The 144,179-nt window shown below is 33.9% G+C and overlaps 1 long non-coding RNA gene across 1 annotated transcript; it reads left to right on the forward strand.

Moving 5' to 3' along the window:
• The first annotated feature begins 11,611 nt into the window (after positions 1-11,611).
• On the forward strand, positions 11,612-113,043 carry LOC130540718 (uncharacterized). Its single transcript, XR_008954711.1, has 4 exons — positions 11,612-12,212; positions 66,037-66,161; positions 102,294-102,355; positions 112,289-113,043. It is a non-coding gene; the product is annotated as an uncharacterized LOC130540718 (long non-coding RNA).
• The last annotated feature ends 31,136 nt before the right edge of the window (positions 113,044-144,179 follow it).

Below are 144,179 nucleotides of genomic sequence, written 5' to 3' on the forward strand. Positions count from 1 at the left end.
TATTTTCCTTTGGGTACATGACCAGTAATGAGATTGCTGGGTCCATTGTTTGCTCTATTTTACATTCTATGAGAACTTCCCAAACTGCTTTCTACTATGGCTGAACTAATTTACATTCCCACCAACAGTGTATTATAAGCAATCCCTTTTCTCTGCAGCCTCTCCACCCTGTTATTTTTTGACTTTTTAATAATCACCATTATGATTGGTGTAAGGTGGTATCTCATTGTGGTTTTGATTTGCATTTTTCTGATGATTAGAGATATTTAGCATTTTTTCATATGTTTGTTTGTGGCTTGATTATTTTCTTTTGAGAAGTGTCTGTTCATGTATTTTGACCATGTTTTAATTGGATTATTTGTTTTTGGCTAGTTGATTGTTTAAGATCTTTGCAGATTTTGGATATTAGATCTTTGCCAGATGTATAGTTTATGAATATATTTTCTCATTCTGTGGGCAGTCTGTTTATTCTGTTGGTAATTTCTTTTGCTCTGCAGAAGCTCTTTAGTTTAGTTAGGTCCCACATATCAATTTTTGTTTTTATTGCAGTTGCCTTTGGGGACTTAACCATAAATTCTTTGCCAAAACCAATGATGAGTATTATATTTCCTATGTTTACTTCTAGGATTTTTGTACTTTGAGATTTTAGATTTAAACTTTTATCCATCTCAAGTTAGATGATAGATAGGGGAGCAGATTCATTGTTCCACATGGGGCTAGCCTGTTATCCCAGACCCATTTATTGAATAGGATGTCCTTTTTGCATTGCTGTTTTTTCTCAACTTTGTTGAAGATCAGATGGTTGGAGGTGGGCAGCTTTATTTCTAGGTTCTCTATTCGTTCCATTGGTCTATGTGCCTGTTTTACATCAGCACCATGCTGTTTTGGTTACTGTAACCTTATAGTATAATTTCAAGTAAGATGATGTGATGCCTCAGACTTTGTTCATTTTACTTAAAACTGCCTTGGTTATTTGGGCTCTTTTTTGGTTCCAAATGAATTATTAAGTAGATTTGTCTAGTTCTTTGAAAAATGTCTTTAGTATTTTGATAATCATTGAGTTTGCAATCTTTTGGGCAGCATGGCCATTTAAAAAATATTGATTCTTCCTAGCCATGAGCATGAAATTATTTATTCATTTATGTGTGTTTTCTCAGACTTATTTCAGCAGTGTTTGTAGAGCTCCTTGTAGAGAACTTGTAATTCCTTGTTTATAGGACTCCCTAGGCATTTTATGTATTTGTGCCCATTGTAAATGAAATTTTGTTCTTGATTTGGTTCCCAGCTAGAATGTTATTGGTGTATATTAATGTGACCGATTTTTGGACATTGATTTTTGTATCCTGAAACTGAGTCTTTTGGCAGAGTCTTTAGTGTTTTATATTTATAGAATCAAATCATCAGCAAAGAGAGATAGTTTGACTTCTTCTTTTCCTATTCAGATGCCTTTTAACTCTCTTCCTTACCTGATTGCTCTGGCTAGAACTTCCAGTATTATATTAAGTAGAAGTGGTGAGAGTGGCTATCCTTAGCTTCTTTCAGTTCTCAAGGGAATGGTACCAACTTCAGTATGATGTTGGCTGTGGATTTGTCACACATGAATACATGGCTTTTATTACTTTTGAAGCATGTTCCTTCAATGCCTAGTGTTTTGTGAGTTTCTATCATGAAGGTATCTTAGACTTTATCAGAGATTTTTCTGCATATATTGAGATGATCATATGTTTTTTGTTTTTATTCTGTTCATGCGTGAATTGCTTTTGCTGATTTACTATGTTGAACTAATCTTCCATTATAGCAATAAAATATACTTTTTGATTTGTTGTTGGATATGATTTGCTAGTATTTTACTGAGGATTTTTGTATCTATGTTCATCAGCAATATTGTCCTGTAGTTTTCATTGTTGGTCCTGTCTCTGCTAGAATTTGTTAATAGGATGATACTAGCTTCATAGAATTATAGTTAGGGAGGAACCTCTCCTCCTCAATTTTTTGAAGTAGTTTCAGTAGGATTGGTATCAGTTCTTACTTGTACATGTGATATAATCTTGCTGTGGATCCATCAGGTCCGGGATGTTTTGGGGTTGGTAGATTTTTTTTTTCTGTTTTTTGTTTTTATACTGATTCAATTTCTGAACTTGTTATTGGTCTGTTCAGGTTTTCATTTTATTTCTAGTTCAATTTTGGGAGTTTGTGTCTTTCTAGAAATTTACCCATTTCCTCTAGATTTCCTAATTCATGTTCATAATAGTCTCTGAGAATCTTTTTTACTTCTGGGGAATTGGTTGTAATCTCATCATTCTAAATTCTGATTGCACTTATTTGGATCTTCTGTCTTTTTTTTCTTTGTTAATCCAGCTAACAGTCTATCAATCTTGTTTATTCTTTTGAAGAACTAATATTTGATTATATTGATCTTTTGTATAAACATGTGGACCTCCATTTTATTCTTATCTAATTTCAGTTATTTCTTTTCTTCCATTAGCTTTGGTGTTGTATTTTTTTTTCCTGATTCCTATAGGTTCAATGTTAGATTATTAGTGTGAGATTTTTCTAAGCTTTTGATGAAGGCAGTTAGCACTATAAACTTTCCTCTTAACATTACTTTAGCTATATTCCAAAAATTTTGGTAAGATGTGTTTCTATTTTTATTACTTTCAAAGAAATTTTTGATTTCTACCTGAATTTTGTTGTTCACCCAAGAGGTATTCAGAAGCAAGTTGTTTAATTTCCACTTTTTTCTGTATTTTTGAGATATCTTCTTGGTATTATTTCTATTTTTATTGTAATTGTTATGCAAGAGTGTGCTTGGCATGCTTTTTAAAAATTTATTTAGACTTGCTTTATTGCTGAGTATGTGGTCAATCTTAGATTATGTTCTCTCTGCAGATGAGAAGAATGAATATTCTTTGGTTTTTAGGTGGAATATCCTGTAAATGTCTATTGGGTTCAATTGGTCATGTGTCAAATTTAAGCACAGAAATCCTTTGTTAGTTTTCTGTCTTGATGGTCTGTCTAATGCTGTCAGCAGGTTGTTGAAGTCCCCCCACTATTATTGTGTGGCTGTCTAAATCTTTTCGTAGGTCAAGTTGAAGTTGTTTTATAAATCTAAATGTTCCCATCTTGGGTGCATATATATTTAGTATAGTTAAGTCTTGTTAAATCCAACACTCTATTGTTATGTAATGCTGCTCTTTGTACTTTTTTACTGTGGTTGGTGTACAGTCTGTTTTATCTGATATAACAATATCAGTTCCTCCTCTTTTCCATTTGAATGGTAGATCTTTCTCCATCCCTTTACTTTGAGCCTATAAGTGTCATTACATATGAGATGTAGCTTTTAAAGACAGCAAATGATTCTTGTCTTTTTATCCAGCTTGCCACTATATGCCTAATTGGAGCATTTAGGCCATTTACATTCAGGGTTAGCATCAATACAGGAGATTTTGATCCTGTCATCACGTCGTTGGCTGTTTCTTTTGTAGACTTGATTGTGTAATTGCTTTATATTGTCTGCAGGCCATATGCTTGACTGTTTTTGTGGTAGCAGGTTTTAATGTTTGTTGCCATATTTAGTACTCCCTTAAGAATTTCTTGTAAGGCTGGTCTGGTGGTAACAAATGCTCTTAGTGCTTGCTTGTTTGAGGAGGATTTTAATTTCCCTTCTCTAAAGAAGCTTATTTTGGCAGGATATAAAATTTTTGTTGGAATATATTTTTCTTTAAGAATGCTGAAAATAAAAATTTTAAAAAATGCTGAAAATAGGACTCTAATTTCATGTGGTTTATAAAGTTTCTGCTGAAAAGTCCACTGCTAGCCTGATGACCTGGTCTTTCCCTCTAGGAGCCTTTAATTTTTTTTATTTTGTGTTAATATTTGGTGAATCTGGCCATTATGTACCTGTATTTTGTATAGAGTTTTCTGTATTTCTTAAATTTTGATGTCCTCCCCTCTAGCAAGATTGGGGAAATTTTCATGAACTATATAATCAAATATGTTTTTAGAGTTGCTCACTCTCCTCTTTCAGGAGTGCCAATGAGTCATATATATTGTCTCTTTACATAATCCCATATTTCTCAGAAGTTTTGATCATGTTTAACAATCTCTTAAATTTATTTTTATGTAACTGAGGTGTTTCAATGTACTGGTCTTCAAGCCCTGAAATTCTTTCCTCAGCTTGATCTATTCTGCTTTTAATGCTTTCAATCATATTATAAAGTTCTTGAAGTGAATTCTTCAGTTCCAGAAGTTTAGTTTGCTACTTTCTTAAAATGTCCATTTCATCCTTTAGCTCCTAGGTAGTGTCACTGTATTCTCTGGATTCCTTGGATTGGGTTTAGCCTTTTGTCATAAGCCTCCTTGCCATCCAGATTCTTCCTTGTCTGTAAGCCCAAGCCAGTATGTCTCATCCATCTAGGAGCAGTGTGGGTGGGTGGAGTCACCCTATCAACCGTATGGGTCTTCCCAGGGGAACACAGAACTTTACCAACCCACAGAGTTCAGACATAGGTGGGCATGCTGTGTTGGCATACCCAACTGATATGTACTGCATGGTAATGAGGAGCAGGGGTGGATGGAGTCACCCAGTGTACCCTTTGGGTGCCTCCAAAGGGAACACAGAACTACACTCATCTGCAGAGATTCGGGGAAACCTAAAGCTGAACCTACCTGCAGCATTCAGGCAGAAGCCAGTTTGTTGTGCTGAAGGCAAGCAGGCATGACCACCTGGCTATGAGCAGCAGAGATGTGTGGAGTTGCCTGCTCTGCAAACGTGGTGCTTCCCATGGGAACATGGAGCTATCTCCATCAGAGTTCAAGCAGAAGCGAGGCTACTGTGCTGGAAGCTGGTGCCAAGCCTTGTCTGGCAAAGAGGTGTGGAGCAATCTTACTGCTCCTGGGCATCATGACTGTAGCCTCTATTGAGGCTATCGCATCTGGCACCAGGTTACTCTGGAGTCCAAGACCTGTGGATATCCCTGTGGACTCGAGTGTTGCCTCCGCAAAAACTCTGGGCACCTCTCTGTATCGTTCTAAGGCCTGAGGGGATGAGGAGGATTCTCCTGTTCCTAGGATTGCACAGGCTCCTGTGGGAAGTGTGGATTTCCTGAGGGCTGTCACTAGTTCACTGTTTTCCTATGTTGGGGAGATTCTTCTACCTCCATGATGATCCCAGATGAGCGGCTGCCCAGCTTCACTCTCCTCTAATCTCTGTGTCCTTTCACTCCCTTGATGGATCCTGACATACTTTCTTAGACAATTGGCTTGAGGTTCAGTGTTTATTCACCACTTTGTTTCCTGTTTGTGAGAACGGCATACACTAGCTGCTTCTAGTCCACCATCTTGACTGGAAACTTTGGAAGGTTTTGAGATATAAATAATGAAATCTAATTTCACATACATAATTGCAAAATCATGAAAATATCTGTGTTGATATTCATTTCCAGCTTCATTGATTTATTTTGTGGGCTTTAATAATCTGCTATATTCCAAGCCCAAGAACTTTTGGTGTGGAGCAGTAATGCATAAGAATATTTTCCTCCTAACATACAGCCCTTGAGACATTACAAAGCCCCATAAATTGTGTTAGACATGAAAGGTAATAGCAAAGACACACTAAGACCTCATTTTATCCAAAAAAAAAAAGTAAAAATAGTTATTACAATTCCTTATAATCCACGGGAAGAAATAGGCAGAAAGTTCTAAGAGGACAAAGTGATTTTTATTCAAATATTGAGGTCATGTGTTTAATATTTTTTTCTTTATAACACTCAAATATTTTATGTTAATTATAACACGTGTTTTCTGCCATCAATGGACATTGATTTTTAGTGAGTCAATATCCCATGACAGTGAACACAGTCTGTCTGGAATATTGAAATTATATTGTTAAGGTTGTTTTTTAAAATCAGCTTAGTAGAGAAGGCTAAACTCACATACATTATTTATACAAATAAAATAGAGAGGACAGATGTATTTAGTAAAGAAATTTCTTTTTAAAAGAAAAGGTATTATTAATTGTGAAATAAATAATTTTATACATGATTAAATTATTTATTATTAGTAACTTTCATTAATGTTTTTAAAGAAATAATATTTCTCCATTTTTATTTTTGTCACCTGGAATTTACTGAACACTTCCCCAAGCTTGGTATTGTTAGAGGTGCCAATAACGTAGCAGTTAGCAAAACTGACATCTTTCATTCTTTCTTGTAATTTACAATCTACAAAGGGTAAGTAGAAGCAAAAAAGTAACCCAATGAATGATAAAAATAATTTCAAATGATAATATATAATCAAAAGTAAAGTAAAAAGGATAACGGAATAGAGTGCGGTTGACAACTTGCCTCCTCTGCCTAGGAGATGTACAGTAGGTGATAACGCTTCATCTGAGGCTTAAATGTAGAAATGGATAAAACCATGTGATGATATAGACTCAGTGGTGGGATGTGATTTGATAGAGGAAGAATGACTAAAATAGTAATATTTACAATGATAATATTTAACCTACATTTCAGTTCTAAAATAAATGTCTAAGTATACAATCTAAGAAGTCAATGAAGCTTCTCAAAATGGTTAGCAACTCGTTTGTATGTGTGTGTGTGTGTTTGTGTGTGTGTGTGTGTGTATGGAAAAGCAGAGGGAAGGGAGAGAAAGAGAAAAAGGAGAGAAAAGGGAGAGGGAGAAAAAAGGAAAGAGCATAAAAGAGACGCTGACATGTACAAATTCACATTCTGGTGTTTCTATACCTTACTGCATTTGATCATTGATGAAATTCAAGACCCAGCTCAGTTTAATAACTGTTATCATAATAGAATGCTTCCTAAGCAATATTTTCCAAAACAAGATGTGACTAAAAAATGGTTAAATATTTGGACCCAGTTCAGTTATCCATTATTTTTATATTTCTAGTTAATGTAGCTTTATAGCTAAATCTGTTAAATGTGCTAATTTGTTAAAATAGTTAATATAATCTTTTAATAGTTTAATTTATCAATAAATGTTTCTGACAGAAACATGGTAAGTTTAAGTTTAACATTCACTTTGTACTATTCATATGATTATTTGTTTTCTATCAAGAGTTACTGTTGTTTGCTTTGACAGAAAACAGGGAAAGGCAGAGAGGTGATAATACTTGGAGAATTTAAGCATGCCATCTGTTTGGATGAAGATGCAAATAATCGCAAACATTGGGGGCTTCAACACTCTAGGCAAAATTGGATTCATATTTATTTTCTTTTTGGAAAAATAACACTTTTTTGTATTATTTTATAATGTTAACTTAGTAACAATTTTTTTGAAAGAAATTGTTATTCTATTCTGGCAAAAGGTATATATCTCCAGCACATGTGCAAATATATTTGATAAACCATTTTTCCTAAGAAATATGATAATTTGTTCAGCTATACTTGAATAAAAAATGCCAAAATATAACCTGCTAAGTTGAGAGACTTAATTAAGGAAAATTTATACCATTTTAATTGCTTCTCATCTCATATTATTTTTATCTTAATTAATTACCGGTGCTTTGGGCAAAATAATAAGAACTAAAGTGAGTGGAATAAGAATTAATCAAATTACTTGCTTGTTACTCTTGTAAATTATATTTGGGAGAGGAAAATAAATCCTTTGGCTAGCCTCAGGTTTGAAGTTATGTTTCAATAACTGGTACCATTCTTAGCTCAGTTTTTATCAATGATCAAGTATAAATCATTTTTTAATAGGTGAATGTTAACTGACCGAATTCTGCCATCTTTATTGGTTATGGGAAGAGCACTTTATGGAAGACACTTAAAACCATTTTAGTTAGGGCTTTACTCTATTTTCCATCGAAGTTGACCAGTGTGAGTTTAATTATTTTTCCACTTCTCTTCCTGATGAAGGAATGATCAAAAACAAAAGAAATATAAGTGATATAAATAATTTGTAATTAAGTTCAGGTATTTTTATGATTATTTCATATGTTGTAATATTCTCTAATCAATGTGAGATGGCTGAAACTATGACATCCTTTGTCCGTTATAGATATCATAGTTTGTATGAAAATAAGATAGCACAATCTGTAAATTTAATAAAGTTAAAGCCTGTCATAGACAGCAATTTAACATATGAGAAAATGTAAACTTAAAATGAAGGTAGCTCTTTCTTGATGGTCAATAACCTATTAATTGAATTTATAATTTCAGAAGATTTTTTCTCCAAAAAGAAGTTAAATAAACTTGTTTAATCAACAGTCCCAAAGAATTCCATCTTGCTTTCTGTAGAGCAGATGGCTGTACCACTGCTTCTGTTGCCACCTTGTCCTCTAGCAGCTGTGATTACTAGAAGAAAATTTCCTTTATTACTTACATGATGTGCCCATAATTGCAATCAAACATTTAAAAAGTTACTCATTGGATCCTCTAAAAAGGGAGAAGTACACACAATTTTAAAATTAAGCACACCTATATTTCCAAAGTTTCCATGGACAATCCTAAAATTTGGGTAAGAGATCAATGAATTTTTTCACTTTTCTTTAATCTCATCTCTCTCACTCCTAGCCTGTTGTGCACATGGTTTCTACCACAGATACAATGCTATGTTATTTATTTCTTTAAAAGTCTTGCTTCAATCGAAAAGTAGGTGTGAAATTAACACAGCATAACAAGGAAGATCGTTGGTAGCTGGGTATAAATGTCCATATAAATATTTATTCTATCATACTTTAACAATTCATTTCAGTTATACTCAAACCTGTTTATTAGATGTGTCTTATTTATTCAATAAATCAAGCTCGTTCAGTTAGAAGAATTAGGTATTACACATTTGTATCTTAATTTTGTCCTGCTGTCATTTAAAATAAAATTGAATTTAAAAATTTTGATGGGGGGGCCTATATCCCAATAAATATTGGGATATAAATATAAAAATAATTGGGATAAAAAATTGGGATAAAAATATTTAAAAAATTTGTATATAAATATAAATTCAGATTTAATATAAAACATATATATTTTAGTTTGAGCACTTTTCTTTTACATAGACCAATACTCAGGTTATATGACTGGGAAATGTCTCTGTTAATTATGCTGCTTTCTTACTTTTATTCTCCACAATTTATAGCAAGAATCATATTAAAACAATTTAGAAAATACTTCTACTGACCTGAAATTCTGATTTAGCCTATAATGAATACAGACATTTTAAATATTTATTATAACTGAGCTATAAATCTATAACTAGACCTTCATGTTTCCTCAAAGTGGCCTTAAAATAAAACCAGTTGCAAACAAGGCAAAAGCTACAGATTATGTATGTATTTACATATAAGTACATTTATATGTTTTATACTTTTTACATATATTAAATATGTATATATAAATATACAAGATTTCTTTCATATTTCAGATAAAAGAATAACATAAATTCCTGAGGACCTGAATTGCAAAAGAAGTTTAAAGCCAAGGCAGTGAAAAAGAGTTGAAGTAGCTATTACCTTTGCTGCTGTTTATATCCCTATGAATGCTTTCTAATCAGCGAGGGAAGGACAAAAATTGCACTCATTAGATAACAAAGGTAGCCGCTCCAGGACTTATAAAGTATAAGAACTTACTAATAGCAAACAATACATTCTCTTAGGGACCACTCAGAAGCCAATAATCAGAGAGAATCATCCTGGAAAAAATATATTACAGAATGTAATCAAGAAATATACAAAAATGTAAAATAAAATAGCATGAATATAAACATGGAGATATAAATGTAAACATGGAAAGAAAAGTAATAGATGAGATAGCTTGGTGAAAAGAGCTCAAACACAACAAAACACATTAGGCATAGAGATAGGAAATTTTAAGAAGTCAGTTGGGACACTTGACAAATAAAAACCCTGTGAGTGATTAGATAGATATAAAGATAGATAGATAGGATACAGATGGATATTTAGACGTGTATTCTAAAAGACCACATATGTGTGTGTATAACTATGTTTTAAAATATTTTAAAAAATAAATAAAATAATATATTTTCCATTTCTCAATTATTTGCTTCTAGAATGAGATATATATATATATTCAATTCTAGAATATTCTTCAGAACTATATATGTGTGTATATATATACACACATATTCACATATATATACACACGTGTGTGCGTATATATACATAGTGCTGAAGAATATTCTAGAATTGAAAAGACATTCAGATTGAAAACAGTAAGCAAACAAGACCAAAAAATACAAAAATGCGGAATATTACAAAGAAAAAAGTATCCACAGAATAGAATTACAAAGCATATATTTTTAATGGAATAATAGAAAATAGACCTACAAAAGGCTAATCAGTAGCAATAGAGGGAAATGCCCAAGAACTAAGAGTGAAATATTGTTTAGAATACTTTACCTAGCTGTTCTTACTAAAGACCTTATTATATAACTATTTTAATAAGAAATTCAGGAAAGAAAAGTGTTAAATTCAGAAGGAAAAAAACTAAACACAAGACTCAAAGATGGACGTAGTAACTGACAACACTTTGTAGGCAAAGAAAATTGGAATTAGTATTAAAATTGAATGGGTAGAAAATAAGATATAACTAAAACCTGAGATTTCAAGTATGTGAACAAGAAGAAAGGAGAGACCAGAGGAAAGTTAAAGAATTCTAAATTTCTAGTTAGATTGGGGAAGTAACAATTAGATTCAGAATTTCATAAGATAACATTGAGTTAAATACATAGCGAGAAATATATACAGTCCAGGAAAATTACTAAGATTCAAAGAAATAAGGAGGCCAAAGTAAATGAATGGAAGTCTTAACTTAGAAATTAGTGGAATTATCATTTTATTTCCTGATGGAATCATTGCTCCCTTTGAAACTAAGCAGGGCATAAGATCCTGGAGAAAGGAAGCAACATTTTTCAATAATCACCAATGGTAATGGTGTTTAATCTCCACATGTTAATTTTTATGCCTATGAATCTGGGCTTTAGGAGTAACAGCGCCATGTATGGGAAGTTGATTTATAGCATATAAAGGTTCCTGGAGGACATTATTACAGCACTATACAGTATTACCACCTAAATGGCAACTGGTGAGTCTTCCAAAGAATATTCTATCATTCTCTCAAGCCAGCTGTTTCAGTATGTTGGGTAACAAAATGAGATCAATAAATACCAGGATCCTAGGCCTATTGCCACACTTTGCTGTGAATTGATATCCTTGGTCAGAAGCAATGTTTTCTCAAACATGATGCATGCTAAAGAATTATGTAATTGGGGAAAATCAGACACAAGCTCTTATCATGTGAGTGGCTGGCCTGCAATGAAAGATGCATGCTCACTCTCCTCAGGTGTCTACTGTTAAAGTGAGGGCATTAATTGGAAAAGAATGGAACCCTGAAACTTGGAATGGGGACATGTGGGAGTGAGAGACAGCTGGATTTCCTAGGCCGACTAAGAATCCCTAAGCCTAGCTGGGAAGGTGACCGCATCCACCTTTAAACACAGGGCTTGCAACTTAGCTCACACCCAACCAATCAGAGAGCTCACTAAAATACTAATTAGGCAAAAACAGGAGGTAAAGAAATAGCAAGTCATCTATTGCCTGAGAGCACAGTGGGAGGGATAAGGACCAGGATATAAACCCAGGCATTTGAGCCGGCAACGGCAACCTCCTTTGAGTCCCCTCCCTTTGTATAGGAGCTCTGTTTTCACTGTCTTTCACTCTATTAAATCTTGCAACTGCACTCTTCTGGTCCGTATTTGTTACGGCTTGAGCTGAGCTTTCACTCGCCGTCCACCACTACTGTTTGCAGCTGTCACAGACCCGCCGCTGACTCCCATCCCGCTGCTGACTCCCATCCCTCCGGATCCGGCAGGGTGTCCGCTGTGCTCCTGATCCAGCAAGACTCCCATTGCCACTCCCGATAGTGCTAAAGGCTTGCCATTGTTCCTGCATGGCTAAGTGCCTGGGTTCGTCCTAATCCAGCTGAACACTAGTCACTGGGTTCCACGGTTCTCTTCCATGACCCGCGGCTTCTAATAGAGCTATAACACTCACCACGTGGCCCAATATTCCATTCCTTGGAATCCGTGAGGCCCCAGGTCAGAGAACACGAGGCTTGCCACCATCTTGGAAGCAGCCTGCCACCATCTTGGAAGTGGCTCACCACCGTCTTGGGAGTTCTGTGAACAAGGACCCCTGGTAACATTTTGGCGACCACGAAGGGACATCCAAAGTTGTGAGTAATATTGGACCACTTTCGCTTGCTATTCTGTTCTATCCTTAGAACTGGAGGAAAATACTGGGCACCTGTCGCCAGTTAAAAATGATTAGCATGGCCGCCGGACTTAAGACTCAGGTGTGAGGCTATCTGGGGAAGGGCTTTCTAACAACCCCCAAGCCTTCTGTTGGGAACTTTGGTCTGCCTGGAGCCAGCTTCCACTTTCAATTTTCTTGGGGAAGCCAAGGGCTGACTGGAGGCAGAAAGCTGTTTTCCCGAACTCCCGGCAGTAGTCTCTACTCGGCAGTCGCCCATGCGTGCGCCCTTACCTTTCCTTCTGAATTATACCTCCGGGGTCCCGACTCCGACTTTCTTGAGAGTTTAGACCCAAAATTCTCCTTACCTCTGAATCTACTTCCTTTGATCCCTGCCTCCTGCCTCCTAGGTACTAATAGTTCAGACTTTCATTTCCTCTAGCAAGTTGTGTCTCCAAAGGGATCTAAGGAGGCTCTATGCTGTGTCCTTAGGCACCTAGGCTATAACCCAGGGAGTCTTATCCCTGGTATCCCTCCCGATTTAGGTATACAGCTCTTGACATGGGCAGTTATGTGGGACCTGTTCCCCACCACCCTTGTGAGGGCCCCAAGTTTGTAATGGCTAAGAAAGAGAGACGGAGAGAGAGAGAGACGGAGAAAGAGACAAAGAGGGAGTCAAAGAGAAAAAGAAAGAAAAAGATAGAAATAGTTAAAAAAAAAAAAAAGTGTGCCCTATTCCTTTAAAAGCCAGGGTAAATTTAAAACCTGTAACTGATAATTGCCACTTTGTTGTCAGTGTAAATAAGGGCGTAGCAAATCCTTAACCCAGTAACCCGTGGATAGGCCAAATGCATTCAGTCAGTAGCGGCAACGGCTTTGCTAAAAGTAGAAAAGTAACTTTTAGAGGAAACCTCATTGTGAGCACACCTCACCAGTTCAGAGTTATTCTAAGTTAAAAAAAAAAAAAAAAAGCAAAAAGGTAGCTTACTAACTCAATAATCTTAAAGTATGGGGCTACTATGTTAGAAAAGGGTAATGTAACTCCAACCACTGATAATTCCCTTAACCCAGCAGATTTCCTAACAGGGGATTTAAATCTTAATTACCACACAAAGGTCCGACCAGACCTAGGAGGAACTCCCTTCAGCACAGGACGATAGATGGTTCCTCCCAGGTGACTGAGGAAAAAACTACAATGGGTATTCAGTAATTGGTATGGAGACTCTTGTGGAAGCAGAGTTAAAAATTTGCCTAATAATTGGTCTCCTCAAATGTGCGAGCTGTTTGCACTCAGCCAAGCCTTAAAGTACTTACAGAATCAAAAGACTGTCTCAATCCTGACTCAAAAGGTTAGCTACACAGTCTCTGAAATGAATTTGCAGAAGAACTGTTGTTTATGGGAATGCATCTTGATAGGGCAGCTGGGTTGTTATGAAATACTCAGGAACCCAGCCCAGCTCTAGGACTCACCCCTGAGCGCAAAGGCAATGTTGGGCACGCTGGTAAAGGAGCACTAGAATCCAGCAACCCAGGCCCCTTTCTTTGTGGTCAAGAAAGGCAGGAAAAGGAGTGCAGAACTGCTACATTGGTGAGCGTAACTAATCCAATAAGCAGAGGTCCATGGGTGGTTACGCACGCTGGAAAAGAATAAGCATTAGGCCCTTAGAGGATGCTCTAGGACTAATGCTCATCGGAAAATGACTAGGGGTGCTGGCATCCTTATGTTCTTTCTTCAGATGGGAAACGTTCGCCCCAAGGCAAAAGTGCCCCTAAGATGTATTCTGGAGAATTAGAACCAATTTGACCCTCAGATGTCAAGAAAGAAACGACTTATATTCTTCTGCAGTACTGCCTGGCCACGATATCCTCTTCAAGGGGGAGAAACCTGGCCTCCTGAGGGAAGTACAAATTATAACACCATCTTACAGCTAGACCTCTTTTGTAGAAAAGAAGGCAAATGGAGTGAAGTGCCATATGTGCAAACTTTCTTTTCATTAAGAGACAACTCACAGTTATGTAAAAAGTGTGGTTTATGTCTTACAGGAAGCCCTCAGAGTCTACCTCCCTATCCCAGCTTTCCCCCGACTCCTTCCCCAACTAATAAGCATCCCCTTGAACCCAAACAGTCCAAAAGGAGATAGACAAACAGGAAAACAATGAAACAAAGAGTGCCAGTATTCCCCGATTATGCCCCTTCCAAGCAGTGGGAGGAGGAGAATTCGGCCCAGCCAGAGTGCATGTACCTTTTTCTCTCTCAGACTTAAAGCAAATTAAAATAGACTTAGGTAAATTCTCAGATAACCCTGATGGCTATATTGATGTTTTAAAAGGGTTAGGGCAATCCTTTGATCTGACATGGAGAGATATAATGTTACTGCTAAATCAGACACTAACCCCAAATGAGAGAAGTGCCGCCATAACTGCAGCCCGAGAGTTTGGTGATCTCTGGTATCTCAGTCAGGTCAATGATAGGATGACAACAGAGAAAAGAGAACGATTCCCCACAGGCCAGCAGGCAGTTCCCAGTGTAGACCCTCATTAGGACACAGAATCAGAACATGGAGATTGGTGCCACAGATATTTGCTAACTTGAGTGCTAGAAGGACTAAGGAAAACTAGGAAGAAGCCTATGAATTGTTCAGTGATGTCCACTATAACACAAGGAAAGGAAGAAAATCCTACTGCCTTTCTGGAGAGAGTAAGGGAGGCATTAAGGAAGCATACCTCCCTGTCACCTGACTCTATTGAAGGCCAACTAATCTTAAAGGATAAGTTTATCACTCAGTTAGCTGAAGACATTAGAAAAAAACTTCAAAAGTCCGACTTAGGCCTGGAGTACGGCTGAGTGCCCAATTTGGCAGCAGGCAAGACCAACACTGAGCCCTTCATATGGCACCATGCTTTGTGGTGATCAGCCAACTACTTGATGAAAGGTTGATTATATTGGACATCTTTCATCAGAGAAATGGCAATGGTTTGTCCTTCCTGGAATAGACACTTATTCTCGATATGGGTTTGTCTATCCTGCAGGCAATGCTTCTGCCAGGAGTACCATCTGTGGACTCATGGAAAGCCTTATCCACCATCATGGCATTCCACACAGCATTGCCTCTAAACAAGGCACTTATTTTATAGCTAAGGAAGTGTGGCAGTGGGCTCATGCTCATGGAATTCACTGATTGTATCTTGTTGCCCATTATCTTAAAGCAGCTGGATTGATAGAACAGTGGAAAGGCCATTTGAAGTCACAATTACACCACCAACTAGGTGACAATACTTTGCAGGGCTCGGCAAAGTTCTCTTGAAGGCTGTGTATGTCCTGAATCAGCATCCAATATATGGTACTGTTTCCCTCATAGCCAGCATTCACAGGCCTAGGAATCAAGGGGTAGAAGTAGAAGTGGCACCACTCACCATCACTCCTAGTGACCCACTAGCAAAAATTTTACTTCCAGTTCCCCCAACATTATGTTCTGCTGGCCTTAGTTCCAGAGGGAGGAATTCTGCCACCAGTTGACACAAGAATGATGCCATTAAACTGAAAGTTAAAATTGCCAGCTGGCCACTTCGGGCTCCTCCCACCTCTAAGTCAACAGGTCAAGAAAGGAGTTACAGTGTTGGCTTGGGTGATTGACCTGGACTATCAAGATGAAATCAGGTTACTACTCCACAGTGGAGGTAAGGAAGAATATGTGTGGAATACAGGAGATCCCTTAGGCCGTCTTTTAGTACTACCATGCCCTGTGATTAAGGTCAATGGAAAACTACAACAACCCAATCTAGGCAGGACTACAGATGGCCCAGACTCTTCAGGAATGAAGGTTTGGGTGACTTCACCAGGTAAAAAAATAACAGCCTGCTGAGGTGCTAGCTGAAGGCAAAGGGAATACAGAATGGTTAGTAGAAAAAGGTAGTCATCAATACCAGCTACGACCACAAGACCAGTTGCAGAAATGAGACCTGTAATTGTCATGTAGGTTTCCTCCTTACATGTTTGTGCATGTATACACTTCTACTAAGAAAATACCTTTATTTATTTCCTTTGCTTTTCCCTTATCAAGTGACATTATTAACTGCATATCAGCAGTTAAGTGTTGTTAACTTTATGTAATAGCATTTCGGTTAATAATTCACTTCTGGCTGTATGAAGGATAGCCGTATTAAGTTAGGTGTAATTATGACATCATTATTGTCTTTATTTGAAGATTATGTGTAATTTCAGGAGATGTGTATGGGTTCAAGTTGACAAGGGATGGACTTGTGATGGCTAATGTTGAGTGTCAACTTGACTGAGGATGCAAAGTATTGTTCCTGGGTGTGTCTGTGAGGGTGTTGCCAAAGGAGATTAACATTTGTGTCAGTGAACTGGGAGATGCAGACCCACCCGCAATCTGGGTGAGCACCATGTAATCAGCTGCCAGAGCAGCTAGAATAAAGCAAGCAGAAGAAGGTGGAAGGAGCTGACTTGCTGAGTCTTCTAGTATTCTTTGTTCTTCTATGCTGGTTGCTTCCTGCCCCCAAACATCAGTCTGCAAGTTCTTCAGCTTTTGGACTCTTGGACTTAACACCAGTGGTTTGCCAGGGACTCTCGGGCCTTCTTTTCTAGCTGTAAATCAACAGACAGTAGATTTGACAGAAGCATTCCATGAAAGGAAAGCAAATCTATATTCAGGTGAATATCTAGTTCAGTAAAAACAAAGCACTGCCCTTTCATGATGGAAGTCATGCAGTGCAATAGACCTGCTACCAAGTAGCTGGCTGATTGCACCAGGGAATACTCCCATATCAGGGAATCAGCGGTGGTCTCTGCTTCTTGTAGAATGAACACTTAGCAATGGTTATAGTCAGGTCAGCCGTGATGAGTGGTACTCTATTTTGCTGATCCCATTCATAACCTCCATTTTTACTAACATGGCCACTTTGTTCATGAGTCCTCTTGGTAATGATAGGAGTTGCTGGGGAAAGAGGCTGACTTGTACACAAAGTATGGGTCTTTCTGTCCACTTGGTTATTAAAGTCCCTCTCTGCTGAGATCACTGTTTGGTGGACATTCACATGACACAAAAACATTTACATCATACCATTTTGGAAGTAGGATCTTTTCAGATGTAATCAAGTTAAGATGAGCCTGCACTAGATTAAGGTCGACCCTAGTCTAATCACTGGAGTCTCAATAAGAAAAAAAAAAAGAGACACAGAGGCAAACAGAGGGAAGAAAAACATGCGACAATGGAAACAAAGACTGGAGTTATGCAGCTGCAAGCCAAGGAATGCTATGGATTGGCAGCAACTGTCAGATGCTGGAAAAAGGCAAGGAAGTATCTTCCCCTAGAACCGTCAGAGAGAACATGAGCCTGCCAACACCTTTGTTAGACTTCTAATCTCCAGAATTGTAAATAAATATATTTCTGTTGTTTTAAGTCATCCATTTTGTGGTATTTTTTTATAGCAGCCTTAGAAAACTAATACAGCTAAAATTTTACATTAAAAACTTTCCTCATTAAGTCTTTATTTATCCTAAAATACATACCATATTTTGTTCAATGCATTTGTGATGGATTTGTCTTCAAGCTTCTTCTAGTCTCCACTTGTCTATTTCAGTAGAGCTACCACATATATATTTATGTTACTAAATATATTAGAATTTTTAAAACCAGATTTTCAAAACTGAGATTACTTGGTCAGAGAAAATACATCTATAATTTCACTATATATTAATAAATACTCCTAAATAAAAATGTCATCATTCATTTTTTATATGTACAAGTGATATATGAGAGTGCCGATTTTCCCACAACTATCTGTAGGGCTTGTCAAGCTTCTGAATTTTTGATAAATGGGAAATTGCATCCTTGTTAATTGTGGATATGCATTTTCTTATCATGAGTGTTACTGAACATTTTCTCCATAGACAACAATAGTTTGCACTGATTTACCTGAGAACTAATGGTTTATAAATTCCAAAGATTTTTTAATAATGACAGTATTTCTTTCCTAAATTTTTAGTAATTCTTTATATATTCAGATATTAGTGGTGTGCATATGATACAATTAGACTATTTTTTGTTTTCTATTGTGTTGTTTTGTTTGTGTTTTGATTTTTTTTTAATTTTAGGTTCAAGTGGTACATGTGCAGGTTTGTTACATGGGTATATTGTGTGATGCTGAGGTTTGGACTTCTAATGACTCTGTAGCTCAATGAGTGAGTGAACATAGTACCTGATAGGTAGTTTTTCAACCCTGTTCCCACGCCCTCCTTCCCCTCTTCTTAAATCCCCAGTGTCTAATGTTCCCATCTCTGTGTCCATGTGCACTAATGATTAGCTCCCACGTATAACTGGGACCATGCATTATTTGGTTTTATGTTTCTGCATTAATTCACTTCAGATAAGGACTTCCAGTTGCATCTGTGTAACTGCAAAACACGACTTCATACTCTTATGGCTGTGTAATATTCCATGGTATATATGTACCACATTTTCTTTATTCAATCCACTATCGATGGATACCTAGGTTGATTCCATGTCTGCTATTTTGAATAGTGCTATGATAATCATGCCAGTGCAGGTGTTTGGTTTTGTTGGGGGTGCATTTGATAGAACAATTTACTTTCCTTTGGACATATAGAAAGTAATGGGATTGGTGGGCAAAATGGTAATTCTATTTTTAGTTCTTTGAGAAATTTTCAAACTGCTTTCCACAGGGACTGAGGTAATTTACAATCCCACCAACAGTATATAAGCATTCACCTTTTTCCATGCCTGGTCAAAACCTATTTTTATTTTTTTTACTTTTTAATAGTAGCCATTCTGACTGGTGTGATAGAATCTCTCATTGTGGTTTTGATTTGCATTTCTCTGATTATTATTGAAGTTGAGCATTTTTCCATGTTTGTTGGTCCCTTGTGTAGTTTCTTTAGAAAAGTGTCTCTTCATGTTTTTTGGCCACTTTTTAATGAGGTTGCTTGTTTTTACTTGTTAATTTATGTTCCTTATAGATTTTAGATATTAGATCTTTTTTTAGATACATAGTGTGAAAGTATTTTCTCCCATTCTGTAGGTCATCTGTTTACCCCATTGATGGTTTCTCTTGCTGTGCAGAAGCTCTTTAGTTTCACTAAGTCCCAAATGTCAATTTTTGGTTTTGTTGCATTTGCGTTTGAAGACTTCGTTATAAATACTTTGCCTAGACCAATGTTCAGAAGAGTATGTCTTAGATTTCCTTCTAGGATTCTGACAGTTTGAGGTTTTACATTTAAGTCTTTAATCTATGTTGAGTTAATAGTTGTATATGATGAGAGGAAGGAGTCAAGTGTCATTCTTGTGAATATGGGTAGCAAGTTTTTCTGGCACCATTTATTGAATGGGCTATTGTTGGAACCTTGCTCAAGATTCTAAGTTCGAGAGGGGCCGCCGCGAGAGACTACTCGACACGGAGGTCACAGCAAAGAGACACTTTTTATTGCTAGCGCGCTAGGGTCCTCAGCACAAGAGGCCGAGAGACCTCGAACGGCTGTTGCACACTGCTTATAAAGGCAAAAACTACAAAGTCACACAGGGGGAGGTTACAAATTCAAACAGGGTGGGGTACAATAAGTTGATTGGTTCACACATTTGAAAAGGTTCAAGGCGCGAGGTTTGGAAGCAACTGATTGGTTTCTAATTATGGCCTGAGCCAGCTGTCCTACACTGGTTGGTCAGGGGGCTCACAGGCGGGAAGGGGTATTTCCTGGAAATGTTTTTCTACTTTGGTTCTGGGAATGTAGGGGACACTACCCTGGACATCTGGTGTCCCTGATAGCCACACCCGGACCCGGACTCCTGTCCATCTGTTGACACACCCGGGTGGGGTACTGTTCATCTGGTAAATGTTTTTCTGACTTGTTTTTCTGAAATGTTTTTCTGACATGTTTTCCTAAAGTGTTTTTCTAGAATGTTTTTCTAAAGTGTTTTTCTATTTTAATGGCTATATTTTTCTAAGGTTTCTCACTATCTTTTCTCCATTGTTTATTTTTGTTGAGTTTGTCAAAGATAAGTTGATTGTATGTGTGTGGCTTTATTATGGCTTCTCTATTATGTTCCATTGGTCTATGTGTCTGTTTTTGAACAAGTACTATTCTGTTTTGGTTACTGTAGCTTTGTAGTTTAAAGTCAGGTAATGTGAGGTCTCTGGCTTTGGTTCTTTTTGCTTAAGATTTCTTTGGCTGTAGGGCCCTTTTTTGATTCCATTTGAATTTTAGATTAGATTTTTCTAATTCTGTGAAAAATAATGTTGATAATCTGATAGGAATTTTGTTAAATCTAGTAGTTTGTTTTGGGTAGTATAAACATTTTAATGATATTGATTCTTTCAATTCATGAGTGTGGAATGTTTTCCATTTGTTTGTGTCATTTCTGATTTCTGTCATCAGTGTTTTCTAATTCTTCTTGTAGAAATCGTTCATCTCTTTGGTTAGCTATATTTCTATGTATTTTTTATGGCTATTTGAAATAGGATTGCATTCTTGACTTGACTCTCAGCTTGAACATTATTGGTGTATGGAAATGCTACTGATTTTTTTACATTGACTTTGTATCTTGAAACTTGACTGAAGACATGTATAAATTCTCAGAACCTTTTGGCAGAGCTTTTGTGGTTTTCTAAGTATGGAGTCATAGCATCAATGAAGAAATGTATTTTGACTAATTATTTTTCTATTAGAAGAAGTTGTATTTCTTTCTTTTGCCTGATCACTCTGGCTAGGTCTTCCAGTACTGTGATGAATATGAGTGGTGAGAGTGGACATCACTGGCTTGTTCAAGTTGTTAATAGAAATGCTTCCAACTTGTGCCCATTTAGTATGCTATTGGCTGTGGGTTTGTCATAGGTTGTACTTATTATTTTGAGATATGTTCTTTCAATTCTTAGTTTGTTGGGGGGTTTATCATGAAGGAGAGGAGGAGCAGTGGATTTCATCAATTGCTTTATTGTTTATCAAGATGATCATATGGTTTTTGTTTTTAATTTTGTTTATATAGTGAATCAGATTTATTGATTTGCATATGTTGATCCAATCTTGCATCCCAGAAATAAAGCTCTCTTGATTTTGGTGTGTTATATTTTTGATGTTCCCTTGGGTTCGGTTTGCTAATATTTTGCTGAGGATTTTTGCATCTGTGTTCATCAAGGATATTATCTGTGGTATTCTTTGTTCTGTCTTTGCCAGATTTTGATATCAGGATGGTACTGGTTTTGTAGAATGAGTCAAGGGGGAATACCCTCCTCCATGATTTTTTTTTTTTTTTTTAATAGTTTCACTAACATTGGGACCAGCTCTTCTTTATATACTTGGTAGAATTCCCTGAGAATCCATCTGGTCCAGAACATTTTTTATTTGGTAGGACTGTTTAATGCTGATGTAATTTTGTAAGTCATTATTGATCTGCTAAGTATTTCTATTTTTTCCTTGTTCAATCTTGGAAGGTCATGTCATCAGAAATTTGTCAATTTCCTCTAGAGTGTCTAACTTTTGTGCATAAAGATTGATTATTTTAGCCCTTGAACTTCTTTTGTTATTTCCATGGGATCAGTTGTAATATCACCTTTGTCATTTCTGATTGTGTTTATTTGGATTTTCTCTTTCTTTTGCATTGTTAATCTAGCTAGCATTCTGTCATTCTTATTAATCCTTTCAAGGGAACAACTTTTTTTTTCCTTTGGTATGTTGTCTTTTTTGGTGTGAATTTTATTTGGTCTGCCCTGGTTTTAATCACTTATTTTCTTCTCTAGGTTTGCATTTAGTTCACTCTTGTTTTTCTAGTTCTTTTAGGTTTGACATCAGATTGTTAACTTGATATCTTCTTATCTTTTCGGGGTAAGTGTTTAGTGCTGCAAACATTCCTCTTTTTTTTTTTTTTTTGAGACGGAGTCTTGCTCTGTTGCCCAGGCTGGAGTGCAGTGGCATGATCTCGGCTCACTGCAAACTCCACCTCCCGGATTCATGCCATTCTCCTGCGTTCGTGCCATTCTCCTGCCTCAGCCTCCTGAGTAGCTGGGACTACAGACACCCGCCACCACGCCCGGCTAATTTTTTGTATTTTTAGTAGAGACGGGGGTTTCACCGTGTTCGCCAGGATGGGCTCGATCCCCTGACCTTGTGATCCGCCCGCCTCAGCCTCCCAGAGTGCTGGGATTACAGGCGTGAGCCACCGCGCCTGGCTGCAAACATTCCTCTTAACACTGCTTTTGCTGCATTCCAGAGATTTATTATGTTGTGTTATTTTCATGTTTTTAAATAAGTTTTTGATTTGTTCCTTAATTTCATTGTTTTCCTGAAAATTGTTAAGGAGCAAGTCATTTAGTTTACACACATTTGTGTAGTTTTGAGAGTTTCCCTTGGGATTCATTTCTATTTTTATTCCACTATGGTTTGAGAAGGGGCTTGGTATATTTTCATTTTAAAAAAATGTGTTCAGACTTGCTTTATGCATGTGGTAAATTTTAGAGTATGTTCATTCTGTAGACGAGAAGAACATATATTCTTCGGATGTTAGATGGAGTATTCTGTAGCTGTCTAGTATGTCCAGTTGGTAAAGTGTTGAATTTAAGTCCAGAATTTCTTTGTTAGTTTTCTTCCATAATGATCTGTCTAATGCTGTCAATGGAGTGTTGAAGTACATTATTATTGTGTGTCAAAATCTTTTCTTAGATCTAGAAGTAATTATTTTATAAATCTAGTTGTTCCAATGTTGAGGGAATATATACTTAGGATAGTTGAGTCTTCATGTTAAATTGAATGTTTTATCATTATGGAATGACTTTCGTTGTTGTTGTTGTTGTTGTTGTTTTTTACCATTGCTGGCTTAAAGTCTGTTTTATCTGACACAAGAATAGTGACCCCTGCCTTTTTTGTGTTTTTTGTTTCTGTGATAGATTTTTTTTTTTTTTTTTTTTTTTTTTTGAGATGGAGTTTTGCTCTTTTTGCCCAGGCTGGAGTGCAATGGTACTGTTTCAGCTCACTGTAACTTCCACTGCCGGGTTCATGTGATTCTCCTGCCTCAGCCTCCTGAATAGCTGGGGTTACAAGTACCCGCCACCACGCTTGGCTAATATGTTTTTAGTAGAGATGGGGTTTCATCATGTTGGCCAGGCTGGCCTCAAACTCCTGACCTCCGGTGATCCACCCACCTTGACCTCTCAAAGTGCTGGGATTACAGGCATGAGCTACCATAACCAGCCGATAGATCATTTTTTATCACTTTACTTTGACACTATGGGCATCATTACATGTGAGATGGTTGTCTTGAAGACTGCATAAGATTAAGTCTTGTTTTTTAATCCAATATTCCACTTTTTGATTTTAAGTGGCATCTTTAGACTATTTTCTTTCAAGGTTAAAAATGATGTGAAATTTTGTTCCTGTGTGGTTTTGTTAGCCTGTTGCTTGTAGTCTTGATTGTTTAGTTGCTTTATAGGGTCTGTGGGCTATGTACTTACGCGTGTTTTTGTTGTTGTTGATGTCGTAGCCAGTATCATTGTTTTTCATTTCCATATTCAGAACCCCCTTAAATGTGTCTTATAAAGCCAGTCTGGTGGCACTGAATTCCACTAGCAATTGCTTGTCTAGAAAAGATTTTATTTCTCCTTTGCTTGTGCTTGTTTGTTGGGGTATAAAATTCTTGGATGGATTTTTTTTTTTAAGGATGCTGAAAAAAACAAGCCCACAGTATCTATTGGCTTGTAAATCTTCTTCAGAGAAATTGCTGTTAGTCTGATGGGATTCCCTTAATAGGTAATATGGCCCTTTTCTCTGGCTACCTTTAATTTTTTTTTGTATTGACTTTGGGTAGTCTGATGACTATATAACTCAGAGATGATCATCTTGTATAGTATCTTTCAAAGTTATCTGAATTTCTTGTATCTGTATGTCAACCTCTCTAGTGAGATTGGGAACATTTTCATGAATTGTATCTTCAAATATATTTTCCAAGTTACCTACTTTCTCTTCTTCTCTCTCAGAAAAACCAGTGGGTTGTAGGTCTGGTCACTTTAGATAATCCCACCTTTTGCAGAGGCCTTGTTCATTTTTTAAAAATCTTTTTTTCTTTATTTTTGTCTGACTAGGTTGATTCAAAGTACCCATCTTTAAGCTTCAAAATTCTTTTTTTTTTTTTTATGATTGCATTTCTTTTTTCTTTTCTTTTTTTTTTTTATTTTTTATTTTTTATTATACTTTAAGTTTTAGGGTACATGTGCACATTGTGCAGGTTAGTTACATATGTATACATGTGCCATGCTGGTGCGCTGCACCCACTAACTCGTCATCTAGCATTAGGTATATCTCCCAATGCTATCCCTCCCCCCTCCCCCCTCCCCACCACAGTCCCCAGAGTATGATATTTCCCTTCCTGTGTCCATGTGATCTCATTGTTCAATTCCCACCTATGAGTGAGAATATGCGGTGTTTGGTTTTTTGCACACGTATGTTTATTGCGGCATTATTCACAATAGCAAAGACTTGGAACCAACCCAAATGTCCAACAATGATAGACTGGATTAAGAAAATGTGGCACATATACACCATGGAATACTATGCAGCCATAAAAAATGATGAGTTCATATCCTTTGTAGGGACATGGATGAAATTGGAAACCATCATTCTCAGTAAACTATCGCAAGAACAAAAAACTAAGCTTCAAAATTCTTTACTCAACTTGGTCTAGTCTGTTGTTAAGACTTTTAACTGTGTTTTGAAATTCTTATAGTAATTTTTTTTTTAATTTCAGAAGTTCAGTTTTCTTCTTTTTAAATGTGGCTATCTTGGCTTTCAAGCCTTGGATAATTTTTCTGGCTTCCCTCGGATTGACTTCCAATCTTCTCTTGGATCTTTATAAGTTTCCTTCCCATCCAGATTCTGAGTTCTATATCTGCCATTTTAGATATTTCAATCTGGTAAGATTTATTGGCAGGGAGCTAGTGTGATCTTTGGGAGCAACAAAACACTCTGGCTTTTTGTATTGCTAATATTCTTGAGCTATTTCCTTTTCATCTGAGGAAGCTGACACTTCCTTTCTCTTTTTGAAATTGCTGTCATTTGGATGAAGCTTTTTGAATTTTTATTCTTTTTTCCCTTTATAGCCTGATTGTGATGTATGCTGTATGGAATTTATTAGCTTTGTTTCTGGGTGCTTTCAGGGAGCCAAAGCTCTGTACAGGTTCCTTGATTGTAGATAGATTCCTATTATAGGTTTCATAGGCATTGTATGTTGTAGCAAATTATTTTTGTTTGGTGGTGTAATTCAGACTGCGGTCTGGTAGATGGTGCTTAAGAGTGAGGGCCAACACACAGGCTCTCACTCAGCCATGCTTGCACTTTTTGTATTTCAGTGCATCTGCAACAGTGCTCTGGGGAGGAGACAAAAGAGGACAAGAGAAGACTCGCTCTCCAAGTCCATTTCTGGGCTTTCATTGTATTCTCTTCATTGCTGGCACTATGCCAGTGTTTCCTTTCCCCCAAAGGGGGCTTTAGCAGGCTGTACTTCCCTCTGCTGTAGGGGTGGTACACACTGAGGGTTAGGTCCCCAGGAGATCTCTGAGTCCCCAGAAATCTACCAGTCCCTCGTGCTTGCCAAAGTCAGAGTGGGTTTTGGGGTATGTTTGCTAGTGGTCTCGTGATGCAGTGGCTCTAGGGCAGGGGATCCCAAGGCTGGGCATAGGCACTGTGGATGTTCAACCAGTATGATACCCATAGCCCAGTGTTTTCAGCCCACAGACAGATGTGGGGCCTGCCCAGCTCACACACTCTGAACCCAGGGGCTCTACTAACAGTGTCTGCCCCGGGAACATTCCCAATAAGTTAGGCTTGTCCCAGGCCATCTGTGCCCAGATTTCTGAGCCATTCCAGACATTCTGGGCTGTGGCTTCCCAAGGAGAGAAGCCACAGCTATCAAGCCCTATCCGTCCCAGTCTGGTCTTGCAAAAGCAGTGCTGCCCATCTCCCGTGCTGGCACACAGAGTTCTGACAGTGAGATTTCTTCCCCTACTTGAGCTCAAGGCATACGTTTTTGCTTGATAACCCAAGCTGGTGTGCTTGAGTACTGGGGAGTTGAGACTTGGCCCACAGTTTTGTCCTCTGTCCCCTTAAAGTCAAGCACCATCCATAATGGGGGGATGAACTGATCTTAGGCTGCCAGTAAAACATCCAGGTGGGGCAGTGTAGGCTGTGCTGTGAGCTGGCAGGCAAAGGGGTGCAGGGATCAGAAGCACCTCAGTCCCATAGCGATGGTGGCCCTGCTCTCTCTTAGCTTGGCAGAGAGCAGGAGCTGCGCCCGCTCAGTGAAAGATGGAGTGAAAGATGGGTATAGGTGCCTATTGCATTTCACTGCAATTAAACAGTGAAGCCTTCTAGGCTGTGCGTAGATTCAAGCTTGCCTCTACTTGTTCTCCAGGTGGCTCCTTCTGCCAGTCCAAAGGACTGTGGGTGTCTTGGGAATTCCTGTCACTAGGATCTCAGAGGTCCATAGTGGGAATGTAGTGTCCTAGGGTTTTTTCACTCTAGGTCTAGTCTGGGTCCAGGGACCAGTCCTGGCACCCAACGGCTCCATGCAGTCTTCCCAGCTTCCTCCCTGTTAAACTGCAGTGCCTGTCACCTCTCTATTGATTTCTGATTTTTCCTCTTTAAAGATCCATTCAAAATGTAATGGTTTACTGGATATTTTGGCTCTTCTCTGTGGAAAAGGCATTTCCCAGCTGTGTCTAGTTGGCTATCTTTCCAGCTCTTCAATTTTGTCTGAGATTTGTCTAGAGTAAACCAATATCTTTAATGCAGCAATACTAGCTATTTTCATATAATAAAATGTATAATAATAGGTAATATTTTGCTGTATAATGTCAAAATATATTTTGATCTTCAAAACTGTAAATTGTATGTTCAATTTAATACACTTATTTGATAGGAGCACCTTTTTAATATAAATCTTTAGAAAACCATTTATCTTTGAAATAAATTTTGAAAATTCTTAGCTAGAGGGTTTTTTGATTGTTTTTTATTTTCTCTGTTTGCTTTTATATATATATCTCAGGTCTTCTTAATAAACAGAAAATGAGAAAATCGATAGCTTTATATTAGATTTCTTTGTCTGCTTTAACAAATCACCATATATTTCATGGCTTAAATCAAAACAAATTTATTATCTTGCATTTCTATAGCATAGAAGTTCAACAGAAGTCTTGCTGGCCTAAAGGCAAATTTGGGACATTCCTTTCTGGAGGCTTTTGGGGAAAATCTATGTTTCTGCCTTTTCCAGCTTCTAAGAGTTTCCAACATTCCTTGGCGTGTGGCCCTTTTACTCCATCTTTAAAACCAGCTGTGTTGCATCTCTCTGACCATAGTTCATAATCACATCTTCCACCTACCAGAGTTGGGAAAGTTTCTTTACTCACATGAACTTATGTGATTATTTTGAGCCCATGTAGAAAATTCAGAATAATCTCCTCGTCTACAAGACAAAATTTTATCTTCATACTTAATGTATTTATTTAATTTAAATTTTAAGTTATGTGTATCTTCCAATATTATTTCTGTGAAATAAAAGGGGAAGTTCTAAACATAAGTAAAATGTCTATGTAACTAAATCATCAACATCTTCTCTAACATATAAATTTATTTTTCCACCAGATACCTACATAACAGGAATATTTCTTATCTCATTAGTGTTTTTTTATTTTAAAATATATTTACATTTGTATTATGCAATATGTTTAATTACATTACACATGCATATACATTAATTTTAATGTACATTTTGAGCATAATTGTTTTAAGTGCTATGATATTGTCATCTCTTCTCAACATGACTGATTTAAATCTGACTTAATGGATGATTTCAAAGTTTTAATAGCAATTCCTTTTTCTTGAACTAGGTACTACAAAATACACTTAGAAATTCATGTTGAAGTTAATTTATTTTCCATTTAATTTACAACTGCATAAGTAATAAATTATGTACCACTGAGACTTAATTTATTGTAATGCTCACAACACAGGAGTCCAATTACAAATGGAGAGTTAAAGTTATAAGTATCTTAAATTATTAAGGGATTGCCACTGTTAGAAATCTGGAATTGGAAATTTTATTATTTGTTTTATTGTTATTTTATCTGTTATTTCTAACCTGTGGTTATTTTTTATTTGGCTTTCATATCCAGGATTGCATATTTTTAAAAATTATACAAGTTTTGGGGTAGTTGACAATATGAATAAATAATATATTTACATATGTATATATATATTTTAAAGGTCAAGAAAATAAACTATTCTTGGTTTGAATAAAATATGAGAGACACTTAAGGTTGTTTCTACAACTTGGCTGTTGCGAATAATGCTGCAATGACTACAGTCAATAATTCTGTATTATATACTGAAAACTTTGAGAGTAGATTTCAGTGCTCTAACCACACATACACAAAACCTGGCAACTATATAAGGTTATGAATATGATAATTAGCTTGAGAGTGCTGTACACCTTAAATACATACGATTTTTATTTAAAAATTAATAAAAAATAAAGGAGCTTGGCCTTATGCAATTAAAAACAATAACAATGACAATAATACCGTAACAACAACAGTTTTGTGAGAAACTGCGAGAGCAATTTGAATTCTGTTTTTATCACTCTAATGTGTATAATTAACCTGGAGTTGGGGAAGTAGGTTTGAGCTTTCAGCAGATGCCTTCTGCAGGCGGCAATGAGAGTTTTTGGTTTACAATATTTAATATCTTTCCTTCTCAGCTACGTTCTTTCATTATCAAAAGGATTGGCATTCCATATGTCAAAGTGCATAGGTAATATTACAGTCACAGAAGTCCCTGCTAGCATTGAGAACTGATGAAAATATGTGACACTCAATGAGTTTGCCTTTAGATTTTATTTCTTCAATATTTAATCCTCAAAATATCCAGGGCAGATGGACGACTATGAGAGTGAATGTATTTTTCAAATGTGGTTTCTTCCAAGAAAAATTTAACTATCAGATAATTATCTTTGATGTAGTAGTAAGCGAGACAGTATTCAGTAGCACCTTCACGTTCTGCTCAGTGGCTCATCTCTTTCCTCTTGAAAAATCACTATAAGTGAAACAGAATAGGTCCTGCCCTCCTGTGCTTCTCCATTAGCCTCTCCCTGAAGGAAGAGCTAATGTCACCACTAAAATAGGCACCAAGACCAAAGTAATAAAATGCCTTCATATAATAACATACAAATTGTCGATAGTAAATGCTATCTAAAGTGAAATTGTAAAAGCAGATATACTAAAAATAAAGATGTTAGCTATATTTAAGAAAATTAACTTAATTATTAATAATGTTATCCAAGAACCTAAAGTCATTAAAAATACAAAGTAGATACTAATTGTGAAAAATACTACATAAAACTAAGAAATAATTAGATGTAATAATAACACCATGAATAATAATGTTGAGTAAGGCAGAATAAAGTTGAGTCAGGCAGAATAAGAAAATATATATATATATATTCTGTGAATAAATTATTAAATTAAATTATTAAGAGATTCACAGAAAATATATTTTTATAAGTATTAAGTAAAGAGCGAGAAAAAGGAAAGATTCTAATATCAGGATATTGAAAGTCTCAAGCAGTTATTAATAGTTTTTCAATGGCAGAACAAAGAATTTAAAATTAAATGAAGAGTCAAAATAGAGGAATGTCCTTATTTATGTATGAAGTTACAAATGAGAGATAAAGAAAACCATGTCCTGAACATGTTATAAAGTTAAGACCTCAATTTTAATAAAAATATTTTAAATTATTTCAGGGAGAAATAAATGATCATATAAAAAAGTTGTCTGAGTAGATTCGGAAAGAGTGGTAAAGAAAAAATGGTGAAATAAATTTAGCCTTAAAAGAAAATGATTTGCAATTAGAATCCTATATTTTACCATCTTTGATTTCTGTATTTTAAATATTTTCAGACATGTGCAATAATTTATGTACTATGAAAAGCTCTACATTGAAACATTTTAAGTAAGTTCTAAAATAGGAGGAGAAATAATACAGGAAGATTCCATAAGAGATGTGGGAAATTATAGAAAATTCAGATTTTAACTTTACAAAATGAAATTATACAAAAAAGGTAATCCACAGGCCAAAAGAAAACGTGGTATTACAGATACAGAACAAAATTAATATATTTTCAAGTAGAGATCCATATTTTATGAGGTCTGAAGCATATGTAACTTTTATATCTCCTTTTAAGGAAAAAAAATTTAAATACAAATTATAAAAGCACTTATTTTAAGAAAAGAGAAATTAAAACAAATCACAAATTTTGAAAAAGCTGAAAAATGCCACAATTCAGTTTGCATTTTGACTTCCCCTGAGACATTACCAACATGTTTGAATTTTGGTATTACCAGTAATTTATTTAAAATTATAAATATTCTAAAATGTTTATATACATACATATTTATATGCATATCTATGTGTGTGTGTGTGTGTGTGTGTGTGTGTGTAGGCAAATGCACTTTAAGATTTCCTTATACTATATCTGCCTATATATTCGTGTCACCAAATTATCCCCACATTATATGCATTTGCTTATTAATGGATATGTGTAAGAATTTTTATCACTGAATATTTTTATCTTTAGGCAGTTTTTTGTTTCAGCAGTGACTTATATGGCACTTAATTTGTAATTGGAAGTCCTCCTTAAAACAAGTTGTGTCAGATATGGTAAGTTGTGATATGATACATTGAGATGCATAAACATGAGATTTCACACACAGACATACTACTGTGCATAGCACCTGCACTCTCCAAAAAATGAAGCATCCTACTTTCCTTGATTTTTGTCGTAAGGTATAAATAGGTGTATTTAGATTGTTTACACTGCATTATCAAGTGTATTTCTGACAAAGGGAACTTCAATTTTGAAAAGATATAAAAGAGAACCATGTTTTTCAAGCAATTTTATACATCCAATGATAAAGGAAAAATTCCATCCCATGTTTTCTTGCTCTGTGCATTTCAGATTATTCAGAGCTGGATGACATAGGTCACAGTAATCACAATACATCCCACTCATGCCTATCATGATGCCAAATGAGAATGCACAGTGGGAAGACAGTACCATAAGAGGATGACCAGCAATAACTGAATGATACTTACATATAATTGTGGTCAACATAAATCTTTCTATTAAACTCAAACTAAATATAATAGCCACAAAATTGGGTAATCATCAATGGAAAATACATATATGGATATATACCATGAGGTATGCTATATTAGCAGCAATGGACAAGATGAAAATACAAACACATTACACATAAATACAATATATATTTTAAAAGAGCACATATTAACAAAAGTGTAGCTGTTAACACATTACAGTAATTATCCATGTGAGAAAAATAAATGGACATGGAAAAAGCAAGTTAAAATGAGTTGATATAAAAATAAACTAGAAAAGGATAGTGACAAAAAGTTCAGTGACAAGGACCCTGAATTTTTTTTTAATCACATTTAAGAACTGAAAAAGTAAATGTTCATTAAAAAATAAATCCATATATAAGCAGCTAAAGATTCTCTCACAATATAAAAACTGATGTCAGTATTCCCTTTTTCCTTTCTTTTAGGATTACATAAAAGATTTTTCAGCTTCTGCCTTCAAATATTATTATTATATCTTGAACATATTGATCCAAACCTGTAAAAATGCAATAATTAATAATTCAAATTGATTTCAAATTATCCTCAGTAGTTTATCATGCATCCATCAGCATTTAAGAAAATCTTCTTCTCCAACAGAAAAATTTTTCCTTGAATTTAATTGATATTTTTGTGGTAATAAAGAATAGTATTTAGTACATTACATGGAATGTATTTTAAAAAGAAACTATAAAATGTTATTTTGTAGTTTTTGCTTCCTAAAGATTTTCAGCAAATGAATGGTCTACTGTAATAATATTTTATAGATGCCTTTTTGTGAGTGTAAATTTTATACTAATTTTGAAAATAAGAATAAAATGTCATATCTGATAGTTTTGAATTCTGATTTGATATAATTTATGTACTAAGCAGACATGAATGTTTTGAAATGTAATCTGCAATATATAGGCAACATTTATGTGACATTTTGATCTGAGGTATCCTTTTTAATTAATTTTCTCTTGATTTTAATATTTTTAAAAATTAGAAAAATGTGTGAAATGTAGATCAAAGTATTTTCACCCACACTTTGTTAAGCACATTAAAAATTTTACTGTAAGTAGATAGAGTGAAACTAATCTACAATTTATAGTCTAAATGACAGATTTGTACATAAATTTGTTATAACTTAGAGTTGAAAAATTTCAAAATATTATTTGAGAGTCTTATATAATTTTACCAAATTTTTAAAAAAGCTTCTGAGGGCTGTAGCTAAATTATGCCCAACACCCGTTAAGCATGTACACAAATATATCTCATCATATCAAATTTGAAAGTGCAAGTATACATTTATATCAATTTAAGCAACAAATTTGGGATGTTTCTTTACACCTCTTTATATATTCCACAAAATCAATCTACACCTGAAAAATAATAAGTTCCATTTGTGCATTTTAACAAGAATTTTCATTGTAAAATGCATGTATGCTAAAACTCAATATGACTTTTTGGAATTACTGGCCAAATATCAAAAGTCACTTAAAATATTATTATAAGTTACATTAAATAAATTAGAATTGTTACATATAAGGAATATCTCTTTACTATCTGTTTTAGTCAAGGTTCTTCAGAGAGACAGATCCAGTAGGATGTGTAGGGAAACATGAAACAAATTCATTAGGGCAATTGGCTCACTTGATTATGGTTGCTGAGAAGTTTCATGATAGGCCATCTGCAAATTGGAAAACCAGTAACTTAGTCCAAGTCCAAATGCCTGAGAGTCTGGAGGGCCCATAGTGTGGGTCCCAAAGTCCAAAAGCTGGAGAACCTGGAGTTGTAACATCCATGGGCAGCAGAAAAAGAGTGTTTGAGCTCCAGAAGAGTGAGCAAATTCACCCTTCAGCAGAAGAGGGACAGGCTCAGTGCCTATTGAAGCATTGAGAATAAATCATGCTTTCTCAGCTGATTTGACACCCCCAAAGCAATCATAATAAATCTACCTGGATACTCATGTGTATCTCCTTAAATAGTACCTAATCTCCAAATGAAGACAATAACAAGGTCACAGTTTCACCTAGCATAATACAACTACCCTATGTACACTGGAAACACACTAATCTCTTTCTCAGAAGAGGAGGTAAGGTCCTTGAGTGATGTTTACTCATCTCCTGATAGTCGGTAGCTTAAATACCATGAGGAAAAATTAACAATAAAAATGGCCCCTGACTTGTCATGGTTCAAGTTATAATTTTTTTAAAACTTAGGTAGTGAGAAAGTGGTATGCATCCAGTAGAAACCGTACCTTGAATTTTGCATATTGATCTTTTCCCAGGCTATCAGTGTGGTATATACTCTCTCAGAATGCTGGGTAGCTGCTGTGAATCACAGCTCCCAGTCAGCCATGTTACCATGAGAGTAAACAACCGATACTCTACAGTGTATTATAAATGCATTTTGACTTAACGGTATTTTCAGCTTACCATGGGTTTATCAGAACATAACTGCCTTGTAAGTTGAGTATCCATACTTAAATAGTGATATAAACCCAATATATCTGAAAATATCAGTACCAGACAAAAGAGGGGAAAAGATATTTGCTTAATATATGCATATATTTACATAAATGCACTTGTGACAGAATAGGAAAGAATAGACGGTACTCAAAGCCTTCTTTTCTGTAACTGGTCACATTATCTTACCTGGTATTTAAAACTACATACATTCTTTTACTTCCCACTCTGTATACTCTTGGATGGCAGCAATCGTCACCTCAACTAATCATGGTTCTTTACTAGGTAGAGTAACTGAAAACTTCATTCCTCAGCACGAGCAATTTGTAGTCCTGGCTGGATGAGGATGTTATAATTTCCCACTGATCTTAATTACAGGGCATGGTAATATTAAGAGACACCCTAAGGGATCTCTTGTATTCCTTACAAGAAAGATATAATCTTTCTTGCCTTCATTATGGAGTAGCAAGCCAAGATTCACTTGATATTCTAGATCAATCACTCCAGCAAACACCATTACTTCCCCCTTAGCCTGCTGACTCAGAGGCATGTGAAGCCACAAGTGGCCAGGTAGCAGTCACAGCCTGGAGTTCAATAGAATCATTGTTGTGTCTCCTAGTGCAAGCACTTCTCCCTGTGGCACAAAGACCTCTCTAGGCCAGCTCAGAGCATGAAGTTGTAGGAAAAGGAAGCTAACATTTTGCCAGGAGGTCACTAGGGATAACGGTGAATTGTATCACTCTCATTGCCAACCCTTGATTCCTGGAACATTAAATTATGGCAATAAAAAAAAAACTGTACTATATATTGAATGCTGTCTCAGAGCATCTATAGCATTCTTGTGAATCTTGCAGCAGCCTGCAAAGATTTGTCACCTATCTGACACTGTAACTGAGCCTACCAAAGGCCATTCCCAATTTCTATCAAGCCAGCTGCTTCAGGATGGTAGGATAACCTGGTAAGACCAGTGAATTTCATGAGCATGAGCCCATTGCTGACTTCTTTGGCTGTGAAGTAAGTTTCTTGATCAGAAACAGTGTCTGTGGGATACCGTGATGGTGGATAAGTCATCCTGTAAGTCTATGGATGGTAGTTTTGGCAGAAGCACTGTGTGCAAGGAAAGCAAATCCATGTCCACAGTAAATGTCTATCCCAGTAAGAACAAATGCTTACCCATTCCACAATAGAGATATTCAATGTTATCAACCTGCCACCAGGTAGCTAGCTGATTACCCCCAGTGAATGGTGATATATCAAGGGCTTAATGTTGATTTCTACAGCTGGCAGATTGGGCACTCAGTGGTGACCATAGCCAAGTCAGTCTTGGTAAGTGAAAATTCATGTGGCTGAACCCTTGAATAACCCCATCCCTGCCAACCACGTCCACTTTTTTTGTGAGCTCATTGGGTGGTAGAGATGGCTTGAAAAGAGGCTGATTGGTATTTACAGAATAAGTCATTATGCTTACTTGATTGTTAAAGTCCTCCTCTACTGAGATCATTTTTTTGGTGAACATTCACATGGGACACAAATATTTTTATGTCTTTACCCACTGAGGGAAATCTATCCACGTGCTCTTCCCTCAATATTTTTCTCATCAATTTTCCAATCATGTTATTTCCAAATCCCTCATCATCGATCCAAACCACAGCCCATAAATTGGTATATAATTGAATGCCTGGTTATTTCTTATTCCAAGCAAAGTGACATCCAGGTGCACTGGACCAGTGCCAGCCACTGAGAAGATTCTTCTTCACCAATGTCTTTCAAGGATGTCCCAGAAAATGGTTGTAGTGCCACTGTTGTTCTGTTCACTTTCAGGTGGTGCCTGCATATTGTGCAGCACAGGTGTAAACTAGCCCTGAGTCTTCTATTCCTCTCTCCATTGATCATAGGATATTCCTTGAGAGGTTATAGGTATAGGCTGCGAGAGAGAAGGCAATATAGCAGGAAGAGGAATCATGGCATTTGGCCCACTTCTTCAAGTAACTTACTGCAGGACATGCTCACATATATGGTGCTTCTATTTGCTGATGGAGTACTGCTGTGTATGTCAATTTATGGCTTGGTAGCTCAGATAATTATAGTTGGTGCCAGTCCACAATAGGCAGCTCAGGTGTCGTGGTAACATGGTGCCCCATGGTCAAGTGTTTTGTTTCTACTAAGGCCCGATAGCAGGCCAGGAACTGTTTCACAAGAGGAGAGTAGTTATTTGCAGATCGTATCAGGGCCTTGATCCCAAAACCTAAAGGACTGTGCTGTGATTCACCTACAGGGGCCTCCCAAATATTCCAACAACATCCTTATCAGCCATTGAAACTTCAAGTACATTTGGAGCTGTTATCTCATATGGCCCAAGTGGCAGAGCAGCTTGCTCAGCAGCCTGGGCCTGTTGGAGAGCCTTCCACTATATTGGACCCCACCTACAATTAGCAGCTTTTTGGGTCACTTGGTAAATGGGTCAAAGTCATACACCCAAATGAGGAATATGTTGCTTCCAAAATCCAAGTAGGCCCACTAGGCATTGTGCTTCTTTCTTGGTCGTAGGAGGGTCTAGATGTAACAATTCATCCTTTACCTTGGAAGAGTTATCTCAATACATCTTACACCAGTGGACCGCTAGAAATTTCACTGAGGTAGAAGGACTCTGAATTTTAGATGAATTATTTTCTACCCTCTGACACATAAATGTCTTAGCAATAAGTCCTGAGCCATTTCTAATTATCACTCACTAAGTATAGTCAGCATAATGTCATCAATGTAAGAGACCAATGTGAAACATTGTGGAAAGGAAAAGTGATCAATACCCACATGAACTAACTTATAACACAGTGCTGGAGAGTTGACATGCCCCCGAGGTAGAATAGTGAAGGTGTATTGCTGGCCTTTCTAGCTGAAAGCAAACTGCTTCTGGTGGGCCTTATTGACAGGTGTGGAGAAAAGGCATTTGCCAATTAATAGCTGTGTACCAGGTACCAGGAGATATGTTTATTTGCTCAAGCAATGAAACCACACCTGGTACAACATTTATGACTGGAGTTGCCCCTGGTTAAAGTTACAATAACTCACTGTCATTCTCCAGTATCCATCTATTTTCTGTTCAGGCCGAATAGGAGAACTAAATAGGTATATGGTAGGAATCACCACCTTGCATCTTTCACATCTATGATGGTGGCATTCGTTTCTGAAATTCCTCCCAAAATATGGTATTGTTATTAATTTACCAATTTATTATTGTCCTAGGGAGAGAAAACTCTACTTGCTTCCATTTGACATTTTCCACCATAAAGGACCTCACTCCACAGGTTAGGGAAACCATGTGAGTATTATGCCAGTAGCTAAGTATGTCTATTTCAATTATGGATGGATCTGGAACTGAGATAATAATCACAGAATGGGTTTGAGGACCCACTGCACCCACTGTAAGTTGGACTTGAGTTAAAACTTTATTGATCACCTGACCTCCATCAGCCCCCTACTCTGACTGTAGGGCCACAGTGATGTTTTAAGTCTCCTGGAATCATTGTCAACTTAAAGCCACTGTCCAGTATTCCCTAAAGGCAGACTTAATCTTCCCCAATGCACAGGTCTCTGGTAAAAGGCCAGAGTCCCTTTGGGGAAAGCTGGGAGAAAGGTAAACATTGTAAATTTTCAGCAGGATACTAGTGTCTTAAGATACTACTCTTGCTTTAAATCTCTAAGTCTTAAAAATAAAATCTGATAGTCATTTGTATTCAATAATGCTTGGATTTTACCCTATAGATAAACTCACAGTATGTAAGTCTGTGTGTGTTTGTGTGTGTATGTCTGTGTTCAGTTAAGTGTGTTAGCAGCAAATATCTAGAAACAAACTATTAGTACAAGAATAAATATATCTTAGAAAATTTATTCAATAAAGTACTACTCAGCCATTAAACATTAAACACAATGGCTATATAAGTACTGACATGAAAATAAATTTATGGTATATCATTAGGTATAAAGACCAATTTGTTGGCTTGCATTACCTACTCTTTTTTGAAGTAAAAAACATTTGTTGATAATTCTGTTATCATAAGAATGGTTGATACACCGAAAGGATAAACATCGTATAACGAGTGGTGGAATATTCCAAAGGACACAAAGGAACTGATGAAGTAGCAGTCCATAATAAACATGCATCATACATATATACACACACACATATGTATACATATATACATATACACATACATATATGTATACATACATATACACACATACATATACATACATATACATATACGTATATGTATACGTATACATATACATACATATACATATATGTATACGTATACATATACATACATATACATATATGTATACGTATACATATACATACATATACATATATGTATACGTATACATATACATACATATACATATATGTATACATATACATGTACATACATATATGTATACATATACATGTACATACATATATGTATACATATACATGTACATACATATATGTATACATATACATGTACATACATATATGTATACATATACATGTACATATATGTATACATGTACATACATATATGTATACATGTACATACATATATGTATACATATACATGTACATATATATAGATCTTGATCTTTGGAATATATATATATATCGTCTAGTTTGGAGGATAATGCACCTCCATTCTCCACCTACTAGAAGTGCAATTTACAAAAGTCTCCATCGGCAGCTCTCTGAAATCTATTACACTGTTTGCACCCATGCCTCCCCCACACTGCTACCAGCTAATTACAAAATGTGGAGGGAGTGTACTAAGGCAAGTCAACTCCTGGGACACACCAAACTCCTCTGGTCACTTTCAAAAAAGAGCAGTGACACCCAAACCAATAATTTATTAGACAACCTGGCAATCTAAGATGTGTCCATCCAATTTTATGTCCTTTCTTTTATTTATGGATATACTTGCATCGAAGTCTGACTGTTCTTTCATCATTCCAGAACCCCTTTCCATTTTTTGTCTTATGGTAGCATGCCTCCTCATAAAATCTTTGCACTGCTGTGTGAGTCAGGGTTTTCCAGAGACACAGGACCAATAGGATAGATAGATATAGATATATGAAAGGGAGTTTATTAAAATAATTGGCTTACATGATTATGGAGGATGAGAAATCCCATGATTCTCTTCATTCAAGACCTGGGGATGCTTATAGTGTGGATCAGTCCAAGTACAAAGGCCTCAGGACCAGGAAAGCTGATGGTGTAAGTTTCATTCCAAGGCCAGGTATCTGAAAACTCAAGGGGACACTGATGTAAGTCATGGAGTTCTAAGGCCAGGCAGCCTGAAGTTCTGATGTCTATACACATGTAGTACATGTCAGAGGAGGACAATATCATAGCTCTGGGAGAGAGAAAGAGAGAAAATTTTGTTTTCTCCTCTTTTGTTCTATCTGGACCCTCAGCCAATTGCATGGTGACTACCCACATTGAAACTTGGTCTTCCCCACTCACTTGATTTTCCCCTCTGACTCTTGTGCTAGTCTCCTCTAGAAATACCCTCACAGGCAAACCCAGAAATAATGCTTTACCAGTTCTCTAGATATTCCATTATCCAGTCTAGTAGACACCTAAAGTTAACTATCAACAACTGTTAATTATTTCTTGATGCTTCTCAGAGGCCCTAAAAAAACACATACAAAAGGCATGTCATGGAGGTATAAAGAAAAACTTTTAATTAATTTTGATTACAAAACTCGAATAAGAGAAAACTAATAATGTTTCACATTTTAATGAATACATTTTACTTACATGAGGTAAAAATATTTATAATAGACAAATAGACATATACGACATAATAATACATAAATAATACAAAATCTCTTATTTATTTTAAGGAAGAGATATATATTATATAATCAAAACCGGAGAATAGCACATATAAAAAATGTTTTTGAAAAAGTAAAATCTTGCTATGTTAACTATATGTCAAGGTGGTCTTTTAAAGTAGTTTTCTTTTCAATAATTTGGACATCAGGAAAAATTTAAAAATAGTATTAAAACAAAATTACTGAATTAGATTCCTATCTATAAAACATGACAGTTGATGGAATGAAGAAAGAAATAGAAATGAAGTTACCAGATATAATTATTCAATCTTTGCTATTTTTATTTCTTAATGAGTTTAAAGAAGAAAAGAAAACTGTCATGGAATGAGAAAAGTTTAAAGATTTGTTTAATATTTGTTTTATGAGAGGTATTTGGGACTTAAAAATTCCACTAATGCTTAATGTAGTAAGAAGAAACATTAATGGGCTGAGAACATTGTGTTTTAACTGCACATTTAATTTCACACACACAAAAATTAATTCTTGCTCTGAAACATGGGTAAATTTGTATATCGATTTTTTTCCCAATTCTACATCCATCATTACAACCCATCTTTGTCTAACATTACAATTTTATTTCATTAATGAAATACATGCATATATAAATATACAGTATATATAAACATACATACTATATATAAATGTATATAGTATATATAAATATATACTATATAAATACATACTATACATTAATATATATACTATAAATATAAATATATATGTCATTTACATTCCTCTCTGTAATCTCCTTTTCTCTTTTATTAAACAGTCGCCCCATATTCATTTGTTTCTTTCTGCTGTTAGAAGGGTGCTATATCATATTAATGGCTAGGGATTTGGACAACAGAAACACATAGCTTTAGATTTGAATCCTGTCTCTATAACCTTGGACAGGTTACTTAAATTTCTTGAATTTCACTTTCTTGATTTGTAAAGTGGGAACAATAATATACAGCTTTGTGAGTTTATTTGAAAATTATGTATACAAATCTTAGAATAGCTCCTGGCACATGAGAACTCAAGTGTTAGCCATTCCTCCCATCTCCAAACCTAGAATACTCCATTCTCTACTACACTGCAAGCAATATGAGAACAGAAATTTTTGTATTCAAGTACTGGGAACAATGACTGACACATAATAGTTGTCCAATAAATGCATAGTGAATAGAAGATTGAATAAGTTTTGTGCATGTAGTTACCCTCTTTTAGACTTATTTCATATTTATATTTGATAATTTATTTTACTTTCATTTACCTTTGTATTTCCTTCAAGATTGACTTCAATTTTCCTAGCAAGGCTTCAGTTGTATTTTTCTTTCTTGTGGAGGCTTCACAACGGCTGTAAGTTAATAAAATTGCATTTATCTGTTTGTTTCCTAGATTCTCTTTGCTTGGTAGCTCTACTTTCATCTTTTTTTAATAAAACCATCTTGCCATTAGTTTCTTTGAGAATCTATAGAATTATTTCTTGACAATTTTCCTGTTTCTTGGGATAGTTTTCTGATATCCCTAAATATTCTTTTCTCAGGCCACCTTATTCCTTTAAAGTACCTTTACATCACATAGCATAGCATAGCATAAAAAAAGTTTATGAAGATTACTTTCAAGTTATTACTTCCTTTGAGAACAGATAGCTATTTGCTGATGGCATGCTGAGAATAAATGGAGGTGATATACTGAGCTCAAGCAGCTAAATTCCTCTTATAAAATCAGTCACTTTCTCTTTCTGGAAGCATATATCCTCTCTGTTTTTGCAGATCAAGGTAGCTAATAATAAATTCCCATGTATTCAAGCCTTTTTGGAACTTGATCTTGTCGTTCCTGCTTTTCTTCTGTTCTTTTCCACTTCTTATTTACAAGAGACTTCTCAGGCAGGAGGCTGCTTTTGTTGTTGTTGCTGTTGTTCTTTTTCTCCCTTTCCTTTAAAATAATTGAGAACAGTTTACAAAAACAAAATGCGTAATTCCTAATTGTACATCTTAGTGAATATTATACAGTATATGTCTACACCTGGGTAACAACCACCCAGATTGAAACAGAATATTTTGTTTAACCTAGGGATTTTGTTATACCCTTGCCATTCAATTCTCCCACCTGCCTTCATAATCATTCCTCTAAATTCTGTTAAGATAGATTAATATTGCTTATTTTAGAACTTCTTATAAATATAATCACATAATATAAACATTAGTTTCCTTGTGGGCAGTTTATTTGGCTCAAGTTATCTTCATTAACTTAAATTTATGCAGTTGTATGTATCACTTTAATTTTTGTTTAATATTGAATGAATTTGAATGAAGATATAATTTGTTTATCTGTTCTCCTGATGATGAACATTTTGACTGTTTCCAATTTGGGATTATTATAAAAGAAATGTCTATAAATAATCTGGAACATCTGGAAAATATAGATATGTATTTTTTGGTGTAAATATATTCTCATTTCTTGTGTATATTCATCTGTGGGGGGAAGTGCTCGGTTACAGTAGGTATGTGCCCAAATTAATTAGAAACTGCTAAAAAAAATACTGTATTATTTGCAGCTAACATTCCACTTATTTAGTTGGTTTCATTATTCTTTTAATTCTAGTCATTCTAATGGGCTATAGTGGTAATTCAATATGGCTTAAATGTATATTTCAGTAATACTGTTAACTAATGATTTTTTTTGGAGAAATGCTTATTGAAGGCTTTTATCCATTATTTAAACTGGATTATATAAAATTTTATTATCAATTTGTAGAAGTTCCTAAAATATTCTAAGTATAAGCATTTGCCTGGTAAATATATTGCATCTGTTTTCTTCCAGTCTTTGATTAGCCTTTTAGTTTGCTTAATGACACCTTTCATAAATAGTAGTTTTTAAAAATAATTTATAAGTCTAATCTTCCTATTATGGTTTTGAAACCTGACCAAGAAATCTCCCACACCTGGGTTACAAATATATTCTTCTTTACTATACTCTAGAAGCTTTACAGATTTAAGCTTCATAATTAGATTGATGAATATTCAAATTAAATTTTGTACATGGTATGAGGTAGGGAACAAGGTTAACTTTTAGCCATACAGCTATTGTGTTGATCCATCATCATTTATTAACAAGATTTTCCTGTCCCATTAAATATCATTGATATCATTGTCAAATATGGAGTATCATATATGTATGTGTGTGTGTGTGTATATTTATATATATATATATATATATATTTTTTTTTTTTTTTGAAACAAAGTCTCACTCTGTTTACCAGGCTGGAGTGCAGTGGCTCAATCATGGCTTGCTGCAGCCTCAATCAGCTAGGCTCAAGTGATCCTCCTACTTCTCAGCCTCCTGAGTGGCTAAGACTACAGACATGTGCCATCATGCCTGGCTAATTTTTGTATGTTTTGTAGAGACAGAAATTAACTAGTGAAACTGGCCTGCTAAAACATGGCCAGCTCAGTAAAATTCTAGAAGTAGTATTTCACCATGTTGTGCCAGCTGGTCTTTGAACTCCTTGGCTCAAGCGATCTGCCCACCTTGGCCTCTCAAAGTGCTGGGATTATAGGCATGAGCCACTGTGCTTGGCCAGGTCTATTTTTAAAATAGTATATTTCTATTTTATTTATCTTTTTGACTATCCACATTTGAATACCATAATCTCTAAATTACAGTATTCTTAATAGTCTTGGAATCTATTAATTGTATTTCCTCTAACATTGTTTTTCTTCTTCATTTTCAATAAGGTCTTAGCCTCTTATGCCCTTTGCATGCCAAATGAGTAATAGAGTCAGCTTGCCAAATTCTATAAAATGACCTGATTTTTACATCAGTTCAAATCTCCATTTGAGACTTAATTGACTTTATAGATTATTTTCAGGGAAATTTACATCTTAACAATATTAAGTACTCCAAATTATAATTATATTATTTCTTCAAATTACTAAACTTTTTTCATTTCTGTGCAGTATTTTTTATTCGTTTGAAGTAAACAAGTTTTGCATCAATTTTATTCAAATTATTTTTAGGTATCTGTTTTTAATGTGTGTGTGTGTTTTCCCAATATTTGTTGCTATATATAAATCAAAGTGAACATTTTGTGATAACTTTGTATGCACAAGTCTCACTAAATTTCTTAATTGTACTAGTTGTTTCTCAATTATTAACGATTTACTGCATGCACAATTGTATCATCTATGAATAAATGCTATTTTGTTAGCACAATATTTTCAATAATAAAAATAGATATATAATTGTGACTGACACAATACCTGATTTTATTAAATATTTAAAATGTACAAAAAAATGGAAATAGAAATTCTTTGTGGAGAAGCTATATCAGTCATAAGTTTCAAATTGTCCCTTTTCTCCCACAACAGTCTATCTTTGCCTTCAGATGAACAAAACATGGGTTCTGAACAATGTGTGCAGAAACATCTTTCTCAAAATATATTGTTTTACTTAAAAAAATCATTTTATATTTTACCAACTTACTTATATTTAACATGCCAGTGTCCCTTTTTATTTTTCAGCCTGCTATGCCAGATAAATCTGTAAGTTTGCACTTAATTATCAATAGGTCAGGTAGAAACCTAGTTATAAGATTTAAAATCTTATAAGTAAATGTTTAAAAATAAGATTAAACAATATAAACTTCTTATAGTTTCTTTCTGCCTGCAGATACTCTTCACATGTGTGTAGAAAGTTTTTTTATAGTCATTAGCATGCTTATTAGAAGGTCAGGCTGAGGTGCAATTTTATTATCTTTTAAAATCTATTGTTTCTAATTTAAAACTTGCCATTTTTCTTATGGATTTCTCCCAAACATAATGTTTATTTTTTATGTTGCTTTTAAGTATTTTTATGTATTTGTTAATTATGTGGTTAAAATCTGTTTCATTCAATAGACTGAACTTTGTGAGTACAACAGTAATATTTACATTTATGTAAAAATCTCCAGAACTTAGAACAATAATTAATACATAATGTTTCTTTACAGGCATTCATTGGGTTAATTAATGCCTTAATATTAATTTGGATAATTAATTGAAGAGCCCAGTAATATAACAGAGAACACTTGATAGTGCTCATGGTCTTCACTTAAAAAAATCAAAATCTTTATTTGGTTATAGTTTTTTTTTTTTTAATCTTATGATTCTCTGAATTAAGACAATTTTAAAAAATAAGCACTTCATAGGAAGGCATGGGAGATTATAAAGAATAAAGATGTTTGCTAAATTTTTCAAATAGGAAAACAATGATGCTTTGGTGATTGATGTTTAGCTTTCATTGTCAATCATTTAAATTTACAGAATCATTTTTATTACAGAAATTTTTCTTGGCAGAATTTTTCTAGTTTTAGATAGTGGTACATATATTTATAAAGAACTGAATAACGATTTCATAAAAGCATGGTCTATTTGTGAGAAATGGTAGTGAAGGGGTAACCTTAACATTATTTGGATCGTGATCCAAATTAACTGGTGAAAAATAAAACTCAAAATCTGCTGAAATATAGTCAGTTTAGTATAATTTCTAGAAGTAGTTTCCTTGTGTTCATCACCAGATGTGTAATAACCATATAACAATTAAAATGAACTTCTGATAGATGCTACAATTTAGATGGATATCAAGATAATTATGCTGAGTAAAAGAAAAAAGCCTCAAAAGCATATATAGCATGATTCCATTTATATAATAGTTTGACATAACAAAATTATAGAGATGAAGAACAGAGTCATGATTTTCAGTGGTTATCAGAGAAAATGATACATTACACTAAAGAAAGTTTATAGTTTTACAATACAATTCTTCAAATAGTTAAGGATACCATTATCTATATAAACTTACTTTCTTAAATTAGTATAAAAATGTAACAGTTAAAATATTTACTGATTACAAGCATTGGATTCTAATTGTCTTAACCATGAAAATTTATATATATATATGTGTATATATATATATACACACACACATACATACATATATATACAATAAAGCTCAAATATATCTGGCAGAGACTTTTTAGTAGAAACCTTACAGCCCAAGAGAGAGGAGCATGACATATTTAAAGAGCTGAAGGGAAAAAAAAAAACTGTTACCCTAGAATATTATAGTCAGTGAAAATATACTTTGAATATGAAGCAGAAATAAATGCTTTCCCAGAGAAACAAAAACTGTGGGATTTCATCAACATCACAGCTGTCCTACAAGAAATGCAAAATAGAGAACTGCAATCAGAGAAAAAAGGACAATATTCAGCAATAGGAAGTCATGTGAAGGTACAAAACTCACTAGCAATTGTAAGTACACATATAAACACAAAACATTATAACACTGCCATTATGGTGTGCAAACTACTCTTATCCTAAGTAGAAAGACTAAACAATGTGCCAATCAAAAATAACTACAACAAATTTTCAATACATAGTCAGTACAGTAAGATATAACTACAAACAAGGAAAAGTTGAAAAGTGGGAGGACAAAGTTAAAATATTGAGTCTTTATAATTTTTCTATTTACTTTGTTTGTCGTTTATAAAAAAACCATGCTAATTTTTTATCAGGTTAAAACCTTGGGTTATAAGACACTGTTTACAAGCTTCATGGTAACCTCAAATTCAAAAAAAATACAATGAAGGCACAAAAAATTAAAAGCAAAAAGCTAAATTATATCATGAGAGAAAAATTATCCTCACTAAAAGGAAGACAAGAAAAATGGAATGAAGGAAGAGAAGAACACAACATAACCAGAAAACATATCACAATGTGGCAGGAGTAAATTGTTATATATCATTACATATTACATATTTACATATTAAATGTAAATGGACTAAACTCTTCAATCAAAAGACATAGAGTGGCTGAATAAATGGAAAAAGCAAGACCCAATGATTTGTTGCCTACTATAAACAAACTTCACCTAGGAAAACTCACATAGACTGAAAATAGAAATATGAATAAAGATATTTGATGCCAGTGGAAACCCAAAAAGAAGAGTAGTAGCTATACTTATATCACACAAAATTGATTTTATATCACACAAAAGAGACCAAAATTCTGAGAAGAGACAAATGAAGAGAAAAAAGAAGGCAACTATGTAAAGATAAATGGGTCAATTCAGCAAGAAGATATAATGACTGTAAGCATACATGCACCCAACAGTGGAGCATCAGATACATAATGCATAAATTATTAGTGCTAGAGAAAGAAATAGACCCCCATATAATAACAGCTGGAGACTTCAGAAACCCATTGTCAGCATTGGACAGATATTTCAGAAAGAAACTCAACAAAGAAACATCAGAGTTATTCTGCTCTATAGACCAAACAAACCTAATATATACAGAACATTTCATCCAATGGCTACAGAATACACATTTTACTTTTCAGCATATAGGTTATTCTCAAGGTTAGATAGACAATATATATTAGGTCACAAAACAAATCTTAATTTTTTTTAAATATGAAATAATATTAAGCATCTTCTTTGGCAACAATGGAATAAAACCAGAAATAAATAACAAGAGGAATTTTGGAAATCATACAAATACATGGAAATTCAACAATATGCTCCTGAATAACTAGGGGGTCATTGGAGAAATTAAGAAAAAAAATTGAAAAAATTTACTGAAACAAATGATAACAGAAACACAACATTCCAAAACCTGTGGAATACAGCAACAGCAGTGCTAAGAGGAAACTTTATAGTTATGTGTCTGCTTAAAAAAAGAAAAACTTCAAATATACAACCTAATGATGCATCTTACAGAAATCGAAAAGTAAGAGCAAACCAAATCCAAAATTAATGTAAAAAAAGTGATGACAAAAATCAGAGCATAAATAAATAACGCGGAAATGAAGAAAATTCAAAAGTTCAAGGAAACAAAAAGTTAGCTTTTGAAAAATTAAAAGTGAGAAACCTTTAGCGAGAATAACTAAGAAAAAGAGAGAGAAGTCTCAAATACAGAAAATTAGGGAAGAAAAGGGAGACATTACAACTGACATCATAGAAATTCAAAGAATCAGTAGTGGTTATTATAAGTAACTAAATTCCAATAAATTGCAAAAATCTATAAGGAATCGACAAATTCTTAGACACATACAACCTACCAAGAATGAACCATGAAAAAGTCCAAAACCTAAGCACAATAATAACAAGTAATGAGACAGAAAGTGTAATAAAAAAAAAAATCTCTGAACAAAGAAAAGCCTAGGACCTGATGACTTCACTGATGAATTTTACCAAACATTGCAGAAGGACTAATACCAATGCCACTCTAACTATTCTGAAAAATAAAGAAAGGTAGTATATTGCCATAGGCATTCCATGAAACTTTCAGCATTACTCTGATACCAAAATCAGAAAAAGACATCAAAAAAAGAAGTCTACAGCCCAATATCACTAATGACTTAATGCAAAACTCCTCAATAAAATACTAGAACATGTAATTCAACCACACATTAAAAAATCATTCATCATGACAAGTAGAATTATCCCAGGGATGCAAGGAAGCTTCAACATAAGCAAATTAAATAATGTGAGACATTATAGTAACAAAATGAAGGAAAAAATACATGATCATTTCAATTGGCACTGAAAATATATTTGATAAAATTCAATATTCCCTCTTAGTTAAAAAACCCTTATAAAACTGAGTATAGTGGAAACATACCTCAACATAATATAAGCAATATATGACAGACCCACAGCTAGCATCATACTGAATGGGGAAAAACAGAAAATTTTCCCCCTAATATCTGGAATACAACAATGATGTCCACTGTCACCACTGTTATTCAACTTAGTACTGGAAGTTCTACCCAGAGCAATCAGTCCAAAGAAACAAATAAAAGACATATGAATTGAAAACGAAAAAGTCCAATTGCCCTCTTTGGAGATGATATATTATATTTTGAAAAAAACTTAAAACTTCACAAAAAAACTATTAAAACTGATACATTTAGTAATATTTCAGGATACAAAATCAATATACAAAACCTAGTAGCATTTTTATATGCCAATGTCAACCATTCTGAAAAAGAAATTAAAAAGTAATCCTGTTTACAATAATTACAAATAAAATGAATAGGAATTCACTTATTCAAAGAAGTCAAAGACCTCTGCAATAAAAACTATGAACTAATGGTGCAATATATGGAATAGAATGCAAAGAAATGAAAAGATATTCAATGTTCATGGATTGGAACAACTAATATTGTTAAAATATTCATACTACCCAAATCAATCTACAGATTTAATAAAATCCCCACCAAATACAAATAACATTCTTCACAGAAATAGGAAAAATAATCCTAAAATTCATATGGAACCACAAGAAGACCCAGAATAGCCAAAGCTAATCTAAGCAAAAACAAATGAACAAACAAAAAAAAGAAAACAAACAAAAAAAAACCCATAACTGGAGTATCCACATTACCTGACATTAAGTTATACTACAGAGTTATAGTAACCAAAACAGTAAGGTACTGGACAAAAACAGACACATAGAGCAGTGCAAGAGAATAAATAACCCAGAAACATATCCATACATCTTCAGTGACCTTATCTTTTTTTAGAACGTTTCCAAGAACATACATTGTGGAAATGACCAGCTCTTCAATAAATGGTGCTGGGAAAACTGGATATACATATGCAGAAGAATGACACCATAACCCTATCTCTCACCATATACAAAAATCAAATCAAAATGTATTAATTACTTAAATCTAAGTCCTCAAACTATGAAACTACTAAAAGAAAACATTGGAGAAACTCTCCAGGACTTTGATCTTGGCAAACACTTCTTGGGCAAAACCCACAGGCACAGGCAATCAAAGTAAAAATGGAAAGATGAGAGCACATCAAGTTAATAGGCTTCTGCAAAGCAGAAGAAATTTAAGAGAAACCCCACATACAGGGATAATTTATTTGCAAACTACCCATCTGATAAGGGATTAATGAACAGAATATAAAAGGAGCATAAACAACTCTATATAAAAAAACTCATAATTCAATCAAAAAGTGGGCAAAAGATCTGAATAGGCATCTCTCAAAAGAAGACACACGAATAGCAAACAGATATATTAAAAGGTGTTCAACGAAATTGATCATCAAAGAAACAAATTAAAACTACAATGAGATATCATCTCACCCTAGTGAAAATGGCTTATATCCAAAATACAAGCAATAACAAATGCGGGTGAGAACACGGAGAAAAGGGGACACTCATATGATGTTGTTGAGAATGTAAATTAGTACAACCACTATGGAGAACAGTTTGGAGTTTCCTTAAAATACTATAAATAGAGCTACCATATAATCCAGGAATCCTGTCAGAGGCGTTTGAAACAGAACTACTCCATCTTGAATAGAGGTTGAGGAAAATAAGGCTGAGACCTACTGGGCTACATTCCCAAGAGGTTAAGGCAATCTTAGGGTGATATAGAAGATCAGCACAAAATGCAAGTCACAAAGATCTTGCTGATGAAATAGCATGTGGTAAAGAAGGTGGCTGAATCCCACCAAAACCAAGGTGGTAGTAAAAGAGACCTCTGGTCATCCTCACAGCTCATTATACACTAATTATAATGTATTAGTATACTGAAAGACACTCCCACCAGTGTCGTGACAGTTTACAAATGCCATGGCAATGTCAGGAAGTTACCCTTTATGGTACAAAAAGGGAGGAACTCTCAGTTCCAGGAATTGTCCACTTCTTTCCCAGAAAATTCATGAAAAATCCACCCCTTGTTTAGAGTATAATCAAGAAATAACCATAAAATTAGCCAACCTGCAGCCCTTGGGGCTGCTCTGCTTGTGGAGTAGCCATTCTTTATTTCTTCTTTCTTAGTAAACTTGATTTCACTTTACTCTATTGATTTGCCTTGAATTCTTTCACACGTGAGATCCAAGAATCCTCTCTCAAGGTCTGGATCAGGACCCCTTTCTGGTAACAATCCCACTTCTAGGTAAATGCCAAAAGAATGGAAATCAGTATGTCGAAGAGATATCTGAAACCTCATGTTTTTTGCAGCACTATTCACATTAGCCAAGATCTGCAAGCAACTTTTGTTCATTAAGAGATGAATGGATAAAGAAAACATGGTACATATACAGAATGGAGCACTATTCTACCATAGAAAAGAATGAGTTCTTGCCATTTGCAATAAAAGGGATAGGACTGGAGGTCATTATGTTAAGTAAAATATTCCAGGCACAGAAAGTCAAATATCACATGTTCTCACTCATCTGTGGGTGCTAAGATTTACAACAATTGAACTCCTGAATATAAAGCATAGAATGAAGATTTCCAGAAGATGGGAAAAATAGTCAGGAATGAGTGAGGGGGTAGATGGGGAAATAGCTAATGGGTACATAAAATAGAGTAAATAAGACCTAGTATTTGCTAGCACAATTGGATAGCTACAGTGAAAAATAATTTAATTGTACATTAAAAAAAATAACTCAAAGAGTATAACTGAATTGTTTGAAACACAAAGGGTTAATGCTTGAGGTGATGAATATCCTGTTTACCTTGACATGATTAGTTCACATTGAATGCCTGTATCAACATATATCATGTTACTCATAAATATATATACATATATACACACACACACCCCCCCCAATATGTATCCACAAAAATTTAAAAAAATAAAAGTTTAAAAAATAAATATTAAACACAAATAAAATAAAATTTTGTAAGGTCAGCTGCATAGTTTGCAAGGATTTTTTTCACTGTCTTTGGGGTTGTTTGTTTATTCTGTTGATAGTTTCTTTTGCTCCATGGAAGCTCTTTAGCTTAATTAGGTCCCACTTGTCAATTTTTTGTTGCTTTTGCAATTGCTTTCGGCATCTTCATCATAAAATATTTTCAAGGGCCTATGTCCAGAATGGTATCTTTTAAGTTTTCTTCAAGTGTTTCTATAGTTTTTGGTTTTACATTTAAGTCTTTAATGAATCTTAAGTTGATTTGCGTATATGGTGTAAAGAAGAGGTCCCAATCTAATCTTCTGCATATGGTTAGCCAATTATCCCTGCACCATTAATAAAAGAGTCTTTTTTCCATTGATTGTTTTTGTTGAAGTTCAGATAGTTGTATGTGTGCAGCTTTATTTCTGGGCTCTCTATTTTTTTCTATTGGTCGATTTATCTGTTTTTGTACTAATACCATGCTGTTTTGGTTACTGTAGACTTGTAGTATAGTTTGAAGTTGGGTAATGAGATGCTTCCAACTCCAGCTTTATTCTTTTTGCTTATGATTGCTTTGGCTTTGGGGACAGGATTTCATTTCATATGATTTTTAAAACAATTTTTTTCTAATTCTGTAAAGAATACCATTGGTATTTGATAGGAAAGCACTGAATCTATAATTGGCTTTGCACAGTATGGCGATTTTAAGAATATTGATTCTTTCTATGCAGGAGCATGGAATATTTTTCCATTTGTTTGTGTCATCTCTGATTTTTCTAAGCAGTGATTTGTATTTCTCATTGAAGTGGCTTTTCATCTCCCTGGTTAGCAGTATTATTAGGTAGTGTGTGTGTGTATGTGTGTGTGTGTGTGTGTACATAATGGGATTGTGTACTTCATTTGGTATGTAGCTTGGATGTTGTTGCTATATAGAAATGCTACAAATTTGTACATTGATTATGTATCCTGAATCTTTGCTGAAGTTGTTTATCAGATCTTGGAGCTTATGGTCAGACACTATGGGTTTTTCTACACATAAAATCATATATTTTGCAAAGATGGATAGGTTAGCTTTCTCCCTTCTTATTTTGATGCCTTTTATTTCTTTCTCTTTCTCAATTGCTCTAACATAGGACTTTCAGTACTATGTTGCATAGGAGTGATGAAAGTAGGTATCCTTATCTTGTTCTGGTTCTCAAAAGGAATGCTTCCAGCTTTTGACCATTCAGTAAGATGTTGGCTGTGTGCTTGTCATAAATGGTTCTTATTATTTTGAGGTTTGTTTCTTCAATGCCTAGTTTGTTGATGGTTTTTAACATGAAAAATGCTGAATTTTATTGAAAGTCTTTGCATCGATTGAGATGCTCATGTGATTTTTTGCCAGGAATAAAGCCTACTTGATGATAGTAGACTAGGTTTTTGATATCCTGCTGGATTATTGTTTGCTAGTATTTTGCTGAGAATTTTTGCATCAACGTTCATAAGGATATTGGCTTGAAGTGTTTTTTGGTTCTTGTTGTTGTTGTCTCTCTGCCAGGTTTTGGCATCAGAATGATGCTGTCCTCATACAATGAGTTAGGGAAGAATCCCTCCAACTCAGATTTTTGGAAGAGTTGCAGTAGGAGTAGTAGCAGTTTTTCGTTGAACATTTGGTACATTTCAGCTGTGAATATGTATGTTCCTGGGCTTTTTCTGATGGATAGGCTTTTTATTACTGATTCAATTTTGGAATTCATTATTGGTCTGACTAGGGTTTCAGTTTCTTTCTGGTTCCATCTTGGAAGGTTGTATGTTTCCAGGAATCTATCCATTACTCGTAAGTTTTCTAGTTTGTGTTCATAGAGCAGTTTGTAATAGTCTCTGAGGGTTTTCTTATATTTCTGTGGGGTTGGTGGTAATGTCTTCTTTGACATTTCTGATTATGTTTATTTGGATCTTCTCTCTTTTTTTCTTTAGTAGTCTAGATAATTTTCTTTCAATCTTATTTATTTTTTCAGAAAACAAACTTCTGGTTTCTTTGATCTTTTGTATGATTTTTCATGTTTCAATATCATTCAGTTCACCTCTGATTTTGGATATTTCTTATCTTCTGCTAGCTTTGGGGTTGGTTTGCTCATGTTTTTCTAGTTCTTCTAGGTACAATGTTAGATTGTTAATTTGAGACCTTCCTGACTTTTTGATGTGGGCATGTAGCATTATAAACGTCCCTCTTAACACTGCTTTCATTGTGACCCAGAGTCTTGGCCCTGTGACATCTTCCAGAATCAAAGCCAGTCAACTGAATCCATCTTATACCAAAACCAAACCCCCAAGGGCATCAGAGAAGATAAAAGCAAAATAACTTCATCCAAAGGACAGCAACTTCAAAGATTAAACTAACATTGGCCCAAGCAGAAAAGAAAAAAACAGGCAAGAACCTAGGAAAGTCAAAAAGATAGAGTGTCTTTTTACCTCCAAATGACTGCACTAGTTCTGAGGAAGGGTTCTTACCCAGGCTGAAGGGTGAAATCACAGGTGTAGAGTTCAGAATATAGATAGGAACAAAGATAATCAAGGTTTAGGAGAAAGTCAAAACCTAATTCAAGAAATCTAAGGAATACGATAAAATGATACAAAATCTAAAAAACTAAATAGCAATTTTAAGAAAGAACTAAACTTATTTGATAGAGCTGAAATATTTAGTAGAATTTTGTAATACAATTGCAAGTATTAACAGTAAAATAGAACTAATTGAGAAAAGAATTTCACAGCTGGAAGGCTGGTTCTCCAAATGGAATTAGTCAGACAAAAATAAAGAAAAAAGAATGAACAAAACCTCTGAGAAATATGGGATTATGTAAAAAGACTGAATCTGTGACTCACTGGTGTCCCTGAAAAAGAAAGTAAGAAAGCAAACAATTTGGTAAACATATTTGAGGGCATCCTCAGGGAAATTTTCCCCAATTTAACAAATGAAGTCAACATTCTAATTGAAAAAATTCAGAGAACTCCTGCGAGATACTATAGACTGCAACTACCCCCAAGACAAATGCTCATGATATTCTCCAAGGTCTACCATTACGTGTGTGTGTGTGTGTGTGTGTGTGTGTGTGTGTGTGTATAGCAACTAGAGAGAACAAGCAGGTCACCTACAAAGAGAACTCAATAAGGCTAACAGTGGAACTTTCTGCAGAAACCCTACAAGACGAAGAGACTGAGGGCCTATATTTAGCATTCTTAAAAAAAAAAAGAAACTCCAATAAAGAATTTCATATCTGGCCAAACTAAGCTTGAAAAGTGAAAGAGAAATAAGATCATTTTCAGACAAGCAAATGCTAAGGGAATTCATTGTCATCAGACCTGCCTTACAAGAAGTCCTTCAGGGAGTTATAAATATGAAATCAAAAGACTAGTAACAGCCACCACAAAAACACACTTAAATGTATAGTCCATTGAGCCAAGGCTTAGCTCAGCACTCCTGTGCTGCATGTTCTTCATGTTCTAACTCTGGGGATTGATAATGGGCTGCCAACTTTGTTCTCTGGCCTTTTGGGTTAGGAACCTGCTGTGTTGAAGGGGCCAAGGTGTTTTGGGTCCACTGGCCTCAATATTCTGATGGAGTGCCAGCCAAAGTGTTTCATCTGGGTGGTGGCAGTGGCATTTTTTCTCACTCACATATTCCAACAGACATGGCAGGGCAGTTAGGTGCACATGCTTTGGCTGGAGAGTGGTGCTGGCGAGAGCCTTTGTTTTAATTTTCACACATTCCATGTTTTGGTGTTGTCTTTTAGGCTGCAATCCAGTAAGTAGTGCTTAAGAGTGTTAGCTAGCAGATAAGATCTTACTCTGCTGCAGAGCTCTTTTGTGTCTTGGTGCACTTGTCAGTAGTACTCTGTTGTGGGGAGGGAGAGATGATCCCCTCATCTAGCTCACTCCTGGGCCTTGGAGGAGACCCCTCTGATCACTGGCTCTGTGCCCGTGTTTCTTTTGTTTGGTGTTCTTGTCCACATGGTTCCCTCAGGCAGGGGCCACTGTTGGCAGGCAGGCAGTATACTTGCCAGGTCAGCTCTAGAGTGAGGCACACCCTGCTTCTCCAGCAGCCTGAAAACCAGGCATTTTACCTTTCTGTTATTTGAGACTGAGGGCTCCTCCCTACTTGCTACAAGGTAGCAAGTCCCATTTGTCTATAAGTTGTGGGGGTGTGTTGGGTCACCTAATCTGCTGTTTAGGTACCTCCCAGGGGAACATGGGGATTTGCTCTCCTGTAGCATTAAGACAGAAGAGAGACGAGAGACTGCTGGGCTGGAAATTCTAGTTCAGTATGGGTCATCTGACTACTAGAGGCAGGGGTGAGTGGAGTTACCTGTTCTGCCTTGCTGGTGCTTCCTGAGGCAACAGGAGGCTGCACTCCTTGGCAGAATTTAGGCAGAATTAGCACTACTACTTCTAGCAGGTGTGGCCTGACTGCTACAAAAGGCGGTGGTGGGTGGAGTCACCCACCCTGAGGTCCAGGTGTTTCCCAGAACAAGAAGATCTGTTCACTAGCTGATTTCAGACAGAAGCATGACCCCTGGAATAGAAGCCTTATCAGGCTTTACCTTTCTGGCTACCATTGGTGGGGGCTGGGTATAGTCACCTAATCTGCCATCCAGGTGTTCCCCAGGACAATAGGAAACAGCAGCTGCCAACTGAGTTCAGACAGAAGTGGGACATCTGGGCCAGAAGCCGAAGCCAAGGATGAGTCATCTCACGAGGGGTTTGTGGGGCAATCTTACTGCCCCAAGCACTGCAACCGTAGCCTCTACTGGGGCTTTGGCACTGATGCCAGTGTGATCTGGGGTCAAAGGCTTGTAGAAGTCCTCTTGGACTTGAGAGTTGCCTCTGCAAAATCTCCTGTTGCTTCTCTGCTGCTGCCTCAGTTTAGAAGCATGTGGGGGTCGGGCAGGGTGAGGGGTCTGCTGTGGAAGCCAAGATTATTCTCCTGTTACCAGGCTTGCACAGGTACCTGTGGGGAGTTTGAATCCCCCAGGGGCCTCTCACTCACTCACACTTTCCTGTGTTAGGGAGCTTCTCCTGGCTTTGTGTACATCCCAGATAGACTGCTGACCAGCTTCGCTCCTCTGTGCTCTCTGTGTCCCCTTGCTGCCTTGATAGATCCCAATGTGGTTTCTTAGATGATTGGCTTGTAGGGTCAGTGTTCACTAATCCTTTTGTTTCCTCTCAGTGAGAGCAGCACTCATGAGCTGCTTCTAGTTTGCTGTCTTGACCCAATGCCCATTCCATAATCTGTTATTGAAGGATAAGAACATATGAAGCAAAGTTCATAGGCTTAACACATTAATGGGGCTTCACAATTAATTTGTACTTAAACTTTAATTTAATATATTTTGATAAAAGAAATATTACCATTTCTAGAATCTGTAATTAATAATTATACCTTTTCTCTAGCATATATTCCATATTGTATATTTTAACTCGTTACATAATATTATACAGTAATTTTTACTGTTTGCTAATAATATATTTCATATAATTTTTTCAACCATTGAACATAAAGATTCTACTTTTGCTACCAAGAAAACAACATTAATAGCTAATGATGCTGTAACACTAATATGTAGTTTATGCCACATTTAATATGCTAAGTTTAATTAAAACATATAGCTATGGTATGAAAATACTATAACTACTAATGGTATGAATGAAGACAGAAACCATTTTAAGTTATATTCTACTTTTTTTTTTATAATATATAAAATATCCTGCATTAACACTTTTATCTATTCAAATAGGTATTACTATTCTTTCTACACACCTACACTTCTCCAGTCTTCAGCTTTGTGTGCTTGGTGACAGTACAGTGGGAAAGAATTGGAAAATAATTTTGAATTGGCTTCAAGTCTGAGACTCTTTTGGACTCTAATTTCTCACAAGACACTATAACAGAGACAATAAACCCTTTTTTTAGTAAAGGGAAAGCATAGTAAACCACTTAGGACAGATATACACACAAACATACACACACAAGCACACACAGATTTACATGTTTTCTATTTTCTTGCAATATGAGTATGTTTTTATATACTTATTTGTATTTGTCCTTATCTTTTCTGAACTGTATTTTTGTATTATTTGACAATTTTACTACTGGGTGATTTAACTGTTCTTTGTTGATTCAAGATCTTTATATATGATTGATATTATTCAGTCATCAGTTACATGTATTGTAAAATTTTATACAATAATTACTTGCCTTTGTTACTTGTTGACTGTGCTTTTTTTAAAAAAAATGAGAAATAATATTGGTAAAATTTTAAAGCTTGACAACAGCATATATATACATACGTGTGTGTATATATATATATACACATATATCTGTGTGTATGTTATATGCATATTGATGGAAGTATAATAAATTCTACTTCAAGGGAAATTTTAATCACAATAGCCATCAAATGCTAAATTGTATGCACATTTGCTAAGTATTTTTATATTATCCAATGTTGCATATAAAAATACAATATGCATATGGTTGCAATCCAAACGAGCATCAATAGATAAATTGTTACTTGTTTCATGCATAATGTAGAATACAATGTGTTCTTTATAAAACTTATGTAGATCTATAAATATTTAAAATCTAAGTACAATAAAATTAACTTAAAGGAAATCTAAACAGAAAGCAATATACATAATATAACCCTCTTTTCATAAAATAGAAGTTATTTTATATATGTATACATACACAGAAGGATATTTATAGATGCACACAAACACTTCCAGAATGATACATGGCAAACTGGTGGAAATAGCTATTTCTGGCAAGGGAAGTTGGTTCTTGATTTTGGAGGTTGAGGGTGTTGAAAATAAACTTTCTGTTTTCACTCTAATATTTCCATAATAAATGGCATTTTTATAACTAGAATATATCTGTTATATAAATATAAGTAAAAAATAAAAATATAAATAAACTAAATGATGGCTTAATTTTGGCTGACTTCATATAGAAAACTCAGCACTGTAAAATGTTGTTGGTGAATTTTTATTTGATTTTTAAAATAACAAATATCTTTAAATAATAAATATTACTCAAATATCTCATATATATGTATACATTTTGTGAGAAATGAATATGAGTATCAAATAAGGAACAAAATTATAATTATAACATTAATCTCTAGCAGCAAACATCATATGGATAAATGCTAACTGTTTTAAAAATTCGATTATATTTGTGAACAATACCATAAACTAAAAACAATGTTTTCTCAAATCATAGATAACATATATTTAAAACCAATACCCAAGATAACCTGCCTATAGAATAACTAGAGACATTCTATATAAAATTAATAACAAAACAAGCAGTCCAGACAAAATGCATTTCAATGGCCATGTACTATGTGGTTATTAGTAGAAGCTCTGTCATCAGATTTCTTGGGTATAAATTTTATTTGTAGCAGTTAGTAGCCATATGACCTCAAGCAAGTTAATTAATGTATTCTTAATTTCACTTTTAATATCAAAAAATTGTTAGAGTTTATACAATTTTTATAGAAATATATATTAAAATACATAGTAACTACTTACTAAAACATAGCTGCTTTTATAAACATAGCTCACCTAATATCCAGAGCCCTCCACAATTGGTCCTAGCAAACCTTTCCAGTTGTATTCCTCAGTCCTAACACTTTATTTAAAACTGGCCTTTGCCACCACACATATCAGTTAGTACTGTTACCTTTCTGTAAATACTCATCTTTCCCTCTTCCATTCTTGGCCAACTTACCTATTCTTTCAATGTGCCTGTTATAAGTGATGTTACTTGTACAATTCCTGTCAAAGTGTAAGAACTCAGGACTTACGTTCCATATAGCTAATCTAGCTCTTTTGAATACATATACTTTTCTGAATTCCTAAGGCATTTGTATTTTATTTGAATAAATTAATCAAATATGTATTTATTATTTACTTTTAAGTTTTCACAGAGTACAATATGAGTATATTTTTTATTTTACTCACTGAGGAAAAATAATATAAAAATAAATTATATAATGTGACAAAGGAATCATATTTTAAAAGATAAATGTAGGTTATTTTTGAAATGTCTACTGGATAAGGTTCTGCACTGTTTGTTGAACACACAAAGGAATGAAATACTGGGAGAAGTCTACTATTCACTACAGCTTCTCCTAGATTTACACTTTCATAGTGATTGTTGCATAATGACAGGGCTATTACCATATCTTATCCAAAAAAATCTTTCCCAGGGATAACATTTATATAAATTTAAGTAAACCTTTATTCATCTGTATAGCAGTAAGCAAGAAGAAGTTTTCATATGTGACTATATATAATTCCATGCTTTTTTCAGCTAAATAATAGAAGTTTACATTTCTTTCTTCTTCTCCATACTATAAAGAAAAAAATATTGAGACTACATTTATTTATTAAAATGTTGAACAAATTGATAAAATAACTTGTGATGTTTCTCATTAAAATTTATGTCATTTAAGTTACTGTTGTATCATTGATGTAGCTCTGGACAATCACTTCTTATTTTGGAAGAAATTTTCAGAGGCATTAGTACTTTGTTTTCTAGGTAAAATTATATAAATATAAAACTGAAAATTTCTTCAGGCCCAAGGAATAATAACAGTTGATTACTTGGAAACAATAAATTTTGTTCTTGATCTTAAAAACAGTAAAATTTTTGAGGTGATATATTTGTAAATTAGCTGGATTTAAACATTCCAAAATGTATATTTACACTGAATACTTTAATGGATCTTGTTGTACACAATAAAAACATACAATACTATCTGTCAATCTGGAAAAATCAGAGAAAACATATATTTCTTGCATGCATAAATGTTATTTTTACTTACAATTTCTTAAGGAAATCTATTGTACATCACCTTGGAGAGAGGAGAAAAGGTTAAATAGTAAAGCAGTGATTTTTATCTAAGGCTTATGCATTTTATCACCTTTGGCATTTTTCTCTCCTTGCTATCATAACAAAAGAAAATTCTAAATTGGAACAATTTACTCCAAAGAAACTTGCTACTGAAAGAAAGTTATTTTTCTAATTTTTTTCTAAATTGAATGCATTTTAATTTTAAAATAAAACTGTGTTAATTTCTAGTTTCTTTATCCTCCTGAAGAATCCTTACTGAGTTTCTGTCACACCTTATTTTCACTTTCATGTTAGTATAAATTAACATTGCATTAAAAAGTATTTATTCAAAATAATGTTTCCTTGATGGAAATAAAGGAGTTAGTATTAGCAACTATGATGAAGAGCGAATAATAGAAAGTACTGTTGAATTCTTAGAAAATACTACTTCATATTCCTCTCTATTTTTCTATCACAGATATTAAGAATAGAGCCAATATTACAACAAATAACCTTCATGCCTGCAAAAACTTTTTCAGGTACTGAAAAAATAAGGTTTTTTACCTTTCATATACACTTTTCACACCACAGAAAATCTGAATTCCCGGCAAATATGTTCAAAAAAGTTATTATTACATCAAATGATTATGACTACAGAGACTACAATAATACACATAATACTGTATAACACAATACAATAATAAACATAATACTGTAGTAATTTTAAAAAATACTGTAATAATTTTTAAATGAGTCTCTATATACATGATGTATAGTTTATTTTTAGTTCTTAAAAACATTGTTTAATTTATGTTGATGACCTTTTCTATAATATCGTATAGACTTCTTATCTAGTTGATTAAATAATACGTTCATATACATGTTTCTATTGACAAAGGGAATTTACATATATAATACACATATATAAAATATATTATATATAATATTGTGTACATATATTATATATAGTACATATATATAATATTTGGGATATTGCTGGGTACACAGTGAATTTTGTTTTTTTTTTAAATGGACTTTCGCTCTTGTTGCCCAGGCTGGAGTGCAATGGCACGACCTCGGCTCACTGCAACCTCAGCCTCCCGGGTTCAAGTGATTCCCCTGCTTCAGACTCCCGAGTAGCTGGGATTACAGGCATGCACCTCCATGCCTGGCTAATTTTGTATTTTTAGGAGAGACAGTGTTTCTCCATGTTAGTCAGACTGGTCTCGAACTCCCGACTCCCTCCTCTGCCTCCCAAAGTGGTGGGATTACAGACGTGAGCCACCTCTCCCGGCCTCACAATGAATTTCTTATAAGTGCTTTAAGTTGGATTGCTCAAAAAGCAGACATTGAGATGGCAATTACCACCCAAGAGTGTTATTAGATTTTTGTAGCTGTGAAACAAGAGAGTAAGAAAGCAGGATTGGGCCGAGCTATGGGTGCAGGCTCAATAATGATGTGGCTGGCCCAATTGGGAGCCCCCTTAAGAGTTGTTTCAATATGGTACAAGGGGACTAATCTAGGTTGATTAGTCACTGAATGAAGACTGTCCAAGGAAAGAGGTCTGACCCTAGGTGATGTACTTTTTCATCAGTGAAAAGAGGACTGACAGCTGAGAGCAATTTTCTGGCAGTATCCTCAGTAGTGGAGTCATAGTACATCATAGCTTGCTCCACAGTCCACTCTTGTACTGCTCAGATACACTCTTCATATAGAGTTCAGAAACATTTCTTTCAGCCCTCTCATGTATCATTTCTTGGGTGAAACTGAAGTAAGACAGGTTAGGTTTTGAACTAGATAGAGCCCCTGGCGTTGCAGCTGCCCTTGGAGCTATAACCAATACTCATAGTTTCCACTGTCTCAGATTCCACTTATGCTCACGCAGAACTTCTAATGGTCTTTGTGGGCTTATTGGTGGCATGACTTGCATCCTCATACCTGAGAAACTTGAGCCATAAGTCACATAATCTTTGTAGCTCACTGTTGCTGGATTTATTCACTAAACATCAAAATTAGGTAAAGGAGTATCAAAAAGCACAAAAATAGCCTACCTGAATGTCAAATACATTCCTCCTTACCTCCTCTTGATAATCAGGTTCAGTTCTCTCTGACAAGATGAAGAATTCCCTTTTTGCCTGCCGGACCCTTGGCACTAAGTCCTTGAAATACCTAAACAAAAGCGGTAGTTTTTCTTGCTGTATTTCCCACAATAGAAAAGTTTCCCCTCTAGAATAAAAAATCTCCAAACCCACAAGAATCACTGCAGTACTTCACTCATGCCTCTTCCCTAGTCTGTCCATTGCTCTCTCCATCTGAAATGGGAAAACTCTTAAGGGATCTTTCAATTGCACCATCCAAAGCTATTTGCTGAATATGTAACACAAGTCAGATTTTCCTTCTGCCTAATCCTGCCTCCTTACTATAATTTTCACCTATATTGATCCCAAGAACACTACGTAGGATGGTGGTAAGTGGGATAATTCCTCATATATATATATATACACACACTATGTACCCATAAAAACTGAAAATAAAAAAAATCATTTTAAAAAGTAGGCCTATACTTGCTTCCAGCTCTTGAATTCTGAACCATGCATTCTTCCTGCTGGGATGCATCACCATTTAAAAGTCTTTGATATATTCTGCAGGGTGGTATCTCACTCATAAAATATTAGTATCAAGCTGGTGCTTTTGCCATGCATTTGGCTAGGTATTCCATTGCTCCCATCGGCCTCTAGATTTTGGATGTCATTACTGTGAAATACTCAATGGATACCATGGACATGGGTGTATTCATGCATCTTTTTTGTGTAAAGTAAGTGCATTGATCTGACATGTCATGTGAAATTCTGTGCAGGTAAATAAAAAAATTTCTAAGTCTCTGGGGACAGACGCTACTTAAGGGTCAGAATGCAGGAACATAATTAATATTCTTGGAATATGTGTTTCTTCCTTTCAAAAATGGACTGCTTCCCCTTCTATGGTAGAAGAAATCCAAAAGAGTCCATTTGCCACCAAGTATCCAGAGTCTCTCTTCAAGGATTGTAGACTCAGTGTGTGTTTTTGTTGCTGAGAGATTGAACATTAAAAGTGGTAATAACTTCACTATTGGAATTCATGCTGTAAGGATACTACATACTGCCATTACTGCTATCATACTTATTTCATTCTTATGCTTTCTGTGCTAACTCTAGGATAGCCAATAACGGTAGTTGGTGACCATCAACTGGCCAAGTTATTTTGTCTAATTGATTCCTTAGTTCTCATCAACAGTGAATGCTCTCTTTTGGGTATTTACATATAATGGGATTTTCAATGGTTGTGGTCATCCCTCTATATCTATGGGAGTGGGACAGGAGGAGGCAATGAGAAGAGAAGAAAAAGGGAAGATAGTTTTTCTTCATTTGTAAAACTGGAAATATAATGCTTACTTCCAAATTTTAATGAAAATAAAATAGGTTATTATATAAAAAGCAGAACACATTTTAGACAGTTTGCTCATTCTTCATGGAACCTCATTAATAATAAATGGTGCATTTTGATTACAAATATAAAGAAGTAATTTAGAGATCAGAGAATTGATAAAGATGCATGTATTAAAAGTTATAGTTAACTTATTAAATGCACAAAAATAAATAACAAAAGGGATACTTATTATCAATGCTCAAAGACAAATGTCATGGAGGAAGCATTGTTTCAGAAATATAAAAAGTAATATTTAAAGAAGGGTACAGTTAAATAATTTTAAAGTTATGAAAAAGAAAATAAAAATATTAGCAAACCATCAACAAGTTAGTACCACAAATTGTATGTCTCAAAAAGCTGTTAATCATTTATTCATGGCCATTTCATATATGCTTTGTTAGAAGTTAATGGCTAATTGGCAGCTCCACCCAATTGGATTTGATTAATAGATTGTCTGAAATAAAATTATACAAACTAACCTTAACTATTAACCTTAATCAAGATGCAGTGAATCCTCTCATGGTGGGAAACATGTTCATTTCCTTTGCCCACTTTCTAATGGAGTTGTTTATTTTTTGTTCATTGGATTAAGTTCCTTGTAGATTATAGATTCTGAATATTAGAACTTTGTCAAATGCATAGTTGGTGAATATTTTCTCCCATTCTGTCAGTTGTTTATTTACCCTGTTGGTAGGGTTGTTTTTTTTTTTTTCTGTATGAAAGCACTTTAATTTTATGCTGTTCTTGTTTCAAAGTGTTGTATACTGCACTCACAAATAACTATAACCACTTAGCATTCATCTGTCGACAAAACCACTCAGTGACTACAACAAGAACTATCCAATGAAACTCTCTTGCCCCTCTCTCACTTGCATTTATCTAACAAAAATCCAACATAATTCTTATACAACTCAGTATTCCCTAGGTCATAAAAAATTCCAGTTCATGTAAGTAATGTATTATGTATATAAAACAGGCATTTTTAATAATCAAAACACCCTTCTCAAGTTATTACTTGGTTATATTAAGAAAATATATTAAGAAAATTTTAATTTCCAAAAGAATGTTTTCCTTATGACTAGAAAAATTCTCTTCAGGTTTTCTAAAACAAAACCAAAATATTTAGCTGTGCAGCAGAATGGGAATACTCAAACAGTCTTGCAAGGGAAATTTAATTTTTACCCTTACATTGGTGCATTAGAAAATATTATTTGAGTAGTTCTGACAGAAAGAACCATATACCCTGGATAGAAAGAAGTGTCTCCCTTATTTTGTGTCTAGGAATTGATACCTTGCTGATTTTTTTTTATGAAGAATGAAACTTTCTTACCTTTGTTTAAGGAAGAATCATCTTCCTTTATTGATATGACTTGTAGTTAAACTAAGCAATGCACTTTTTCAACTACATTTTCCATCATAAGCTATTATGAATGAATAAAGTGAAAAATACTTGTGTGGAAGGATAGAAACAAGTATGACTGGAATATAGTGAAACCTTAAGATGAGAGAATGATCTAAGAGTGACTACTTTGGAAGATAATGTTGAGCAATCAGGCTAAGGAAAGGTCATGATTCAGAGCACAGGAGTGTGTGTGGCGGGAGGGAGGGTCAGAGTCCACACCAGCTAAATATCTAGTCTTCACCTGAGTGAAAATTATGTTATCACCTCTGCCCAGGGCTTGTAGCAGTAAATTCTCCTATCTCCATCTGGAAGTCATGATCATTGCTTGGTAGAAGACATCATTTATGGTTCATCACTATCTACATATAATATAAAAACATATCAAAATATGTGCTTTATATTATATGCTGCAGAGAACCTCCACCTCTCTCTGCAGCACAATGGTGAGAATATTCTGCACAAGTAGTTGTGTTGAGCTAAGTAAAGAGGCAAAATGAGAATGAAAGATCTCTGGCAAGTAAATCTTCAACAAGTTGTTGACAAATATAAGTATAAATAAGTACTCTAGATCAATCCATAAGTATAGAATAAGTACTTCATGTCATTCTCTAAACAAATACTTGAAAGTTTTATGTGTAATCACTATAGCAGTTTTTTATCCATGATATTTTCCTTTTATTTAATACTTTTTATTTCTCAAGTATCATCAATCTTTATCCATTTTAAATCTATGAGATTACATTGTACACATTATATTTCTTTTCTATATCTTTTTTCTCTATAGTCACATTTGTTATATTGTAACAGTAAATTTTCAACTTATTTTACAAAGCAATTAATAAACATTTATTTATGTGTTTGCTTTACAGCTTAACTAATGCTTGTGATGTTTAACGCCTGTCTTTTCAACTTGGTCTACTGAGTCTTCAATACTGGTGACTGAGCTGCTTGAAGTGAACTCTGGACAAGGTGGAGAGCATCTTCTTGATTTAAGGTCTGATAAAAACTAGCAGTCTTTCAATTTATCCAGTAAAATGGGTCAGAACAATACAACTATATGGTATATTTTGTTTCCAAAATTAAAAACGTCCTAACAATCACTGTGCTTCTATTTCAGCAGTAGTGGGTAAATGGAGCTACGATCTTTATTTTTTTTACCTTGGAAGAAATATCACACACATACATGTACACACAATGACTCCTTGAAACTTTATTTAGGAGGCAGACTCTGAGACTTATCTCTCTCAGCATTCAGAATGTGTAAGTCTTGCCAACTCATTCAGGATAGCTCCTTTTTTTCCCACCAGGTCTTGACATTATAAATGTTATAGACCAATACGCTATGTTTGAGAGTAGTGAAATGATCAGTGTCCCTCTGGATTAATTCGGACCTTTAATAGGAGAGTTGATGTAACACAGAGGTAAGAAAATGAGGGTCTACTGCTGTTCCTTGATAGATTTAATCAAATTACATCTGGTGCTTTCTCTTAAAGAATGGAGAAAAAGCCGTTAGCAGATGGAGAGTTGCATATCAGGGGATGCATTAATTTTCTCCGCAGTAATTTTTCAGGACACGTCTGTACAGACCAGTTAAGTAAGCTAAATATGGGTATGGTATGTACGCTTTTCAGGTGTTCAATAATAGCACTTATTTATGCAGCTCACCCAGAAATGTTGTATTGCTATCACTTTGCTCTTTTGTTAAGGAAGTTAAGTTCTAGAGGTTCCATTTCTCTCATTTTACTGTAGTAACACTTACGTCTAAGGTCAGGAAAACAAGATTGTATTTCTGTTAACTGTCAAATATATGTATATGAATAACGTATTCAGGATCTGAGAAAGTACTCATTGGTTAAATTGATGAATATAGAAAACCTGGCCAGGCGTGGTTTTCTATAGGCCAAGCCTATAATCCCAGCACTTTGGGAGGCCAAGGTGGGTGGATCACTTGAGATCAGGAGTTCAAGACCAGCCTGGCCAACATGGTGAAACCCTGTCCCTACTAAAAATAGAAAAATTAGCCAGGCATGGTGGTACACGCCTGCAATCCTAGCTACTTGGGAGGCTGAGGCAGGAGAATGCTTGAACCCAGGAGGTGGAGGTTGCAGTGAGCCAAGATCACACCACTGCACTCCAGCCTGGGCAACAGAGTGAGACTCCATTAAAAAAAAAAAGAAAGAAAGAAAGAAAGAAAAGAAAAGAAAACCCATGGTGAGATAGAGTCATTCCAACATGGACTTTGACTGGTGGACCACAGTGTTCATCTTCTGAATCATTACGGATTACTGATAGCTCAGATACAATGTGAAGTATTAACCAAATAACTGGAAATGTTTCTTCCTTGAGTGCATATTTACACAGTTAAATGGCCAAATCTTTCTTTAAGTGAGAAATTACATCACCTGTAGATGTCAGATGATGGTTCTTTGCTCCTGACACTCTAGGATCCCATCATCCTCACTAAAATTAATTAGCCACTTTCAATCATCTCACATATTTATTGTTGTGCTATAGGGAATAATCACTACAGTGTTTTAAATGATATATTTCTCAATCTCATTGTGAATTAAACAACTCCTTGGCCTACTGGATACATAATTATGAAAAAGTCATATATTATGAATTATATTTAACATTTATCTCTCTCCAAGTTTTGGAGTTTCTTTCAGTTTATAATACAAAGAATTTCAGGCATGACAATTTCAATAATCATAGATTAAGTTTGATTCTTGGTTCAATGTACTAACCAAGAAAAGATATGATACCATTCTCAGTGGTATCAACTAGGATATGTAATCCATAGTCTTTGTTAACTTTTCTCAAACTCTCATTTCCATAAGGTAATTCAATTTAATATTATGTTTATTTTCAACTAGTCTCATATACATTCCCCCATATTTTTTTTACTTCTGAAGATAAGCAAAATACTGTGTTATTTACTATGTAAAATTATTATTATTTTTTTTTGGTCAGATATTTTCTTGGCCATCAAGTGGCAGGTTGGAGTTTACTGGCTATGAGGAGTGATGGAAGTGAGAAGTAGGGAAACCTGGTATCTCCTGTGAGTGTCTGGTGAAGGCTTGACCTTAAGTGAGGCCATTACAAGATAAACAAGGATAGCCTTTCAAAGCAAAGACAGAAAAGCTTCTTATAATGAGAAGGAAGTCTCAGAGACTCTGAGAACATTGTGATATTCACCATTATTTAATTCCATCCAAATGTCCTCATTGCACTTTCCAGAGTCAAGTGTTTTCTTAACTAACTTTCAAATAAAATGTAGGTAACCAGGTAAAACTAAGCACTGAAAATCCACTGTAACTTAATCTGCAAGATAAGCTTCATTTTCACTATAAGGTTTTATCATAGCAGCTGTCATATCTAATAAAGCATCTCCTTCAACAGAAACTTCATTTTAGATGTAGAGATAATGAATTAATTCTTTTGTCACTGTATAATATGAAAAGTCAATATCCTATCTATAATGTACTCTTGATTCTCTTTCAACCTAACTATCCAGAAAACGAAACCCAATTTTCTATATTTTGCGTGCTGTTAAATAAATTTCTGATTCAATTATTCAGTTAAATAGAATACAGGTTAGAATAAAATCCATTTCAGCTAGCATAAAGATGGACAATTTATCTCATAGCTTTTGCTAGCTTACTAAATTATTTGGGTAGTTGAAAAACTTATTCTAGGCTGATCCCGGACTTCTAAAGCCACAGTTCTGCAATGGGTTTCCTTAGAAGCTGTTCCCTATCATAATCAGAAGCTGTAGAATTATTGGTGTAGAACCAATAATCACCCTACCAACTTTGGAGATTTCTGATAAAAATATTGCTTCCATATCCATGGTTTATGCTAGGGTTTGAATGCTTGTGTCTTCTTCAAAAATTTATAGTAGAACTCACCTTCCAATGCAATAGTGTTAAGCAGTGAGACATCTAGGAGATGTTCGAGTCATGAGGATGGAGACCTCATAAGTGGGATTATCGACCTTAGAGAAGGGCTGGAAGGAAATAGCTAGGCCCTTTTTTGCCCTTACACCATATGAGGATGCTGCAAGAAGGCTCTCGCCAAACTGTGAATGCTGGAGTCTTGATCCTGAATGTCCCAGCCTACCGAACTACAAGAGACACATTTCACTTGCTTACAAATTACCCAGTCTCAGGCATTTTGCTATAGCAGTACAAATGGACTAGGACAGCCTGTCTGCTATAATCAGAAAGAAGTTTTTGCTGAATTGGAGATCTACCAGAATTTTACTGCCTCTAGTTCAGTATGCAAAACGAATGCCCAGTTCCGTCCCTTTGCCCCATTTGACTACGTTCCAAATTTAAGTTTACTGTGAGTATATGTTATTGATGAAATCTTATGAGATTCTCTAATTGGCACCAAAAGTATAGTTTTTAGTGTTTCTGCCTCTTCATGTTAAGATAGGATGTTAAATGTTTGTCAAGTGATATAATTTTTAATATCGGCCATATTTTTAAGAATTTCCTTCCACCCACTGTTAGAGTCTTTTGAAATCTAGTTTTTATTATGCATTTGCCCTTTCTCTTTTACTTAAATTATTAGCCACACTTTTTCTGAAATTTTTGAATGGAGATGAGATTAAAACATATGATCAATTCTCTGTACTATTGCAAGGCTATTCCAGGATTGAAGGACTTTACTAAAATTGATGACCTTAAATTTCAAAAAGACTTTTTTGAACACATTTTATTTGTAATATGTGCTTTAGTTATTATACTAAATGCCCTAGAACTTGCTGCCCTATAAGCACTTTTGGGAAAGAATTATGCCAAATTTCAATATGTCAAGCTGTGATTAATCAACTTTATTCCCCCAAAGATTAAATTACTACTGCTAAAGGTCAATAAATGCTAATGATTGTTATCTGGCCTTACAGCTATGAACAGAATTCTTAAAAAATGATTTTAAAAAAGAAAAGTCATTTTGGAATAACTGATTAGAAAAGTCAACTAAATTTGTTACTTTTGTTGTGAAAACCTTTGTGGTTTATAACTCAACAGACAATTACTGAGTGTTCTTCATAGGATATTGTGCTGAAAAGTACAAAAATCATTCATACAGAATAAATGCTGGTCTGTATTTTCATTGAAACAGAATGAAAAGGAAATGAAACTTCACTCTTTTGTTCAACAATACCTATTAAGTACCCAGTATGTGAAGTATGTGGCTGGTATTTATATTCTGAGGAGTGTATATAAAGAAAGCTGTAGATGTCTCTGGAGTTTAAGTACAGTGGACTTTCCAAACACTTTGTTGTTAAATCCCATCAAAGTTATAGTATATATGAGAAGTTTGGTTTACTATTTTACAAATGAAGAAGACTCAAAAAAGTTAATATAGTCACAAAGTCATATAGAGAGTATTTTATCTCAAAATCTATATACTTCAAGAGCACCATATTGCTTACAATCTAAAAGGATAAAAAGACATGTGAGTAATGAATTTTACTATAGTGAGTAGATTGATAAACACATCAGTAGAAACAAAGTATTTTGGATCGCTAGAGAAGTGACCTGTTTTTAATGCAAAGATTTTTTTAGTATGAAAGAAAGTGGTGATTATAAAATTATCAGATCACTTTTGATAAGTACAGATTTATAGAAAAGCATATGCAAAGACACAATGATATATGGGTACAGTGCACATTAGGGGAACAGAATTTCTGTTAGAGGCTGCCTGGGGGAGCTAAAAGATAGCAATATGACTGGTGAATTGGGTTGGTTAATTATTGTGGATGACAGTCCTAGTATAAGATTCCCATCCAGAATCCCAGCACTCCAGGTTGTTGAATTGACAGGAAGAATGTCTATATAGGTTTCTAAGATTACTCAGTTTTCAAGCTTATGCTATAATCATTATTAAAATGACTAGTGCTAATAATGTCTCGTGCTAAAAAAGTGGCGAGAGACGAGAGCAGGCTGCATAAAGCAGCAAGCCCTTGATATGTGTTTATCACACTCTGAAGCCAAATATTTCCTCTAGTCACTGACACTCTCAACTTTTAGAACAACATAAGGCAAAAGCTGAACTGGAAGGTGACCACTATCAGGAATGGTATGTTAACAAGTAAGTGGTCATTGACTGCAAGATTTTAGGATGATATACTATGTGTAGATAACTAAAATGGTTCTTTATTCTGTAAAGCTATACCCAGATGATCATAATACTTCTATTTCAAATTGTCAGTGATGAGGGCTACACGCAATTGCCCGTGTCAACTGTCGAAACACACAAATCTACTTTCTTAATAACTAAAGTAAAAGCCTTTTTTTTGCTGATGAGTAAATTGCTGAGTTGACATATCCTACCAAAGTACACCCTGTGCTGAATGAATGTAGCTGCATTAATATCATTAATGTACACTACATGATCTGCTGTATTATCCCTCTATGACAAGCTTCCTATAAGAACCCAGTCAGTGAGGTATTTCAAACGAAAGATCTGGTGTAAACAACCCAAACATTTGTTGATGGGGAAATACCACAACTGCCTCAATTATAGCAACTCATGAAACAGCAGCAGGAAGACCACCAACCTTAACCTCTAAACAAGTAGAACAGACAGAGAACCAGAGCAGAAAACAGAGGATCAATACCTTTCAAAAATTAGATCATTATTTTAAAAACTTAAGTCCCCAGTAGATGAAAGTGGAAAGATAAGGGGAAGAGCTGCCTATGGACACCTGAGAAATGTGTTGGAATTAGTTTGCTAAGGCTGCCATAACAAAGTACCACACATTGGGTGGCTTTAAAAAAACGTATTTATTTTTTCTCATAATTCTGGAAGCTAGAAGTCTGGAATCAAGGTGTCAGCAAGACTGATTTCTTCTGGGGCCTTTGTCTTTGGTTTGTAAATGGTCGTGTTTTCCCTGTGCCTTCACATGGTTGTACATCTATAGTCAATTTTGTCCAAATTTTCTCCCTTTATGAGGATATCAGTTATACTGGATTAGGCCCCACCATAATGACATAATTTAAGTTTAACTACCTCCTTAAAAACCATATCTAGAAATATGGACATATTCTGATATATTGGGGTTTGAATTTTAATACATGAATTTAGGGAGGATGAAATTCAACCCATAACAATAGGTAAGGCATACTAGATGATATCACTATCCTCTGAAGAGGATAGTGACAGTTCAGTATTCATGGGAAATTAGATATGTGTATAGACGAGAAATATATAAAGAAAAAAAGAAAATTTTAAAATATATGTGTGTGTATATATATATATATTACTCAAACATATAGGACTTTAATGCTCTTAACTACAGCATTGATCATTTTTAAAGGCAAAACACTGTTATGGAAGTTGTTAAGCAGAAAGTTAAAACTCTAAAATTTGAGATATCTAAATAGAATTGAAGGATTTATTCAGAGAAGGCTGGAAACAGAAAATCTAGCCAAAATTCTGTTAATAGTTCATAAGAAGAATGATTAAGGAAAATCAGGACAGAAATAAAAAAATTGTAACAAAAATAAAACTTTCAAGAAACACTAAAGCTAAGAGCAGCAAAATTTGGAGTCCAACTGAATATTATGTATAAATGAAAAGGGAAACTAAAACTATTTTTATATTTTTAACCTGGAAGATTGAAAGTATTTTGATGCTGATAGTGACAACAGTAAGAAAAATAAGAAGTAGAAGAAAATACAATTCAAGACATTTCAATTTGCAGATGGAAATATGCAAATAGGTCAAAATTCATTAAACTCAAAATCAGGAGGTCAGAAGTAAAACTAGACTTGAAGTCATGCATATACAGAAAATAATGATGGTGGTGGGAATGAAGAAAGATCTTATGTGGATCATTTTGTAAACATGCTGAAAATATAATTTTATGAAATTTCTGTTTTAAGGATCAGATATATACCTACATATATATAAAACTTAGGAAAATATTATTAAATAAAAAAAAAATGAGTACTCAGAACCAAAACAGTAAGGATTTTAAGAAGCAGGACATTTGTTTTTCTCAAAAGGTCAAATAATATGAAGATATAAAAATTTGAATTTTCTAAGTTTGAAATTACAGTAGATTTTGGGACCCATTAATTTATTTCAAAGCATTTTCCCTAAAATATTAGACCCATAAGATGTTACACATAGATTATAAAGGAATAAATCCATATACAAATTGGTTTGAGAAAAGTTATAATCTATACCTTGCTTGGTGATTCACAATATGAATCATATTGGGATACACCATAACTGTTAAAAAATTATTCAATGACATTTGTTAAAGCTTAGTAACTAAGAGTTTATCCAGGACTATTGCAATAGGCACTGGGACCACTGCAATGGGATCTTGCAGTGGGGAAGGGACATTGAGCTCAACTCTGAATACAGCATGGAGAAGTAGGAATTTATAGTCAAGGAGCAGGTGGGGATTGGTGGATGAAAAATTGCTAAAAAGAAACATCGGGGTAAGGAGGATTCTGGCTGAATTGACTCAACAACATTCGTGCTGAAGCCAGGCCACAGTGATGACATCAAGTGAGGGATAGTGGTAAATGAAGAACCTAATCCAATATTGAAGATGATCAGATCTTGAGGATGGGTGGTTCTTGCTAAGCTAAATTGTCAGGGTTCTTTGCTAAAACTGGATTTTACAAGGAAGTGCACAGATGGGCTGGCCTACCAGAGGATTCAAAAACCTGATTCAAGTTTGCTCAAGCAAAGAATCTTTTTCAAAAATTTTCCCACAACAAAGAATGACATAGTATGAAAAACCCTATCCAAATGATATGAATAACATTACTTTTCCAACTTTACTTCCACTAATTCCTCAACTTACCGCTCATTCAATCCACTCGGTCCCCAGAGTTCCTCTCCTTCCCCAAACACACCAGGAATACTCTTGCATCTACACCTTTGTACCAGTTTTGGCCTCTGCCTGGAACTCCTATTACTCAAAAATCTAAGTACCCTACACTTTCATCTTCAAATCTCTGTTCAAACACTGTCTTCTCAGTAAGGCTGACCCTGCATCTTCCTTAGAATATAAACTATCCCTCAGCCCCAGTGCTGCCAATCTGTATGAACTACTTGTTTATTTTTTTATAGCCTTTAACACCTTCTAGCATACTATATACTTAACCTACAGTTATGGTGCTTATTGTTAACTTTTTGTCCTGTCTTACCAAAATGCGTGTTCCCCGAAGAAAGACATCTGTGTTTGCTTTGCCTACTGATTTATACCAAATCTCTGACAAAACTAGACACTCAATACATATTTGTTAACTTTAGTAATTCAGTTTTCACTTCATTTATTTTATTTTCAAGACAATTTAGTGTACATTTTTTTACTAGTTTATATGGAAAAGGTGGCAATTTTTATCTCCCATCTGGGTTGGCATGATCTGTGCTAAACATATTCTTGTTTCTTTGTTTGCTGTTACTTCTCCCTGTGGAAAGATGAATTTCCTAAAAAGACATTACAGGCTTACTTTTTCTTTTTTTTTTTTTTTTGTGGGAGGAAAACTGCAAAAGATTAAAGGGATCATTAATTTCTTAAGGAACAAAAAAACACATTAGAACCCAGAGCCATTCTTACCCATTATTTAGTATTTTTATACGTTTTAAATAACCTGGTGTCCTAAAATAATTGTGCAAAATTTCTCCATTTACATATTTATATCTCAGTAAAACAGCACAATGTAGGTTATTACTACTATAGCAGGAGACAACGCACTGGGATATTGGAGACTGATTAGTTGCTATGCTGTGCTTGTTAACATGCAGACCCTTGAGTGAAGATTACATTTGCATATTTCTTTTCTTGTCCAGGATGACACACATTTCTCTTTGCCTGCCTAATACTATTATCATGTTTGAACATCCTTGTCCTGGGAATTAATTTTACACAGGTCTTTCTGTTTGCTCCACTTTTTCACTCTATTTTTGATTTTTTTAAAATTTATGTTTATATAATTCTGTCATTACCTATTTAATTGTTCAAAGTAGCATTTTTTCTGTTTTTTTTTTTTTTAATGTTTTTAGTTTGGGTTTAACTCCTCAGAGAGAATATGCGTAGGATTTGTCCATGAGATGCTGTGCTTTTTTAAATATTTAAGACTTACATATTCTCTCTGCTCTATTTCATATAGCATGTTTATTAACCTTAACATTTAAAACTTGTCTATTTTTTTCCAAACACTCTCAACTCTCATTTCTACTCTAAGCAAATGCAACTATGCAGCTGTCATCAAACATAATACATATTAATCCAACAAGAGATTTGCTACATGAACAAAAAGGAAATGCCTCTGAACAGGATATATACATATAAATGCAAGTTTAAGATATATAATTGGGCCAGGCACAGTGGCTCAGGTCTGTAATCCCAAGACTTTGGGAGATCAAGGAAGGTGGACCACAAGGTCAGGAGTTCAAGACCAGCCTGGCCAACATGGTGAAACCCTGTCTCTACTCAAAATACAAAAATTAGCTGGGTGTGGTGGCATGCATCTGTAATCCCAGCTTGGGAGGCTGAGGGAGGAGAATCGCTTGAACCTGGGAGGTGGAGATTGCAGTGATCCGAGATCGTGCCACTGCACTCTAGCCTGGCGACAGAGTGAGACTTCACCTAAAAAAACAAAACAAACAAAAAAAAGATATATAATTGAAGGCTTACACTTTAATGAGAAAGTTTTCAAGGGAAGAAGAGGAAGGAAACAGAAAAGGAAAGTGAAAAAAACCCTCAAAAATAAGAAATGTGTCTAAAGGAAAGAAAATAATAAATAATAAATACAGGGTTAGAAGTTGATTTAATGGAATTCTGGCTCAGATTATGGAGTAAGATCACTCTGATATATTCTCTCTGTTCCCAACACATAATAGTGATAAGAAAATATAAGGGTAAAAATAGCAGTAACAAGAAGTCATGAATTCTCTGAAAAACAAGATAATTTGATCTTGTTTGATCTTTGATCAGAAAATTAAACATAAACTTGAAATAATACATAAAATCGAGGATACCAGTATGATTTTCTTTGGTTTTTGAGGCTGACAACGATGATTGGATTTTGATTCTTATAAGTCAGAGGGCACTAAAAATGTTCCACTTCAAAAGTCTATTCCCAAGGACAAAAGAGGAACAAAAAGACTTTCTGTCCACAGATATTTAGACTAGATTGAGAGATCTCAACAAGAGTCAATAATTCTGGAAGTAAACATAAGAAACAATGGTGAAGTTGCAGAAATCATTGCTTTAATTTCCCAGAGGATGCCTTAGATCCAAAAAGCACAGATCAAATACCAAAAGCTAAAAATAAATATACATATAGATCAAATATATAATAACTATGAAAGATCAAAAATAAAAAGAAAATCTTAAAGACTACCAGAAGAAAAAAGCAGATTATTTACTAATTATAATATTTAGCAGAGTATAGTCTTAATAATAGCAGCACATGTCAGGAACAATAGAGTTGTATCCATTTGTTGGGGGAAACCCTCTGCTCTGACTCTTTCCTCCCCATGAATTTCTTACTTTCTTAGCATTGAACACATAAGATTTTTTGTTTACTTAGTAAATATGTACTATGTATAAAATTCAGTTTCAACTATTTGAAAACAACAATGGCATCGAATTTATAATTTTGTGAGGCATAAATACGACCATTGAAGGGAGAGTGATATTTACATGTGAAACTTTAAGATAGTGAGTGACATCTACCTGTCAATATTATAGCCTAGCTGTTCTTGCCTTGCCCTTGCTTATGCTTTAGTGGTAGATGACAACTTGCTTTGAAGAGTTATCTCCCAAATTAGTAGGCATATAAAGAAATGCCAAGGTTGTGCTATACTTTCTACATGTCATGGAACATACAAATGTATACATATATATATGGCATATTCTTGTTCTGTTGTTTTGTTAATTTGCTGGACTCTCCCAAGAGGTAGTATATTCCTTGCATTTATAAACCCGATTTATTTGTGACTATGGTGGAGGAAATCCATAAAGCAGTTAGTCTTAAAGTATAGCCTTTAAATTACCTGCACCTGAAACATCTGCATATTGAAAGTTTGAGTCTCACTACCAGGCAAAAATCCATGAACAGCAGAGAAGCTTGTTTATGTCCAAGTGACTACAGAACTGGTAGTAGAATAAAATAGTTATTAATACCAGCAAGTCTCATGAGATCTGATGGTTCTACAAGGGCGAGTTTCCCTGCACAAGCTCTCCTTTTGCTTGCTGCCATCCATGTAAGCTGTGAGTTGCTCCTCCTAGCCTTTTGCCATGATTGTGAGGCTTCCCCAGCCACGTGGAACTGTAAGTCCATTAAAGTCTTTTCCATATATAAATTAGCCAGTCTTGGGTATGTCTTTATCAGCAGCATGAAAATGGACTAATACAGCCCCTAAAAGTTCTGCATATTTATTCTTTATTTTGATATGAGTATTTTGTGTGTAACTGGCACTTTTTTCTCTCTCAGTCTCCTGCCATCTAACATAATATGGCATAATAGTTAATTGTATATTTCAGTAAATAAGTTACTGAGAATATTAAAGGGGAAATATAACTCAGCAAGAATAATTAACATCTATAAAGACAGATAAAAATAATATATCCTCCTTTGAGGCAAGAGTTGGTATATTTTCAGTTGTGCAAGAATGACTGCATTATGTTAGGCAGGAGCATAATTTTGTTGTTGCCTTAATTTGAATTTAAGCATGGTCAAGTGGTGTATATTGATGTCAAATTGACAAAGGGTAAACCCCAGTGGATTTGTACTATGTCAGTTTAGATAGGGGAGGACTAAAGTTATTGGAACAGTAAACAGCTGCAAGTTAGTTTCAGCCATAGAAAATATTTTGTACAAAATCCTCAAAACAGAACTTAAGCATCCAAGAAGCAGCAGCCATATCCTTTTTATGCTTAAAAATGAAAGCTCAGCGGGCACAGAGCACCGCTGCTAGTACTGCACAGCCATGTTGTTCTACTACATGTTGGTCTACTGCCTCACCAGGCCCTCAGCAACTCCAGCTCAGGGTTTCTGAATCCTGGGCCAGCATGTTCCACTCCTGGGGCAGCTGTTGGGTGCATATTCCTTCAGCTTCTTCTGCTCCTGGGTCAGGTATGTAATAATGGGAACCAGTAAAGCAGTTTCCAGCTTGTTCTCGCAGATTTCAGTTTGTTTATGCTCCTCTTCACTTTCTTCTTCGTATTCAAATTCTCTTCCCTTCCCACTCCTCGCTGCCTGCCCTGCTACTACACAGCCAAGCATAGAAGAGCTTTCATAATTGAATAAAGCTAAATCCTTACAACAAGTCCTTTAGTTTATATTATTCTTAATATACTTACTTATTTGATGAAGCCTGACTAATGTAGTTCTAGAAATTAAAATGATTTAGTGATCGTGCTATACAATTAAGGTGTGTGTGTGTGTGTGTGTGTGTTGGCCAGTCTTATTCTTTTGTTGTTTTGCAGGACACGCTCAGTGGTTTCTGTTTTCCGTGTTAGTGGAATGACTCAAATGCTGACATATTGGGAACTGTTTGAAAGATATTGATAATTCATAACCCCTCGAAGTGTGATATGCAGATCATCTGCACCTAATTCATGTCTGATCACTGGTTTTTGATCTCAATCTGTTCCTAGAGATTCGGATTTATTAAATCATTAAAATGTTGGTTGCCAAAGGCTAAGGGAGTGTATAGCAGTGTATATTAAGTACCATATTTCATGTAAGAAAGTGGAGTAAAAACTTTTAGTTGCTGGATTTAAATAAGATATTGGTAAAATACACACAAAACTAAAAATAGTGATTACTTGATTAGCAGGACATGTCAGGGTGAGGAAATTGGGGTAGCTGGACCTTTCACTATACACTTGAAATTATTATTTTGATTTTTGCACCATGTGAATAGAACTTCTATGTCAAAATGAAACAGAAAGATAATGAAGTGAAATGAAATAAAAACCAGCCAGATTGTTTTGCTACACTCTGAGATTTGAGAGCCTCTGACTTAAATTGCATGATATTTAAGTATTATCTTTTATTTGTATGAGACTCTATGTTTTACAAAATACTTTAACTTCATTATTCTAATTTGATTACTATGACAGACCTATTAGTGTTTATTTCTATGCAACAAAGGGGAAAACTGGTATTTGAGGATATCTTCCTTCGGTCTGAGGCATTCTGCACCCAGATTTCTTCTGCCACTTTTCAGTGAGTTTTCCCAAAAGCAATTTCCTCACAAAATCATTCCTGACACTATATCTAAAATAAAATAGACTTTTAGTCTTTACTTTCCTTTTTAGCTTTTAAAGATTTTATACCTGCTATTCTATCTCACATTCTATTTTATTTTGTTCTATTTTTGTGTTCATTATCATTAATCCCCCCCATCTATGAAAAGCAGCCACATCAAGGTCCAGCCTTTATATGTTTGGTCAACTGCCCAATCCCCAAGTGCTTAAAAGAATGCCTGTGTAAAGTAGAAACCATAAACATTTTTATGAATGAATGAATATCTACTTGGTTTAAAGATCACTCAAAAGTGAAATAATACTAGCTATAAATTTAGACCCCCAACCAAAAGACCTGTAAAAGCATGTACTGCAAAGAAAAGTGAACAGAAGCAAATTGTGTGAGATGTAATAAAAAATAATGAGCAGATACTTTAATAAGTATGATAAAAATTTAATAGACAATTTTAAAATTTTCATAGGACACTTTATGTGAGGTAAAAATTAGATCATGTAAAATAATTCAGGAGAAAAAGAAAAAAATAGCAAACTTTATTTTTGTTGGAGAAATTGACAATTATATATGTATATTAAGTGCAGATAATCAGAAAAATGCAGGGGGGAATATGATCTATATTTTTCCCTTTAGGAGTGGAAACATTGCCAGAGTCATTGGAACCAGAGTAATTCCATCTTGAATAGGAGCTGGGTAAAATGAGGCTGAGACGTACTGGGCTGCATGCCCAGACAGTTAAGGCATTCTAAGTCACAGGAAGAGATGGGAGGTCAGCACAAAATGCAGGTCATAAAGACCTTGCTGATAAAACAGATTGCAATAAAGAAGCCAGCCAAATCCCACCAAAATCAAGATGGCGATGAGAGTGACCTCTGGTTGTTCTCACGGCTACACTCCCACCAGCACCATGACAATTTACTAATGCCATGGCAAAGTCGAGAAGTTACCCCATATGGTCTACAAAGGGGAGGCATGAATAATCCACTACTTGTTTAGCATATCACCAAGAAATAACCATAAAAATGGGCAACCAGCAGCCCTCGGGGCTGCTCTGTCTGTGGAGTAGCCATTCTTTATTCCTTTACTTACTTTCTTAATAAACTTGCTTTCACTTTACATACTCGCCCTGAATTCTTTTTTGCATGAGTTCCAAGAACGCTCTCTAGGGCCCTGGATCGGGACCCCTTTGCTGTAACAAAATGGAAAGACAGAAACTCTATCACTTTAAGAGAATGTAACAAAAAAGAGAAAAGAACTAAACAAAAGATGTCACGTCAAAAGCACAGATTAAAATGGAATCAATAAATTTAAATATATCAGTAATTAAACAAATGTAAATGAATTAAACTTATGCTTTATAAGTCATTTATGATCAGATTAGATTCAAATTAGACAGTTACAGGTTTCTAAAGAGACTAAACCAAAACACAACAAAGAAAGAGTGAAAATAAAATAGAGAAAATACCTTCTAGAAAATAGTAAACAGGAAGATACCCACCTAAGCATACCCGCCTAAATCAAATGACAATATTTTAATGCTAAAAATAAAAAGAGAATGGGCTACCAAGGAGAAAATAAACAAAAAAAGTGTCAAAATAAATATTAACAGTAAAACATTAATAAAAATAAACACAGATGGTATCAAATAATACAATAATTCAGAAAATATAAGAAGAATAAAACCTGAATATATTTTAAAAATAACTTCCCACTATACAAAGCAAAACTAATAGGATTACTAAATAAATGTCAATCTATGGTGATAAATTTGTGACACGCACAACTCTATTAGAAGGTAATAATTCACTACACACAAAATTAGTTAAGTGTAGAGAAGATTGAAATAGTAATATCCCAAGCTAGATCTAATAACTATATAGTGCATCATTCATCCTCAAAAATAGAGACTATATAATTATTTAAGAACACATGAAATATATAACAATTTAGCCACTTTTTTGATCATAAGAATATTTTATTTTTCTCAAATACTATTATATGTTTTTACTGAAATTAATTTTCAAATAAGCCGTAAAAGAAAAGAAAAACCTTCATATATTTTAAAACATAAATTTCCCCTAAATATCCTCTGTGCAAATTCATTCACACTGGAATTTACAAAATTGAACAACAAAAACTCTTTTTTTATGGTATAGTGGGACTTCTTCTAAACTTGCAGTCTTAAAGACGCTTAAAAAAGAGGTGAAAGTAAATGACTTAAGTATTTAGTTGCCAACATAAAAAAAAAGGAATAAAAAATATGATATTCTATTCTATTGGAGATGTGAAGAATACCTATGATTCTTACGGAATGATTAATAAGACTGACATCTTTAGTTCATGCTTTATTTGAATTCCATTTTAAGAAACCCAAAGAAAATAGAAAAATCCTGTTATCTCAATACACTATTTATCTTTTGTGTTGATTAGTTTTGTATATTGAATAAAAATGTTTTTAAAATCATATATTAGATTATATGTGTTTGGAAGTATATTTAAATGTTACTGAATTAAATAAGCTTCTAAATATATAACAAAACAGCTACAGAAAGAAAATTTTGCACTTATACACTACTAGTGATTTTTGTCTAAAAACTATACTTATGAGTCAGAAATTATTTATGTTATAATTTTTCTTGTTAAACAATTTGAAATATTTCTCTCTCACATTAAAAGTTTTCTCCCACTTCGGTACAATTTTTAGTGCATATATAATACTCCATTTTTCAAAAGCAAAGATGGTACTAAAGATTGAATGATGGCAGGCAATTTACATAGAAAATGGTTTACATTTTCCCAACCTAAAATATACATTTAATCAATTCCAATCCCCCAAATCGTTGTATTCTCATTGGAACAATTCTAAAGGAAGGGCATTGTGGAAGACAGCCTCCAATATGGCTCACAATGATCTCTGCTTCCTGGTGTTTTTACTCTTGTAACTCCTCCCCCGTTGGACCTAGGTAGGTCCATGTGACCAAAAACACATGCAAGAAGTGATGGCATGTGACCTCTAATGATAAGTTACAAAATCCTGCAGGTTTTCACTTGGGAGAGTCTATAATTATAAAAATCTCCTTGACACATTCCCTTTCTTTGTCTCAGATATCTTGCAGTAAGGGAAGCTCTGTCCTGAGAAGCCTTTACAGAGGCACAGGAAGAGGCCAGGACCTGAAGCCTCCCCCTCCCCCAAGAGTCACATAAGTGAGCTTGGAAGAGGAACTTCAGCACCAACTGGCAATGTAACTAGTGCTGCGTGAAAGACCCTGAACCAGAACCACCTAAATAAGCCCCTTCCAGATACCTGAGCCTTAGAAACTATGTAATATAATAAAGACTTGTTTGGGGGCAATTTATAACCCAGAACTGGATAACCAATACAGTTATGTTTTTAACAAACAGCTGGCTGGGGTGAAGAGTGCAGGTTGAAACAACAAAAAGAATTTTCCCCGTAGAAATGTACCTCACCCATATGAAAAATTATACTTGCAATCAGATTCTCAGCAGCAGTGCTTTAAAGTACATTTGTATTTATTTTTAATTGACAAATTAAAAATTATATATGTTTATGGTGTAAAACATGATGCTTTGATATAGGTATAAACCGTGGAATGGCTAAATTAAGCTAATTAGCATATGCATTGTATCATATAGTTTGTTGTGATGAGGACACTTAAAATCTACTCTCAGCATTTTCAAGTATACCATACGTTGCTATTAACTGTAGTCACCATGTTGTACAATAGATTGGCAGAACTCATTCCTCCTGTCTAATTGAAATATCGTATTCTTTGACCAATGTCTTCCCAATCCCAATGCTTTAAACAGCTGAGATAATTGTATTTAGATATTGCCATTTCTTTATTATGCTATTAATATGATAATAAAATAAAATTTTCACTGAGCTAAACTTAGGAATATTGAATCTTAAAAAACAGGTGGAATCATTACAAAAGTGCCAATGCAACTTGTTATTAACAGCATAGGTGATAACATTAACTACCAATCACAATTTCAGATAATGTTATATATTCAAAAATATAGCTTGTCTTTCATTAAATTTGGATGGTGTATTATTTTATGAGACTCATTAAACATTTAATTTTTTTAAAAATAGTGAAATTCTGCTGACTTAATTCATAAGGCAAGGTGTTCACTGCATATTTGTGTTTGGTTCAGTTAAACTTAGAAGTTGGAATTTAGATTTTTTTAGTAATTGTTTAATTACTAAGTAAAAATATATTAATTATCTTTGTTTTTACCCTGTATTCAGACAATTAATATGTTTTATGTAGTTCTGATTTGTTTCTTGGCAATTGTATCAGTCAGTGTCAAGTCTAGAATGCAGAAATCACCTAGAATTTCAGATACTGAGAAATTTAATGCAGTTGCAAAGTTGTTAGATGGGCTGTAGAAGCAAAAGAGAAAAGGATTTATGAGCAATTAGGGGGCTGGCTCAGCCCTGGGGGAGGAAGGATGTGACTCTTGCAGGTGCAGCTTCTTCCTGAAACCATGCTGCCAGGGTTGCAAAAAGCAATTTGAACTCCTGAGGGCTGCACTGAAACCGTTTTCTATTGCATTCAGTCCCTATCCTACCTCTATGTTCCCATTGGAATTCTCTAGGTGCAAAGAGTGTTAGAGAATGTGCTTTTGAGTCTTCCCTTTCAAACATAATACACAGGCAATTTCAGAGAAACAGGAAGTGAGCTGAAAACTCACAGACACCTAAGAGATATAACAGTAGACAATAATTTGTAACATTGAAGTTTCTTCTAATAGAAACATTTTTTCAGGTTTCTGATGCAAATATACGCAAACATATAGCAGTTTGACCTTTGCTTATTTCTAAGCTTTAGCATATTCCTATAGCCTCCTATAGATCTGACTTTTCCCCATGAATCTCAACAGATATACTTGCCTATTAAGCCAAAAACAAGTGAAAAAACTGAAAATTGTCATTGAGGAAGAAAAGGAATCAACTTTGAACATAATTTCTATGAAAAGCATGTTCCTCCTCTTGTCTAGGATTAAGTCCATCACCCCTGCTCCATATCTCATAATCTTGTTCTTCTCAGGACCTCACTTCATCAAAAGATTTTCAACTATCCACTGCCCATATAATCACATTAATCTTTCTCTCATTTTTTGGTTCCTTTCTACTTTCTTTAAATTTTCTGGCACCTTAAAAATTAATTTTTCACCCAAGATGTCAGATTAGTTATACTCTTCTTTATTTCCATTCAAATATGCTTGTTGAAAGTGTTGCACAAGCTCACATTCTCCTCTTGCTTATTTTCATTCCTCCAATCAGTTTGGTTAAGTATTTACATCCACTACTGCATTGAAACTACTTTAGGAAGGAGGTCCACCGATAACCTCGTTTCCTTAATGTTTTGCTGATTGTGAAGTATATTACCATAGCTGTTGGGTCTATGGCCTACTTTCTCACTTTTGCAAATCTCTTCTGTGGTCTCAAAAAAAAAAAATCACTCTGCTGGTACTCTTTCTCTGTTTGCTGATTCTTCTCATGTTTGCCTCTGGGTTCTGCCCATGTCATAAGTATTTCCCACTGAATATTCTTCAAAGAAATTTTGTCTTATTTTGTGACTTGAACTAGTCTGTGTCAGAGAGGCCTAAAGCTATGTCTAAAGTATGTCTGGTTGGGGAGCTTCAAACTCATGTATCAAATCGTTTTGGGCATATAAATAACCTGCATGTCACAGAGATATTACTCAACACAATATGTTAAAAGAGAGTTTGCGATTAAATCTCTTCAAATCTTCCTGTCCAAACATATATCATTTCTAAATGAACAGTACCACCATTCTCTTAGCTCTGAATACATGAACTTTATGGACAGCTTTGTGGCTTCTATCATCCACACCAATCGATAACTGAATCTTGTTAATTTCATCACTTAATATTTAGCAAAGCTGTAAATTTGTTAGCATTCCTAATGCCGATAGCTTACTTTGTCCTATGGATTACTTCATCCTGTTTTACATAGTCTCCCTGCATTGTCTTCTCTTCCTTTAATGCCTTTTTGCTATGTTAACTTGAATAATATTTGTGAAACATAAATACAACTGATCATTACCATGATTATCTTTCTCCATTAGCTTTAGAAACCATTTGATATCAAATTCAAATTAATTAGCCCTAAGATATCATGGGAGGGACTTTGACTTTCCCTTTTTCCTTTTCTTCCTTCTTATTTTCTTTTGCATGACTTACACTTTGGAACTCTAATCACTCAAATGATTCATGCTTTGGCTTTCACACATGCTGCCTCCTGATTTTGTCCCTTCTTGCCTTCTCTCTATACCTAAACCCATGTTCCCTACCAGTACCTCAGGTCAGGAATTACCTTCCCTTAGAAAGCATCTTAGCCTTACTTGAACCTCAGGCTGATAGTTGCTCTTCCATAGACTTTTGTTCATAATTCATTATAATATTTAGTAAATTTTATGACTAGTTTCTGGGTATTACTTAGTTCTCAATGTCTTGAAAAGAGATTTCATATTGTTAACATTTGAGTCAATTTCGTGACCTAAGAGAAAGATTATATGATGGAAGAACAAGTAAGTAAAATAAAACATATTGAATTGATTCGACATATGAATTGAATGTCTGCAAAGTACCAAGCTTTATGTAGGACTTGGTATCCCAGCAGTGATGAATTCAGACTCAGTGCTAGTTTCTTATCTATCTTCTGCATAAGACTCTGTACTCTTTGAAAGCCGAAAGAGGCTTACCAATATTAAACCTATTGCCATTTAACAGATAAGTTTTGAGAAAGAATGAAAAAGCGAAATAATTTTTGCAGTTATATATCCAACTTGTAAAAAGTGCTGCTTTTGATATGCTCCACTTTTGGATTACAGACTCTTAAGTTTCTCCCACTGTAAGAGAAAAGATCTGTTACTAATCCTATAATCTACTTTAGAGTTTTTTCAGGTATCTAAAATAGTCTTGCATCCATGTATCAGGGGCAGCTTCAATTATCTTTGGTCCTCTAAGACTGATATCCTTTTAATCAACCAAAATGGCTCTACAATTATCTAAAAACGAAAGGGTATAAGTTAAAGGTGATTCTTAAATGTGGAAGCTAAGAGATTAGAAAACATTAGGCACATGTTTTCTGGGACTTAATAATGAGTCGTCTATATTTATAAGCCAGTTTGCTATAACATCAGTAGGGGAGTGATGCATACTTTTATTGTAGTGAATGGAATATAATAATCGCTAAATTCTCCCTTCCATATTTTTTAGGTTTTATACAGTTCTAAATATTTCAGACGACTAGAGTTCAGGCAAAGTCAGGATTTATAGAATTTTATTATAGAAATGTTATAAGAAATATAACACATGAGAGGGATACTAAATTACCAAATAGTGTACATAAGATAAACAGCTTTTCTTCACCTCTAAAAATAATTTAAATATGTCAATGCCACTTTCTTGGATATGTAATGCTAGATGATAAAACAGAAAATTCTAATACTGGTGAATTTTTAAGGAATTTTCAGTAAGTTTGATTTACAAACTTTAAAAAATCTTGTTTGATAGTTTGTTTTAATTTCACTTTACTCAACATTTTTCTGATGTTCAATAGATAAAAGAGTGAAGTCATGATTATTCATGTACTAAATAAAGTGTGTTTAATTGCAAATTTTACTTACTGACCTCAAAACAATTACGGTACTCAGTTGAACGCAATTTTCTTTCTAATTACCTGAATAAATTACTGTGTTCACTCTACATTGCTTTTTTATTTCACTTTGCCTATTGTTTGCTCTCAAACCTGACTGTCAACATTCTGGAGATGCCTTTTATTGGAGGCATTTCATTTTCTTTGATGGAAATGAATAGTTTAAAGTGATTTTATTCTGTTCTCTCATAATTGATAAAATAGAAAATGACCATCACAATCTGGAGACCATTATTTATTTATTTATTTAAAGACACATCCAGAAATGCTAAAAGTGAGAATGGGAACAATTTATTTTTTATCCAGCATAAATTCATCTTCTTTTGGAAATTTAGAGTATAGGCACATATATTTGTTTTATTCAATTTAAATATTTTAGCAGGTATTGAATACTTGTTAAGGAATTTAGTGTAATTTTTCCTAATAATACTCTATAATATTCTTCTTTTAGGATGTTATTGTTAGCTGCATCTATCTCCAAGAAGCCTGATTCACTAGATAAGAAGTATTATTTTAGAGTAATATAAGCCATTTCTTAATGTTTGCTAATAATTACCTAACTGAAGTGAAGGGGAAATAAAAACAGGTTTCAGTTTCTGAATGGACATTTATTACACAAACTATTTGTCATGATTGTCACATGTAGGATAAAAGTTAAATTTATGGTAAATATGTTCATATACTATGTAAAGTCAAAATAATTTTTACTGGTCCAAATAAGTTGGTCATATAATGTATATGTAGAGTAAATTCTTTCTTAATTTGGAGTATTACTAAACATTTTTACCCTAGCTGAGACGAAGCGTATGTAAATATGTCTTCTGCATATTTTTGAAGAGAATGTTAGAAGAAAATGAAGAAAATATTGTCAAATTCTCAATGAAAATAAATGAATGAGTCATAGGCCTGCTTCTGATGGACAAAATGACGCACCAGATATGTCTATAACCTAATTAGGGAATAAAACAAATACCATACATAAGTAATAACATTTTGAGACTCAACTTGTCCCTCAAATGTGAATGTTCAAGTAATACTTCAAGAGAATCCATTGCAATCATAGATGTCTAGTCACACACAACTATGTGGTGGAAAATTCTTGGGCTGAGAGAACATGCAACCCTGAGGGAGGGTAGGAGAAAATAAGAAGCAGTTGATTTCATCAGCCAGTCAACAAATTTGATTCTTTTCTTGTTTTAACGGCTTTTGTATTAAGAATGCTTAATTTTTATGAATCATATGGATAAAGTAAGAAAATTCTAATTTGGGCTATTTTAACATGTCAGCCATTTTAATCTTCAGTTGCATCAGTCTTAAAAATTGTAATCCAATAACCTAGAAATGTTAATTCAAAAAAATCCATTATAACATATAAACAACCCTAGTCAGATCAATTGACTGAAAAGAAAGGAAGGAAAGAAATTGAAGTCAAAAACATACAAAAACCAGAAATGAGAAAAATTTATGTAGAATGATATTCACTATAGAGTTACTTATTTAAAAAAAAAAGAAGCAATCAAGATGCCCCAAAATAGGAAATATTAAGTAGATAACATATGATACAGCCATTACATAAAAAATATGCAAATTAGAAATATTTTCTGATTTAATGATACCTGAAGCTTTTCACAGTTTAGTGGTAAATTAAACATGGATAAATAATGGGCAGAGTAAAATAAAACTGTAAGAAAGCACACCTTTTTTTTTTTTTGCTTTTTAATAAATGTTTACATTTTAAAATATATCTATGTTAACAGAAGAGTTGTGAAGAAAATACAGAAAGATCATATTTGCCCTATACCTAGTTCTTAGGGAGAGAGTCAGATGAAGATAGATAATATAGGAACAAAACAAGTACAGAGAAAATCTACTTCTATATAGGAGGGAGTAAAAGTGCACATTTATCTCCGAAACACAGTGACTATTTTTAAATACATTATTAGTATTTAAAACTTGGACTGTGGAAACTCACCTACTTAGAGACAGATTTTTTTTTTTTTGAAACAGTCTCCCTCTGTCCCCCAGGCTGGAGTGCAGTGGCATGATCTCACCTCACTGCACCCTCTGCCTCCTGAGTTCAAGCGATTCTCCTGCTTCAGCCTCCCAAGTAGCTGGGATTACAGGTGGGTGCCACCACGCCGGGCTACTTTTTGTTATTTTTAATAGAGACGGGGTTTCACTATGTCAGCCAGGCTGGTCTCAAACTCCTGGCCTCAAGTGATCCGCCCACCTCGACCTACCAAAGTGCTGGGATTACAGACATAAACCACCACGCCTGGCAGATAACTTTTTATAAACAATAGAATCCCCTTCATAGTCCAAATTTTGTTGAAAATAATTTTAGCTGTCAAATTTCAGTGTGTTGCCATAATCACAGTACCCCAAAATATATTGTCCTTATCCCTCACCACATCATTAAGTGTATACAAGCTGTTAATTAGACAAATATCATCATATTTTTCCCTTCTTACATTTAAAACATAGATTTCAAAATAATTCATATGATCAAAGTAGGATACATGAATTTATTTCATATATTATTTTCAGATTTGTCTTTTATCCCTGTCTCCCATTTTTTTCTCCTATCACGTGAAAACTTTGTCATCATGCAATTATGCAGTCAAAAATTTAGGTTTAGAATATAGCACAGAAGTTCAAGAAAAATGAATATATGGTTTAAGTGTTTTGTTTTCTTTTTCCATTTCTTACTTTGATATACTCTGTGTTTATAGCCTCTATTGTAATGTTTGATAGCACATCACCGTGTCCCTATGGTAAAATTAAACAAAACACAGTAACTGAAGGTATAATTCTGTTTAATCACTGCAATAGGTATTTGTCGTGTGCTTAATAGTTACTCTCAGGTTATTCTAAATCCTGATATAAAGATAAATAAAACATTGTTTCTAACACAGAGGACGTCACAGCCTAAAGGGGAAATGAAATAGGATTGTACTTCTTCCTGACACTTTCATTCATCTTTTCTTCATTATGGGAGCCCTTGATAACTCCCTGCAGTGTGTTTGTTCTTAGAAGTAATCCAGAGGTGAATTACAAGGCATTTAACTAGCTAAAGGCTCATATTCTGTTGCTCCTTATGATATCACTCTTGCTGTTAGTCAGAATTGAACCTAGCAGTCCGATTTTAGTGACTGAGCTCACACTTTGCTCCCAGATTCTACCCCTGATGTAACTTGGCTATTGACTGGAAGCTCTAACTTGACACTATTTAATGAATTCCATGCTTGATAACCTCCTTTTACCCCAGAATCCTACAAAAGATGTTCTAACTTTTGCCTTACCGGTGTGCTAGAGTTTTGCTTCCTTACCTTGCCCTGTTGCTGGGACCCTACTTAAACTCACTGATCTCCCAATTAGGAGTCACTTTCCTGCCAACCTGGGGCCTCAGGGAAGAATGCTTGTCTTTCTTACTATTCTTTGTAGCACGGAAATTTAGCATAGGTCCTAGAAAAGCATAATGATCCAAATATTTTTATTAAATTGTTAACATAAACTAAACCTCGCAATTATTCATTTTTGTCTTTTCCCTCATTGTCTGTGCTGTCTGTCCAGACCTCAGAAGCATATTGTTACATGCTGACAAGCATACTTCCTATCACATACTTGTTTTCATTTTCTATACTTTTATCTTCTTCCAGTTTTTTCTGGTTTCTCTGACTACATAATGTATGTGATTTACCTTTTTGCAACTCTCAACTTGTTCTCTTTCTATAAACACTTGAATGTCTCTCATTAATATTATAGCTTCACCAGGGAATTACATGAGCACAATATTATGATGCTAATAATTCCAGGAAGAATGGACATTTTAGAACAGCATAATGTGTGATAATTATTCCTGAAGAGGTCAGAGAAGATATCATAAAAAAGATGTTTTGAAAGCTTGAGAGGGCATTTTCCAGTTGGATAGCAGAAGAATAGTTAACTTTGCTCTAAGGAAAAACTCTCAGACACATGTGAAAAAAGACTATGATCAGGTTACAATTATTAGTTTGGTATAGTTACTATGTGGAAATAATTCTGGAGAGTGTGAGGAGTTGGAACTGTGTATTAGGCTAAGACTGTGAAGAACCTGTTGTAAAATGAAAACAGATTTGAACTTTGTCCTTTGGTGAATGCTTTTATTATGAGAGATTAAAAGGATCAGATCTGTGTTTTAGAAATATGCCACTCATGTTTCTGTGATACTAGATCTGAGAAAAAAGAGCAAAGAGTCACTAATACCACTTAGACAGGGACACTGACAAGGAACAAAATACGATGCTGTGGGCCTGAATTAGGTTATGTTGCAAAATGATATGACACAAATAATATTTATTTTTATGTGGAAAGTATGTAAAAGAAAGGGGTCAAATATTCTTTCATCAATTTATTCAACAATGAGTTGAATTTACCAAGCAAAGTGCTATAAATGGTGTATTAGTCTGTCCTCGTGCTGCTAATAAAGACATGCCTGAGACTGGGTAATTTATAAAGAAAAAGAGGTTTAATGGACTCATAGTTCCACATGGCTGGGGAGGCCTCACAATCATGGTGGAAGATGAAGGAAGAGCAAAGACTTGTCTTTCATGGCGCCAGGAAGAAGTGCAGAGCAAAAGAGGGAAAAGCCCCTTATAAAACCATCAGGTCTCATGAGAACTCACTCACTATCATGAGAACAGGATGGACGAAACCACCCCCATGATTCAATTATCTCCACCTGGTCTCTCCCATGACATGTGGGGATTATGGGAACTACAATTCAAGATGAGATTTGGGTGGGGACAGGGGCAAGTCATATCAGATGGCTAGAGCAACAAAGAAAACTGACAACAGCCCTTGCTCAGAAGGTGCTTAATTTTTGGTAGGGGAGACAGGCATTAAACAGATATGCAAAAAATATATAATCTGGAAAATGATGATAAGGTCTGTGAAGAAAATTAGGCAAGAAACGAGATGGAAACAAAAGAATACTAGGAATTTTAAATGTGAGGACTTGAAGTTGAGAGACAGAGTCATGCATAAACCTGGGGAAGAGCATTCCAGCTAGTGGGAAAGGTAAATAAAAAGTTATTATTTAGATGGAGCACAGTGTATGAGGAGGAGTGTAGTGAGAAGTAAAGTCAGAGAGTAGAGAGACCTACAGGCCAGTATTGTCTTTAATTTACTTGCAGAATCAGAAGTAAATCCTTACTCTGTGAGTAGATTGTGAGTTGGATTTTGGAAAGATTTTAGTTTCCTGAGTAAAATATCAGAGAAACATCCACTAAGTCAATGAAGGTATGACTTCAGCTCAGTAGGCAGATTGGAGATACAGAATAAGAGGACCCATCTAACAAGTTTGAAAAACATTCTTCCAAAAATTAAAAGGGAAAGGCTGAGTCAACATCAAAAATAGAATTTTCAATAGAAGATTGTGAATGACCTGAATGACATTGAAAATAATTCAGAAAAGTCACATAGCTAAAAACTGAGAGAAGATCATTATGTTTGGCAATTAACAAGTTTGTGGTGACTTAAATAGTAGCTCTTTTAGTAGATTAATAGAAGGAGAGACAGATCACAATGGTCTGTGGAATATGTGAAAGTGAGGACGATGAAGGAAGGTTAGTATTGAGGATTTTTTTATGGTAAATGGATAAAGAAAGCTAAAGTTTGTTTGATCATTTTAAAAATACACTTTATTACAAAAAGAGTTTCGTGTAACTTTGGAATTCTTAATTTCTGTGTATTATTTCTATCAAGTTAAATACAGGAAACTTCAAAGAACCTACAAATTTCCTATACTGTGCTGAAATTAATGGAGTGATTTGACTGTGAAGTACAGTCTAGCAATCCAGCATAGTATGAAAAACATGTGATCTCAAATAAAGACCTGGATTTCAGGGCTGGTTTTGGCAAATAGTATTGCATGGGAGTGTTAAACTTCTTTGACCTTTAGTATTGTTAACATAGAGTTAGGATACTAGTAACATCTACCTGAAAAGTCTATTACAAATATGAAATTCATGAATACATGTTTTTTAAAAAGGCGTTTAAACATACACAGGGTGGTTCCTGTTATGATTAGCAACAGTAGGTTTTACAGAGGGAAATTGGTGACTCTGATTTTAAAGAGTGACACTTTTGCTCCCTATGATTTCAGGCAAGTCATACTTTTTAAATCTAAAAAATACTATCTGTGAGGAGGTTTTAAAAACATAAGCATCAATCAACCTAAAAGTTTAAACCTTTTCCCCATCTTTGAGCATTATTATTATTTCTAAGTTTTGTAAGTGATGTTTATTTTGAACTAGATCTTGTACAGAAAAGTGTTTACAAACTGTGAAGCACTATGTACCTGTGAAGTTTTATATATTTTTCATGTTTTCATTGCAATGATATTTTACTTAATTAGATTTCACGTGTAACTACTATTCGTTATAGCAGATTACATATATATATCTTCTGATTCCAAAGAAATACTTTCAATAGTTTTGAAATAGCCTTGGTTGCAAATAGAGCACCTTTGATTTTCTTCATAAAATCATCTTTCATAACCTTTGGATTGAACACCTTATATCACTTTCATGTTGCTCTTTGAAACTCTATTTCTGATCCCTTTAACATCAAATACAGAAAGAAACATACTAGAGCACCATCACAGTACAGCCCTTTGGAGATTCCAGAATAAGGCCTATGGCACAGTATGTTAACCCATCACCCATTCGGATACTTTAGCTTATTTGACCCCTGCTTGACAAGAAGAGGTCAGATTCATATTGTTAATATTCTTAAGCATGTGTATCTCTGACACCCTCCATTTCCCTTTAAGACCAGAATAGAGTTCAAATGCACTCACCTTTTCAATAAAGCATCACTAGGATTGTCTGCATATACACTTGGTATTCAGAAGATGCAGATCTTTTTGAAGTAAAATCAAGAAAATACTTCTTGTATATATTTTGCCAAAGATTTAAAATGCTTTGTGCAATAAGTTGCTCTTATCAAAGGTTTAGATGAAAAAAAATGAATGTTTCAGAAGATATATCTTAACCTAAAGAATATAAAAAGTAACAGCTATGCAAACCAATTTGGTAGATAATAGTTTTAGGTCACTAGACGTTCAGAGCTAAATTTTGGATTTTATCATTAATAAAATGAGTCCTCTATAGGACTTCTTCCTCCTCTTATGTCTTTAGTATTTAATTTTTGGCAATACATTATGGATGGACTAGTATACAGTTATAAAAGCATGGAATTTTACATTGTAGAACTCTGAATTTGAATGTGAGTGGTCTTTGACACTTTACAATTGAACAAGTTACTTAACCAAGTGTGATCCATTTATTTTTTCTATGAAATGGAAGAATGTATATATCACAGAGTTTTCTCTTCCTTGTTTTATTCCATTTTGCTAATTAAATAAAAAACTGTGTATACATTGCCTGATACAAAATAGAGCTTCAATCAACAATTGGCTTCTTTTTAGTATGTTTGGTGGTTTTATATAATTGTTAATATAAATTGCCTAAAATTATTTTATCTGAGCATGTATGATATTAACAAATGTGTATTTGATACCAAAATATGCTCAATAACAAGATGAAGGAGAAGAGTAAGGAGAAAATTGGCCATGATAACAAACATACTCTCTCATAAGTAAACTACTACACAAGCATTGCTATTCTATTATTTTGCTTTTTATTGTTGTTAACTTGATCTTTATCAGTTTTAATTCTATTTTGGGTGACTTTCTATAGGTAAGGATGTAGTGATAATAGATCATAATACATTTGAAATACAATCAGGAACTGCAATAATAATGTTTTGGTTAATGACAGACCTCATATACAATGGTGATCCCATAATATTTTAGTGAAGCTGAAAAATTCCTGTTGCCTAGTGATATCTTGATGGTTCTGACCCTGTGTAGGCCTAGGCTAATGTGTGTGTTTGTGTCTTCATTTTTAAAAAAAATTTTTAAATGTAAAACAAAGAAAAAAACAACAAGAAAAGAAGCTTATAGGATAAGAATATAGAGAAAATATTTTGGTACATCTGTAAATGTGTTTTTGTTTTAAGCTAAATGTTATTACAGAAGAGCAAAAAGTTTTAAATAGGAAAAAGTTTATAAAGTGGAAAACTTACAGTAAGCTAAGATTAATTATTAAAAAATAAATAACTTGAAAAATGTCTTATGAATTTAGCATACTCTAAGTGTACAGTCTTTATAAAGAATAAGGTAATGTACAGTTATGCCCTAGGCCTTCACATTCACTCACTCACTGACTTACCCAGAACGACTGCCAATGTTGCAACCTTCATTCAGTAAGTGTCCTATTTAGGTGTGCCAATTTTTATCTTCTATGCCATAATTTACTGTCACTTTTCTATCTTTAGATATATTTATGTACACAAATACTTAAAATTGTGTTACAATTGCCTACAGTATTCAGTACAGTAACATGCTATATGGGTATGTAGCCTAGGAGCAATAGGTTTATACCATGTAGCCAGGGTGTGTAGTAGGTTACACCACTTAAGTTTGAGTAAGTATACTCTATGATGTTCACAACAAGAACAAATGTGCCTATTGATGTATTTCTCAGAACATATCACTGTTAAGTTGTGCATCACTGTGATAAATATCAATACTGTGAAATGCTTTGAGAATATATAGTTATTTCATTGTTATTTATGAAAGTATTTCATTGTTTTTTATGAACACATTTTTCACTGAGAATGATTGCCAGCTAAACAAGGTTTCATTGGAGTTTGTCTATTGACAAGGTGTTATTGGAGTTTGTCTATTGACAAGGTGTTATTGGAGTTTGTCTATTGACAAGGTTTTATTGCAGTTTTTATATTATCAACATTATCTAGCTTTGCAAACCATAGTGTTCAAAAACCTTAATTCAATGTGTTTGTCATCACATACATTTGATACCAGGAAGTCATTTCTTTAAATGAAAGAGTTTAGAAGCTCAGGTTATCTCAGAAGTTGAAAGATATACATAGAGGCAAGGATACTAGATTCTGAAACTCAGCTTCTAAATGTTCATCACTACCTCAAATAACATGTGTTATAGGGAATACCAAATTTTTATCAAATAAAGTAATTGTTCCCAAAATAAAATATGAAAAAAGTTCACTATCAAAAAACTTGTGAATAAAATATGTACTGTGATGATCATTAAAATCAATACATTATATCACAATTTGTATTATACAAAGGTAAGAAAAATCTAGTAAAATCTTCAAAAGTATCTAAAGATTAATTATGGTTAACTATTACATACTCCATTCAATAAGTATTGGTGTTGTTCAGTTTGTACCAGATATTGTTGAGGTTCTGAAGATCTAGCAAATCTGGTAGACCTATAGAATTAAACTGTTAACCAATGTCCTGAGTAACACTGAAATAAATGAGAAATTGAAAAGCATGCAGGTTTTGAAGAAATTTTCCCAGTGTAAACTCAACTTATTTTTCCAAGTACGATTCTTTATATTTTGTGATTTTGTAGTTTTGCTAAGATTATCAAGAATTCAGTGATCAAAATATTTACACATTCTGCACTGACCAAATGTCTTCTTGTGTTGATTTTAGTTTCAGCAGTATGTATGCACATTTAGTATAAGCTGCTATGAGAACGATTTTTGAATGATCACCATTTTCTTTTAATTTTGGCAGTTCTATGATATCCATAACTCAGAAATGTAAGTTCAACCTCACACATAACCAGAAACCTAACTAAACTATAAATTATCGGGTAAAATTCCTATTTTACTAACAAAAATTAAATGATCTTTTATTACACACACGCACACACAACACATAAACTAAACTATTTATAGAGGACTATAAGTAACACATTGCATGCCCTCATTTCTCTAATGTGACATGTACTGGAGTTCTATTTGAGAAGCTTTATTACTGCTAGCTGTCTTCCAGATATATGTCTATTCTTGGTTTTATTTGGAGATTTATTTATATGCTTCTTTGGAGCTTTTTCTAAAGTGCATAGCTAAGAGACGTGAATTTTTCCATTTTTTTAGTTTTGTTTATATGTTAAGATATCATCTAGTTATAAACTTGTCATTGGCTACTAAGTTTATAACATGGTTTTTCTTACAGAAAAAAATATAGACTTCCATTCTTTCTGTCACAATTAATTTATGTTGCAGTAAATAGGTTAGTAAGGTCTAGAAAATATTTTAGAAAGGCAAGGGAGAACAAGTACTGAACAGATACAAAGTTCTCCCTGTAGAGAAGGATTTGTAGAAACAGCCCTGTGTGGTCACTGGATGGCTGTATAAATTGTCATGTTGTGCAGCCATCTCTCTCTCTCACTCTATCTCCTTCTCTCTCACAAAATAGAGCTTTTGTGTCTTTTAAATACACACACACACACACACACACACGCACAGACACATAGATGCTCAAAAGGAAATTTGAAGTGTTATAATATTTAATCTTGAAAGTAGAAATTTTCAGCTACCTATTTCTCAAATAATTTTCCCAACATTTCTCTTATTTGGATGATTTTTGTCGCTAGTATATTTAAAAGAAAAATTATATTTTAAAAGACCTTCATATACAGTACATTTTTCAGTTGTATAGTGATGTTACTTTTTAAAGTATATCTTTAATATGTAACTATCTTTTAAAATTATTTGCTTTACCTAACAAATTTTCTCCAAACAAATTTACTGGCATCTTGTCATTTGGTGTTGACATTGTAGCTATACTCTTGATGTCCCCAGTGACTTTCATTGATTTAGTTCACTTTTCTGTTTGGAATGTAACATCTTACAGCCTTGCATTGACATCTTCTGGGGAATTTTGTGATGGCAGAAAGTCCTACTAATGTGAATAGTATAAATTCATACTTATTTTCTATTGTTTATATGCTATCTCTTAGCTTACTGAATGATGTTATTTAACATATGTCTCTGAGGTGTGTATAATATATAATTTAAAAAATAATATTAAGCTTTCATTGATCTATGCAGCTGAGTGAGAGGCAATATTTCTAGATAAATTGTACTTTGGGATCCCAACATTATTATAATTTTGAACAGAAAATGAAAATTTTTATTTCATGAGTTACTCATGAAATGAGTTAACTCTAAAAGTCTTCAAGATAATTTTAGCAGTACTACTCTGTGTGTATGTTTATTGCTTTTCTTTTTAAACAGTAGTTACACATTAATATATATTTCCTTAGTACTTTTGAATTCATCATGCATGAAACACAACATTTAAAATGGACAAATTTTCTATAGAATATAGTTCACTAAAAATGCTTTACTATCATATTTGTCTTAAAAATAAGTATTAATGATATAATTTAAAGAGCAGCTAATATATCAAAATTGAAATGTTGTCAGCCTGTTTGCAGGCACAGATTTTAAGTTCTTTACTCAGTCCTAGCAATAGAACTTCAGTAAAATGTCTGTCTTACCATAGCTGCCTATGGAATAAGACACGTAATGGGATAGTTTGTGACTACAAAATATATTCAAACTAACTGAACATATCTATATAAAACTTTTAATCTTGATCTTACTGAAATATTTTCTACTAAACTAGCTATTTCTATGAAAGTACTAAATACACTATCTTCCTGAAATAATAATTTCAAGAAATATCTATTTCTGTAAATTTTCTTTAAAAATTTCTTTTAAAATATTGAATATGCTGAAATTAAAATAAATTGCTTAAATGATTAAATATAAACAATAGTAATAAACATTCCATACAGATTTTCAGAAAATTATATTTCAATGAAGACATGCTCACCTTATACATTTACTTAAGCTCACTTAATCTGTCATAAACATATGATTATGAGATACTGTCACAAAGTATCTCATCAAATCTTCAATAAAACATAAGGTTATTCTGTGTGGCAAAGGCTTCTTTTTTAAAAAATGTACACTATTACGCTTCTTAAGGTGAAAGTATGAATTCGTTCTTTTTTGAACGTCTTCTGCCAATAGGCATTTCTCTGACAGTTTATTGGTCATCACCTCTAGTACATTTCACCTATTCAAGGTGTTAATTAGGGGATGCTTATTCTATGAGCTAGCCACATTTTTGCTTTCAATTTAAATTAAAACATGTTTCCAGAATAGTTTTATAGGCATTATTGTATATCTGACTAATATGAGTTATTGTTAACTACATTATAAATCTTATTTATAGCCATATCCTTGGTAAAATAATATTTGATTCCATGTAATAATGCAGTTTACAAATATAAACAGAGGTAAATAATTACACTATTATACAGTAAGTAAAGTTGTCATTAACTACATATACCTTTTCCATGAATGACAATATAGTTTTTCTTGGTATTTAGTGTATATAATAGGAAAATCTTCATCTCTTAGTTACCAGATACATAAGGTATATTTTCTATCTATAAGCAAGTGGGATTTAATAAAGTGCATTAAAACAAACTGACAATAAAAAGCAGAATATGGTGGGACAATACAGTGGTCCTGGGAAGCTGTTACATTGCAATTGGAAAAAATAAGTTGATATTATTAGAGAAAAAAATGCAATGGGAAAGATGGGTTTCCATAAGACTTTAAATGCATTAGAGGAAAAGAACAGTAAGAAAAAAATGATCATGTGGCAAGAATTGCATGTTTCTTATCCCATGGGAGTTAAGAAGAGAGTGAATATTTTATTTTTGCTGCAGCAGAGGGAGATGATACTAAAAAGACAGTATAATATATTATAAACTGTTGATTAATCTGTCAATACCAAGATATGGTACTTGGCTATTTTTTTGCCTGCAGGAAAAGTAAACCCTTTGGAATTAGCTTTCCTTTGTTTCATTTTTCTCTGCTTTATCATTTTATTGGTTATTATTTTTACTAATTATACTCCTTATCTGGTCTCTTCAAAATCAAGTTGGAGCTTTAGATATGAGTCTATCATTCAGGAAAAGAAGCTGGCAAAAAAATATAACAATAAAGGAAGAAACACATGATGGGAGTCTAAACATTAAAACTCTCTTGATTATAAATAGAGATATAGATAGATGATAGATAGTAGATGGACATACTGACATATATATGAGCATAGTAAAGTATGATTATAATAAGTAGTTTGGAAAGAAGAAATTTACATTTAATACATTTCTGCTTTTAATGTCTTATCCTGGTAATGAAGCTTTATATTCATTAACTGATTTCATTATTATATTAATTTAGCAAATGTTTGCATTTCATAGATAGGTATATTAAATCTCAAAAAGTTTGAATAACTTGTCCAAGATAGCATAAGGTAGTAAAAGCATACCAAAGGCTTTTCAAAGGATTCAACACTGGAAACATTGAGCCCAACAAATTCTGATTCTATGTTTGTGTAAAGAATGATTGGATTCACATATTAAGTATTTAGAGAATCAAGTTGTTAAAATGTCATAAGGCTACCGATATATTATTATTATTAAGCCTGAACAACTGTTTATGTGATAAATACTGTCTTAATTAGGATTATTTTTTTAAATCTCAAATAGATACAAAGGTAGGAATTCCTTTAGGATTAATGATTTTTATTTCAAATTGAAATGAAATGAAATAAATTCTGATTCAAATTTTGCTTGAGGTTATTTATATTGTATATAGTCTTATTTCCTGGAGGTATTAGAATTAGAATACATTAAAATATTAGTAAATTTTATGGTCATAATTTTAATTACCAATAACTTCACAATGGTAAATCATTTAAAGCCTTGAGAAATTTACGTCAGCATACCGTTATTCCTAATTTCCAAAATAAAATGAGTTATATCACTTATTTATCACATAAATGTTAATAAAATTAGTCTCTTTTTCTACCAAATTTTTATATCTTGAGATTTGCTGATTATAAAATTAAGCAGAGAGCTTCAGAAGAGGCTCAAATGAACTCTAAAACATTCGATCTATCAATGTCAAAAATTATTTAGGAAAACTGAAAAGAAATACAGTTATTGTTTATATTTTCTCAATTTCCTATAGTAAGCATTTGCTATTTTTAATAACAAAAATAATCAGCTAAACTTTAAAAGATTTAATTGTTGTTATGTGAGAAATAGCAAATAACATTATTTTATAATTAAATGAGAAGATGTAGGTAAGTCTAAGATGAACCATAACTGAAAGATGAAAGATTTTTAACATATGGGCTGAGGAAATATTTTAATAAATCATATTTTAATTCCTGTTTCTGTATATATTCTGTACTCTGTTCCTCCTGTCTGAAATATATTTCTTCTTTATTTCTGCTCAGACTTCGACTTTTTCCATGCCATGCCGATCTTCTCCTCCCCTGAGACATGGCCTCAATTGATTTTACTCCTTTCTAACAAAAACTCATCTCTCCTTTGAAAATGAGAAATTTTATCATTAATGACAACATGGATGGAATGTGAGGACATCTTGCTAAGTAAAATAAGCCAGGCACAGAAAGACAAATATTGCATGATCTTACCTTATATGTGGAATCTAAAACGGTTTATCTCTTGGAAAGGGAGTAGAAAGACAGTCTGGGTTGGGGAGGAGGGCCTGGAAAGTAGTGGGGTTAGGGATGATGTTAATCACAAGCTACATAGTTTCATTTGGACTGAAAAAATAAGTTTTAGTGATCTATTGCACTGCATGGTGACCACAGTTAATAATAATGTATTATATCTTTCAAACTTGTTAAAATAATATTTTTAATGATGTCACTATAAAAATAGTTAAGTTGATGAGGTGATGGATATGGTAATTAGCTTGATTGAATCTTTATATTTTATTTATATATATATATATCAAAACATGACATTTTACCCCACAAGTATACACAAATTAAAATGATTCATCACAAGTTTCACTTGCAAAGTCTATGCTCAAATTTTACTTTCAAAACTATGTTTCTCTTTGCTTAGAAATCTGGTGGTTTCTATAGTGGTTTCTAAAGCAAAAAACACAGAAACAACATACAAAATGTTAGAGATAAGTGTGCATGGGCATTGCTTGAAAGAGAATAAATTGATATACCAGCTAGTATAGTCAAGTGGCAGAAAAGAAAATGACATTCTAAAACAAGTGGTCTGTATATTTCAGCCTTTCTATTACTTACTAACTCATAAATACAGGATCATTTTAATGCTGATATATTTATTAATTCATACAGATTCACAGTTTCTGAAAGGACCATGGACTAATTGGATCACAAGCAAACTGAAACATTACAGGGTAAATATTATTGTGATTAGGATTATACAAAAACACCATGATGCCTCTCCCAACTTAGGGAAATCAGTGAAGGTTTTCTTGAAGAAAAGTGTTATGAACCATTAGAATATTTGGGTAAAAGGACCAGACTGCCAGTACAGCCAGCTGCTGTAATATGAATGTGTTTCTTATGTGGCTTACTGATTTTCTTTTTTAAAAGTGGATAATGATCTGGAGATATTTTTAAACAAATAAATTGAATGCTAGGTTTTGAAGAGCTCTCTGGCAGCGCTATAGAGATTGGATTGAGTTTGGAGGTACATTAGATTCACGAAGGCTAATTAAATGGCTCTGGCCATAATCCAGGGTTGATATGAAAAAGCTCTTAACAAAAGAACTGGGGGTAGAGGTAATAGGAAATATGAAGCAGTTTTGAGAGGTATTTAATATATTGATGTGACCAAGTCGAATGACTTGTTAAGATATCATAAATGAGAATATAAGAAGAGTCTAAGCATTTTTTACACCATAAAATACAAACAAAATAATAATATTTCAAAACATTTTGGAATATACAGATAAACTTACATTTAATGAGAGATAATCATCTGACAAAAGGGCAGAGATGAACAATATCAATCTATACCTGCAACCAATTTGGGACACACTATAATGGAAACCTCTCTAGATTACTTCTGGGCTTCTGCTTATGTAAGTAAGTGGATTAAAGATAGTACCTTCAAGTGCATGTTTTGAGGACAGTAACAACTAATGAGTAAAGTTTTGGACAAGTTAAATAAATCAAAGTACAGATATCCTGCACGTTATTACAAGTTTTGTTCTACATTTCAGAAGACAGCAGTAGGAGAAGAGAGAGATTTGAGGTTATCAACATTTAGGCATTGGCAAAAAGCCATGAGTCTCCTTAAGATAACAAAGGAAATAAGTGAATTGAGTAGGTCAGTGAAAGAACCTAGAAAGCACTAAAGTTTCAGTGGTCAAATTGAGATGAGGATCTAAGAAAGAATACAATCAATAAACATAAAAAGAAGTTAGAGGAGACCAGACATTTTATTAGACAAATTAGATAAAACATGGATGGTCACCAATAGTAAATGCTTCAGAAAAATGAGGTAATACAGAGCAACAACAATAACTACCATCACCACAACAACTATTGAAATCGGAAACTGAAAAGTCCTTGGTAACACCGGGAAGAACAGTGCTAGCTGGGTAATAGGCAAGGTACTAAAAAATTAAATAAATATAAGATTGGAGATTATAGACCATAGGCTACTCTTTTAAGAACTTGTACGATTTGGAGGAAAAGACAAATACTTCAGTAGCTACACAAGATGCATTATGATAAGATGACAGTACTTATATTTATATCTAAGTTCTACTGTATTTAAAAAAGGGAGGTGTGGGCAAGAATAATTAGACAGGGAAAAAAATGACAATGAAGTTGAAGACAAGACAACTGATGGAATAAGACTCCCATTGGGAAGAAGGTATGTGTTTCAGATTTTTTTAAATGGAGAAATTATACTTCAGAATAACAAAAACACCTTCATTTAAGATAGAAGGTTAAGGGGAAAGTGGTATTACAATGCAGATAATTTTCTAGTTTGAAAGGGTAAAATATTGATGGAGTCTATATCTCATTAAAGCTATTTAATTGTAAATAAGGATATCTGCTGTGTAAAATGTAGTCTGTGAAGTGCAGGCTTTGAGAATCAAGGAGGGTTTTGATTAAAGGATATTGAATTGCTGTATAAAATGGAATTTTTTTGTGAATTTAGAGCTATTGTCACATGGTTTTGTCTCATTAAATTCAGAAGTAAGATTGGGAAAAGCAATAGGTTGATTAAAACAATATGCAGGCTTAGGGAGTTGAAGAGGCAGACAACCAAGGAATAAAGTGTTAATGTTTGGGTGACAGAATACTGTAAATAATAAATAAAAAAAATTACTACTAGGAAGAGATTGTTTAGAATAAATATAATGAAAAATATGTTCTGAAAATTATAAATCCCTAGGTACATATTCAGAAATATTATCAAAAGATACATTAATGCTTAGCTATAATATGTTAATATAATTAGCAGTTTAACACTAGTGCTACTATAATGAAAAGGACCACTTATATAAGGATCCTTATTCACACAAAATTCCACATTCATTTAAAATACAATTTAAAATAATTATCCATGAATCATATTTAGTATTTAATTTCATTATCTTAAGGTATACATACTATATTATTTCCAGAAAAGACATAGAAAGTAAGTAAAAACATAATTTCTTTGGCAATCCTCTGAGAAACTGCAATAAAAAGAGCTGCTTTGTCTAATCAGACTCACTCAGAGCTTGAGGTTTATGAAAAATCTGAGCCATAGAAATGATCACAATATACAAGCAGAGCAGAGAAGTCCAGGGACTGCCACTGCAGTTGTCTTCTTTGTTGTTGTTGTTTGTTTTGAGGCATTTTTTGTTTTTGCTACATAAGAGTAGAACAGAATAGCATATCAAGTCTCTAAATAATGTTCGCAGCTATATTGATTAAAATAAAAATTGAGTTGTTTTAGTTGTAATACATCTCCATTTTATACTCTGATATTTACATAACATACAGGACCTTTACCAGGGAGCCATGCTCTTAAATCCCTATGCTCTACATGTGCTTATACTAAGCAATTAAAACAAGTACAACATATGAAGAACATTTTATAGATAAGGGCTTTTTCACCAGCAAATACCAGTAACATGTTTGCAAGAGGTTTGTCATTACACTATTTATGAGTATATTTGACCAGGCTATCTTCTTTGTTTCATGGGGGCACCCCTCCATTGAATTGAGGGAATCATCTGTAGGCCTACTGCTAACCATTTTCTTCCAGAAACATACATTTATATTTGACAACTGGTGGTCCTTTAATATTCATTTAAATTTTAAGTTTCTCATCAATGAAATTACAAAAGATGAAAGACATTAGTATTTTCCCTGCACCTCTGAGCCAAACAATATCAAGTAGCTTCTAGCTGCTTTCTGCATAATTAAAAATATAATGTCAGTACGGTTAAGCATCCAAGGTAAATAAAGTATTACATGATGTTAAGAGCTACCTTATTGATAATTTGGTCACTGTGACCTCTGAGACCCCTCTGAAAATATCTGGACTTAGAGAAGAATACTGTGTTTACTATTTATTGCATGTCTATGCTATATAATCTCACTCTCCCTCTAAGAAACCAAATTAGGAGCTAGAGATATGTAACTAGACATACCTAATAAAGGAATACAATTGGCCAACATAAGGTATTTCATCAGCAAACATAGTTCACTAATTTTTCAACCAGAGATGTTAAATACTATCCAAAGCATTCTATGATGTTATAAAAGTCCAAACTACTCATTTATAAGAAAGTGCATTTGTACAAAATATAAATAGGAAAGCAAGGCGGTCTTTTCTTACAGAATCCTACAGTAAGATCAAAGAACCTTACTGAACAGACATTTAAATAGATCACTGAGAGGTAACATTTGAATTGGTTTTAATTTTATTTGAGAAAATTCTACCAAAATCTATAAACCAGCCAATAAAATGTCATGATTAACTGCATCAAATGCTGCCAAAAGGTCCAACAAAATCATGAAAGACAACATCCCTTGTTGCAATCAAAAGGTCATTATTTTCTTTCAATACAGCAGTCTCAGCACTATGATGAGGATGAAATCCTGATTAAAATTGCTCAAATGAGTCAAATTGCATCATGTGTTAATGTAATTGATTACAACCTCCAACACTTTAAGCAGAGCCTAAATTAAAAAATGAATGATGATGTTGCACTTTATCCACCAGTAATGAAGCTTTCTCCAGCACTTCTGGCTCAGTATAAATTCACGGTCATTTGAAGAGCTGACTCAGAGCCAAGAAGGAGAAAAAATACTATTTTAATGTCCATCAATGACATTATGAGAATCAATATCCAGGTACAAAACAGAGGACTGAGTCTTGCTGAGAATCCATCTCTCACTCCGAGAACCAGAATTTACTAATCCTGAACTGTTGAAAAAGAATATCTACTTTGGTCTCTGAATAATTACTACCATAAACTGAATGATCATATTCCCACCTTGTGCCCCTCACAAAGTTTTGCTACTGAACAATACAAAAAAGACATATTCTTAGATCTTGATAGTTCTCCCTCATTTTGGTGCCTCTCACAGATTAAGAGAGACAGGAACTGTGTCATTGACCTCCAGGTCATTAGTGCTACAGCTGTACCCTAAGACCATCCCAAGTAGACTAGAGATAGGAGGCAGAGACAAATCAGAAAAAAATGATTTACAGATTGTAGATATTTTAGCAAACAACCTTGGCTCATAACTTATGCATGTAATCTATGAGGAAAAATTGACATTAAAATTTAAAATGTTGCTATGTGATAGTAATAACAGTAATAGATAACATTCAGGGAGTGATTATTTTTTCCAGCAAATATTATAAATAATGTATCTACATATGAACAAAATTCATGTTTGTATTAGCTTCATAAAAATATCTCCTAATCTATAAAATAATCCCTATTTTGCAGATTAGGAAACTAAGACAAAGAGAAGAAATTCTGCCAATTCATTCTTATATAAGTACAAAAGTTTGAAATTGAATTCAAACATTTTGTTTCAAGAGTCTGCACCACTGTCTCATAGCATTGCTATGCCATCTTGTTTAATGCTTATGTGGCTAGTGACACTAGACAAAGCAACTCAATTCTCAAGCTACATTCCACTACTTTTTACACTGGTATTTCCTTTAGTATGCTGCAAACAGCCATACATATATCCATATTTATATACACACATAAAATGTCATAAGAATCCTAAAGGGTATATATCCCTAAGCACTGTTTTATATGTACATATGTATTATGCACATATGTATCAAATGATTTAACTCATAACTGGATAAACACTCAAAAACTTTTATAAGAAAAAATTATAGGACAAAGTATATATTGTCTTTGGCTTAAGTTGCCTATCACTAATTATTTGGATTAAAAGGGTTTCTCAATAGCATTGAGTGGCAATGACAAAAAAGATTTTCTCTGTGGTAATACTCTCACCATAATAAACTATCTTAGCAGAACGGCATTATCACAGTCAAAATATTGTTGTAGTCTATACATTCTTTCTTGCAGACACACGTATTAATTTTTTAATCATGAATATGACAAGAAAGAAACTAACATATTTTGAACTGAAATAACAGTGAGAGAATCATTTCACACAAAATCATCTCTAAGTTTCATTAAGTACATCAGCTGTCTCATCAACTGATTTTTGAAGTGGCGGAATGACCTAGCAAATCACATCTAATGACAAAGAAAGTAAATGTAATTAAAATCCAACCTAGGGCAAAAGCTAATAACTGACAAATGAAGAGAAGGCATTAAAGTTATGTTAAAAGGTGAATTAATAACCTTGAATGAAATAATAACACTCTAATGACTAAATTTCACCGACAGCTTACCAGATTCTGAAGTCAATCAGTCGTCCTTTTAAATCAGGTGTCCAACTATCCCAAGATTGATTAAGAAATGCTGGCTTCCATTTTTTCAAAGCAATTTCAAATCCTTCCATCAGTAGTTATTTTACTTTTAACATCTTTCCCAAATTGATTGCAGATTCTGTTCTTCTTGATTTTTGTTCATGTTTCATGGCTCTGATTTCTCATTTAGTCACATCATAGGTCGTAAAACTGTGCTACATTCAAAAGACCACTGAATTTAGCAGAGTATTTAATGGACATTGAATCAGAAGGACTGTGGTTGAATTTCCATTTACCACTTACTGAATGAGTAGTGTTAAAATTAACCTTTTGAATATCTGCTTTCTCCACTGTACAGGGAATTTTAAAATAACAAAATCTGCAAATACCTTATTTTTAAAAAAGCGAATGTGTTAAAATTTGGATGATCCTTTCAGTTGGACAAATGTAAAATATTATTTTCAATGGTAACTGACATTTTAGCAATACCCAAGGGCACATTTAGAAGAATGAAAAGTAGCAGCATTTACCATTGATTTTGAGAGGTATAAGATATTACATTCGATTCAACTTTTTATTTTATAAAAATGAAGAACTCATTGCCAAAGAGATAAATGTATCCGAGATCTCAAAAATAGAAATTTGGGGTAAAGTTTCTTGAATCTGGTCTGTATTTTGTTTTCAAAAATAAATCATTCAGGATTTACTAAGCAGATACGTTCTGAAAATGTGCTGACAGGAAGGAAGGAGATGAGATCTGTTTCTAAATGGGCACAATACTATTTTAGAAAATCTTGCCAAATATGAAATACCAAATAAAGAGACTAGAGTCGTTTTCCAGTTTTGCCTTTGAATTTGTAAATATGGAGAAGGAGCCAATTCATTTTACTCCATTTTCTTTGTTTGTAAAATGGATAGGACACAGTCATCTATAATGTCCTCCAGCTCAGTGAGTCAGCTTCAGAGCCTTCCCCACTGCTTATAGTAAGCAAAACTTAAGAATTTGACCTTATAGTAAAGAAAAAATAAGAACAAGTAGTTTATTCCTGTTTCAACCAGGTACTCTCTTGACCTTTGAATGATTACTTGATTTAAATATTCTGTCCTCCAAAATGGAGTTACAAATGTGCCCATTTTGCAGAGTTGCTCTGAGGATTAATGACTCACTTTGCACATAAAAGCACTCAGTCAATATAAGCTTTTATAATTTATTATAATGATTGTTTTCATTAGCTGATGTGGAAACAAGACCACTCATTAACTCATAATAATCAACTCCTATAAAGTATCTTTAAACACTGTCCTCAAAAGAGTTATGTTACAATTGTGTTGAATTATCTTGTTTGTTTGCTTTATGGATTTTCTTACCTCTCCTTTACTTGGCCTTGAATATGTCCAGCCTCTTACAAGGTCACACTAGAACATATCTTTCTTTATGAAGCCCTTTCTATCCTTCTCTAAGCTAAATTAACTATCCATCTCTTGCAGTAGCATTCTGTATACATTTCCACAGTGACACTTAAATTATATTACCATGAATTATACTTGTGTCTGTGTCTCCTACAAGAATGACTCTTCAGGGAGCAAAACCTGGGACTTACTTACCTTGAGAGTTTGGAGGCCCAGAAGAATTACTGGCAAAACAAAGATTCTTTGTACACATTTGCTAACTTTATGAAGTATTAGCGTATCAGAATGTAACTTTAAAATGTATTACATTCTCCCAGGTTACTTTAGCAAAACCCATCTAATGAACCTATAGGGATATTAATGTGTTAATAATCTAGATAATTGCTTTGGTTTTTCAGATTATAATTTATGTAAATAAAGCTGTATTGCTGTATATTTTACTTTGAACATATTTATTACTTTGAAGTTCTTGTTGGAGAAACAATAAACTGTGATACCTTTGCTCTCTCTGTTCCTTCTCCCAAGAATATCCTTCTCCAAATATCTACAAGGTTCACTCTCTCATCTCCTTCAGGTTTCTTTAGGAATATCACATTTTCACAGATCAGTCCCCTGACCACCATTCCTTTTGAATCCATTTTTCCATTTGTATGATCTTCCTCTCCTACACCCACATTACATTTTAAGTGTTATATACCTTGTTCATTTTCTTTGTCTTGCCCCAGTTAAATCTTTCTGAAAGCTAGGCCTTTCATATATTTTGTTCATAGATATATTATCTTTGCCAGAAGGTGGTCTGTCACACGTAGGCACACAAAAATGTTTGTTAAATACATGAATACATTAATAAATACTAAGATAGAGTAAGGGAAATGGAGGACAATGGTATTTAAAAAAACACAAAACGTCAAATAGTTTAACATAACAGCACCATAGATTTATCGAGAAGAATCATTAAAGAAAAACTTTCTTTAAGACTTATTATTATGACATTGTGAGATGTCTTGCTTTCATGCGAGCTAATAATCGCAATTACAAAATTAATCATTGCAGCCAGCACACACCATGGGTAATTATGTGTATTGCAAAGTATATCAAAATGAAGAGTGACTCCTTTGTGAATTTGTATACCTTCTAAAACATATATGTATTGAATGTGTGCAAATATCTCTTCATTATTATATATCTACCAATTGATTTCTGGGTACCCTGCAAGCCCAAATGTTTTTAGCATCTATTTCTCCTCTGTATAGCAGTTTCCATGAAGATCATGTGTCTGGCAGTACTAGCAGAGTCCCATCAGCACAGGTTGTAAATATATGAATGATAACAGCAATAATATTAATAATAATAACAATATAAAAACAGTAATACTAATAGAGAGTAGCAATGGCAAGAAGCATTTATTTTTTAGATGGTGTACCAGTACAATTGGTAGCAACATCTGATTGAGAAATTATGAGCCATTCCTTCTCTAAGTGAGATGTAGTGGTTTTCAGAACACCCCATGCACAGAATTTCAGTTGCATACTAGTATTACTCATCTACTGATGTGAAAGCAGCAGAAATCTTGGCTAAATAAAGATACTTTGCAATTTCTAAATACAGTTCTAAGTTTCTGAACTTGTGATCCTCAGATTTATTTTTTTTAAAATCTTCGATTCAGATGGGCCTGGATTTGACATTCAAATAGAGTACATCAAAAGTTGTTACTAAATCATCAGTTTTAAAACTTGAATATGAAAACTGCATTGGAAATTGTGTAAAAAGTTATCTAACATACTTCTGCATTATTCTATAAGCATTAAGGTGAGTTCTGAATAGAAAAAAAGTTCAGATATTAAGAAGTTTAAAGAAAAAAGTGAATTAACCTAACCAGCAACATTCACATTAAGTGGATATCATGACATTTAGCAAATTAATTTTAAATTTTAAAAAATCACATAATATATTGTAAATAAACACTGCTTTATGCTGGTTTGTGTGCCATTGTTTCAGTAAAATCCCTTGTCAAATAAGTTTTGCAAATATTATATGATTTAACACAGATGATACTGTAAGAGGTGATGTAAAATTGTCTGTATTCATTCAAACTAGACATAAAATATTTTTAGATCCTAATATTGCAAAGAGTTTAATGGGGAAGAAAATGAAAATATTAATAAAGAACATATCAGTGCTGATTCAGAGAGGAGAAAGTTATCAAGAAAAAGAACAATTCAAATAAAAAGCAGTAAGAACTACATGAGTAACAGGATTTCTGGATTTAGGGGGTTATTTTTGTTTTTTTTTGTGTGGGTTTTTTGTAATATAATTTTTTTCTAACATCATGAGAGCAATTTGGTAGTTGGGCTTGTGTCTACTTTGTTAATGATGTTTAGACTTTTGGTGTTAGAGCCCTACAGTTGATATAGGAGGATTATTTACTTTCCTTGTTCGGAATTTAAACTGTGATAAAATCTGTGGCTTAAGGTGTAAGAGCACTGTGTGTGTGTGTGTGTGTGTGTGTCTGTCTGCCTGTCTGTGTGTGTCTGTGTGTATGTGTACCTATATTTATTTTCTTATATTTATCACATTAATTAATATATGCCTATTATTGAGACTTGAAAGTGTCTGTAAATGAAAATATTACAATCACCCAAATTCACCCCTCTAATAAATTTATTGTGTGTATGAAATTACATGTCTTTTTTTCTATGCACACCAAACTGAAGGACTGCCTAAAGGACTCTGTTTTGGTCTTCACATTACTGAGTGTCAGTGATGTGCAAGACACCAAACTCAGAGCTCAGTAAGGGGCTCAGCCTATGGGGATGTTTAACAAACATTTGTAAAATTATGACTGAATGATTATTACAAGTATTTTCTATAGACTCAAATATTTTTCAAAATTATGATTTTGAATGGCTTCTTAAGGGATTGTCATCTCATTTTGTCATACTAAGCATCACTCCAATATTGTTGACTATTATTTTCAATTCCTTGCATCTAGAAATAATGCTGCAAAGCTGGGCATAGTGACATGCACCTGGAGTCCCAGCTACTTGGGAGGCTGAGGCAGGAGGATTGCTTGAGCCCAGGAGTTCAAAGTTGCAGTGCACTATCATGGCACCTGCGAAGAGCCACTGCACTCGCACTCTAGCCAGGGGAGCATAGTGACACTTCATCTATTACAAAAAATTATATAAAAATTATAAAAAGAGAGAATACTGAATGAATATATATATATATAGCCTTTGTAAATTTTTCTTTAGCTTATCTACCCAGGTGTTTGCATTATTTTACCAAATAATAGAATTCACATAAATATGCAGAGTTTTCAAAGAGACTGTATTGAAGTTAATGCTTGTGTACATTATTATTTAGTGAAAAGTTAAAAATGATGGCATAATGTTTTGTTTCATTTTCCCATGTTAATAGTAAGGTATACCCAGAGTACATTTCTTATTAAGAAAAAAAAAGATTGGGGTCACCTTGATCAAAAATTACCTGTATACTAGTTCAAATATATTATATATGAACTACGGTTTAAGAAATATCATCAAATATTATTAATATATTCTACTATCTAAAAATTCTGCTATAGCATTATATTTTATGGCTAAAAAAGCTTGATACTGGTTGTTACAGTAAATCTTTACTAATTTATGAAGCATCAAATTCAGATTTTTAAAAATTATGTCAAGCTCAAGCTATTTAGAATTCCGCATAATTTTATATACTACATAAGAAGAAAACAGCTTAAAATAAAGTTATATTATTTTATTGGGATGGGCTCTGGAGCCCATCCATTATTTGATTAAATAAATAAAAATAAAAAATAAAAAAGAGCCATTATTTGATTAAATAAATCAAATCAAAAATTATATCAAAATTAATTTTCATTAATTCTTCATGGGCAAATAAGTTGTACTAATAGCCAAAAACATACCTAATTAAATATATAAAATTCTCATGCAATTCTACCTTCAATAATTACTAAAAGTTGGAAGTGGCATTTAAACTTCAAAGTAACATAACTGAATTTATTTAATAGTAATTAAAAATGTCTATGCTACTATATAAGGCTAGAGAACAGGATGCTGTTTAACTTCATTTTTCTTCCTTCTCAGAAAAACCTCAGAAAATGGAAGTTTAAAGGTATCCTGCTATTGTCAATTACTGTGGCTCGTAGTTCTTTTCACAATCCCCCCACCTCCAACCACCACTTTTTTCTTTTTCATCAGGTTTTCATTCTGGGAAATTAAATGTTTCTATTGACTGGGTTATTAATGCAAGAAACCTATCCAGAACAATTATACCACTTAGTAGTTTGGGAGAATCTGTATCTAATTCAGCTTTTGAAATGTTTCACTCTGTACTTAATCATACATACCAGTTTATGGGTGCATTTACATCTTATGAAAAGCACATGTCAATGCAATTTTAAAGTTTCTAGAAGATAATCAAGCCACAAAACTTATTGCCAACCCAATTAGAAATATTTTTATAAGAATACAAATGTAAGTTATGTAAGATTTCTTTAACAACTTAGCAAGAAGAAAAATGACATAAATTTTAACCATTTTTACACAGGAAAAATGATCCTACTTTTTGTGAAAATTGAGTGTTTCAAAAAACAGAATTTTACAAGTGCACGAATTTATATGTTTTCTTGGGGAAAATAAAATGTGGAGCACTTAGAAAAGACTCCTATATTGTAATCAGATTTGCAAAAGCACCATAAAAGCCATAATGTAAAATTGTTTTTGAATTTCCTACCTAGCATTATAAATACTACACCAAGAACAAAACGTGAAAGTATAAAAGAAACTAACTTTTATAAAGTATGAACTATGACACGCAACAACTTTGTACTCTATGTAACGTCGCCCTTATTTCCTCAACAGGCTGTAGGTTTCTCAGACAGGTTAAGTAGCTTGCTCAAGGTCAGGTTACTAGTTTGCAGGAGGCAAGAGCATGCATCCAGCTTGGTTTTAGGCTAAAGTCCCATGTTATGTCCATGGTATCACATTGTCTCCATACAAGTGAAAAGAAAATGATACAGAAAATTGATTGATAAATGAATGAAATGGGTTGTATAACCTAGAAAAAAATAGAATTTGGTTTGTCACAAATAAAATGAAATAAAGTCTTTACACATCTGTAGGATTACTTCACATATTCATTTATATTTTAAAACGATTTGAAATTACTTCTTTGTTCTTTAGTCTTAATTTTTTAAACCACATGTTCGTCTGTAGCTATTTTCTTCTTTTATTTTCTACTTAGCCTCTAGATCTCATGTAGGTACACATTTGCTGGAGACATCATCCCTAAGAATAGTTTACATAACTAAGAATTAGTTATCTGGTTATTGAAGTCTAATATATTTGACTCACTCATATTGTTTATTCCTTGATCTAGAATTACAATTTACTATGTATGTTAAATTTGCATTTAAATACATTGAACTATCACAACTGACTTTCTATCCTACTTGATACGTTTGTGCTTCACTGCAAACAACCCAAATAAAACCATAAAAACAATTGATTATATTGATACAATTATATTTCAATTTTGAAAATGAATTTTCCATAACAAAATTATTTTTGCCTTAATACTGTATTGCATAATTGATGGAACAAAATGATTATTCAATAATGCATGTATGCACTAACTTTGCATCAAAAACTATTTCTTGATATATTTATGAATATTCCAAATTAAGTACTAAAATATATTGTTAACTCCATATACCTGACAAAATAGGACAATGATATAAATTATATTGCAATGTTGCCATGTGAACAAGTATCCACTGTATAAATGCATGCATGCAGTTTTATGTGTTTAGACTTCTAAATATGCATACGTACATCTAAGTGTGTGAGTGTGTGTGTGTATGTGTGTATAGAAGAGAGAAGAGAAAAATGACAAGTGTGCATAATACAATGAATAGTACAAGATTGCCACCTTCTGGATTTAATACATAAGTGACTTTTTTTTTCTTTTGGAAAAATGTCCCCCTCTTCCAAAAAGTGTTTATTATTAATGATATTTCTTGGTAGCTTGCCCTATATTTTACTACTCATATTTAAGTAGTGTTTCTAACACTAGAATTCTTTTACAATTGCTTGGAATTCATTTTATGTATACAAAGATTTTCTAGATAATATAATAGGTCTCAAAATTTTCTCCAGATGTAGCCATTTGTGTGTCAGTGACACAAATAAAGCCAATCTCCCCCTCCTGCCCCCCAAAATAGAACACACTGCAATGGGAACATATATTTAGTAGGGAGTTAATTAAGTCATTATTTTTATAACAGTAGAAATTGATAACTCAGCAATAAAAACATTTCCAATATTTTGTGCAAAATAATTGCAAAACACATTTTTCTAACATATTTTACTAGTTTAATATTTTGAATTTATATATATATAGGTTTCTTATCAAAAGTAGCAGAATTATTTTTGTTAAAGCTCAAAATTAAACATATGAACATTATACAAGTATATCTACATTATCAGGAATGATCAGACATTATGTGAAGTGAGCAAGCATATATTGGATTTACAATTGTGAAATATAGACCTCTCCTCTCCTTTGGTACCAGATTCCCCTGAGCCATGAGGAAGCTGATCATGATGTCCCTCATTACCCAAAATCTCATATTCCATAATCAGAACTTGCTCTGAATCTAAAATCCAATCAAACATTTTCAGCAGTGTTCTAACTCACTTAGAATACTGATAAATTATAATTGTTAATTTTGCTTATACATAAAAATCATTGACCTTTCTTCTATTAAAGAAACATCAAGGCTTTGGGAAGGGACATGACTAATCATTGCGTTTGGGGCAATTTGCTTTATTTCTTTTCCTTTTGCCTGTTTTTTATTCCTTTCTTCTTTTTCTTCTGTTTTTGGAAATATGGGGTGCATATATATTTCACCGAGCTTATAAAGATTGTAAAGTATCTGAATCTTTATATTTTGCACGAGTAAGACTAACCTTGCATACAAACATATCAAATATACATATGAATCTTAAATATGTCAGAAAAGATATACTATTTTTGGCTGTAGACAATATTTTATAACATAATGTAAATGTTCATAGCCACTCTAATATTAATGCCAATTTTATGTAACCTATGTTGTAAAGGTCTTTTAAGGAACTTACAATTCACTCTTCTTTGGGGGATTGAGATTTTAAGACTCATGATACCTCTCCATTATCTGTGTAAAATTGCAATAAGACATTATTTTAAACATGAGATAATATCCTTGTCCAGATTTCTTGCCCTTCAAATATTATTCATTCATTCTTGAATCCCCAAATGACAACTTCTCAAGTAGATTCAACTAATGGGAATATGGAGTGTATTGAAACAAAATGAGACTGAAGAATGAAACAATTCATTGTAATAGAAGAGGATTTTAAATGCTTATGACTTAGTGATGTTTATGTAGTTCAAATAATCAAAATATTGTAGAATACACTTTTCTCACTTAATATTACAACAGGGACACATTTTGACGCTCCTGCACTAGTTTTTGCCATATAGTCCCAATGACATAAGCGTCTGTCCCAAATACAAAACGTACATGGGCCGGGAGCGGTGGCTCACGCCTGCAATCCCAGCACTTTGAGAGATCAAGGCGGGCAGATCACAAAGTCAGGAGTTTGAGACAAGCCTGACCAACATGGTGAAACCCCGTCTTTACTAAAAATACAAAAATTAGCCAGCCGTGGTGACGGGCGCCTGTAATCCCAGCTACTTAGGAGGCTGAGGCAGGAGAATCACTTGAACCTGGGAGGCAGAGGTTGCAGTGAGCTGAGATCGCCCCACTGCACTCCAGCCTGGGCAATAGAGTGAGACTCCGTCTCAAAAAAATAAAATACATTAAAATAAAATAAAATAAATCATACATAATTTCTACATCAGGGATTCTGTAAAGAATAGTGCTTTACTTTTAATGTATAAGAGCTTAGAAATTCTTGAGTTTAATAACTAGTAACTTCAAAAGCTTTGTTTATGTATAATTATCATAAAAATTAATGAGGATTAAACATACTATTAAAAGGTCAACAAATACCTTTGGATCTCAACTGGAATTTCTTTCACAACTGCATACACTCCAAAATAAATATAAGTAATTGTCTTAAATAAGATATTTATATTTTGAGTAAAATGAGTTAAAACAGAATATAATATCATACAAAACTAGCAATCTCACAGTATTGACAGTGTATTGGGGGTTCCAGAGAGAAAGACTAAGAATTGAGTATCTTGTAAATAAGAAATATCCTCTGCAGGGTGTGGTGGCTCACGCCTGTAATACCAGCACTTTGGAAGGCCAAGGTGGGCTGATCACGAGGTCAGGAGATAGAGACCATCCTGGCTAACACGGTGAAACCCCGTTTCTACTAAATACACAAAAAAATTAGTTGGGCGTGGTGGCGGGCGCCTGTAGTCCCAGCTACTCGGGAGGCTGAGGCAGGAGAATGGCGTGAACCCGGGAGGTGGAGCTTGCAGTGAGCCCAGATCACACCACTGCTGGCGACAGAGCCAGACTTTGTCTCAAAAAAAAAAAAAAAAAAGGAATATCCTCACCTAGGAAATTATCTTGGTGAACAAACCAAGTCCCATGTGTATGAAGGATTTGGAACTTTGTTAGTAAAAACCTCTTCTTAATGAAAGAGAAAGTTGAGATTAAACTTGGTGCAAGGATCAAAGGCAACTATGAAAGGGAAGGGTCACTTAATAATTGCAGCCTGTCGCAAGTTGTGCATTACTCTTATACTACACTTTTCAGATTCCTGCCAAGATTCCAAGGACATGACACTAGCCTGGAAGCATTTCTAAATTAATAAAGGTCTATCATCGCTGAAGTCTCTGTAAACAACTGAAAGCCTAAGACTTGTCAGCTTGATAAATTTGCTTTAAAATTTTGGAAGAAATATATTTTTCCCAGTTAAGCATAATGACTTTTTGTTGGTTGAAATACATGGCAGCTTGTTTTTGTTTGTTTGTTTTTTAATTTTATTTGACTTTAAATTCCGGGATGCATGTGCAGAACGTTCAGGTTTGTTACATAGGTATACATGTGCCATGGTGGTTTGCTGCACCTATCAACCCATCATCTAGGTTTTAAATCCTGCATGCATTAGGTATTTGTCCCAATGCTCTCCCTCCCCTTAGCCTCCACCCCCTGAAAGGCCACGGTGTTTGTCCTTCCCGACCCTGTGTGGTTTTTAGTTCTCATCGAAGAGGTCCTTCATGTCCTTTTTTAGCTGTATTCCTAGGTATTTTATTTTCTTTGTGGTAATTGTGAGTGGGAATTCATTCATGATTTGTCTCTCTGTTTGTCTATTATTGGCGTATAGGAATGTTTGTGATTTTTTCGCATTGATTTTGTATCCTGAGACTTTGCTGAAGTTGCTTATCAGCTTAAGGAGTTTTGGGGCTGAGAGAGTGGGGTTTACTAAATGTACAATCATGTCATCTGCAAACAGAGACAACTCGACTTCCTCGCCTCCTGTTTGAATACCTTTATTTCTTTCTCTTGCCTGATTGCCTTGGTGAGAACTTCCAATACTCTGTTGAATAGCAGTGGTGAGAGAGGGCATCTTTGTCTTGTGCTGGCTTTTGAAGGGACTGCTTCCAGCTTTTGCCCATTCAGTGTGATATTGGCTATGGGCTTGTCATAAATAGCTCCTATTATTTTGTGGTACGTTCCATCAATACCTAGTTTATTGAGAGTTTTTAACATAAAGCGATGTTGAATTTTATCGAAAGCCTTTTCTGCATCTATTGAGATAATCATGTGGTTTTTGTCATTGGTTCTGTTTATGTGATGGAATATGTTTACTGATTTGCGTATGTTGAATGAGCCTTGCATCTCAGGGATGAAGCCAACTTGATTGTGGTGGATAAGCTTTTTGATGTGCTGCTGGATTCGGTTTGACAGGATTTTATTGAGGATTTTCGCATCAATGTTCATCAGGGATATTGGCCTGAAATTTTATTTTTTTGTTTTATCTCTCCATAGCAGCCTGTTTGGAGAAAATTTATATAGCAAGCAGGACTCAATGGTTTCATAAAATAATGTCTGTGGACAGCAGAGAGGAGGAAATGACAGATACTGGGATATAGTCCATGTGACTGATCACATGTGAGACATCACCTGAAGAATTTAAATTGACTCCAGTGTCCAAAATGCAGTGGGTAGTGTTAAGCCAAAGAAAAGTAGTTATAGTTATTTTTATTGTGAGTATTGAATGACCTAGAAAAACATCAGAAAAAATAAAATCATAAGGCAAAAGTTATGTTATCTTATAAAAGTAGTCAGTTCTCCAAAATGTAGTTCAAAATTTTTAAAGTTACCAAAATAACGCTAGGACAAGACAGCTATTAATGGATCCTTTTGGGCTGGGCTGATTGTCATTGGAAAAAAGAAAATTGCCCCAAAGGGGAGTAAGGTCGGAGGTACTAGGTTGGTGCAAAAGTAATTGCAGTTTTTGCCATTACTTTTGCACCATCTAATACAAATACAATTGAAATCATTACCTTCAATGGGTATTCATAAATTTGTATCTGGTCTCCTAAGAAAGCAAGGTCAGATCCCTGATTTCAAATTCCCAGAAAGCTCAGTAATTATACACTCAACACTTGATCAATTAACAGATACTGTTGGAGTATTCCAGGAAGAAAAAAAAAATCAAAAGTTGTGATTTTCCTAAAACATTCCTCACATTCTTTTACCATATGAAAATGAGATAAACCAAATTCACTGAATTTTTAATGTCAAGACTAGAAAAAGAAACAAGATGAATGACTCGTTTTGTGAAGTTTTGGATGGTTTATATCCTTAGTATTCTAACTTCAGTAAAAAAAAAAAAAAAAACCATTGCTTTAAAAGTTGGACTGAGTGGTCAATATGTTTTAAATTTTCGGAGCCTCATTTGTCCTTGCAAGTATATGAGTTAGTACACTTCTCGACTGGTGGATATTTGCATGCTCCTTTTACCGTACCAACAACAAAGGCATAAATTAAAGAATCAGCCTGAAAACAATAACACAGTGTAATCAGAGGAATGAATAGTGTCTGCTACTCCAAAGTAAAGCTCCAAACCTCCGTTCTGGAATCTTTATGGGTTCTTGTTTCACGTTATAACTTCTCCTTAGGGAAAGAAACTTGAGTGTAAGTTCTACTTGGCCCAAGGTCATCTAACCATTTTAGCAGCATCTTCACACTAAGAAAATAATAATGTTATATTTAAGCTGGGGAGAGGAGAATGTACTCTGGAGAGAATTTGCAGGCATCTATACAAAGCTTGATTTGTTAAAAATAATTTTATTTATTAAATTTCTTGTATTATGAAATTATTTTTATTAAAGTGAGGTATAAGGAAAGACGTTAAATGTTGATTCAATTTTTATTTCAAAACTATTAATAACAAGCTTCTTTTATAACTTTATACATGTTTCTATGATTTAAGAAGCATATACATTTCTTGTTCAAAACTTTTTTAATGATGATCTTTTCAAATCTTTCACAGTCACAATATAGTAGAAAGTTTTGCATGTAAAATGATAAAATATTTAACTCCAAATTGTCCTTGAGAAGAGCAGGAGCTAATGCAGGACTACATCAAGGGACAATCCCCAAGTGACGTTAGTAGTTTGACTTCCATGATTGAAACCTAGAAATGTTGATGGCCAAAAACCTCCCATATGAAAGTGTTCTTTAGCACTCATGAACTCATTCAACTAAAAGGAGAGAAAGGAGTCATGCTCATGCATGCTAAACTTTAAACTTTACTATAAAATGCATGTTATCGGTGTCTTGGATGTGAGCTATCCAAAGAAATACTTCTCTTTGGAGAAAGAGTAGGATGCTACCCATAAATATTTTATCCCCTACTTTAGAAGGCACATTTTATTTCAACCTTCCCTCCAATTTATTGAGTTGTTAAAACCTGTTATCAATTAGGAACATTAATTTCCACTCTGAGGAAGAGATGGGCAGAGAATTAGAGAACTTCTGCAAGCACTGTGGTGAGGCCTCTTCCCTGCTCTTTGCCATGTCTTCTATTGATCATGCTGGGACCAATGAAATAAGCAGTACATCACATTGATCAAGGGCTTCTCTAAATGCCCCTTAACATTGCCTTCAGAAAATAGAATCCTTCTCTGATTTAACGGATGTATTGGTGCAGAAATTGAACAAATATATTAATTCATAAATTAAAATGATACACATGCCATTTCTATATTTTAACTTTAAAAACATAACTCATCAGTGATAATGTATCTTAATAAAATATTTCTTGTATATGACTCCCATAATACATCTATTTTCAGTTTGCTACTTATATAAAGAGACATTACAGATAACTGGAAAATAATTCTGAATATAGAATCCTTCTATACACTTTACTCTCCCATCACTCCTGAGTCTTTTAAAACTCTTTGTCAGAACCACTTTGACAGCGATTTCTTCTTAATGATTTGCCTAAAGGGAATATCTGCAAAGTATTTCACTTAGTGCATATAGAACAAAATAAATCTATTTTCCCCACACTCATGCATCATTCTTTTGCATATTACTTAACTGTATAATCAAATACATGCTAAAACTGATACAGTCATGGGAATAATACAACATAATCTTGGTTAGCATACAAACAAAAAAGTAGCCCAAATGTCATGGCTATTAAAAAGAATATAAAACATTGGTTAATCTATCACATTGTTCCATGAAAGTAAATTTTAAAAGCTTTGACTATCATGCCTTGTCAGCAACTAAGCAATGTGAGAAAAGTAAATTTTAAAACATCTTCCTAAGTAAACATTTTATTTCTACAGGGGAATTAAAGCCTCCTAAATAAACATTCTTCTTCCTTTCAAATAAATTTATTTTCAAAAATAATTTCTCCACTATCATGTCTTTATTCAACTCAGTCCTTGCAGTAATGACACTCTCATGTGGCTAAGGAGAGCCTGGATTTTATCCCCAGCTGTAGCCACTTGAGTCATCCTCTACCGTAATTAGACTCATATCTTCATTTAACATCTGCAAAGTTGGTTAGTCTAACTTCAGTCAGTCTTATGTGTCTGCTTTGCTGACGTCGCAGCTGGTCAAGACACATAAGGGCATTTTAGCACCAATAAAAGTTCCACAATATTTAGGAAAAAAAATCAATTCTCTAGAAACAAATGCAAACAGCTACTACTTTTTATGATCTAGACACAAATTCCCATAGAAAATAATATTTCTGGAGCAAAATTGAAACACTCAAAAACAATGTTTAAGGCAACTAGTTATAAGGTATTAAGTCAGAGCCTCACCTAGCTGTCACCTTCATAGCTATTTAAATATGCACATGTACACAGCTTATTCCAGCATATTTGATTCCAAGTTAAATTTGGTATTTTGTAATTTTTAAGAGCTCTACAAGTGATTCTTAGACATGCATCTCCTACTGCGAAATGCTTGCCTATGCTTGTCAGCCACCAACTACAGGAGAAAATTGTTTCAGGAAAAGGAGTAAACTAACAAATGTAAACAAAAACAGTAAAAACATTTTTGGATGCATAATCACTACTAGTGCCTCTTTGTGGCACTATTTAGAATGTAAAATACATGAACAGAAATTTCAATTGATGGAACTCTTCTATCAGGTGATTAATTGGGGTACTGTCTTCTCATTTCCTGGGAAAGTCAAAGGTTCCCCTTCAGGCTGTGATATCTGAAATATGTTTATTCTTGAGTAATTGTCTGGGTCTTTCTTTCCTTTTTAAAATTAATTAATGAATATATGTATGTATGTATTTACTGCTATGCTTCTGGTACTTTAATGTTGAATTAAATGGAGATTTTCAATGGTAGAAGATAGACTCCAGCAGTTTTTCTTTTGTATCCCAGAAGTGGGTCCCACATGTTCTTCCATTTCTTGAAATTAGAAAATGTCCTCGAAAAGACTGTCAAACTAAAATTGTTTTTGTTTAGCCTTTGTTTTGTCTTTCTTCAGCCTCTATCCTCCAATGTGTGTTCTTTCTCAAACCTCTCAGTTTTTTACTTTTTTTAACCGTGAAAAGCTTTGACCTCTTATATTGTAATAAAAGGGTCACCTCTCTTTCCGTGCAGTAAAACAACTTGACTGAAATTCTTGTTATATTCTACTTTCTTCCCTATATTTCTCTTATATCTGTCAGATGTAAGATAAAGTTTTAAAACATTAGCATTATTCCCTCTCGAACATATTAAGGACAAATATTGGATGCTGAATTTAAGCATTTTGGATTTTTTTTTAATTCACTTTCCTAAGAGACAAAAAGTGTCTTTAAGTTTATCACATTCTTCCTTGTATTGCTGGTGTTTCCTTTTAAAGTACCCAAATTCTGTCTGTTGTGAACATAATAGACTGAGTCTTCCTACTTTTCACTGCTGTTTTCCTTTAGTTCTGAGCAAAATGATTCCTAAGGTCATGGCATTTTCAACATAGACTGTTTACACTCTTCTTAGCCACTGTTTACCACACTTTCATTGATTCTTTTTCCTCCACTCCAATTCAGGAAAATACTACTGTGCTGTAAATATCCCTTCTCTTTATTCCTTGTAGTCAACAATAGCACCAATTCTGAATCTACACTCAGCAGCTCTGAAATACGTAACCATGGCCAATGGTTATCTAATCAACAATTCAAATCCAAATTGAGAGTCTGAGAGAAATTTCCAAAAGGCCATAGGATTTCACCAAAGTTCATCTCATAATGGTTCCTTTTGTGACCTTGGATATTATACTAAAACAGAATAAAGAGGGAGAAGAGTAGTGATAGCCAATATAATACTGTAAAACACCTGGAATTAAGAATCCAGTGGCCTAAATAAATCAAATAGGCAAACTGTGCTTTATTGAGTGAGCTCATCATTGCCCATAGAAACCTTATGGTTTTTACAATTTGAAGTCTAAGACAAAACTCTTGAGAGCCCCCAAATGAAGTTCTATACACTCTTACAGCAGAACCTGCCTGCATTAAATGTTGCCAACCAGACCTGTGTCAACATGTTGCAGTAGTTTGAATGTTGCATTCTAAATATAAGGGATTTGGATTCATTTATTCATGCATTCACATTTATTTATATACATTTACAAATATTGACTAAAATAAGACTGTCCAAATCATTCTGCTAATCATAAGTAGCTGCTATAGTAAAAAATGTTGATAATATAAATTCTATCCTCCAAGACCTAACAGTATAGCAGAGATGATACTTAAGTGGATCACACAAATGATTTTCTAAAGGTTTGGTAAGTACACAAAGAAAAACACAGAATTCAGATTTTGGACTAACCTAATGAGAGTTCCCAGTTTGTAAACTTTCACATCTACTGAAAATATACCAGACTGTGACAGTAAGATTTTAAGAATGTTTTGAGTAGCTCTGCTTTTTATAATAGCAGGTGTTAAGTTTATATGGTAGGGTTTAGGTGGCAAAGTAAATTATGCAGATATCAATTCACTGAATTTTCATGACAGAATACATTTGGGAAAATTTGAAATGAATACTTTGGAGAGCAATATTTAACACAATTCTAAGTCATTACATAAACACTTGGGAGATCTGAATTAAAATATTTGAATAACAAATTCATTGAAAAAATGTTGAACATTTAGCAAAGCTTAGTGATTTATAGTGTATTTGAACTAAGGTGTAACTTAATCAAAACACTGTATTTTACATTTAAATCTGTTACCAATAAGGCCCATATAACCAAATGCATTAAAAAATAAAATAAAACGAACTTATCCAATTCTATCTAGAAAAGTCGCTTTCCCAAAACTCCAATCTGGTACCTTTATAGAACATTAACATACCAAATATCATCTTAATTCAATAAATTACAAATGAATATTCAAATGGATACGATAAAATAAAGTGTAACCTTCAGCTCAAACTGTCACGCTGTCCAGGTGTCAGGTTGAATATAAACTTTTAAAGCCAGACTTAGAATTTGACACTAATTTCCTTCAATGTCAAATTACATTGGCCTTAAGAATTTTCAACGACTGAATAATCACACATTGTATTATTTTCTTCTATTACACACAAATTATTCCTTCTAGGGACAAAGTTTATTTATTATTGATTTAGTGTGTGCCTATGTTAAATAAAAATTCTTTTTACTCAGCTCTTCACGTGCAATGAGATTTCCTACTCAAAAATCACTTGCAATGAGATTTCCTCCTTAAACCAGCTAATTTTACAGGTGAATGAACTCTTCTAGTTGGGCTAAATGATACAACCTAACAGCGGTGGATTTAGTCCTAGAACCCAAAGTGTCCTACGCCAGCAAAGTCCTTCTGTCTCGGAACAAGAGTTTGCAAATTGATAGTTACAGAAAATTTTTAACCCATATTGTGTATGCATATTGTGTTAAAAGTAAATCCAATGTAAATGAATGTGAATCTGTTTAGTATTTCTGATTTTCCAAGGTTTCTACTACTTCTGATGTTTGTATAGCAGGTCTAAAATATGATGTGGATGTCAACCTAAATAACAGACAAAGAAAAGCTCTCTAAAAGAAAAGGATATTTATTTAGAAGTGGCCGTTACAATGTGAATATGCATGCCATATTAAACTATATACATACTGAGGGAGGAAAGGGAAGCCAAAGGTTTTTAAAGAAAAAAATGAGGAGGATTTACCTAATTGTTTTGAGGTAATTATCCTTGCTACAAAGATCAATAACAAGGGTGGCACCAGTCGAAGTTTAGACAGGCAGTTGCTGAGCAGATGTCCTCACAGAAGTATCATTTTGTGTATAAAGTTTTGATTGCCCTGGTACAAGGTTGTGGTTTTTACAGTCTTTTGTGATAATTCTTTTTATCAGATGTTCATCTATGAGAACCTTACCTTATAGCCTCCCCTGGCTCCACTCATTTTTTTTTAACACAAGTGACCATTTTAATTCTTATAACTTTCACATTTCTTTTTCTTTTTTTTTTTTTTTTTTTGGTTAACATTTTTTTTTTTTCCTAAAAGTATCACTGACCAGTTATCCTGTAGTGAGCCTTTGATTGTCCCTTGGTGTGGGGATGGATCTTTCCCAGGTTGTTGATTTGTTTCATATTGGAGGGCATAATTGGCAAATAAGAGTCAGTGTCACTTTTAGCCACATTTGAGTATTAAGGGACCACTGGAGGAAGTGGTTCTCAGGTTAGGGCTAGGTCTACCTGGAGTCCATTGTTAAGTTTCATTTTGTCTGTTCCATAGCAGTTGACTTTCATCTTAGGGTTCCGGGTGGGCACTATTCTGTTAGGAGTTGTACTTCTGCAGAAATTTTACAACTAACGTACAAAATTAACACATGCACACACACACACACAAAGTAAAATTAATAGTAATAAGATCATCTCCATTTACATGATCGTTTTGAGCTATGAACCTAGAATTTAAAACAACAATTTAATAAATCAAATAACATGAGAAATTAGGTGAGACCTACTGTCATTATGTGGCCTGTTTTCTTATTTGTGTATATAGGTCGCGACTTTCCCAGAGGAATTTATTGTGGTACACGATGTAGTATTAGCAATAGCCCAGACATTTTCTTATTTAACCAATATGCAGCAATTTTATCATCTAGTATCCCATGACTGGGTTGAATTAAAGCAGAGAGAGAGCAATAGTTGTATTAGGGATGTTGCCAAAATTACTCATTAGGTGGAATAAAGAATCTCTTAGGTAAGATGCTATAAAGTTACCAGTGGAAGCAATTAGTTTTAAAATTTCAATTACACCATTATTTTGCCAAGTAAAAAAATGTAGGCAGGAAGACAGATAAGAATCTCATTATGATATGGAATCCTACTCTGCCATCTTAGGAAAAGCTGTCTACAGTGTGAAACCATCAACTTCTTGTTTTGGTTTGCATTTTGAATATATCTTGTTATGACAGCAGGCAGTTCAGTGAGCACTCTGTGTGGTCCATGTATCAGGCACAAGACTTATTTATTAAAATTCATTCAGCTTATAGGGCTTTAGCACCAGAGTAGTTTCTGTTTTTACTAATTTCATAGAATAAAGTTAGATTGCAGCAACCTAGAAGAATTCAGGATCTAGTCTACTCTACAGATAGATAATAAAACCTTGAAAACAGTGCACAGTGCTACAGTCTAATAGCAGATGTATTATAGCTTTTCTTTAGAAACATAACTTTTCTCTCCATAGATATCTCAATTTCTACCAAAGATAATATGAGTAAAAGAAATTTGTAAAATAAGTTTAGTTTCATCAGTTTTGGTCAGATTATTTACATAAGGGCAGCAAGGTAGGTATTAATTACATCAAAATCTCAAATTTAAGAACGTCTTGGGACTAGGATATGAAATAAATGTAGACTTTAGATTTTGCCTGCAGTACTTATAAACAATTTAAATTATGGCATTTCGGTCAAAACCTTGGTAATATAACCAGTGTGTTCAACTATATCCTGTACTAAAGAGAGCAGATTCTTATTGAACTTACGCAAAAACTGATATTGCCATAGAAATAAGAATACTCATGAATACATTCTGAATGTTGGAAAGATCAAGTAGGGAGAAGTAAATGTTATCACTTTTGTTAAAAAAGTAAACTTTACCAAATTGATGTAAATTATAGATAGCTTAAGCCAAAACGTCATAAATCTGGAAAACAAAACATTTAACTAAAGATCGCAGAATGTTACAAAGAAAAGTTTAAAAACAGGCCGGGCGCGGTGGCTGGCGCCTGTAATCCCAGCACTTTGGGAGGCTGAGGCAGGCAGATCACGAGGTCGAGAGATCAACACCATCCTGGCTAACACAGTGAAACCCCGTCTCTACTAAAAATGCAAAAAATTAGCCGGGCATGGTGGTGGACGCCTGTAGTCCCAGCTACTGCGGAGGCTGAGGCAGGAGAATGGCGTGAACCCCGGAGGCGGAACCTGCAGCCAGCCGAGATGGCGCCACTGCACTCCAGCGTGGGCGACAGAGCGAGACTCAGGCTCAAAAACAAACAAAAGTTGTAAAAACATTATATTCAGCAGTTATACAATTTTGTAGAATTAAAATATTTGCTAAATCTTGATTCACAATTTTATGTACCCATCAGTTTCTTCATTAGAGTTTTGAAAATTTTTACTTTATCTATTGGTATGTTCTTAAAGTTATCAGAAACGTGTATTAAAGAGTAATTGTTAGAGGCTTTTCTCTGAATCTAATCATAGATGCTTTCAGAGAAAAATTAAAACAGTAAATGTAGATGACAAAATTTTATGTTAGCCATGGTTAAAAATCTGATGAGTTCAAAATTGATAAGAAAATACAGTTATTTTTGGCAAACAACATAGTAACTAGAATTATGACTGATGGCATATTAGATCTTTAAAAATGTTATACAATTTTGGAAAATTAATTCAATAATATATTCATAAATATAACTGAAAGATCTGGCATCACTCATCATTTGATAAAGATTCATGTATAATTCAACATCTCAAATAAGTTGTTTTATTTGATAACTCTGTTTTATAACTCTTTTATACAACTGAAAAGTTCCTAGGCTCTGTGAAATGAGTTTGAGATAAAAAATGACTTAATTTAGAACTTGATCTTGGGAAGCCTGCAAAATGTCAAAAAGTTTAAAACACTTCTCCCAAATAGAATCACATGTCTTTGGGATATAATAGTCATTCACTTAACCAGAGTGATGAAGGATTTTTAGAACAATAAAGAAAGTTACATATATGTGAAAACAAACCAACCAACCTTAACCATTTCAAAGCTCATTGTTTCCTAAGTAATCAAAGAAACCCAATAAGACCAACATGAAACACAGGAAATTATCTTGGAAAGATTAAAAAATCTTTGTTTCTCAGGCTAGTTACCAAAATGATAAAAAAAATTTCCTCTACTGTGATTGGTTCTCCTTATAAAAAGCCCATTTAGATAATTTGAAAGTTGAACCTAATGAAGAGGCACTTAAATTTAATCAGACTCAAAAAGAATGTATGTCTAAGGTTATGCATGTACAATTTGCCATATTTATTGGGAATGCAAACAAGAAAACTATTACTTTAAGCAGGGGCATAGATGATTTTTAGTAAAAGCAAGGAAGATTTTCTGATTACATGGAAGAATTCAAATACAAAAGTAAAAGCCAAGAGTACAAAATTAAGTTATACTGGAGGAAAACATTGATCTACACTGTAAAGTTGCAGTTCAGATGATGGTGGAAAACCAATTGCGTATTAAATCAAAACCTCTTGGCAATTTTATATAAGGAAATATCAATAATTCAAGAAAACCTTGTTGTTCAAACATAGGGGACCACAATTTTAATTCTGTATCAGTATGTGTGTGTACATATCTCAAAGTTCAATCTTTAGAAAGACTTATAAATAATTCTCTTTTAATTATAGCTGGCTTGATCAGACACAAATTTCTCTCATAAATTTGTTATTCATTACTTTTCATGATGTACTTACACTTTTTATGATGTGCTTAGACCTTGAATTTGGTCCTATATTTTCTTTTTTTTTTTTTTTAAATAACCATCATTTTGCTTTTTGAAAAATTTACTCCCTTTTTTTAAATCATTTTGAAAAATTAAGGTCTTATTTGAAATCTCCTCATCAAAAATACATCTTAATACTTATAACTTTTTTCACATCTTTCCCTTATCTCCTATGTACTTCTTTTTTCCTTTTATAACTTTTTTGTTGTTGTTTGTTTGTTTTTAGAGACAGGGTCTTGCTACATTGCCTAAGCTGGTCTTGAACTCCTGGCCTCAAGCAATCCTCCTACCTCAGCCTCCCAAACTGTTGAGAATACAGGTGTGAGCCACTGTATATGGTCCTTGTTTCTTTATATATTTTTTCTATTTCTTTCCTAAAATTACTCTTTGAAAGAACTTTAAATACCACCTGAATTTCAGAAAAAAAATTCTCAAAACACCTACATGTTTATACCTTTGCAATAATTTTTTCTTCAAAAACACATCTTACTTTTTTAGTAGACTTTGTATACAAAATTTTATATATTAATTAGAATTTTTAACTGTTAGTAACCATAATTTCTAATGAAAACAAGAGAAGCCCCCGTCTCTACTAAAAATACAAAAACAATTAGCCAGGCATGGTGGCAGGCACCTGTAGTCCCAGCTACTCGGGAGGCTGAGGCAGGAGAATGGCATGAACCTGGGAGGCGGAGCTTGCAGTGAGCCGAGATTGCTCCACTGCACTCCAGCCTGAAGGACAGAGTGAGACTCCATCTCAAAAAAAAAAAAAAAAGAAAAAGAAGAGGAAAAAGAAAACAAGGGAAGCAAAAAATTTTGAACTGTCTGTCACATATATTCATCTTTAAAATATTAGAAACATATTTCCCTGTGAGAAAAATGTTATGTGTATTAATAGACCCAATTATATTTAGTCTTCCTATAAAATTTAAGAAAGTGAGAACATATTTATATTTATACATTAGTTTATGTTTTAGTATTCTACTTTATTTGAAAATTATCTAGAAGTGTAATGAATATCCATTACTTAACATAAAAAAAAATTTTAAGAATTCAAATCATATAAAAAGTTTATTAGTAAAGGTTTTCCCATTTTCATTCACCAAATGTATATATTGTTAACAACTATAACTATATCACTTGTTAAAACTGAGATATGAGACAAAGCTAGTCATCATTCTAAGTTATTTCTCTGTTAACTATTTTTATAGCTGGGGAATATTAGGTATTCACCTAAGTAAATTCCTTATAGTTATAGAAATTAGTATTTTGCCAAAAACTTAGAAGAAACAACTGTTTTCATCAAGCCAAAAATATTAAACTAGTCTTATTTATCAAAGTTACAAAAACAAAGCTTATTCTCTTTTTAGAGTGCAGTTGTAGTTGTGTCACCTTAAAACAATTAGAAGAGGCAAATGTAATTCTGTGTGAATAGTAAACCCAGGCAAAAACCTACACTGAGAATGATGAAAATATTTTTATTTTATCAACAAATTTAAAACTAGCTTATTAAAGAAAAGTTTTCTTAAGTCATATGAACTAAAGGCATTTGCTTACTCACTATATATTTTCATAATTTATATGAGCACTCACTTATCTAAGCCAATCCGAATAGAATTTCTTAAGGGGTTTCTGGATGATTATGCCAGATACCAACATGTAGACACAACACACAATGTAATACATGTACATATGCATAAACACACATAAATACACACACACGCATATATATACATATGCACACATACAAAGATCTTATACCTTTCATTTTAGAACTTAGTAAAGTGGCAGTATAACTTACTGATAAAAGTTTACCAATTGATAAAAGAAGAGTTAGATCCAAATTTTATTTCTGACACAATTTTAATTTTAGTTTTAATTTTTATTGGAAATTGACAATTCATAATTGTCTATATATTTATGTACAGGAGGCTGTATGTATTTATGGAGTATAAAGTGATGTTATGATTTATGAATATAATGTAGAAGAATTGACACATCACCTCAAATACCTTACATGTCTTATGGTGAGAACATTTTAAATTTAATTAGAATTTTGAAATATACTGTATCAATAGTATTAATCATGCTCTGCAATATATCTAAAAAGGAGAATAAAACATATTCCTCCTGTCTAAGATTTTGTACCCTCTAACCATTGCTCCACTCCTAGACTCTGTAATTACTCTTTCAATCTCAGTTTCTCTTTTCTTAAGGTAAGCATTTATTTCTATAAAGTTAATTCTTAGAATTTTTTCTGCATTTTATACCTTTTGATGTGTTGTATTTCTATTTTCCTTTGTTTCAAGATATTATTTAATTACCTTGTTGATTTCTTTCTTGATCAATTAGTTGTTCATGAATGCGTTGCTTATTTTCCACATATTTGTGAATTTTCCCATTTCTCTTCTGTTATTTATAGCTAGTTTTATACAATTATTTATGAAAAAAATACTTAATACGATTTTAATACTTTTAAGTATGTTGAGACTTGTTTTTTTTTCCCTAACACATAATCTATCCTGGAGAATGTCCTGTGTGTGCTTGAAAACAATGTGTAATGTGCTGCTGGTGGATGGAATAGTCTCTATGTGTTTGTTAGGTATATTTGGTCTATAGTTATTCATTTCTACAGATTTCTTATTGACATTTTGTCTAAATGATTTATCCTTTGTTTAATATGGGATATTAAAGTCTTCTACTATTGTATTGCTATTTATCTTTTCAGTTTTGATTTATCTTTTTAGTTCACTTTGTATATTCAGGTGCTTTAATTTTGGTGACATATCTATCTCCCTATCTATCTAGTATCTATCCATCTATCTATCTATCGATCGATCTATCTATCTATAGATGTATGCCTCATGGTAACAAAGAAGTATTTATAAAGTTATCTCTAGATAGATATGTCTGTCTCTATATATCTGTGTCTATATATATATCTATGTAGATAGTTTTGGTGGCATAGATATATAGATATCTACCTATGGATATGGATCTATAGGTACCTATATCTCTATGTATCTATATCTAGACAGATAGATAGATAGCTATCTTCTCTTTTAGTCCATTTCCTGGTGCTTATACCTGAATGCTTCAACATGAGGCATTTTTCACACAGAAAAAATGAATTTATTTTTTACAGTTATTGAGGCAGAGAAATCAAGGGGGCCACACCTGGTAAGAGCCTTCTCTCTGGTGGAGACTGTAAAAACTCTGAAGGTGGTGCAGTATATTGCATGATGGAGGGGCTGAATATGTGTTAGCTCAGATCTTTCTTCCTCCTCTTATAAAGCCACCTGTTCTCTTCCATGATAACCCATTAATCCATCAACACATTAACCCATTAATGAATGAACGAATAAATCTATTCATGAGGGCAAAGGTTTCATAATCCAATCAATATTTAAAGATCTCACATCTCAGTATTAACACATTGGAGATTAAATTTCAATGTGATTTTTGAAGGGAATGAATATTCCAATGATATAATCCTCTCTGTGAATATACTCTTTTATAAATTTTATAATACTCTTCTTTGTCTCTTTTACAGTTGTTGACTTAGGTTTATTCTTTCTCTGATATAAGAATAGCCAACCATGCTCTCTTTTGGATACCATTTGCATGGGATTTTTTTTTTAATTCATCAACTTCAGCCTATGTGTTCTTAAAACTAAAGGACATCTTTTATTAGCATATAGTTGTATCTTATTGTGATGATGATTGTTGTTCTATCCATTCAGAAAATCTATGTCTTTTGATGGGACGATTTAATCCAATTATATTTAAAGTAATTGAGAGGTAAGGACTTACTATTGCGATTTTGTTATTTTTATTGTGACTGTTTTATAGTTTCTTTGTTCCATCCTTCCACCCTTACTATCTTCCTTTATTATTTGATGGTTTTTTAGTGGTTGGCTTTGACTTATTTTTTTAATTCTTTTCAGTATCTACTAAAGAATTTGTATGTGTAGTTACCAGGTGGCATACATAAAAGCTTAGTTATAACAGTATGTCTTAAACTCATAACAACTTAAGAAACATAACAGCTTAAGTTAGTTTATATAAAAAGCAGTTCAAGTTCTGCTTTTTAAATTCTCCTCCCCTCACATTTTATGTTACGGATGTCACAATTTACATCTTTTATATATCATGTATTCATTAAAAATATTGTAGTTATTTTTAATAATTTTGTCATTTCACGTTTGTACTAGAATTAAAATCATTTATGTATATCACTACAGTACTAAAGTATTATGATTTTTATATTATTTTTACCTTTACTATGAGTTGTCCACTTGTATATATTTTCACATTGTATTTGAAATCCTTTCATTTCAAGTTATGGAATTATCTTTAGCATTTCTTTAATGGAGGTCTACTAGTGATATCTCACGTTTTGTTTGTCTGGGAAAATCTTTATCTCTCTTTCATTTCTGAAAAATAGCCTTGCCAGGTATACTGTTCTTGATTGGCAGCATTTTTTTTTTTCCTGCGCTTTGAATATGTCATCCCATTCTCTCCTGGTCTAAAAGGTTTCTGCTTATAAACAACTGATAGTCTTATGGAGGTTCTTTTGTTTGTGACAGGTTGCTTTTCTCTTGCTGCTTTCAAAATTCTGTTTTTGGCTTTTGAGAATTTGATCATAATATGATCTTGGTGAATTTTTAAAAATATTTAATCTATTTGGGGTTTGGGGGAGTTTATTTGCTTATAATATTTATTTCCCTCACCAGATCTAGGAAGTTTTCTCTTAATATTTCTTTCAATAAGCTTTTTTCTTCATTCTTTTTACTAATCTTTAAGGGACTCCTGTAATTTATATATTGGCTTTCTTGATGATGTTCTGTGAGTTTTGTAGGCTATCTTCACTCTGTCATTTTTTTTATCCTTTCATCCTTTGGACTAGGTCATTTCAAATGACCTGTCTTTGAATTTACTAAGTCTTTCTTTTATTTGATAAATTCTGCTGATTTAGCTTTTTGTCTTAGTATATTTTCTGGTGCTAAAACAGAATGCCACAAGCTAGGTAGCTTATAGAAAATGGAAGTTTAGTTGGCAATTGGTTCTGAAAGCAGGAATGTTCAAGATCAAAGGGCCACATCCAGTGAGGGCCTTCTTGCTGCATCACAACATGGAAAAAGGGATAAAATGGTGAATGAGAGAGACAAATTGGACCAAACTCATCTTTTTATTAGGAGCTCATGCCCACAATAACCAAACCAATCTCATGATAATGGCATTATTCAATTTATGAGGGTAGAACCCTCATAGCCTAATCACCCCTTAAAGATTCTACATCTCAATAACATGACATTAGCAGTTATTTTTAAATGTGAGTTTTGGAGGGGACATTCAAATCATAGCAGTTTTTATGGAATTTCTTAGTTCCCTTGTTGAGTGATTCAGCTTAGAATTTGTTTACCCTTTTTTTATGATTTCTATCTCTTTATTGAACTTCTATTTCTTCATGTTTTGTTTTTCTGGTTTCTTTTATTTGTATATCCGTGTTCTCTTGTAGCTCACTGAGCTTATTTAAAATGATTATTTTTCGTTGTTTGTCAGAGAGTTCATAAGTTCCATTTATTCAGGGTTGGTTAATCATGTTTTATGGTTTTGGTAATATCATGTTTCTATGATTATTTCTGATCCTTATGGTCTTGCATTGGTGTTTTTATGTTTGAATAATTAGGCACTTCTAGTTTTTACAGGCTGACTTTAATAGAAAAAGCCCTTTGCAAGTCAACATGCTCAGATTCTGGACTGACCATTTGTGAGGTCCAAGGGAAGGCTTGAAGCTGGAGTCTTCAGGTGGGTTGGCCCAATGCCTGTGTAAGCAGATCAGTGAGCCTGACACCTGGGTCCACAAAGGCCAGCCTGCTGGCTGGGTCTACAGGGTTGGGCCTGGACTCTAAGTCCACTGGGATGGGCCTGCAACTTGAATTCATGCAGGCCTGCATCTGGGTCCAGTGTGGTAGGTTTGTCTACTGAGTTCATAGGGACATGCTAGGAAAGTTAAGTCTGTGGGATGGGCTTTGAGTCTGTGTATTTGGGGGCTAAAGCTTAGATCCATGGTGGCTGACTTTATACTGGGGCAGGCTTTGAGCTTGAGGCTGCAGAACTATCCTAGCATGAAAACTGGCCTGGTGCCTGAATCCATGGGGTGGGCCTGGTTTGAGTCTCCACCTCTATAAGTGTAGAGACTTTTCAAGTCCAGCTTTTATGTACATTTACCAACCACCAACAAAATAAGAGACACACTTCACATAACAGAATAATGAAAATTAAAAAGATGAGTTAGAGAACGTCTGCCAAGAATATGAGGGGAGACATAATTCTATGGGCAAAAGACAATGGGTGTATTGCAGAGGCTTATTTCAAGAGAGTAATTTAAATATCTAAATTACACATTTCTGTAGAAGTGAACAAAAAATGAAGATTGAGTTAATGGATATAACATATTCTTTCTCTATTTTGAATAATGTCAGAAAGAGAACACTTTTTATAATTGATGTAAAATGATCTAGTAGAAAAAAAAGTCACTGTTCCACTGATATAAGTCATGAATAAAAAGGCAAAGTCATGCTGAGAATCAAGAGGACAAAAAGAAAAAGAGTCCTTGGCAGTACTAGGGCAAATTTTTTTCTTTAGTTACAACTGGGTGTCTACTTATCAATCTCTAGTAAAGAGTAATTAATCCCTCTCTGCACTCTATTTCTACCCTGCTCCTTAATGCTGTCAGAATTTTCTGATTGCCCTATAGACATTGGCAAACAATCCAATACAATTCTAAGGTCTCCCTAGAGAAGACAGAAGGATCTATTAAAGATATGAGTTACATCATGTCCTTCATCTAAACAGAACTGGGCGGTGGTTTTCAAAAATATTGGAAAGAACCAGCTATTTGAAATGTTAAGACAATTCCATGCATAGAAAGGGTAGGTACAGAGGTTCTGACTTCTAGCAGAGCTTGGAACAATATAAGAGCTTCAAGAAGACCAGTAAACAAGCCTTTCCGTTGTGTCAGGCCAGTGCCACTGGAGTAAAGTAATCATAGGAGGTGGGGAATAAAATGATGCTGGATAACTGAACAAGTGCAGTGAGTCATTGTGGTCTATAGTAAAAAGAATGACTCCTATTATTATTTTAGGGATTTAAGTAGAGGGGAGCTATAACCTAATTTAGTAATTTATCATTATTCTGGCTGGTGTGTGTAGAATAATTTGGAAGTAGGGAAAATTGGAAATAGAAATACAGATTAGGAGGCTCACATAATGCAATTCATAGCAAGTACATGGTGGTAATTTGGCCTGGAATAACAGCAGTAGAGAGGGTAGAGAAGTAAACATATACAATATTTATTCTAAGAATAGAACTGATAGAATTTGCAGATGGGTTGAAAGAAAAGTGAGGAAATTATTGGGTTTATTATGGCTTATTATATCTGGCTTAATCAATTTGATAGCTTTACTAGAACTGAAGGAAAAATAAGTTTGGGATGGGCTAGGAGAGATTAACTAATTGCATTTACATGTATTAATTTAGAGATGGCTATGAAGCATTGAATCAGATATGCCAAATAGGCAATAGAATAAATAAGTGGGGAGTTCACAGGAGAGATCTAAAACACAGAGTTGTTAGAATGTTATCAGAATATGTATGCTATTTAGAGATATGGGAAATGGCAAAATTACCTAAGAAGAGAAGGTTGATGGAGTAGAGAAAATTCCTTTCACATAATCTGAGGTGTTGCGTCTTTTAGAAGCATAGTGGAAAGGTTGGAGTCAAGAAGAAATGTTAGAGAAAAAAATGAAAAGGAGACACACTAATAGATAGTTGAAGTTTCATAGAAACCAAGAGAACATTTTAGAAAGGAGGTAAAGGTCAATTCTCTGGAAAGCTGCCAAGTGGCAGAATAAAATGAGTTCAGAAAAATGTCCACTGGATTTTTCAGTGAAAACCCTTGGAGTCCTTTACAAAACCTATTTTTATGGACTCATTGGAACAGAATATATAAACCAGATCATAGTGGGTTAAAAGTGAATCGATATGGAAAAATTGGGGACAACAATTTTGAAATTTACAGTTAGAAAAAGCAAAGAAATAGAACATGAAATTGTGGCAAACGAGGATGGAATCAAAGAAAAATTATTATCATTTTGTTTTTGTTTTTAGTTTGATTTGGTTTGATTGTTTTTTTCGAACAGGAGAATTCAGAGTTAATGTGTTTCTTTGTAGGATGCATCAGGAAAAAGGCAGAGCTCGATAATGTAAAAGTGAAAGTGGATAGGTGAAGAAATCTATCCCTTGATAAGAGAAAGAAGATCTAGAGCACAAATGGGAAGATTGGCTATTGATAGAAGGAAAGATGCATAAACACCAAAAGCAATTTCAATAAAAGCCAAAATTGACAAATGGGATCTAATTAAACTAAAGGGCTTCTGCACAGAAAAAGAAACTATCATCAGAGTGGACAGACACTCTGGAGAACTGGAGAAAATGTTTGCAATCTACCTGTCTGACAAAGGTCTAATATCCAGAATTTACAAGGAACTTAAACATATTTACAATAAAAAAAAACCCATCAAAAAATTGGTAATGAACAGACACTTTTCAAAAGAAGACATTTACACAGCTGACAAACGTGAAAAAAAGCTCAACATCACTGATCATCAGAGAAATGCAAATCAAAACCGCAATGAGATACCATCTCATGCCAGTCAGAATGGCGATTATTAAAAAGTCAGGAAGCAATAAATAGTGGTGAGGCTGTGGAAAAATAGGAAAGCTTTTACACTGTTGGTGGGAATGTAAATTAGTTCAACCATTGTGGAAGATAGTATGGTGATTCCTCAAGGATCTAGAACCAGAAATACCAGTTGACCCAGGAATCCCATTACTGGGTATATATCTAAAGGAATATAAATCATTCTATTATAAAGATACATGCACACATATGTTTATTGAAGTACTATTTGCAATAGCAAAGAAATGGAACCAACCCAAATGTCCATCAATGATAGACTGGATAAAGAAAATGTGGTGTATATATATATGTGTATATATATATATATATATATGTGTATATATATATATATATATATGTGTATATATATATATATATACACACACACACACACACACACACACCATGGAATACTATGCAGCCATAAAAAGGAATGAGATCATGTGCTTTTGCAAGGACATGGATGAAGCTGGAAGCCATCATCCTCAGCAAACTAACACAGGAACAGAAAACCAAACACCACCTGTTCTCACACATAAGGGGAGTTGAACAATGAGAACACATGGACACAGTAAGGAGAACAACACACAGGGGTTAGGGGGTGGGGGTTGAGGGGAGAGAACTTAGAGGACAGGTCAATAGGTGGAGCAAACCACCATGGCACAAGTATACCTGTGTAACAAACCTGCACGTTCGGCACATGTATCCCAGGTTTTTTGTTTGTTTTTTAGAACAAACATGAAAATAGAAAGATGCATTTAGTTGGAAACAAATGGGAGGAAGAGGAAGGAAGCTGCAGATGCCAAAGGGGGGGTAGTCATGATTCGGAGGTGAGATGATAACAGGGTATCTTATCTGGGGGCTTCTATTTTTTTAATGTTGCTTGAAGCAAGATAATCATCAAAGACTATGTAATGGCATAAGCAGAAGGAGAGTTAGCAATGTCTGAAATACTTAGCTTGGAGTTTTAGAAATGAAAATCAGGGAAATGTAATAGCATCATTAGACACTTTTGAGAACCCATTTGATATATATATATCAAATTATATATATATCAAATTATATATATAATCGTATATTGATATAAATCTATTGATACAGGTTGTGTTTGTGATTAGATATTAACTTACTGTTCTTGTATCGTCTCCTTCCCTTGACTTGACAACTGATGAATGGCTTCTAGATCTCTGGACCTGGCAGATGTTTGTAGACTAACTCTTTATCTCGTTATTTTTTTCTTGAGTTTCTACAATTTGATCTGACCAGATTTATCTTTATTTAAGTAGTCCTTTGAGACTCCTGTTGTGTCCTTTCAAAATCTGCCATGTACCTCTAGATTCTTGCATCCGAGGTCTTTTGTCCTGTTTCACAGATTCCAAGATGACCCTAGAATGACTCTAATTCTTCTGGGGACAAATGAGTACAAGTAAAACATTCAAATATTCATGATTCTCTTAAAGTTTGAATATACAGGCTGATCTCAAAGCCACAGTATTTTTTTTTTCTTTTTACTCCAATGGTTAAGCAGTTTGTCAGCTCACATCCTACAACAGTTCAATTTTTCATGCTTCCCAGTGTTAATACCATCCCACATTAAAGCTAGGCTTTATGGTTGCTTAGTTTAGATTTTAAAAAAATAGGAAAATTGATGGTGTGCCAGGTCCTTGTTGTGGCCTTAAGAGGTTTTGAACAGTATCACTCTCTTTTAGAATTCTGAAACTGACATGGATACAAACCAGGCTAGTTTAATGGGGGGTGAAAGATAGTATGAATTAAGAAACAAGTTTTATCAGCGAAGACCATCCTCTATGCAGCCTACAGACAACCAATCCACACTCAAGAAACATTATGTAACCAATATTAGCAGAACTGACTGCTCAACTCACAGATATAAAGGTAAGCCTAACTGAGACATGAAAAACCACACATTTGACACATTGACTTGTGAGTGATAATAAATACTTATTGATTTAATTCAATGAGATTTGGAAAAGTTCTTTATACAGAAAAGGGGTTACCCTGTACAACCCATTACTTAGTTTACCCATAAGTGGTGAGGCCACCAGATATAAGAATCCTGTTTTAAGTATTTGAGTAGCATGATAGAAGTCCCTTCTTTGAAGGAGAAGAGGTGGTACTAAAAAGTGAAGATTTCTTCAAAGTTGTGTCTTCACAAAAAATCCCTTTTCACTGTGTACTCTGACCCTTTTAAAATACCTTTAAAGGGGGTGAGTGTACAAAAAATCCCAGGGCATAGTTTTACTAATTTCTTGTATTTATTGATCTCAGCTACACTATGATATTTGATAAGTCTTATCATATCTCAGTCAACAGAACTTCATTCTAGATGTGGTTTAATAGGAATTAGCCACATGGATATAGATATCACAAAAAAAAAATGTGACAGGAGTGGCAATGAGGAGGAAATCCAAAAGATAGGATCTAGCAACCAGGATGCGGTGAGAAGCTGATAGACACTTACAACATGAGCTTCAAAGGAAAAGAGGTTTTTGTTCTTTTTTCTTCTGTTGGCTTCTGTTTTCTCTTTTTATATAAATATGGGAAAAGATTTTGGATATATAGATGGAGGAAAGAAGAGAATATCTTAACTTGTGCCTTTGGGTATATTAGTGAAGAGTTATGTAAGATAAATAAGAAAAAGAGATACAAGCAGCAAGAGATGACAGAAAAAAATTCACTTGAATTAAATGCAAGGGAAATTGTGATCTAATAATACAGCTAATTTACAGGAAAGACAAAGGGGAGGAAAAAATTCTTAGGAATGAATTTTAACATTATGAAAGTACCTTATCCCAGATGAAGACTTTCAAAGTAACTTGGTACCTTTAAGCTGGAGAGAAATCTGGAGCTGGGTTTGGTAGAAGACATGTGAGGCTGTATGAGGATAGTTAGATAAAATTAGATAACTTTGGTTATTGCAGTAAAGGGAAAGTGAAGCACACTGGAACTAACTCAGAACATAAAAGATGGTGGTGGCTGTCTGAGTGAAATGATTGCTGGAGATAGGCATTCTCTCCAGAAACCATAGGCAGCATCCCTACTGTAGTATGACTTTGGTTGTGATCTCTGTCAGAAGTGGCAATTTGGTGGCTAACACTCTTGGAAAAATAAATGAAAATATTCTAGATGAATGAGCATGCAAGGACGTCAGACAAAAAGTTTTAAGTGAATAATTATAAAATAGCATATAGTATAGTTGCATCATACCTTGTTAACTGATGGGAAGTAGGGATTATAAGAGAAGAGAGGGAGAGAGAGAGAGCTACTTATAAAACGAGTCTTAGACTCTCTTAGTGACTCTAAGAGATTAGACTGAAGCTTTTCATCATGCCAATGTAATAACACTTAAACATTTTAAACTGAAACTTTTTTCTTGGCTAGTTTTTTTTTTTAATTTTATAACCTTTCATTCCTGGAGCCAGTAGCACTAATTACCTCTGACAAGTGGCTCAGAATATCTACAAGAACTAAATTAAATAAAATGTTAGATAAATTCACAGCAATCAGTCTGATATCAGAAGAATTTTATTTATGATAGCTAGACACTTGGGGAAGATATGGCTTGTTTTACACTCATATTGATCAAAAACTAAAAGACTAGAATTCCTAGAAGCTAACTGTGATGATGGACATAATGGAATATATTCCATGAAATTATTTTACTGCCACACAGTAAGCAATTAAAAGTCATGTCTAACCTGAAGAAAAGCTTGGAGAGGATCTGAGGAAAAGTGTCTGGTACTTGTAGGCTATCAGGGCTTCTAAGAAGGAGGCACAGTTCCAGTCAGAGTATCTAGGTAATAAGTCGATAGAAAGCCCACATCATTTGAGGAAGAATCCAGAAGCATGGGGTATCCTGAATCCCAAATTCCTCCTAGGCCTCTGGAAGGAGATTGCCTTACATTTATCCTGCAGCAACACAGGGGAGCAGCAGTAAGAAACACGTCAAGGTAGACACACAAAGGTAGAGTATGTCTCAGCAAAGAAGGTCTATGTTCCTCTCCATATCCCTAAAACTCTTCAAACTCTCTTATGGAATGAAAAAGTATTTGAAAATATCTCTATGCACCATTCAGAAGAGCAAAACTTGTAGTCAAGAATCACGGCATCCTGGGACAAGAGGTCAAATAGAAGACACTTCAGTGTGGGAAATTTTAGCTGGAAAGAAACTCAAATGGACCTCAAATAATCTGCAGTCAGGAAGGGTTGAGGAAACCCTTGGGGAAAAAAGCAAAGAGCAGATTGTTTATCTCCTCCAAAGAAATCACTAAATTTGCTTTGCCTTAAAATTATGGATGACTAGAATCAGTAAGAAAAAGACAAGACAGAAGACAAAACCCAACGAACAAAATGAAGGAGACATGTCAGCAGAGGCTGGTAAAGGCCAAGAAAATGTACACAGACAGCTTCTTCTTGCTCTGATGTGATCATATTTGCAAGCATTTTCCTATATTGAGGTGCACCACAGGGAGGAAATTGTGGACATTCATTTACGTCTACACAAACACCTAGGAACAGTTCTATAATAGAGTTTAATGGCTGAATTCAATGAGATTAAATTGAATTAGGCTGAAATTGTACTCTACAGAGACTTTATTTTAAATAAAAATACACAGATTACCTCACATGGCAAAATTAAATGTTCCACCATCACTAAAAACAGAGACATATATTATCATATTATTTATTAATAATAAAGCTTATATTATTATGTCATGCCCATTTAAGTTATGAAGTAGTTTTATCATGTTTTTCTAAAGAAAGATATGTCCGCAGCAAAAATAAAAATATATAGTATATATCCAAGAAGGAATATAAACAAATACCAGAACAAAAGGATACACTCAGAAATAGGGAAGTATAGAGGGAGTGGACTCGAATACAGCATGAAAAGCTGGTCAGCAAAGTGGGAGAATAAATAAGAAAATTATGGAGAATTTTAATCTAGAAAAGAAAGAATAAAGAGAAAAGAGTTGAGAACAGAAGACAGGGAAGTAACAAGTACATTTTTAAAGTGGCAATGTGAATCTAAAATCAGAAGGTACTAAGGTGAAATGCTAACAAACAGAGGAGGAAAATTCAAAAGTAATGAGATAATGGAGAAGACATAGGTCAATTAAGATAAGTACTAAAAAGCATCCTGTGGATTTATAAAGATAAGTGTGAGATTTGACACACACACACAAACACATACATACACAAGCGCACACACAGACATATTTACTCAATTTTTCTTGATATACCTAAGATATGGTGAAGAAGACATCTCATTTATTCAAATGTATGAGTTATTCAGTACTCTTGCAAGTTAATAGTAGAATTATGCTAAATATTTTTATAACTATTGTGCCTAACTTTTATTAACATCAATGTAGTTTTCATTTATCATATAAATTTAGTCACCCTTAAAATTTTTTAGTCTTCTTTATGGTGCAAATGGGATCAGAGACTCAGAATTTAAAGCAAGAAGGTTTTTGTTAACAAGAACCACATTTTAGGAAGCTGAAGAGTTCTCAAAACCCAGGAGCATGAAACCACCAAACTTCAGTGTCTGAAACATTGAATCACAGGCATTA

Source organism: Pan paniscus, chromosome 14 (genome assembly GCF_029289425.2).
Source record: "Pan paniscus chromosome 14, NHGRI_mPanPan1-v2.0_pri, whole genome shotgun sequence".
NCBI lineage: Eukaryota > Metazoa > Chordata > Mammalia > Primates > Hominidae > Pan > Pan paniscus.